Source organism: Pelobates fuscus, chromosome 4 (assembly GCF_036172605.1).
Source record: "Pelobates fuscus isolate aPelFus1 chromosome 4, aPelFus1.pri, whole genome shotgun sequence".
In the NCBI taxonomy this organism is placed as follows: domain Eukaryota; kingdom Metazoa; phylum Chordata; class Amphibia; order Anura; family Pelobatidae; genus Pelobates; species Pelobates fuscus.
In genome coordinates this window covers 300,708,647-300,830,542 of record NC_086320.1, presented here as the reverse complement: position 1 = coordinate 300,830,542, position 121,896 = coordinate 300,708,647, and the positions used below count along the sequence as shown (strand labels likewise).

General features: G+C 39.8%; 1 protein-coding gene across 7 annotated transcripts; it reads left to right on the top strand.

Annotated features, from left to right (window-relative positions):
* Positions 1–3,055: 3,055 nt before the first annotated feature.
* On the top strand, positions 3,056–106,729 carry ZMYND11 (zinc finger MYND-type containing 11). 7 transcript variants are annotated; one of them, XM_063452248.1, is made up of 19 exons: positions 3,056–3,262; positions 10,474–10,597; positions 12,719–12,930; positions 20,872–20,942; positions 25,047–25,182; positions 38,539–38,698; positions 44,504–44,557; positions 49,397–49,558; positions 57,836–57,913; positions 72,453–72,545; positions 79,374–79,461; positions 82,240–82,295; positions 83,874–83,951; positions 87,222–87,340; positions 87,793–88,000; positions 97,038–97,106; positions 98,220–98,492; positions 101,310–101,495; positions 103,668–106,729. In XM_063452248.1, exons 5-19 carry the CDS (start codon positions 25,067–25,069, stop codon positions 103,788–103,790), a joined length of 1,863 nt encoding a protein of 620 aa, XP_063308318.1. In that variant the 5' UTR covers positions 3,056–3,262; positions 10,474–10,597; positions 12,719–12,930; positions 20,872–20,942; positions 25,047–25,066; the 3' UTR covers positions 103,791–106,729. The 7 variants fall into 7 exon arrangements, with proteins under 7 accessions (XP_063308318.1, XP_063308319.1, XP_063308320.1 ...); XM_063452249.1 differs by lacking the exon at positions 10,474–10,597; XM_063452250.1 differs by lacking the exon at positions 12,719–12,930.
* Positions 106,730–121,896: the final 15,167 nt, after the last annotated feature.

Genomic DNA, 121,896 nt, shown 5'->3' with positions numbered 1-121,896 from the left:
ACGTGCACAACGGTCAGGAGTAATTCTTGACCTTTCCTCTTTACAGAACTGTTTCAGTTCAGCAATATTCTTGGGATGTCTGGTGTGAATCGCTTTCTTGAGGTCATGCCACAGCATCTCAATCGGGTTGAGGTCAGGACTCTGACTGGGCCACTTCAGAAGGCGTATTTTCTTCTGTTTAAGCCATTCTGTTGTTGATTTACTTCTATGCTTTGGGTCATTGTCCTGTTGCAACACCAATCTTCTGTTGAGACACCTGTGACAGGGGGCGGTGCAAAACCAAGGAGCTGGCTAGAATCCTAAATATATATGGGAAAACAAGGGACTGGCTGCACTCACCTAAACATGTTTAAATGGGGTGCTGCTGGGGACCAATAGGTACAGTAAAAATAGAAATCCAGCGCACTCACTTATCAACTAAACAGCTACTTCGATGCTGACAGATTTGACTGGTTTTATTAAAAACACCTAATCTAGGCAAAAAATAATGGGGGTTTAGTTACACTATATGATCATACATTGCATAAGCCTGCCACAGATGGGGTACGTTGACGTTTGTGGCAGGCTTATGCAATGTATGATCAAAGTTTAGATTCAAAACTTCAGGGGTGAACATCAAAATATTACAAGATACACATCTATGGGCAGTGCCTTTTTACCATGAAGGGTACATGCATGTAGTATGTTTCACATGATGACCAGCCAGCCATCTGAATGGTATTTTGGGGCCATTTGCTGCTTGAACTTTTGTAATACACTGCCAGCAAACGGTAGTGCTTTTTGTCAATCCAGCTGATGTAAAGTGCATTTCCAATGGTGCTCAGCCAGCCTTTAGAAGGTACATTTTGGCGCACAATCTAGCTATTGACTGCAATTCCCATTACACTCAGCCTAAAAAAAACCCCTGAAATTTCATAAAGGGCAAATAAAAGGTCAAATCCCTCTATTAACAAGTCCCAAATAAACAATATTATACATTTTAGTCCCCTCCCTCCCTCCATTAAATACTGTTTATTGAATTATATTTATTTATTTTTTTGAGAATTTTTTATTTTTGTTGTGCATGGTTTGACAAGATGATATATGTTGCCACAATAGCAAGCATAATCACAGCAATATCACTGGTTTCTACATATGTGGCAATGGAGTGTAAGCAAATTTTTAAGCATTTTTAAAACGTGGTAAGTCAGTCTAGTGATTCGACATACAAGTATCAGCATTAGGAGATATGTTCTTTAAGCATTATTATCAGTAGTGTATTTAAGCTATAAACAGGTTTGAACAGTTATATCCTTAAGATTACATAGCTATGTCTAGACGCTTTTTACTGTAGGTGTTTAGGCTATTAGGCATGGAAAACATAGGCTAACAACATACTCTAGGTACATAAACATTCCGAGTGCAGGCTAGCACCTCCCATCCACTGAGTCGGGTTACGGTATAGTCACCCTGCTTCGGTCTATCAACAAGCTTTAATTCTAATGTGCAATTAGGTCGGTCATTACCCTGCCTAGCTGGCTGAAAGTGTGAACACGGTTCCTTGTAGGCATGGCATTAAATCAGCGACATATTGTCATCAACTAAACATGTAATGTATGCAAACCTAAAATATAAACTAACGTAAGGTAGCATTAGTTCAGGTGCTTCTGAGGGGTGCATACTAGGCAAGACCTGGTCAGCGGTGTCTGCAGGAGAAAGTCCCGGCTTGCGAGTATGCATGGCTCGCGTGTCAGTCCTCCGACCTGCCTTCTCCTCGCGTTGGAGCCTCACCAGTGTGGCCCGTTCAGCCGATGCCCCGCTTGTGCGTGGGTGTTGCAGGTGTCTGGCTGGGAGCTGTTATGGTCGACTGCTTGCAGAGTAGAACAGTCTCTTGGGTGAGTGTTCTCCAGGGTGCTGTGGGTGTATTGCGGGGACTCCTCGGTCGGTTCTGTCCCGACCGGCTGTCATGAAGGGGCTGTACCTGCTCGGATCCTCCTGCCCGGGTTGTAGCGGAGAGCACTTCCCTGTGTCCTCGGGTCCCTTTCCCATACGTGGGGGGACCGTGGGCCCTCCGGAGCCTCCTGTGGGTATGTGGACGGTGGGTCGGATTTCGTTCCGGTATGCTCCCCTGCCCAGAAGGAGACTTGTTACTCCGAGTGGTTAAGCGAGATTGCGGTCAGGCTTGTAGGGGTGGACAGGAACGTATGCTCTGTTGTGCTCGCTTTGCGCCGCCCATTTTGTGCCCACCTTGTGGTTGCGGTGAGGAGTGATTGTCACACTTGATTTCGGCTGGGATGTGTAGGCGCCGTGCCAGCCTGCGCCAGAATGCCGCAAAGATTTTATTTAGCCTTGCTGTGTAGTCAGCTTGATCAGTGAGGATTGTGTTTGGCTCTCTTGTGCTCTCTCCGGGTTGCTTGAGCATCATCCTCGTCTCAATCCCAGGTGCTTTCCGAAGCCGTTGTGTGTCAGGCTGTAGTGCGGGGGTAGTCGCCCCCAGCGAGGACCGGGATGTCCCCCACCGGTCCAGAGGGGGTGGGTTGCAGGGCCGTGCTGAGTGTTTGCTTGCGAGCGTGGCCTGTGTCAGGGGATCGGCCGTCTCCCCCAAGTTGCAGGCTCCGCTCCGAAGTAGGCCTCGTGGCCGGTTCAGGCATGTTCAGGTGATTTCGACGCGGGTCAGGGATCATTGTGTGCCCCTTGTGGTCCTGTGTCGTTCTCTGGGCTCCGTTTGGTGTTGGCACCAGTAATTCGTGCAAAATTGGTGTTTTTGTGCCTTCTATTGCAGGAGCTCTCAGAAAGCACGACCGGCCATCTTGGCTGTCTATTGAATGATATATTGAATGATATATTGATAAAGATTGTATCTTTACTCATAACTAAAATAATAATTATCCATATACAATTGCCTACTTTTTTATGTTACCCTATTCATCAACCAGGTTACAGCTGCACTTTTACCTCTGCAATAAAATCTAAATAAATAAATAAATATAAAAAGGATAGGAAGGAAAAAAAAAAAATTAAAAAAAAAAAATAACCCAGAAGAGATGGGATGATAACTCCAGTCTCCACCACTAGAGTCCTCCTTGTACTGTATGTGGCGCTGGCTCTCCGGGCCCCTGTTTATGCCAGCAGCTGGACTGTGGACAGACAAGAGGGAGACAAGGACAGGCACCCCCAAAATACATGATAAAATAAATAATAATAATAATAGTGTGCATGCTGGGGGCCGGAGAGGAATAATGAAGACTGCTCGGAGGAGCTGAAAGGATTCCCTGTGATTGAGGTGAGGAGGCCCCTGTGTGACACCCTGCTACCCCTAGGGCTCTGATTTGTGGCTGGGGCTGGATTAATATTGGGGGGGAGGCTGTGCCTGTGCACCCCCGGCTTCCCTGGAAGCAGTTTAATGGGGTGTCCGGGATCGGCCCTTCCAGCACTGCGGGGACATGGAGGAGGGTTGGGGGAAGGAAGATGGCGGAGGCAGCCATTCAGCGCGGCCATTGCTGCCAGTCTGGAGATGGGATATAGGGGGGTAGGGTGGGGGCCCCGGAGAGCCCCCCGCTGACAGGAAGCCGGGGGGGATCCCGCTGTGAGCGCGGCTGGGACAGTGTGAGCGTGGATCCCCTCCCCGGTGACAGGCCTTAATGGCGCATTATTTATTGGGCGAGCTCTCCCCTCCCCTGGCAGGCTCTAGGCCGCTGGTCCGGGGGGTGGATTGGGGGATTGGGACACCCCCCATTACCACACACCCGTACCCCTGGGAACTACAAAACCGGCTGAGGGGCCCCCTCCGGCCCCATGCACACTGTGAGCGAATGGAGGCCCCGGGCCGGCTGTCTGGACACACACTGACAGACATAGACCGAAGAGGTTCTGCAGCAGGTCCGGCCGGCTATACATTGCTGTAATAGGTTATATTATAGCAGTGATTATAGTCACACAGGGCCCTGCTGACAACTTTACCTAATCAGGGACACACTGCTGCTCACCTAATTCATGATATGAAATGGTAAAATGGATTAAATGGGAATTACACCTGGAACTATACCATATATTTAAATTATTTTCTATATATCACATATAATTATTATTATTATGTTATTCAGGTGCATTGGTCATGATCTGAATATTGATATATTTGTTACTTTGTCACTACAGGTATTTAGTTGATAATTTACTTGCCCACTGATAAAATAAAAAGGTGTTTTGTTTTTTTGCAGGCCATAGTCTGACATTTTGGGATATTTTTATTTTTCTAGAAAATTGTCATATACAAATACTAAGTTATCTAGTCATAAATGTAAACTTGTGGGAAAGACTATACGTAGTAGAGCGTATAATTTGATCTATACAGTGTACTGCTGAAAGTGTGTATGTGTATATACTTTTTTTTTTTTTTTGAAATTTCATTTTGAGTGCCATAGTAGCACAATGTTATGAAGAGGAAAAAAGTCACGTTGAATCTATCCATTTCCAAATAATTCTAACCCAATGAGGGCAAACAGCTGTATTGTCATCATACCTCAGAGTTGCCAAACTTCAAAAAATAATAGGAAAATTATAGGCGAAGATGTATTTTTCCACCCCCCCTAAAATAACATCTTCACCTATGTGCCTCTTAACCAGCCCCTCTCCCCGTCCATTATTGGTCCCCTCCCTTCCCTGCCCCTTAGTGTTCTTCTAACCTCTCCCCTCTTTTCCCTGTCCCTTGGTGCACCCCCCACCCCCTTAGTGGTCGCACTCCCCTTCGTGGTGTGCCTCCTACCTCTCTTGTCGCGTTGCCGAGTGGAGGATATTCCCTACAGGAGCTTCAATTTTTTGTACCTGGCCGGACTGACAGGGAGTGATCTCTCAGTGAGCACCTCCGGTCAGTCTGGCCGGGTGCAGGAAACAGAAGCTCCTGTACTGCGCTCCGCCACGCTACACTCAGTGGTGTATACACACTGACAGTCACACACACTCAATGACAAATACACAGACTCACTGATCTGACACACACTCATTCATTGACACACACACACAGATTGACACTCATTGACAGACACACTGATAGTCACAGACCCAATGACAAAGATACTCTCACTGATTTGACAGACACTCACAAACACACACCGACAGACACACACATACACTGACACACTCATACACTCACATGCAACACTCATACAATCACTCACAAACACACACACTCACACACATACACTCACTCACAGACAGTCACTCACAGACACCCAGTCACTCAGACACACATACAGTAACTCACATACACACACACTCACACAGACACACATACACTCACACACAGTCACTCACAGACATTCACTCACACACACACACATACACACTCACTCACAGACACACATACACTCACAGACACACAGACAGTCACTCACAGACACTCACACACACTCACTCACAGACACACATACACTCGCACACAGACACACACATACACATCACATACACTCACTAATTATTTTATAAATAAACATTTTCCACCCAGCCTCCCTACCTGGAGAGCTGGTGTGGATGATGAATCATTCCCTGGGGTCCAGTGGGGCCGCTGGGCGGCGTGCGGCAGTGCTGTGATCAGACGCAGCGAGGGAGCTCTAACCTCTCTGCTCTGCTCCCTCGCGGATTGTCTACTGATGCCGCGGGAGCCGGAATATGATGTCATGTTCCGGCTCCCACGGCATCAGCAGACAGCGCGCAAGGGAGCAGAGCGGTGAGATTAGAGCTCCCTCGCTGCGTCTGATCACAGCACTGCCGCACGCCAGGCCGGGGGTCCAGAAGGTGGCCTGGCAGGAGGGAGAGCTTCCCTCCTGCCGGTCACTGAAATCTTGCGCTCCCGGAGCTGGTGCGCCCTAAGGCGGACGCCTGTGCCACCTTATGGACGCGCCGGCCCTGTATGTAGGGATAGGTAACCTTCGGCACTCCAGATGTTGTGGACTACATCCCCTATAATGCTCTTACATCCATAATGCTGGCAAAGCATTAAGGGAGGTGTAGTCCAAAACATCTGGAGTGCCGAAGGTTGCCTATGCCTGGTAGGTAAATACAGCTTTTACACATGCCTTAGGACTAGCCAAACTTTTTGCCAGTTTTCAGTATTCTCATAGAGGTTATTCACTTAAAGCGGCACTGTCATGCCGAACTTACCTTTCCTCAATATCTTCTTCTTCTCCCCCTCTCTCAGGATCTGTTATTCTTTTCTTACTGTCTTCTTTAGTTTTCTTTAAAATCATAAGACAAAGTAGGGACTCTTTGTCTTATGGAGGATTTCTCCGCTTGACCAGCTCAGACCAGCGGAGGAGCAAAGTGTGCTTCATTTCCGCTGGTCAGAGCAATTTTCCCATGATCCCTAGCTTTCCTCCCTGTTCCCACAATGCTTCCTGTCAGTATTGCCGAACGTCCTGTCACTTAGACAGAACGCCAGCAAAACTGCTGAATTGCATCCTAACACCTACTGTCCCCCCCCCCTGGCCCCCACCCCTGCGCGGTGGGTGGGGGCCCTAATAAAACAATAAGGGGGGGGACCTACTGTCCTCCCCCCCTGGCCCCCACCCCTGAGCGGTGGGTGGGGGCCCTAAATGAACCCCCCCCCCATCAAGGTGACTAGGGGCCCCTAGTCACCCCCCCACCCAAAACATTCTATCCCCTACCTACCCCCCTCACCCTAAAAATAGTGAGGGGGGAATAAAATAACTAACCTGTAAAAAAAAAATTAAACTTACCATTTGACATCTTCTTTTTTCTAAATTCTTCTTTCTTCAGCCCCCAAAAAGGCCAACTAAAAATCCATCATACCCGTCGCACTTTAAAAAAAAAAAAAAAAAAAAAACGAGCGCAAAAAAATAATAATCCATGTTCACCCATGGAGGGCACGCCGCGTACTGAGCTCCGCTCAGGGGTGGGGGCCAGGGGGGAGGACAGTAGGTCCCCCCCCCTTATTATTTTATTAGGGCCCCCACCCACCGCGCAGGGGGGGAGGCCAGGGGGGGAGGACAGTAGGTCCCCCCCCTTATTGTTTTATTAGGGCCCCCACCCAACGCGCAGGGGTGGGGGCCAGGGGGGAGGACAGTAGGTCCCCCCCTTATTGTTTTATTAGGGCCCCCACCCACCGCGCAGGGGGGTGGGCCAGGGGGGAGTACAGTAGGTCCCCCCCCACCCCTCTTATTACCATTTTTTTTTTTACAGTGAGCAGCCACAGGCTGCTCACTGTTTAGTGGACAAGCCCCTACTCGCGGTATAGCGAGTAGGGGCATTGGGGAGATTTTATTCTCATTTATTCTCATTCATATTGACCCCCATAGAGTGAGGGGGGACCTGGGGGGCTTATGAAGTGGTGGGGAGCACAGCTCCCTGCCGCTTCTGTCTTTACATATTACAAGGAGGGAGCTGCACGCCGGTAGCTCCCTCCTTGTAATAAACTGAACGAACAAACGAACACTGATACTCAGTGTTAGTTTGTTCGTCTGATTTTTTTCTATTCATTCATTCGTCTGTCTGATGAATGAATGAATAGGTGAAATTCCCGTTCGCATGTCCAGGTGTTTCACTGGGCATGTGCGGGAATCTCACAGTCTGTGTAGTGTGGGCAGATGACGTGTCCCACAGGGACTTCACCTACCCACACAATGATGGCGGCGCCCTGAATATAGATCGGGGCAGAAGATAAAGAATAAAAAATAGGTAATGTGGAGGGGTTTAGGGGCATTTGGGGGTGGCTAGGGGGTCAATTGGATGTAGTGGAGGCGGGAGGGGGGTTAAAAAAAAAACGGGATTCGGCATGACAGTGCCGCTTTAAGTGAGAATTAAATGAGATTTTAAAATGTAAAGGGATTCTCTAGTGCCAGGAAAACAAACCAATCCTTTAGTTGTTGTCACCTCTCATTGATTTAAATAGTAACACTAGCCTATAGTATCATAAATATTTTCTTTGCAGCAGGGTTTTATATAGCATGATGTCCAGATTTTAAATGATGACCTTATAGCTGTTTCTTTCCAGTTGCAAGGGCCCCTTTTTCCCCATGAATGAGAATAATCTCATACATTCTTTGCTGTTCACTTTCCCTAAAAATCCTGCATTGGTTTTCTAGTTTGTCATTCATTTCCAGACATGGTATTTAATGAAGTAGTCTTGTGTTTAGCATCCTTTCCTATAGTTGTTAACATTATCAGGCATAACGTTTGATTGTTGGAAATTCAAAGAAAATTTAAACTTTAAGGTTAAAATAGCCCAACTTGAAAAAAGCCAGCTAATATTCAATTTTGGCTATTTTGACCTTAAATTTGAAATTCACTTTGAATTCCCAACAATTCTCACTTTATTTAATAATCATGTGAATAATATGCATGTGTGCAAACTTTACACACCACTGGGAAGGCAGCCAACTAAAGTCGCTCATGCATAGATTTCTGCAGAAATGGGGAGGTATCTATTCTCAAGGTCAACCATGAACACGCTTATTAACATGCTAACACTATATTCTGTGGGGAGTATGGTGTCAGAAGCAGAATATTAGAGAAAAAACCTGGGATAATGGAACAGCGCTATGGAATTTGCTGGCGCTATATATAATGGTGAATATTGTGTCAAGAAATATTACTTGAGATATTTAAACACTTTTCATATCTTAATTTAATATCCAGTTTAGTGCATTTTTCAGTTGCATTATTTTATTAAATTTAATGAGCCTAACATGAGTAGCGGCTGAATAAAAACCCAAAAATATTTAGCTGTACTGTAAAGTACAGTGATTGCTAAGTTTAATCACATAATTTTCTGTCTTTCATGATCTTTCCAAGTGAAAGTGAAGCTCAGAGATGTGTATCATTTCCTCCGATTGTTATCACATATGTAAATGCAAGGCAGTAGTAGATAGCTCAACAGTCCCGGAGTACTTCGGTCAGTGTTTACCTAGTGATCAAGGTGTTTGGTTTCCTAATGTTTTCAAACATTAGAAGTCAAGATAAATTCTTCTGTTAGCATATTAACATGGAGAAACTATGTCTATGTTGCCTTCTGCTTTTGACTTGCTTCAAACTTGTATTAAAGGGACACTCCAGGCACCAAAACAGCTTAATCTAAATGAAGTTGTGATTTTGCCAGGAAGCCCCCAGAGGCATTCTTACCTCAAGTGGTTAAACTGTTCCTGAACCATTTACCCCTAAGTTGCCTCAAGTGGCGATGTCCACTTGACCTTTGGCGACATCCGGCTTCTGAATTTGCTTTCAGCCAATCACCGACTCCCCATTCACTAAACTGGCTTCGAAGAACATACCTTTTCCTTTCCAACTTTGGGGTTAAACCATTCGAGAACGGTTTAGTCCCTTGAGGTAAAGAGTGCCTCCAATGGCTCCCTGGCACCATAACAACTTCATCTAGTTTAAGTTGCTTTGGTGCCTAGAGTGTCCTTTTAATTCTTGCACTGTTGGCACTCTCTGATCTGTGATGTTTTTAAATATAACCTTTGTCTGAATTGAATTCCTTGCTGCTGTCTAGTTACTCATGAAACCTGTATAATTCTGCATTGAGTTTATTCTGTGCTCCAACTTTAATATGTTTCAAAACTGAACAATCCAGTTCTGAATGAACCTTAGATTTTAATCTGAGGCTTACACAAGCAGTTGTAATTTTTTTATAAGCATCTTGATCAAGACATATATTTTGGTAAAAATGTGGCCATCATAGTGACTCTAAAATCACATATGATAATTTCAAAATAGTCAACCAATGCAATCAAATGGGTCATTATTATTATACACACAAAATCTGTCATCCTACTTATGCATTGTTTTTGATTGGGACAGGTTGTGTAAGTTAAGCTATATGCGCCCTGCATAGAAGGATTAAGTACCCACAAGGCCATAGGAAGTTGACCAGACCGCACTACATTTTACTCTTAGTACTTGGATCGTGCATGGAGCCAATCTTTGATTTTGATTTGTCTGCACCTTTGCTGCCACCTATATGCTGACATATAAGAACGAGTTAAGATTCATGGAGAGCAGACTAATTTGGTCTTCCTTTTCCATGAATTCTTTGTAGTTCTGTGCCTAAGAAATGTCTGCTCTGGAGATATATTCTCCTGAGACATCCTGTGTCAACCTCAGCTACCTCATGTTAGAACCACTGGGACGAACACAGCAGGCTTTATTCAATTGAATTTATTCGAGTCAATGTGGTGATCTGAAAGTACAAATCAGACTATAATAGGCAAGATGTGTCTATAGCTAATTTAGAGATTTTTTTTGAAACCAGCTATTTTGGCATAAAGTTTGCAGTTAGAGTTTCAATTCACTGTTTGGTAACTACACTCCTGTGTGTGAACGTGTGAACTGCAATCAAAGTAAATATTCAGTACATATACAACTGGGACCATCTCCGGATGGTGAAAATCGCTGCTGGGGGAGCCGCAGTCCAAGGTGTGCAGCATAGAAGAATTATATTTCCTGATGATATCCTCCGCATGCACCACTGTCTTTGATTTTCAGCTCCTGGCACTTCATTCGTCAGAAGCCCACGTCCGTTCTCTACTTTCTGCACATGTGGAAGAGTACAACTCTGATGTCTATAAAGGATCCTGGCGGACCCTCCATAGATGTTATCTCGCGATGGGTGAGAAAATGCTTTATTTCCATTATTCCCACAGCCACTGTTCTATCAAAAAACCCTACCCCGTGAAAATTCCCTACCCTCGTCACTTCCGGTGACGCGGCCGCACCGGAAGTGACCCTCATCCAATGGAGGAGGAGGGTGTGCGCCGCCGCGCAGGCGCACAACAACTAGGCTAGGTAGGGATTTTTCACGGGGTAGGGGAAATTAACGCCACAGTGCGCACGCGCGGCAAAGTACTCCCGTCGGAGGTACAGCGCGCGTGCGCACTAGTGGCAAGGGAGAGAGGCTTTAATCCGACGATCAGAGTTCGCGCGTGCGCAGTTTAGGGGTAGGAAAATTGTATGGCCATTTCTCCTGTGAAATCTCCATACCCCTATACTGCGCGTGCGCGGACCCAATAGACCGCGCGTGCGCAATGTGGGGTAGGGAAATTTCACAGGAGAAATGGCCATTAAATTTCCCTAGTATTAACCCCCCAGCACCCCTTTATTATAGTATTAACCCCCCAGCACCCCCTTATTATAGTATTAACCCCCCCAGCACCCCTTTATTATAGTATTAACCCCCAGCACCCCATTATTATCGTATTAACCCCCAACACCCCCTTATTATAGTATTAACCCCCAGCACCCCCTTATTATAGTATTAATCCCCCCAGCACCCCTTTATTATAGTATTAACCCCCAGCACCCCCTTATTATTAAATTTAATGGCCATTTCTCCTGTGAAATTTCCCTACCCCACATTGCGCACGCGCGGTCTATTGGGTCCGCGCACGCGCAGTATAGGGGTATGGAGATTTCACAGGAGAAATGGCCATAAAATTTTCCTACCCCTAAACTGCGCACGCGCGAACTCTGATCGTCGGATTAAAGCCTCTCTCCCTTGCCACTAGTGCGCACGCGCGCTGTACCTCCGACGGGAGTACTTTGCCGCGCGTGCGCACTGTGGCGTTAATTTCCCCTACCCCGTGAAAAATCCCTACCTAGCCTAGTTGTTGTGCGCCTGCGCGGCGGCGCACACCCTCCTCCTCCATTGGATGAGGGTCACTTCCGGTGCGGCCGCGTCACCGGAAGTGACGAGGGTAGGGAATTTTCACGGGGTAGGGTTTTTTGATAGAACACCACCACTAGGAACAGCTGTGAGAAGTGCTTAAAGGAGCACTTTCACCACCATAACAACCTAATATAACTGAAGTTGTTATGGCGCCAGGAGGCCCCTGGCACATTCTTACTTGTGGGATTAAACCATTCTCAAACGGTTTAAATCCAAAGGCTGGATTTGCAGTTTCTCAAGGCGGCATCTGACTTCTGAAATTGAGTTTCTGGAAGCGTTTCAGGTGCACCGCAGATTGGTTTAAGCGGTCAGCTGACACTCAGCAATCAATATGATGACAGGAGTGTACCTTTAAACTTGATGACGGTAGCAATGCCTTTTGTCAAATTAGAGACTTAATTTCAATGAAATTTCAACAGGTTTCTGCACTGCTTTGGACATGTGTGCCAGTGATGCAACTAGCCCCTGGCACAAATGTGCAAATATCTCTGAATGTGCAAGACGAAATGCTGCACAGGTAGATTCCTACCATCATTACCAGTTCTAAAATCAGAAGTGATTATGGTGGTTGAAGTAACCCTTTAACTGAGGGTTAACTTATTATGAAAGCTTTGTAATTAGCCCTAGATGCAGTTACATATAAGATGGCAAACTAATTGTATATAAGGGTAGTTGTGGGGGTATTATAATCAGTCATGTACTCTACTCAATCATGTTAACGGACCATTTAGCATCTGTAGCTCATTCTGTTTCCTTCACTACAGCTGCCAAGAAGCTGTTTATTTAAACACTACTTGCGCTGCATGTGTTGTCACCTACAGGCCCAGGGTTGTCATGGCTGATATCACTTGATGTCCTCTTTATGAACAGGGATTTCTGATCACTCATGCACGTAAAACATTTGTGATCTTACCAGTGATACACTCAGTGATCAAGTGATTAATTGAGACTTTTTTTCTGAGCAGTCTAAATTCTAATTTTATTTTAAAAGATCTTTTTTTCTCTTCTTCAGTCTTTTACATATGTTTGCTTATATCAATTTAATGGAGTTTGCATTTGTTTTAGGGATGGATTCTTTGAGATGACAGAAGGAACTCTTTTATGGAAGTATATACACCTGACATCCTGTTCCAACGCTGGGGCAACAGGTAGTAGCACGGATATTCCGTGCATTACCTGCAGCTCAGCCAACATACTTTTTGATTTGTCCTGAAAAGCAAAGTATTCTGGGAATTCCCTGAGGCAACGTCTGCAGCCAGCCTGGAACTGAATGTGGGGTATCTTATTTTTATCATATTTAAAATCTACCTTTTATAGCTACTGAATTCACGTAATGCACATTTGAAGAGAGATGCAGATTAAATGTTCGTTCCAAAGAGCTTTTGCTACCTATGTATTGTATTGTAGATTGCATTTTTAATTTTTGTATTTATCTTTTTTTAAAAACACATCTTCTCTATTCTGAAAATAAGTAATTTAAACCATTTACAAATTCCTTCGTCTTCCCAGCCAATCCATGTTTTTGCATAAACCATTCTAAGAAAGTATACAGAATTCTCTTGAAATCATAAGCCGTTGTAGCGTATTCCTGCAGCTTTAGATCAACCTCACTGGCCTAAAATGCCACCCTCTTTTCTTTATGACAGCACTTTCTCTGCCCCCCTGCCCAGTTGACTTCCATCAACTTGCAGAAGCACTACTGTTTTTATTTATTTCTTTATTTGAAGTGAACGAAACAGCTGAATTAGACATTCATACATTCACCTACACACATACACATTTAGACATTCATACAAACAGAAAAACCCACTCGTATATAAATACAGACAGAATTCGGCAGTCTATCACTTGCCGACATATAAACATAGCATGACATTTTTCAGCAAAATCTCTCAAGATGTTTTTTTGAGCATTACAAACTTGTACTTGAAGGGAAAATGCTTTCTTAGGTTGTTAATCCTTCTTAGCAATGCAAAATCTTTGATCCAGCTGACATTGTCTAAGATGTTACGTACATAGGCAAAAAAAAGTGTAATGCGTTCATCAAGTTCAGCCTTTCCAACGTCTGCTTTTGCTGTTGATTCGAAAAAAGGCAAAAAAAACCTAGCAATCTAGGAAAATATCCTCCTTGACCCCAGAATGGTAGTCAGATCTCTCCTTGTTATTACTAACAAGCTGCTTAAATGGACACTATAGGCACTATAACCATTTAATTTGGTTGTATTTCCTGGCCCTGTCAAACCATTACCATTTTCAAGCAATTTAACACTGAATGAGAGACCCTATCTTTCTAACGCTCTGCCGCCTTACACTCTTGCTTGTTTCTATACTGATTCATACCTGCAATGGAACTATGAGAGGCTAAATGTGGTCAGCTGAGACTAGAATATTAATATATATATTAATTTGATCCCCTGCTGATTTTGACCGTTTGCCCACTGAGAAAGAAATGATCACTCTATAATTTTAATGGCAGGTGTATTTTAACAGTGAGTGACAGAATAACAAAAAAAAAATTCTGAAAAACACGTCAAAAATGTTATAAATTGATTTACATTTCAATGAGTGAAATAAGTATTTGACCCCTTCGACTTAGTACTTGGTGGCAAAACCCTTGTTGGCAATCACAGAGATCAGATGTTTCTTGTAGTTGGCCACCAGGTTTGCACACATCTCAGGAGGAATTTTGTCTCACTCCTCTTTGCAGATCCTCTCCAAGTCATTAAGGTTTTGAGGCTGATGTTTGGCAACTTGAACCTTCTGCTCCCTCCACAGATTTTCTATGGGATTAAGATCTGGAAACTGGCCAGGCTACTCCAGGACCTTAATGTCCTTAATGTGCTTATCTTGAGCCACTCCTTTGTTGCCTTGGCTGTGTGTTTTGGGTCATTGTCATGCTGGAATACCCATCCATGACCCATTTTCAATGTCCTGGTTGAGAGAAAGAGGTTCTCACCCAAGATTTTATGGTACATGGCACCATCCATCATCCCTTTGATGCAGAATGTTTCCACCTCCATGTTTGACGGTGGGGATGGTATTCTTGGGGTCATAGGCAGCATTCCTCCTCCTCCAAACACAGGGAGTTGAGTTGTTGTAAAAAAGCTAAATTTTGGTCTCCTCTGACCACTTTTACCCAGTTCTCCTCTGAATCATTCAGATGTTCATTGGCAAACTTCAGACGGGCCTGTAGATGTGCTTTCTTGAGCAGGGGGACCTTGTGGGCGCTGCAGGATTTAATTCCTTCACGGCATAGTGTGTTACCAATTGTTTTCTTGGTGACTATGGTCCCAGCTGCCTTCCAGCTGCCATCATTAACAAGATCCTCCCGTGTAGTTCTGGGCTGATTCCTCACCATTCTCATGATCATTAAAACTCCACAAGGTGAGATCTTGCATGGAGCACTAGACCAAGGGAGACTGATAGTTATTTTGTGTTTCCTTTATTTGCGAATAATTGCACCAATTCTTGTCACCTTCTCACCAAGCTGCTTGGCGATGGTCTTGTAGCCCATCCTTGTGTAGGTCTACAATCTTGTCCCTGACATCCTTAGACAGTTCTTTGGTCTTGGCCATGGTGGAGAGTTTGGAATCTAATTGATTGCTTCTGTGGAAATTTTTGGCTCCCAGGTGTCTTTAAGAGAGTGCTCCTAATCTCAGCTCGTTACCTGTTTAAAAGACACCTGGGAGCCAAAATTTTTGCTGATTGATAGGGGATCAAATACTTATTTCACTCATTGACATGCAAATAATTTATAACTTTTTTGACATGCGTTTTTTTGTTTTCTTTTTTTGTTATTCTGTCTGTCACTGTTAAAATACACCTACCATTAAAATTATAGACTGATCATTTCCTTCTCAGTGGGCAAACGTTCAAAATCAGCAGGGAATCATATACTTTTTTCTTTTTTTTTTTGATTTTTATAGTTTTTTTTTGTTGTTAGACAAAGGTAATGCATACAATGATTTAAATGTATAATGTAACGGTACAGATACGTCCAGTAATAGTAATAGTATAGTAGATACAATGATACCTTATGATACATGGGTATCGCATGTTACAGTGCACAACGTAGATCATATACTTTTTTACCTCACTGTGTGTGTATATATATATATATATATATATATATCTCCAAATACAAGGTATTGTCGGTGCATAGGTGGAGTTGTACCCCAAACTCCTATTATCCAGAAAAACATGTAATCCTTGCACACAGATTAAAAATATAGTATCCGGGTGCTTGTAATCCAGGGTGATTGCAAATATCCAAATACAAGGTATGACCAGCACTCACGGTTTAGTTGAAGGTTAAAATCTGTAGATTTTATTTAAACATATTTAAAAATAGCAGCTCGACGTTTCAGTCCTCTTCTGGGACTTTCATCAGGAACACTAGCCATACACAGAACAAAGAAACTTATATATATAAGAAAGAAATCATTAGAAAATTAGCTTACCCCAGGTGTATACACTTTCAGATGCCGCCCGCGTTCCAGGATGCCCAGTCACCCCCACATTTTGGCATTTTGGCATTTTGGCAAACTTCTGTTTTTTACATATAATTAATTCCTGTTTATATACAAGAAGTTCCTCTTGTAATTTAGTCTGAAGTTTGATACCATCCGATGATGCCAATAGAATAGCATGTTCTGTTTCTACTTCAATGATCTCCTTTTTAATGTCATCCATATCCGTTCTAACATCCTGGATTATAATTAGCATCAAATCTAATGAAGCTTTGTTAAGTACTGAGGTCCAATCTTTGCAAACTTTTGCTTTACCACGGCCAATCGTGGGGATGTTCAAAATTCTGAAGCCCGTAGGGATCCGTTTCGCCTTATAGTAGTCAGACAGAAAGAGGCCGTGAAAATCCAAATCTATCTGTTTTTTGTGCAGGCGTAATAGATGAAAATAAACATCTTTAGCTGATAAGTTATTGGGTAATTCCAACCCTGTTTGTTCCCAAAGGATGGCCTGTGCTTCATCATGTGAGAATTGCAAAGTATCTGTCTGTTCAGCATAAGCCCCTGCTTGTAACAAAAAATCATCCATCGTATCCCTATTAGAAAAACCAAAGGTATACAGGAAGCAAAAAAATTCCAATGAGATGTCTCCAATAAATATAAAGTACAATGTAAATTCCAATATAAATTCAATAATCAAAAATATGCCATGTTAGCACAAAGTTGTCGGTGCATAGGCGGAGTTGTACCCCAAACTCCTATTATCCAGAAAAACATGTAATCCTTGCACACAGATTAAAAATATAGTATCTGGGTGCTTGTAATCCAGGGTAATTGCAAATATCCAAATACAAGGTATGACCAGCACTCACGGTTTAGTTGAAGGTTAAAATCTGTAGATACACACACACACACACATACTTTGTCCATGTGCTATAACATTGTCTAACTTCTATAATGTAACCACTGATCATACATGTATAGAAGCAGTACTTCTATGGTATAAAATATGAATAAATCAAATGTCCATTCTACAACTATCACTCACTCACACATACAGACACTCTCACAGAGACACACAATTCATAAACAATTGAGATTAATTTAATTCACTCTCCTTCTGCTGCTTACCTCTGTCTCTGGCATTCATACGGGACTGGGTGGTCAATTCATGTGTATGCCATCCTGTCTGTCACAGTGGCTGGAAAAAAACTATATGTCACACCCTCCATGCTGAGAATCGGATGCGTGGGAGAGTAGAGGGATACTGTAGTTCCATTCAAAGGCAGCCTGGCTCTTTGCAGACCATGGCCGCACTGTGGTGGTGGGAGTTTTGGCTCAATAGAGAATTTGTGCATGGAGAAGTAGGGGACTAAAGGGGACCAATAAGTGCTGTTTTTGCCACCAGAGCATGCAGAGCCAACCTTTTCCTTTACTGCTTATGAGGTTGGGGAGATCACTTTGATAGAGAGGGAAACAAATTATTGGTGCGAGATTCCATTGCTGTCTCACCATGGCGGTCTGGATTTGTTTGTACCATCTTAATTCTACTCTTTAAATTTTTTATTTTATTCACTACAAACACGTGCTGGAAGCTATCATGATAACGTAGGGACATGTTTATGATCTGCAATTTTGACTCTAATATTTTTTTTAACAAAATCAGGCAATATGTTTTGGTATTTTGATATATTTTTTTAATTATAAAATGTAAAATTATTTTTGTTTTGACATATAGTCTTTTTCCTTTACTGGTTTTATTGATATATCCTGGTTACATCAGCATTATTTTTAGTTCCTCCTTATGTATCAGGCAATTCAAAACTAATATGCCTTTCTCCAACGTTTAGCCGCTATTAGTGTAACAGTTTTAAGTTCCTATCCCCTTCTTACATAGTTATATAGGTTGAAAAGTTACATCAAGTTTAGATTTTCTCTCATCTGTTTTTTGTTTTTGATCCAAAAGAAAGCAAAAAAAAAAAAAAAAACCCTAAAAGTTATGTTTAAGTAAAATTAAGCGACTTCCAAAACTGAATCACCTCCACTGGTGTGCTAGTATAGTTACCATTACACTGGACACAACATCTTAATTTTATTCTATGAGCAGACAGTTTCAACGACGTTATTTTAGTTTATTTCATGTTATAAAAATGCTTAAGGAACGACAATCGATACCGTATAACGCATATCTCAATCTTATAAAAATGTGCAAGATCAACCCTGTACCTCTATGTTTAAATGTTTTATAACGCGCTGGAGGATTACCTTTGGGGTACCTCACAAGCGATTGTACTAAGCTTATGCACTACAAAAATAAAGAATAAAAAAAAAAAAAACCCAACCTGAAGCGCCTTTCATTTTTGCAACAAACTAGGAAAAATTCCTTCTTGACCTTGACCCGAGAATATCTCACTCATTACCCAACAAATGAAAAATTATATCCATGAATATTATGTTTTTGCAAGTATTCACCCAGTTGCTGTTTAAACATCTGTAGAGACTGTGATAAAACCACCTCTTCATGTAGAATCTTCCACATCCTTACAGTAAAAAAACATTTCCTTTTCCTTAGACTAAATCTCCTTTCTTCCAGTCTAAATTCGAGACATCATGCCTTATATAGTCCTGTTTATGAATAGATATCCAGACAATAGTTTGTATTGGCTCAGAATATATATATTTGTATAATGCTGTCATATCCCCTCTGAGGCGCGGCTTCTCTAAACTAAACAAATTACTTTTGTTAACCTTTCTTCGTAATTAAAATGTTCTATTCCTTTTAATAATTATGTGGTCTGCATCTGCACTTATTCTAGTGCTATAATATCCTTCTTAAAGTGGCACTATAGTACCCAGAGCAACTACAGCTTATTGAATTTGTTCTGGTGAGTAGAATCATTACCTTCAGGCTTTTTGCTGTAAACACTGTCTTTTCAGAGAAAATGTTGTGTTTACATTACAGCCTAGTGATAACTTCACTGGCCACTCCTCAGATGGCTGTTAGAGATCCTTCCTGGGTCATGGCTGCCTAAAATGCATCCAAACATTCAGTATCTCTTCCCTCTGCATGCAGACACTGAACTTTCCTCATAGAGATTCATTGATTCAATTCATCTCTATGAGGGGATGCTGATTGGCCAGGGCTGTGTTTGAATCATGCTGGCTCTGCTCCTGATCTGCTTCTTTGTCAGTCTCAGCCAATCCTATGGGGAAGCACTGTGATTGGATCAGGCTACCACTTCTGATGATGTCAGCAGACTGCTTGTTTTTCTGAGGCAAACAGCATGCAGAGTTACAGCTTCAGGCTTGAATACAGTAAGATTTCACTATATTTATGGAGGCAAGAAGGGCCCAGGGGGGCTAGATGGTGGTTTTAACACTATAGGGTCAGGAATACATGCTTGTGTTTCTGACCCTATAGTGATCCTTTAAATACAGCTCATACTGACTGATAAAGCCATGTGCAACGGATATACATTGGAACTCTCAGATTTACAATCAAACCTAAATGAGGACAACTACATCTTTAGTTAAGCCAAAAGTGGACGTTTCATGTCAGTTGACATGTCCAAAGGAGTCCCTACAACTCTGTGAGAACTAACATTTATTTTTTAGCAACCTTTCCCTAAAGGTAAATGGGCAGAGGAAAACTGATGCAATTGGAGGGATCATTGGAATATACCTGCTTTTTGCTTAATTTAAAATGTTACACTACAATTGGTGTTTGTAAATAGCCCCTATGTTGTTTTTTAGATACCATTGTGTTTTGTGTTATTGTAATGGTGTCTGTAATGAGTAGGAGCTTTCATCAGTCTATCATAGAGATAAAGTTAAACTTTAATCTTAGAGGGCGCCAGACTTTATTCTTTCTTTGTTGGTTCTGTAATGGATCCTGTAATTTAATTTTTTTTAAATTTATCATACAGTGCTTTGCAAGTAACGCCAAGCCTCAATAGCAAGCCAGTAACCAACCTCATGCTGATTAGTTGCATTAACAATGAAACAGCTCTCCATGAGTGGTTCACTGGCTTTGCATCTCTTCCTGAGTTGTGTTTCAAAGTTGTTGTATGCAGCAAGCACAATCTCCAGGGAATCCATGTTTAAAATAGAACAATGAGGCAAAAATTCTTTGTTGAACTAATTTACATAAGTCCACCCAGAATCATTTGCAGTAGTAACATCACTGCACATTTGTGATTTCTGTGGGAAAAGCAAGTCTTATGTCTTGACTGGAGTGCAGATCTTTGTTTAACATTGTATTGACTATATATATATATATATATATATATATATATATATATATATATATATATATTTAAATATATATAGTCAATACAATGTTAAACAAAGACACACAGACAGACAGACAGACAGACACACACACACACACACAAAAATACACGAGTGCACTAAAAAAGAAAGCATTTCATTATGGTGTATCAAAAATGTAGCAGAAAAGCCACGGTCATGAACTCACAGAATTGCAGAAAAGACTCAATCATGAGGGGGTTAAATAAAGCTGATTTCTATGACACTGCATTGTAGAATGTAAGCTGTCTATATATGGGAGTGTGTTTTGTACAGTGGTTTAAAGAAAATCCAGGGGGACTGATACCTCTGTTTTTTTTTTTCCTGCAGCTGCCTTGGGAATAGATCCCAGTAGTTTTGATGAGCTGTAATAACGAACACTGCTGTTGTACTTTATCATTGTTCCATATCCATTCACTCCATCATCCTTTCTTCTTAACACAGCTCCAGCTGTTTCCAGGCCTGCTCCTCCACCACTGGTCAGAGACCATTCTGTATGAGCCATTAAAGAAAAGGTAATTAATTATCTTATACTTTGTTTCTTAGTTCTTACGTTATCGCCTGAGAATATCAAACAATATGCATTCTCCTCCTTTTACTGGGAGTGAGCATTATATCCGCCCACAAAATAATGAAGTATTTTAACAAACCTTGTTCTTACTGCACATCATGATACTTGCAATGCATTATGGGACAATACATCACCTACCAAGCTTTATTTATAAATGCAAAACTGGAATATGTCTTATGCACTATATTTGAACCATTCTGCTGAAATGTGTTACTTCTTTCCATTGTGACAAATCAACATTACAGAGTGCCCTTGTCATCTATTAACATTTGCCTTTTAGGAATTTTGGCGAGATAATTACTAAATGTATCTATTAAAATTGTACTACCTCTAAGGTGCTATCTGTGGTTTCAAATACAGCTAGTTGTAGCGGTTTTGTTTTTGAAGATTTATTTTTTCTGGAAATTGCACAGTTGGATAAAACATTGAATATCATCAATAACGTGTGTAGAACTTTTTTTTCATGTGGGGCTTTTTTCTCTTTTAAAATGTGTAATAACAATTTAGTAAATTCAATTACAATCCAGTTAAATCCAGGCACAGCAAGGGCACATATTGCAATATTGCAAATGAGGGAGAGACATAGAAACATTGTTTATATTCTCTTCTCTGTGTGCTTTTTCTATGCTAACTGCCAGGTGAAAAGATAGAGTCTGCAACAATAATTGACAGGGATTTGCTCTATTGTCTTCTGTCTCTTCCTCCCAACCTACACTGGTCTCCCATTTTATACAAAATTACTGCTGTATATATGATGTTATGATTTATACTTCTGAAAGCTGTATTTAAGCTTTCTGCAGCTGAAAACTGACAACTGAGCTAAAAACTCTCTCAGCTCATAAATCATTGTTTACGTGAATAAGCTCAGTGCTCTAGAAAAATAAGTGAGAATCGTGAAGGCCTAAATCACTTTCTTGAGCACAACCTGTAGAAGCTCCAAAGAATAGAGATCTGCAGCAAATGCAAAACCCCCAAATGTTAGTGTCTTTTTTTTTATTTTACAATTTTTAGTTTATCGTTTTTTCGTATAATTAATGTGATTATTTAACCATGTATTAAATGCTTGTATTAAAATGTATTTTAAAAAAGCATGGATCACTTATATTGTATACAATCTAATGTTTTGGTTTAAAGTAATGTATCAGAACATGTATGTACATGTTCAAACTTGTCAAAGTACTGTAACTTGGAATGTTATGTGACACTGTTCTCATGCAAAATACATTCTGATGACATTCTGATTCTGAATGACATTCTGATTCTGATAATTTCTGTGATTAAAGTGACTGAAGCCCAGATGTCAACGTTTACGCTGTATACTGGCCATGCACTATACATTATGCAATTATTTTGCACATACCGGCAGCAACATTGTTCAAATATTTGTACCAGGATTGCATAGCCTACAGTTAAAAGCTGAAATTACTTTGTCAAATTGAAAAAATAAAAAAGAAAAAGCTGAAATTACTGAAACACATAATCAAATCTGTACATTGTAATTGCTAATATGCTAAAAAGCTAATGCTTTTGTATGCAATAATTATTGTTCTTACACTGACCAATCACAACTTTAAAACCATCTGCCTAGTATCGTGTAGCTTCTCCTCCTGCTGCCATAACTACTCTGTGTTGAGGCATGGGCTTTACAAGACCTTTTGAACGTGTCCTGTATATGGAACCATTAGCATATTATTCTTAAGTCCTGCAAGTTGCGAGGTGGGGCCTCCATGGACCTGATTTGATGTTACAACACATACCACAGATGCTCAATCAGATTGAGATCTGGAGAATTTGGAGGACAAAGCAACACCTTAAACTCTTTGTTATGTTCTTCAAACCATTTCTGAACAATTTTTGCCATTGGCGCAGGGTACATTACCTTGCTGAATGTGGCCAGCAACAATCTCTAGATAGGTGGTATGTGGCAATGCAACATGAATGCCAGGACCCAAAGTTCTCCAGCAAAACACTGCCGAGAGAATATTACTGCCTCTTCTGGCCTGCTTTCTTCTTATAGTGCATCCTGTTGCCAAATCTTCTCCAGGTAAACAACGCACAAGTACTTTCCCATTCACCTGACCTAAAAGAAAACATGATTCATTAGAATAGGTAACCTTTTTCTGTTGCTCGATGGTCCAGTTCTGATGCTCACATCATTATTGAAGGTGGGTGGGCCAGGGTCAACATGGATACCTAACTGGTCTGCAGCTCCGCAGCCCTATATGGAGAAAACTGGAATACACTGTGTGTTTTGAAACTTTTCTACCAAAGCCAACATTAATATTTATTTTTTTTAGCAATTTGAGCTCTTCTGTTTCATTGGATCAGATGGGCTAGCCTTGGCTCCCCACGTGCATCAATTAGCTTTGGGCACCAAAGACCCTGATGCTGGTTCACCAGTTGTCCTTCCTCGCACCACTTTTGGTATGTACTACACACTGCATTCCAGGAACACTCAACATGACTTGCCATTTTGGAGATGCTCTGACCCAGTCATTTAGCCGTCACTAATTGCCTTCGTCAAAGTGACTCAGATCTTTTTGTTGCCCATTTTTTCCTGCTTCGAACACATGAGATATAAGAACTGACTGTTCACTTGCTGCCTCATATCTCCCACCCTTTGACAGGAGCCATTGTAACAACATAATCAGTGTTATTCACTTCACCTGTCAGTGGTTTTATTGTTGTGGCCGATCAGTGTATAGTTCTTGTTATAGTTATAGTGTTGTGCAACCTACACATCTACTATGCTAATAGACTGTGTATCACTTGGAAACTACAGCACAGTGATTTTATAGCTCCTGAAGAGGCACATTGCTGTACTCTGTCAGTCCTATGATATTGTTAGTGTTATTTTTATTGTGTAATCCTGGGGCAAAGATCTCAGCATTCAACAGTAACATTCATTTTCTGTGGTTACTGTTCCACTTTTAGAACTTTGATCTAGAAATGCTATTTGTGAATACATCCCCGTGTGCTTGAAAATACTGTCAAAGTAAAAGAGAGAAAGCTGAAAAACAAAGGGCAATGCACAGTCATTCCTGACAAGGAAGTAATCACATAGAGGCCAGCATGTTGTTCCCTAAACCATGAGTTGTGGTAAGATGACAAAATCTCCCAGTACAACTACGTTGGAGAGTCTTAGCAACTCTGCTCTTTTTACTTAGATTTGGTGATTGCTCAATTATTGTTCAAGTTATAGTGTTAATGCTTTAATAAATGTATTTAAATCACCTACACAGTTAAAAATGATTATTTTTGCCTGTATCTCCTCAGTTTTGGTGATATAACTCAGAGGAGAGAACGTGATTACACATTTAGTGGGCTTGTCCGCTTATTCATGGGTTCTGGTTCCAGATGCATCTCCTGATTCAAACAGTGTGTGATCTAAAACTGGACCATTTGGTCAAATTGTATGCATTATTGTTGCTTCCTAGTTCTATGAGCCTTGATCCTCTCAAGATGTGTTTCTTTATCTTGGTAGCAGCACAGCTCAACTTGGCGAGGACCTGGAAATCTCACTTGACACTGCCGTTGACGGACATTATTGAAGAAATCTCTTAGAGTAATTTGTGGAGTATATGGGCTCATATCATTTAGGAGGAGGGGGCTACACATCCATTGGTCATTGTGGAATGATTGCATAACTACATTCCCAGACAGTCATTGTGCAAGTGCTGCTTGTTGAATCTCTATGCAAGGGGATTATGGAAATTTGTTGATAAGGCAAACACAAAAGAACATTAGCTTTCAGTGGATTCCCTACTACAGCTGGGTTGCATATGATGCTGAACCCAAGGTGTACCATATGCACAATCAGATTCTTGGCAGATGAGAGGGTATGAAAACAAGAGGGATGGAACCAAGGGGCTGTATGATACTCTGAATGATTGTCATAGGTTGAACGCAACTCAGCTCCAATACAATAATGTCCACAGCAATGTTTCTTGACATTTGCGTGTATCCAAAAGACAGGAAAAACCTGATACGTACTTTTATATATGTGATCAAATACCAATAGTCCTGTTTCTCTTGTGTGTTTACTCAGTTGCTTGAACACTGTGGACCATGGCACGTCTGACAAAAAGACGACAAGCAGACACAAAAGTAATCCAATACTTATGGACAGCCATAGAAGTGATACGTCACCAGAAACAAATAGCAAATATTGATCGCATTACAAAGTAAGTTTACATTAGTGCAACATGTTTTATGTACTGTATGTGTATATTCTATATACAATGAAAACCAAAAGGTACATTTAAATGGTAAACCTCTCTGTGTATATGTCTATAAAACATTGATGCAATTGCTTGGTTCTTCTTCATTTTTTTTATTGTATGCTTTAAAAGAATTGAAAGTACTTGTCTGTTGGGATTAGCATATTTTACCTAGACTACTGCTCTACAGCTTTGATAATAGAAACTATTACATAGATTTGAATAGGCTAAAATAAATAATCTAGGAAGAAAGATCTTACTATATGAAGTGTTTAATACATGTTCAGAATGGGCAAAGTCTTTCACAGATTGTTTAGACGTACTGGATACTGCACTCACCAAATTACCCAGGTGCTCTAAAGCCAGGGCTGGCCAGACGTCCTTTCCAAGATATGCAGAATACATAATGGTTCAGGCACTCTGGGACTGTACATGAACTGGGCATATAAGACAAATAAAACAAGACAAGAGATACAAGGCAAAACAAGAGGAGACATAACTAAGTACTATATATGTAATAAACATTGGAGATTTAGACATACATAAATGGCCAATGTTTATTACATATATAGTACTTAGTTATGTCTCCTCTTGTTTTGCCTTGTATCTCTTGTCTTGTTTTATTTGTCTTGTATTCCCAGTTCACGTACAGTCCTGTCCTGTCCATGTCCTGTTCATGTTTTCCTCATGTATTGTGTACATGTTCTGGGTTCTGCCCTTCTCTGGTTCTAGGTTCTTCTAGTCTTGTCTTGTCTTTTTGGTGCCTATTCTAGTCTTGCCTTGTTTCTAGTACTGGATACATGTCTGCTGCAGAGCCTCCCTATCCAGATCCTGGGAGGTCTGCATATTAGAGGATCACTATAGGGTCAGGAACACAAACATGTATTTCTGACCCTATAGGGTTAAAACTACCATCTAGCCTCCCTGGGCCCCTCTTGTCTCCATAAATATAGCAACATTTTACTGTATTCAAGCCAGAAGCTGTAACTCTGCATGCTGTTTGCCTAAAATCAAGCTGTCTGCTGACCTCATAAGAAGTAGTAGCCTTATCCAATCACAGTGCTTCCCCATAGGATTGGCTGAGAATGACAAGGAGGCAGGTCAGGGGCAGAGCCAGCATGATTCAAACACAGCCCTGGCCAATCAGCATCCACTCATAGAGATGAATTGAATCAATGTATCTCTATGAGGAAAGTTCAGTGTCTGCATGCAGAGGGAGGAGATACTGAATGTTTGGATGCATTTTAGGCAGCCATGACCCAGGAAAGATCTCGAACAGCTATCTGAGGAGTGGCCAGTGAAGTTGTCACTAGGCTGTAATGCAAACAGTAAAGCCTGATGGTAATGATTCTACTCACCAGAACAAATTCAATAAGCTGTAGTTGTTCTGGTGACTATAGTGTCCCTTTAATATTTAGCACCTGGGATCCGCAGAAGCTGCATCAGGGCCCTGGTATGTGGCTGCACAAACGCTGGTGCTCAACACCAGGGGGCGTGTGGTTACCCTGCACCAGAGATAATTCAACAGTCAAACTGCTATAATGCCCCGAAATGAGACAAAGGACATTAAATCCATCTATAAAAATTATAACTAGAAAAATTAAAATGGTCAGGTCTCTTATATGGTGCTGCAGCTTCACAGGCTAGTGGCAAAGGCATACAATGGGGGTATCTCCGTACTCAGAAGATGTACAATATGGGGTTTTGTACAATAGTAGCACACATCAGGTTTACAAAATACTTATGAAGTATTTTTATATGTGTAAGTTTAAATCAGAAAAAAAGCTATTTTACTACAATATTTAGCAGATATTGGTTGTTAAATACCTTTAGATAAATAGTGAATGATGTCTGCTTTACATAAATATATACTTTTATGTCGCAAATGTGTTTTCTGTAACAAATTTGCTACAATTGTAAACTTACAAGACAAACATACCAAATTCTAAAATCGCTCTACATAGACATTTTATTGTACTCCTTGTATTTTGTAACCTGTATTTACCAAAAATAAACTGAATCCTACACATATATTATTATTATTATTGCCATTTATATGATGAGCTTACAGTCTGTAGGAAGTGGGGTATAAAACACATTAGGACAGGAAATAGAAATCAAATAAGGTGGGAGTAAAGCAGAGCTGGGGGAAAGAGTAGAGTGCTGCCCCTTAGGAGAGAGCAATAGACAGATATGTAAGGTAGAGGTTACTCTGGGAGGCCATAAGCTTTCCTAAAGAGATGGGGTTTGAGGCACGTCTTAAATGATTGAAGACTAGGGGAGAGTCTGATGGGGGTAGGCAGGCTATTCTATAGGAAGGGTGCCGCCCACGAGAAGTCCTGCAAGTGTGAGTTGGCCATACGGGTGCGAGCAGCGGACAGGAGGTGGTCATGGGCAGAGCGGAGAGACCGAGAAGGGGCATACCTATGGATCTGTGAAGAGATATAAGAGGGGCTAGAATTGTTCAGTGCTTTATAAGTACTTTGAATTGACTCCTATAGGATACAGGAAGCCAATGTAAAGACTGACAGATGGGTAAGGTGTGAGAGGACCGACTAGAGAGGAAAATCAGTCTGGCGGCAGCATTCATTACAGACTAAAAATATGTACAAAGGATCAGCGCTAATGTACTAGACCTTACAGAGATAAATATAAGGCAGCACACCTGAAAAATAGGGCTCCCTCACAGGCCATATAGAGTAGACAAAGCAAAAAAAGGTGGAGGGGGAGGCGGCGCCACAGGTGAAAAAAACCTGATTATAAACTATACAAGCATATATACAAGATACTACATAAGAGAGAATACATAAAAGATAAAAAAAAAAGCAAAAAGAGATTGAAATATATATAATGAATAATAATCAGGAGTCTAAAAAGTAAGTCAAAAGAGTCTATGCCTGATAAATACAGCAAAAAGTCCAAATAAAACCTTGTATAAGAAGTCAATCACAGTCTTTTCAGGGGAAGTATTCCTCAGTAAGGTATGGGATATTCGTGAGATCCGTATGAAAAATTAAAAAGACCGCAAATAATATTGCAGTATATCCCAACAGGTACGAGGTACTATTTTGTAAGAGGTCTATATGGTCCTACTCGAGTTTTTCAGAGCTATAAGACTAGCTCTAGTGTGGATGACATACAGTCCATTATTAAATTGTTATATATAAGTAATCATATGTGTGTATGTCACATCAAATTAAAACACTTTTGTCCTTTAATAAACGGTGTATAATATGTGTTTGTCCAGTAAATGAGAAAGATGGAAATTGTGGTTGAACACACACAGATCAAAAATTCAAAAATTAAGTTTGGTCCTTAAGAGTTTCAATCTTGCTCCTTTTGTTATGTAGGTATGCCCTCTATTGCAGTATTAATTCCTGATGACTTTGTGATTTCATCTTTAAAGGACCACTCCACACTTTCAAACCTCCCACCAAAACCCCCCCACAGTTTAGCAGATATACCCCCAATGAATACATACATGCATATTTTCATGTATGCATTCATTGGGAATGTAGTTTAAAATAGCTTACAAAAGCTGCAGTTCTTATGACTGTAGCCTTTGTAAGCCCCTCCCCTTTTCCCCCAAAGAGACTTTCAGTCTCTGCACAAGGAAATAACCAATCAGAGGCTTCCCATTGAGAAGCCTCTGACTTGGTCCCCACGTGCACGCGCGCGCCGGCTCGTGCACGCACATGCATAATGATACGTGCACATATACTGGACCGTGCACATGCGCATGTGCACACACAACTGTTCATTCACACGTGCGCACTGTCACAAGTGCAGGGATGAAGCTGTCGAGCTGGTCTGAGGTCTGTGAGGGAGGGGGAGGCAGACACACTTAAGTAGAGCATGCATTTCTATGAAAAATCAGCACTTTTATAAATTAACTAGGGAACTCCCCCCTGACTGTCAATCAAACAGCCAGGGAAGATTCCTTCCTACTTCCGTTAGCTCCCCTGAGCTAGCGGAAGTAGGAAGGAATCTTCCCTGGCTGTTTGATTGACAGTCAGGGGGGAGTTCCCTAGTTAATTTATAAAAGTGCAGATTTTTCATAGAAATCAGCACTTTTATAAACTGGGGTTAAGTGAGGATACTCCTCACCCATAAATCACTTCAGCAAGCTGAAATGCTTTTGGGGTGTGGAGTGATCCTTTAATCTTGCAATTTCGAACTCACTAGGCTGACATTGCAAAGTTAAAACAAGATATATATTGGCACCTTTGCGGTCTTTTGGACTATTTCACAGGTTGACAATAACAGAGCACCAAAGGCTACGATGATGCCAACAGGTGACAGGTGTGCAACCTTCTGTGTTACATATATATGTTGAAGTATGTGTAAGGTGCCTAAATTTACTTTTTAGGTAGTGCACACATGTATTTAATATGTCATATATTATGCTTCTTTATCATTTAGTTACAGTGCTTACTGTTACTCTAATTGGCATAATTATTGAGTGACCGTTAGTTAATGTTTGTTCCTGTCATCAAGTCAGAGGAGGTGTGTGGTGTTTGTTCTGCTTAACCACTAATCAGCATAGGCATACATACATACATACATACATACATACATACAGCAGCTGCATCATTGTCACCTGTCGCACTGTAGTTATAAATCACACAAATCATTATTGACAGTCTTAATCTTAAGACAGGAATAGACAATTTGTGTAGAGGTTAGAGGAGCCAGACATTCCTACATAAATAGGAACGTTAATATATTTTTAGATCAAGAGAATATTTGCATTTTCTTGAGATATATATATATATATGTCCAGTGTTTGCAGCCAGAAGCAGTCCATACAAAGCCGTTTCATCCTAGGTTTTATCTAGATCTATGGATTTTTCTGCTTACTTGTTATAAAGATGTATTTACATATGCTGATCAGCCACAACATTAACCCCTTAATGACGAGTGACGGACGAGGTCCGTCACTCAGGGGAAACCCTTAACGATGAGTGACGGACCTTGTCCATCACGCGGTAAAATTAACCCCAGATTGCGGCGATCGCAGGGTTAATGGTGCTCCGGTCTGCCTCTGTATTAGAGGCAGGCCGGGAGCACTTGATCGGGCTGCCCCAGCACTGGTGCTCGCTCTGCCTGTCAGAGCGAGCACATGTGCTCAGTATACTTACCTTCCGCCTCCCTGCACTTCCGGGTTCACTGTGAAGTGCAGGGAGACGGATCAGTGCTGGTCCTGCCCCCTGTGTAAAAAAAAAAATAAAGTTAGAATAAAATCCCACCCATTCTAATAAAAAATTAACCCCTTCCCTGCCAATTGATCACTGACTACAGTGATCAATTGGCAGGGATTACATTTTACTATGATCTGATTTTTTTTAATCCCTGAGGGTAAATTCCTTTTTTTTTTAACCCTCAGGGGTTAAATTTATTTTATTAATTAATTTAAGTATTTTAAAATTATAAATTTAGCTAGCTGGGGTGGGTGGAAGTTAGTGGGGAATTGGGGGATTTGGTGTTAGGCTAACTAGGGGTTAACATTAAAAAAGTTTTAAAATAAGCTTTAAAAAGTTAAAAATTAAGTAAAAAAAAAAGTTTTAATAACGTTTAAGCAAAAAAATAAAAAACACACCCCCCTTTACCCAGTCCAAATAACCCCTTCCCTGCCAGTCGATCACTGCTTCAGTGATCATAATACAGATCACAATATTATACTGTGATCTAATTTTTTTTAACCCCTGACGATTAACTTTTATTTATTTTTTAACCCTCAGGGGTTCAATTTATTTAACTAATTTAAATATTTTATAATTATATATATTGCTAGCTGGGGTGGGTGGGAGTTATGGGAAAATGGGGAATTTACTGTTAGTGCTGCTTACTGCTAGTTAGGGGTTAACAGTAAAAAAAAAAAAGCTTAGAAAAATGTTAAACCTGTAAAAAAAAAAAAGAGTTTTAAGAAAGTTTAGGAAAGTTTACAAAAATTAAGTGTAGGGAGGACCTTATGTAGGGAGGGGGGATCCTTGCTGCCATGTGCCATCCCTGGTGGTCCAGTGGAGAGTGAACTCTAGCCTGCGGAGCTAGAGTTAACTCTCGCGAGATCTGAGTGTTGCCGTGGCAATGCTCAGATCTCGTGAGAGGAACCTGGCAGAGCTGCTGTCTAGAGCTCCCCGGGTCCTCTCCTGCCTCCCTCCGTGTTGCTGTGGGTTGGTGAGGTAGATCTTTGATCTCCCCGCCAGCCCATGGAGGCTAAGAGCAGAGCCGGCACTCAGATAGCGCCGACTCTGCGTGAGCCGTCAAGGGAGATCCGGACATCTCCAGAGAAGTCCTGGGGAATAAAGTGTGGGAACTCTTTTCCCACCCCCCCCCCCCAAAAAAAAAATATACGTGTGTGTGTGTGTATATATATATATATATATATACTGACACACAGATATATATATATACGCGTGCACACACATACTCAGACACACACATACATTCACAGACACACACACAATTACAGACACACACACACACACCCATATACACACACACACACTCACAGACACACACACATACCCATACACTCAGACACACACATACTCACAGACACACACTTACAGACACACATACACTCAGACACACATACACTCACAGACACACACATACCCATACACTCAGACACACACATACACTCACAGACACACACTTACAGACACACATACACTCACAGACACACAAACACACACACACACATACATTCACAGACACACACACATACATTCACAGACACACTTACAGACACACACACATACATTCACAGACACACACACATACATTCACAGACACACTTACAGACACATTCACAGACACACACACATACATTCACAGACACACTTACAGACACACATTCACAGACACACACACATACAATCACAGACACACTTACAGACACACACATACATTCACAGACACACTTACAGACACACATTCACAGACACACACACATACATTCACAGACACACACACATACATACATTCACAGACACCCATTCACAGACACACACACTCAGACAGACACACACACTTACATTCACAGACACACACACACATACAAATATTTGTTTTTTATTAAAAAAAAATGTCCACCCAGCCTCCCTACCTGGAGTGCTGGCGTGGACTTGTCCCTGGGGTCCAGTGGGTCGGATGCCTGTGTCCATCTCAGACGCGGCGAGGGAGCTGTGTGCTCTCTGCTTCCTCTCGCCGCGCGGGCTGTCTGCTGTAGCTGGGAGCCGGAATATGACGTCATATTCCGGCTCCCAGCATCAGCAAACAGCGCGCGTCGAGAGGAAGCAGAGAGCACACAGCTCCCTCGCCGCGTCTGAGATGGACACAGGCATCCGACTGGGGGGGGGGGTGTCCTTCACCCCCCCCTCCCCCCGCCATAACAGGGGGAACATGGGGGCCGGAAGAGGGCATTTGGGGGCACTGAGTGCCCGCAGGAACAACGTTCCTGCTCAAATAAAAGTGCAGGAACGCTGTTCCTGCAGGACTCAATACATAGGCGTGCCGCGGGGACGGCACACCCCGTGCGCACGCCTATGGTTTTGAACTTAGTGGCACATATGAAATATACAAACTGCCCAGCAAAAATGCAATCTGTATGTAAAAAATGCCCAAAATTATTCTTTACCACATACTTTGGCATATATTGGTGGAAAAATGGGGGCATGCTAAGGCACAATATGCACCTTATGAGATACCCTGGAGTGTCTACTTTTACAAATGGTAGGCCTTTGTGGTTTTTTTTTGAACAGTCAAACTGTTATAATACCCCAAATGGAAGCAAAGGCTCATTAAATCCGTCTCTCAAAATTCTACTGTGAATACTGAAAAGGACAGGTCTCCTATATGGCACTGTTGCTTCACGAAATAGTGCCAAAGACATACAATGGGGGTGTCCTTTTACTCAGAAGACTTAGCTGAGCATAATTTGGGGTGTTTGAACTTAGTGGCTCATATAAAATATACAAAATGCCCAGCAAAAATGCAATCCGTATGTAAAAAATGCACACAAATTCTTTTTACCACATACTTTGGCATATATTGGTGAAAAAATGGGGGCATGTTAAGGCACAATATGCACCTAATGAGATACCCTGGAGTGTCTACTTATACAAATGGTAGGCCTTTGTGTTTTTTTTGTTGAACAGTCAAACTACTATAATACCCCAAATGGAAGCATAGGCTCATTAAATCCGTCTCTCAAAATTCTACTGTGAATACTGAGAAGGGCAGGTCTCCTATATGGCACTGTAACTTCACAAAATAGTGCCAAAGACATACAATGGGGGTGTCATTTTACTCAGCAGATGTAACTGAACACAAAATAAAACTTTGTACAGGAATAGCATACACCAACTTTACAAAATACACATGAAAATTTCTTTGTTATAAGTTTGTGTGCCAAAAACCCAAAAAACACAATTTTACTCCAATATTTAGCAGAGGTTGGCGGTGAAATGGCTACGTAGAAAGTGTCAAAACAACCTTAGGTAAATAGCCCGTTATGTCTACTTCATATAAATATATACTTTTGTGTGGCAATTTTTTTGTCTTTTATGGCTATTAAGCTTACAAGACAAACATACCAAATTCTAAAATCGCTCCACATTAAAAGTTTATTTTACTCCTTGTGCTTTGTGACCTGTAACAACCAAAAAAAACTTAAAATCCCAGACACATTATATATTCTGTAAATCAGAACAATTAAATGAATTTATTTTTAATTACTTTCCTTAACCTGCACTAATTGTGCACACATTATTATTGCAAAAACTGTAAAAAAAAATAAAAATAAATGTTGTTTGCATTTTTCTGTATTTTTTACAATAAATAAGCATTTATATATATATATATATATATTATATATATATATATATATATATATATATATATATATATATATATATATATATATATATATGTTACATCAAATTAAAGCCCTTTCTGTCCTTTAAAAAAACTGTATATAATATGTGTCGGTGCAATAAATTAGTAAAATGCAAATTGCAGTTGAATGTAAACAGCAAAAAAATGCTGTTGTCATTAAGTGAAAGACAAGCTTCTGAAGCTCTGTCCTTAATGGGTTAAAACTACTGACTGGTGAAGTGAATAATATTGATTATATCGTTACAATGGCGCCTCTCAAGGGGTGGAATATATCAGGCAGCAAGTGAACAGTCAGTTCTTGAATTGTATGTGTTGGAAACAGGAAAAATGGACAAGCGAAAAGATGTGAGTGACTTTGACAAGAGCCAAATAGTGATGACTAGACGACTGGGTCTTGCCACGGCAAGTCTTGTGGGGCTTTCCCAGTATGCAGTAGTTACTACCTGCCAATCGAGGTGCAGGGAAGGACAAACAGCGAACTGGGGTCAGGGGCGCCCAAGGCTCACTGGTGCACTAGGGAGCGAAGGCTAGCCCCTCCGGTCTGCTTACACAGAAGAGGTACTGTAGCTCAAATTACTGAAAAACTTAATGCTGGTCATGATAGAAAGGTTTATTAGTACAGGTAGTGGCATCCAGTGAAGTACAGCATGTCTCTGGACAGGGTGCAAAGAGTTAAAAAAGCCACTGCCCTCGGTGGCCCAATCTTAAAGGGACACTATAGTCACCTGAACAACTTTAGCGTAATGAAGCAGCTTTGGTGTATAGAGCATGCCCCTGCAGCCTCACTGCTCAATCCACTGCCATTTAGGAGTTAAATCCCTTTGTTTATGAACCCTAGTCACACCTCCCTGCATGTGACTTGCACAGCCTTCAATAAACACTTCCTGTAAAGAGAGCCCTATTTAGGCTTTCTTTATTGCAAGTTCTGTTTAATTAAGATTTTCTTATCCCCTGCTATGTTAATAGCTTGCTAGACCCTGCAAGAGCCTCCTGTATGTGATTAAAGTTCAATTTAGAGATTGAGATACAATTATTTAAGGTAAATTACATCTGTTTGAAAGTGAAACCAGTTTTATTTTCCATGCAGGCTCTGTCAATCATAGCCAGGGGAGGTGTGGCTAGGGCTGCATAAACAGAAACAAAGTGATTTAACTCCTAAATGACAGTGAATTGAGCAGTGAAATTGCAGGGGAATGATCTATATACTAAAACTGCTTTATTTAGCTAAAGTAATTTAGGTGACTATAGTGTTCCTTTAAGTCAATAATATATACAAACCATCAGCACACCTAATTTAGAATAAAAATAGGCTTTATTTCATAAGAATACAGAAATAATAAAATTTGATATATCTACACACTTACATACAAGTCACAGAGAGAAAGTAATGAATTCCTCAGTGTAGTTAATCTGTATACAAAACTTGCATCAGTTTGCAGAATCACCACACATAAACCTTATTACACCCTGTTTCAAATGATTATGCAAATTCTATTTAAGTGTCACAAAGATTAAATATTTTGTTTTTCAGTTTAACTCATGGATGACATTGTGTCTCAGGGCTCTTTTGATCACTGAAAACAATCTTGGACACCTGTGATAATTAGATTTTCAGGTGAGCCCAATTTAAAGGACCACTCTAGTGCCAGGAAAACATACTCGTTTTCCTGGCACTAGAGTGCCCTGAGGGTGCCCCCACCCTCATGGCCCCCCTCCCATCCGGCTCTGGAAAGGGGAAAGGGGTTAAATCTTACCTTTTTCCAGCGCTGGGCGGAGAGCTCTCCTGCTCTCCTCCTCCGATCCGCCTCTTCTCCTCCCCGTCGGCTGAATGCGCACGCGCGGCAAGAGCTGCGCGCGGCAAGAGCTGCGCGCGCATTCAGCCGGTCACATAGGAAAGCATTCATAATGCTTTCCTATGGACGCTGGCGTGCTCTCACTGTGAAAATCACAGTGAGAAGCACGCAAGCGCCTCTAGCGGCTGTCAATGAGACAGCCACTAGAGGACATAGGGGGAAGGCTTAACCCATTCATAAACATAGCAGTTTCTCTGAAACTGCTATGTTTATGAAAAAATGGGTTAACCCTAGAAGGACCTGGCACCCAGACCACTTCATTAAGCTGAAGTGGTCTGGGTGCCTAGAGTGGTCCTTTAAGGAAAAACTACTAAAGGAGGGTGTTCCACATTATTAAGCAGAGCACCATTTTCATGCAATATGGGGAAGAAAAAGGATCTCTCTGCTGCCGAAAAGAGTGAAATAGTTCAATGCCTTGGACGAGGTATGAAAACCTTAGCTATTTCACGAAAACCTAAGCGTGATCATCGCATTATTAAGAGATTTGTGGCTGATTCAGAGCACAGACGGGTTCGTGCAGATAAAGGCACATTGAGGAAGATTTCTGCCAGATCCATGCATCAGATCAAGAGAGCAGCTGCTAAAATACCTTTACATAGCAGCAAACAGATATTTGAAGCTGCTGGTGCCTCTGGAGTCCCACGGACATCAAGGTGTAGAGTCCTCCAGAGTCTTGCAACTGTGCATAAACCTTCTATTCGGCCACCACTAACCAATGCTCACAAGCAGAAATGGCTGCATTGGGCAGAAAAATACATGAAGACTAATTTTCAAATAGTCCTGTTCACTGATGAGTGCTGTGCAACCCTGCATGGTCCAGATGGATGGAGTAGTGTATGGTTGGTGGACGGCCACCCTGTTCCAACAAGGTTGCAACGTCAGCAAGGCAGTGGTGGAGTCATGTTTTGGGCCGGAATCATGGGAAGAGAGCTGGTCGGCCCCTTTAGGGTCCCCGAAGGTGTAAAGATGACCTCTGCAAAGTATGTGGAGTTTCTGACTGACCACTTTCTTCCCTGGTACAGAAGGAAGAACTATGCTTTCCGTAATAAAATCATCTTCATGCATGACAATACACCATCTCATGCTGCAAAGAATACCTCTGCATCAATGGCTGCTATGGGGATAAAAGGAGAGAAAGTCATGGTGTGGCCTTCATCCTCCCCTGATCTCAATCCTATTGAGAACCTTTGGAGCATCCTCAAGCAAAAGATCTATGAGGTGGGAGGCAGTTTACATCCAAACAGCAGCTCTGGGAGGCTATTCTGACATCTTGCAAACAAATTCAAGCAGAAACTGTCCAAAAACTCACAAGTTCAATGGATACATGACTTGTGAAGCTGCTATCAAATAAGGGGTTCTATGTTAAAATGTAACGTGACCTGTTAAAATGTTTAAAAAGTTAAAATGTTGTTATAAGTTTGATTGAAATTGCTTTTGATTTCAGTAAATATGCTGCAAACACAACAAATGAACATTTTCATTAAAACCTATAAAGTGTTTTGAAGCTTACTGTGCGTAATAATTTGGAACAGTGCATTGTAAGTTTATGTTTTAAAAAAAAATACTGTTATCATTAGGAGGTTTGTTCAATAAAATTTGAATTGTACTCTTAATAGTTGATAACATGAGAATTATGCTGACTGTTATTTATATCAATTATTTAGGTAAATGAGAAAAATATCATTTGCATAATAATTTGGAACGGGGTGTAAGCATAAACACCACAGTGCAGGTAGAGAGGTATCCCCTTCACATTTACACAGTTCCGTCCCAGCTAAGCAGTACCACAAGATCCTTATTCCAGATACCGGCTTCTGTGGCTCTTTGGATCCACCTGCCGCTATGAATTCTTCCAGGAGGCAGTGTTATCATCTACGAGTGTAATGACTTAAGATTGTGCAATGCTTGATACGTTTTGCCATTCGGCTTCATTAGATCATTTTTTTCTGCTTTTAGATATACCCAAAATTCAAAATAAATCTAAGTGTTTTTTTTATTGGGGATACATCTACTAAACAGTGTGTATATATATATATATATATAACATTTTATATTTGGGCAGTGAAGTGTCTGTGTCTCAAGATACACTGGCCTTTTGATACAAAACTTAATTCTATTCTTATTATTACTGGTATCAAATAATTATTTAATAATTCTGTGAAGGATGACTAATCAGAAAGCTGATACAGTGCAGGTCTGTGAATGGGAGATGTTTACTTCTTTGTTTAGCCACTAGGATTGACATGATCGGGACTGTGCTTTTTGCCTTTAACCCCTTAAGGACACATGACATGTGTGACATGTCATGATTCCCTTTTATTCCAGAAGTTTGGTCCTTAAGGGGTTAAACACAGCATACTATTACATACATAGATTAAATAAAAATACGAATCCTTCAAAGAAAAGAGATGTGTGACATACCCTAACATGAATGAGGGCCGTGTAATAATTTTTTACGTTTCTTAGAACTATGCGTGCATTTCCCAACTGGATTTTGTTTGTCTCAACAAATTCTCAACATCTGGAATAAATTATTCATTTTGTATTGATTTTCCCTTTTAAACAGGTACATGACTCGCGTGCATGGCATGCACCCTAAAGAGATCACTCGCCAGCTAAGCCTAGCCGTGAAGGATGGCCTTATCGTTGAAACCCTTACAGTGGGATGCAAAGGATCTAAAGCTGGTATTGAACAAGAAGGATATTGGTTACCTGGGGATGAGATTGTAAGTACATTATGATAGAAGATACAATTGTTTCTTCCCTGATCAGCTCCACATGAAAGCTATAACAAATGCCATAGCACTGAAACTTAATTTCAAGGAAAATATTTAGTCAATTTAATCAGATGTGCGACGTGCTCAGAAATTATTATATGGTACGTGTACAGACTTGATTTAAAATTAACCCGTTATCCAAATATAAATGGGTAAAAAAAGTCCTCTGAGAATATTCAAATTCAATGTATACTTTGTACTAGCAAATTGGTATAAAATATATAGTTTAATATATAGGAATTAAAGCATTTTTCCTTTTGTGGCTGTAGCATACCATGATTAAGCCTTGAGCACTATGGGATGCAGATAAGTGCATTCTATATGTCTATATAAACTATAATGTTAAACTGTGGTTAAAAATGTTTCTATATAATTCAATGCAGTTTGGCTTGCACAGTGTAAATGAATTTCTGCTGTGGATCACTAGCTGTTAAAAAAAAACCAAAAAAACACAATGTATACACTCTGGATCTATCTATATACGTTAGATACAGTGGCACCCCAAAATAGAGTTAACCCATTCCTTTTTTTAATGCATTATACGGATAATGCATTAAGCATGATATGTACAATATAATAAAATAAGACTATTTTTGAAGTCCCTGCACTTGCTGAAAATCCCCGGCCTGTCATTTTTCTCTCACTAAAACAGGAAGTGACTCAGCCAGTCTGGAAGCTCACTTAACTTTCTTTAGTGCTGTAGATCTTATCTCATAAACATTACTTTATATGCAAAACAAGGGTTTTGGATAATTGTAATATGTCAGCTTTCTTTGTCTACTGTAGAGGGGAACAAGCAAAAAGGGAAACACTTAATGTTGGGTAGGAGAGGCAGAAAGAATGGCCTGTAAAAAAATAAGAAAAGATTTCAGAAAAAAACATAGCGTAAGCAACTGTAATTGCACCTACTCATCCTACATAATGCGTGGCTGCTGGGTATCTTCATATAACCACTCCATTGTGCTGTAGTAGTGATGGTGCCAGTAGTGCCCTGGTGATCTCCTTCCCATAGTAAGTAGTCAGTGTTAAAAGAGTTTACTGCATAACTGAGGTCCAATTGGCGCTGCTCCCTACTTCCACTACATATTTTCGTAGAGCCAGAAGCTCTTTGTCTGAGCTGAACTCAGCACAGTACGGGTTCATTGGCTCCACAGCGAGCATCTGACACCGGACTTCGCTCAGATAGAGTTAACAAAAGCTGTTTCAGGCTTTCCTGGCCACTGAGAGGAGGTAGAGAATGGTGCCCTATGAAACCCAGGTTAAAGGGAAACTCCAGTGCCAGGAAAACAATCAATTTTCCTGGCACTGGAGGGTCCCTCTCCCTCCCACCCCCCAATCCCCGGTTACTGAAGGGGTGAAAACCCCTTCAGTCACTTACCTCAGGCAGCGACATGTCCCACGTCGCTGCCTGCTCCTCCCCCGCCGCTCCACCTTCTTCCTCCGTCGGCCGGTGGGCGAGACTGATCCCGCCCACCGGCTGAGGAGTCCCAATGCGCATGCGCGGCAATGCCGCGCATGCGTATTGGCGCACCCCATAGGAAAGCATTGAAAATTAATTTCAATGCTTCCCTATGGGGAATAGAGCGACGTTGGAGGTCCTCACACAGCGTGAGGACGTCCAGCGACACTCTAGCACAGATAATCTGTGCTAGGGACCAGGAGGTTCCCTCTAGTAGCTGTCTAGTAGACAGCCACTAGGGGAGGACTTAACCCTGCAAGGTAATTATTGCAGTTTATAAAAAACTGCAATAATTACACTTGCAGGGTTAAGGGTAGTGGGAGTTGGCACCCAAACCACTCCAATGAGCAGAAGTGGTCTGGGTGCCTGGAGTGTCCCTTTAAGAAATCAATTTGTTGTAGTGGTTATGGTGCTTGAAGTGCTCCTATCAACACTTGTGCTGTTAGTTTTATTACTGGGGTTACACTTAATTGTGCAGCCCAATGTAGTGATTATGGTGACAGCATGTCCCCTATCGCTGTCCCCTGATTCTGTGTCAAAACGTTTTTGAGTAGTTTTACATTAATTGAGAGTCCTCAGTGTGCCAGGCCCCTTGCTCAGCATGTTGCTATTGCAGAAGCTTAATTCTTTCCAGATGTATATGACTTTCATTGGCTGAGCATTTAAAATATGGGCAGAACTAATATTTGTATTGCAGATGTTTAACAGTGCTATTGCAGTGTAGTAGAATATGATGGTTTTAGAGGAGTTCAATAATGTTCTCTTAAGTTCTCATTTTGAGGTCAAGAAGGAATTTTTTCCTAGTTTGTTACGAAATTGGAAGCACTTTCAGACTGGGGCCTTCTTTTGGTTCAACTGCAAAAACGTGAGACAGGCTGAACTTGATGGACTTAAGTCTCTTTTCAGCTATGTAACTATATGTAAAAGTTAAGGACACTGAGCATTGATTAACTCCCCCGATAACATTTACAAACAACATTAGCTAACAAGCTCTAATTAATTATGACAATTAAAGGAAAAATAATCACACTGATTTTAAGTAGAATGAAATGATCAGATAACAACTGGGGCCTTCCAGCCTGGACATTTATCTGTCAAAAAAGATTGACTAGGACCTGGAGTTTTTCCATTGTAAACAGATCTTCTCAGATTGGCTGCAATCTTATTCCAGATTAGTGTTACCTTAAAGTGTCAGTAATTTAGTTGTATACAGTACACAATTCTGTGAGTTTTATTATTATGGAACTGAGTCAAACTCAAACACACTACAAATTATAGTGACCTTTATTGCTACACAACTCTGTGATTCACTCATTCACACTGCTTACTACAGAGATTTTCTATTTATAGTATGCTCATTGAAACATTCAAACACAATGCAACTTACTGTGACTTTTATTACAATGGTGTTCAATGATAAATGTATTGCTTGTAACCACACTGATAAAGTCATAGTAATGGGCATTTGTGTATTAGTATTATTGCTACTGACCTTGTTGAGGAAGGTATACACATAACACATTCTTGTAGTGAATAAAGGGCTTCTTCATTAATGTGAGAACTGTTAGGAATTAAAAGTGAATTACATTTTTAAGGCCAACATAACAGAACTGGGAAAATTCAATCCAAGTCAGCTATGCTGCTTGTCCTGCTATTTTGGTCTTCAGTGTTTAAAGGGATTCTATAGTGCCAGGAAAGCAAAGCCATTTTCCTGGCACTCTAGGTTCCTACAGTGCTCCCAACCCTTTCAGTCACGTACCTGAATCCAGCGCCGATGTCCCTTGGCGTGGGTCAAACTCTATGCGGATGCGCGGCAAGTGCTGCGCTCACATTAGGATTCCCTACAGGAAAACATAATTTTATTGCTTTCCTATGGGGATTTGATTGACACTGAAGGTACTCATTTGACTTAGGTCGCCTTACCACACGGAAGTCCCTCTAGTGGCTCTGGTAAAGTTACCCCATGAGAGGTAATAATTACCACTGCAGGATTAAGGGACATGGAACATTGCACCCAGACCACTTCAATGAGCTGAAGTGGTCTGGGTGCCAACAGTGTCCCTTTAAATTTCAAATTCACTTTGCATTCCTTACATTTCTCACTTTAGTGAATAACCTTGTGTGAATTTGATTTCTTCAAATGTTCAGTGATCCACTCATTCACAGTATAGCTTACTCTGCGCTTTCCAGCAAAGGAATTGTACAATGCAGTTAAAAACACACTTCCCACTATGCATCGTATTGCCGTGGGGATGTGATACACTCAAACATATAACCGAAACAAGAGTAGGGAGGATATAAGTCCAACAATGTTGGATGTGTGTGGATTAAAAGCACTTGAACAGTAGAACATTTGGTAGTGACGTTATTTTCATTGTATGTTATATATTATTGCTAGCAGGATTGCCCAATAAATCTTTCTTTTTTGCCCCCCAAAAGTTCTACAGTTTATTTCTAGCATGTTTCCAAACTATTTATATATAAAATGGTAGCCAACTGTACTGCTTAACAAGTTTATTTGAAACTAGCTGTCTAGAGGTGAATGTTGAATAAAGGTGTCTGCAAATAAGGAACTCTCTCTGTATCATAACAAAGCAATCCGTGTACTGATTTGTAGGAAAACTTTTAATCAGGGGTTTCTTTCTAAATCTACTGACATCTGCTGGTCATGATTATACATAACATGAGAAAGCAAACCCAGTTACTATCAAGTATTTAGAACTATAAAGTATAGTAAAATATATGTCAAACTAAAATGTATACTTATAGAGAGATAGACGTGCCTATTTCTGTTAGGAATCTAGTTAATTTGGATTAGTACCTGCAAAGTGGATGTAAGTGAGAGTACATTAGCCATAAAAATAGGTTAAAAAAAAAAAATCAGTTCTCACTGGCAGGGGAAACCCACTTCTTCTGCCTTGCCCAAAAAGACCAGTTTTGTTTGTAGAATGATCTGTACAGCTTGACTTCATCAATTCGGTACCAATTTGTACGTTTTCTTTAAATAACTACTCTATTTTGCTAGATAATGTTGTATGAGAATATGATGCCTTTTTGAGATAAGTACATGGTGGGCATTTCAGTTTAAATGCAAAGGGAAATTCTTGTATAGTTCTTGTATAGTGATTTTTAAAAAAAAATAATGTATTACTTTTTGAATGCCTTAATGATCTTAAATCCTTCCACTTTAAATTACACAAGAACGGGGATTTCATTTACACATTGTGCTTTCCAAACTGCTGAAAAACTATGTATATCAATGTTATTTTTTATTTTTTTTATGCATCCATTGGCATATGGTCTCTTAACCCATACTATGCCAGTGAGTGAGCAAAGCTTTGCATCTAATTATATTTATAATGTATCATACCTCCCAACATTTAAAATGGCAATTTTAGGAGAACTATTTATATTCCTGTTACTTGGTAATTCCACGTTTTTACAGAATCAAGAGATATTTAGTGCTGCTGTGGAGCTCTTTAATACACTCATGCACCCTAGTAAGCTTTAGTGCAGTGAAGCTCTTCGGTTCATTCATGCACACTGCATACTTTTATTTATTTATGATGATTTCAGTGGCACATACAAGATGTTACTGTGATTTATATTGTTGTAGTAATTTGCAGAGTATTCATAACACAGAAAAACCTCCTACAAAAAGAGACAGATGTGCAACACCCCCCCAAATTAAATTTCCTTTCAAAAGAGAGACCTGGGAGGTATGAGCTACATATGGAACCACACTAAAGAAACAGTACATTTAGTAAGGTGGTTTATTTCAGGACAAAAGTCTTTATTGATTCAATACTTGTGATAAAGGTTCGTTTTTATGGTTTCCCATTTCATTTGATTTTAAAAGTATTGATATCACAGCAAATGCTGATAGTAACATTATAAATACATTTATCACAAACAATAGGATAATGGACAGCGTTTTTAAGGAAACTCCTCTACCAAAATATAGATATGATTATTTAATGTATTATACATGATTTACCAGTACAAAAATGTTACCTTTAAAAAAAATCCATTTAAAACATACCATTCTATATTTATGCATATGCACTCAGAATATCTGGGGTTGAAAAGGGTCACATAAGGTCAATTTAGGCATCCAAATTTTCATTTCTCCCTGTACCATACTGGGTACTATCTATTGCCAGAAATTGCCAACGAGGCAGCTACATTACTTTAGATTTCTTAACTTCTTTGTAATATTTTGCCACTAATTATTTTGCAATCCCTCTAGAAGATGTCAGTACTGTTTAGCACAACACTTTTGTAAATTATTGCAGATGAAACATCACCAAATTCCCGGAAGAGAGGGAAAATCAGTGAATTCACCTGAGGTTTGTTAAAGTGCTTTGATATCAAGCTTTACAAGTATGTAAAACAATATTTGTTTTTGTTTTGTTTAGTTTTTTTATGTAGTGAAAAATGACGGGGAGGGGGAGGCTGAAAATTGGATTTAACTAGCTTAATAATATGGGAAAACCCCTTTACACTTCCGAATAGTAGATTAAAGCAGATCTGACCTGGATTTTTTACAACATGAATATGTCTCATTTTCAAGTTGTAAATGTAGATAATGTTTCACTCTAATTGCCCTTCTGTTTTAAGACTAGGCTAAGCTGTTTACTCCAGTTGTTAAACTTTCCTCCCTTCTTCTTACAATCGATTCTGTTTCTTGAGTTCTGGCTGACCTTTGGCCAGTAATCAGTTACACCAGGAGCAGCCAATTAACATTTTGAAAGTTATATTGTAGGATGAAACCCTCTAATTTTGAAACTTCCCTACATTTTAAGGGACTGTTTATCGTCACTAAGAGAACGTTCGCTTAATGAAGCAGTTTTGGTGTATACATCATGCCCCTGCATTTTCACTGCTCAATTCTCTGTCATTTAGGAGTTAAATAACTTTTGTTTTTATGTCCATTTGTCCATGTGTCCCTAGCCACACCTCCCCAGCTATGACTCAGTCAGCATTAAAAAAAAATGGTTTCCTTTTCAATCAGATGTTAACAAAAGTTTTTATCTCCTGCTCTGAAAATTGAACTTTAATCACACACAGGAGGCTCCTGCAAGGTCTAGGAAGCTATTAAAAGTGCAGGAGATAAAAAAAAAATTCTAAATTAAACAGACTGTTTAAAGGATGTGTAAACTTTAGACCTCACTTTACAGGAAGAATTTAGGAGAGCTGTGCACATTATATGCATGGAGGTGTGACTGTGGTTGGATAAACAACGTGAATTAACTTCTAAATGGCAGAGAACTGAGCAGTCAGACAGCAGGGCCATGATCAATAAACCAAAACTGATCCATTAAGCTAAAGTTCTTCTATAGTGTCTTTAAACATTAAATTTAAGGGTGAAAATACAACGACGTTAACAAAAAGAAGATAATTTTGCTATGGAAATATAAATTACAGATCTGCTTTAGCGGTTGGAATTTAGATTTTTTTTTTTTTAAATGTTTTATTTTCTTCTAATAATGTAATAAGATGTTGAGTAATGTCATGTTCATTTGTAGCCTCTGCCACAATGTATGGGCTAGCATTGCATTGCAATCATAAAAAACTAATTATACAGGTAGACTTTACTTTAAGATCATCATACCAGTGGTACAATTTGTATTTTGTATTGAAAATAGTTTATCTAATAAATCACAATCTGTGGCAGTTTAGTAAAATAAATAAACGAACAGTACCCCCACCATGGCTTATTGATATTTTTAACAAAACTATTTCCAAAAAATGTAATGGAATAGTGCAATAAACTACCCTTTTATTTTGCTTATTCAGAAAGAAAAATGTGAGCTTATATTGCAGCACATATTTAGGTATATTATTGTTAACCTTTTAAAAATAAATAAAATACTAGTATAATTACTTGCAACATGGTCTTTTCCTAACCGGCATTTAATAGCTTAACTTTTTATTTTAAGAACTAATACAAAAGAAAATGCTGTTGTTTGGAGGAAGACTTGGTAGGTGAATATATTTAGTATATAACTTATACGTTTTTAAATGGTTTATATATATATATATAACAGTTGTGGGGAAAATAAAGTACACCCTCTTTGAATTATATGGGTTAACATATCAGGACATAATAACAATCAATATTACACCGACACATGATTTATTTAACAGAGTTTTGCTTCAAACCTGAGGAAGAGATGAAAACTCTTGAAAGCTTGTCTTTCTTTTTTTTTTGTCCATCTTTATTTTTGCGTGCCTGAAATAATATAACAAACATTCTCGCTATGCCCCAACAGTTGTAGCAAGTGTGGAAATAAACAAAGCATAACAATGTGGCATATATAAAAACTGCACTTTGTATAAGCATCATCAAGATAAAAGTGAACCAGATTATTACAAACAGGCTGCATGTCTTGATGGTAAGTAACAAGATATCGCAAGAGTAGGTATAACAAGATTATGTCACTGGGAGGCTAAATTATGTGACTGGCGAGGGATTCACTGAGCCTCAGGATAAAAACAATTAAAGAATTATAAAATAAACTGCATGTATCTTTTATAATTGCACCTAGCAATAAGTGCACCTAGCAATAAAACAAGAAGTCCCGTAAATTAGATATGTAGGGAGAATAACGTGAATAGCTTCACCTCACAGCTCAGTCCCAGTGTATTATTCAGCCTATGCCCTCCAAGGGCAGAGCACAGTCTTGTAATAAAGAAGCATGCTGTATGCCATGTAGTCAATATTGATGGTGATGGGCTAAATCTCCAGCCTGGCTTTGGGTTCCCCACAAGATCTCCGACTTGCCAAGTCGTGTTGGTTGCCATCGAGCAGCCCCGGGGCGGGAGATCGGCTGCCTCCCCCGTCCGTTGCGCGACAGGCCGCATGAATAGAGCTGTGCCGCAGGCTCGCTTCCTACACACTTGATCGCCCTGCAGTGAGTCAGGAATTGTATAAGTCGCTTATACCGCTCCCACTGAGGCTGAATGAGGGTGAGAATCACAGTTCAGGCTCGCAGAGGAGAGGAGCTTGAGCAAAGCACATCTCTCCTCCATGACAGTCAGGCCCTGCCCCCTGAATGCTTGTCTTTTAAGTATTATGTTATCCAATAAACAAGGTATAAATGAGAAAGCTATAAAGCCAATAGTTGTGGAAGGGGCTTTCCGTCCTATATACAGCCTGTTCCAAATTAATAATTGATGTAAATAACAGTCAGCATAATTCTCATTTTTATCAACTATTAAGAGTACAATTCAAATTGTATTGAACAAACCTCTTAATAACAGTATTTTATTTAAACATAAAAAACACTGTTCCAAATTATTATGCACAGTAAGTTTCAAAACACTTTATAGGTTGTAAAGAACTGAAAATTGTCATTTGTTGTGTTTGCAGCATATTTACTGAAATCAAAAGCTATTTCAATCAAACTTATAACAGCATTTTAACTTTTGAAACATTTTAACAGGTCACGTTACATTTTAACATAGAACCCCTTATTTGATAGCAGCTTCACAAGTCTTGCATCCATTGAACTTGTGAGTTTTTGGACAGTTTCTGCTTGAATTTGTTTGCAAGATGTCAGAATAGCCTCCCAGAGCTGCTGTTTGGATGTAAACTACCTCCCACCCTCATAGATCTTTTGCTTGAGGATGCTCCAAAGGTTCTCAATAGGATTGAGGTCAGGGGAGGTTGGAGGCCACACCATGACTTTCTCTCCTTTTATCACCATAGCAGCCATTGATGCAGAGGTACTCTTTGCAGCATGATACGGTGCATTGTCATGCATGAAGATGATTGTATTACAGAAAGCATAATTCTTCCTTCTGTACCAGGGAAGAAAGTGGTCAGTCAGAAACTCCACATACTTTGCAGAGGTCATCGTTACACCTTCGGGGACCCTAAAGGGGCAACCAGCTTTCTTCCCATGATTCCGGCCCAAAACATGACTCCACCACCGCCTTGCTGATGTTGCAGCCTTGTTGGAACAGGGTGGCCGTCCACCAACCATACACTACTCCATCCATCTGGACTATCCAGGGTTGTACGGCACTCATCAGTGAACAGGACTGTTTGAAAATTAGTCCTTACGTATTTTTCTGCCCAATGCAGCTGTTTCTGCTTGTGAGCATTGGTTAGTGGTGGCCGAATAGAGGGTTTATGCACAGTTGCAAGACTCTGGAGGACTCTACACCTTGATGTCCATGGGACTCCAGAGGCACCAGCAGCTTCAAATATCTGTTTGCTGCTATGTAATGGTATTTTAGCAGCTGCTCTCTTGATCCGATGCATGGATCTGGCAGAAATCTTCCTCAATGTGCCTTTATCTACACGAACCCGTCTGTGCTCTGAATCAGCCACAAATCTCTTAATAGTGCGATGATCACGCTTAAGTTTTCGTGAAATATCTAAGGTTTTCATACCACGTCCAAGGATTGAACTATTTCACTCTTTTCGTCAGCAGAGAGATCCTTTTTCTTCCCCATATTGCATGAAAATGGTGCTCTGCTTAATAATGTAGTTTTTCCTTAAATTGGGCTCACCTGGCAATCTAATTATCACAGGTGTCCGAGATTGTTTTCAGTGAACAAAAGAGCACAGACACAATGCCATCCATGAGTTAAACTGAAAAACAAAATATTTAATCTTTGTGACACTTAAATAGAATTTGCATAATAATTTGGAACAGGGTTTATATATATTCCCCTTGGGGTGATAGTGCTTATCTCTTCCCTTAGATAATCCTTCTAGGAGTGCCCCTATGTCAGCTTCAGCTCATTAGAACCAACAGTCCAACAGTCCTACTGTGTTATGTTGTTATATTAGACTGTTCTCCCTGATCTCTCTCTCTCTCTCTCTCTCTCTCTCTCTCTCTCTCTCTATATATATATATATATATATATATATATATATATATATATATATATCTCACACCACAGTTTTGTCAGACTGGCATTAGAAAGTAATCAGGGCTAGCTGTAAAATATCAACCACCAGCCCCAAAATCTGTTAAAGACACTCACATTCCTCAATTTAATTTAAGCAATGCAATGCAAGTGCTTGCAGCTCTGGCAGAGTTGGCTTCTGATAAAGAATGTAACAATTAAATCCCTAATTACATTAGCTTTCGTTACTTACCTTATTTGTTGTTGTTTTTTAATGCAAAATCAGTTGCCATGCCAAATAATAATGTTTGGTTTTATCTTAGGATTGGGAGACAGAAACCCATGACTGGTATTGTTTTGAATGCCATTTACCTGGAGAGGTGATTATGTGTGACCAATGTTTTCGTGTGTATCATCCCAAATGTTTACCTGATGACTTAAGGCTCAGAGATAGCAGTAACCATTGGCTGTGTCCGGTTTGCAAGGTAAGACTCTGTCTCATGTTTCCCCTCAAGTATTAGAATCCTTTCTCCATCAAGATTGGAAAATATTTCTAGTTGAAGGTAACCTGATTTTTGATAGGCAGTGGTACATAAGTGTAACTGTTTATCAAACGTATCTCTAGTTTTTAAACATTTGACAAGTGTTGTTTATTATTTTGTGAAAACATTAAAGGAACACTATAGTCACCTAAATTACTTTAGCTAAATAAAGCAGTTTTAGTGTATAGATCATTCCCCTGCAATTTCACTGCTCAATTCACTGTCATTTAGGAGTTAAATCACTTTGTTTCTGTTTATGCAGCCCTAGCCAAACCTCCCCTGGCTATGATTGACAGAGCCTGCATGAAAAAAAAACTGGTTTCACTTTCAAACAGATGTAGTTTACCTTAAATAATTGTATCTCAATCTCTAAATTGAACTTTAATCACATACAGTAGGCTCTTGCATGGTCTAGCAAGCTATTAACATAGCAGGGGATAAGAAAATCTTAATTAAACAGAACTTGCGATAAAGAAAGCCTAAATAGGGCTCTCTTTACAGGAAGTGTTTATGGAAGGCTGTGCAAGTCACAAGCAGGGAGGTGTGACTAGGGTTCATAAGCAAAGGGATTTAACTCCTAAATGGCAGCGGATTGAGCAGTGAGGCTGCAGGGGCATGTTCTATACACCAAAAGTGCTTCATTAAGCTAAAGTTGTTCAGGTGACTATAGTGTCCCTTTAAGAACTTTGATTATAGTGCAAGGAGATCCCCTGCAACTGTGACCTGTAAACAATGTATTTTACGGCAACCCCTCACTCACAGTTAGGTATCATTATGACATGCACACAATAGACACGATCACAGTACAACTTGAGTTCTTCACAGCCTAAAGGCACTGCACCTACACAAGTACATCTATTGCACCTTTCAAAACTGTGGCTGGGACTGTTAGTAAACCGACAGCAGCGGCTATTAGCATACACACTTTCTTTATCTTAGGCAGATAAATGGAATTTCTCCCAAGTGCTTAAATACATAATTCATACTTCCCCTGCTGGGCTTGGACATTATATTCAGTAAAGGTGCTGGGACTGGCAGACAGATATCAGCTTCCTCCTAGCTTCAACAAAGCTCACTTAATGGAATCGTAAACATTAGGGATCTTCAACAGATGTAATAAGGTGTCTTTTTAGTGCAAATGCCTTTTTTTTTTTTTATAATCCATCCTGGGCTGTTCCTTATATTTCCTTACTAGATACACTATATGGACAAAAGTATTGGAACAGCTGAACATTACACCAACAGGGATTTTTATGAAACTGAATTCATTAATACATAGACATTAATTTGTAGTTGTTTCCCTTTTGCAGCTATAACTCTTCCACAAGAATGTGGAGTGTTTCTGTGGGAATATTTGCTCATTCATCCAGTGCAAAAAATATTTATATAATTTGCCATACGGCTATATGGATTCTGACCTATAAATTTCAGGGCACTAAGAAAATGTTCTTTTGGTCACTATTGCAGTGAAAACATTTTATACTTTATGGCTTCTTCTCTTCCTGTTATGATTTAAGAACAAGAACTATAGATAAGGACGACGCTATGCACGTGTTGATAAATAAATAAATGAGGCAGTCTGGTCATATTTCAATTCTAGTCACAGAGGTGGTTACATATGAGTGTTCAGTGATGAATCCATTTATCATAGAATAGCATTTATAACCTGTTAACATGTTAGGGGTGAAGAGAATCCTATCTATTTCTTACTACTATTTTACAAAGCAAACAAGGAAAAATCTTTAATTCCCTGGAAACAATAAAAGTTTCAGAAATGTTTGCAACATGTAAAATGATTTGTATGGAGAACCTGAGTTTTGTAACACAAAAAGGAGACTACCTGGTAGCAGCTTTTGTTCCATAAGATTATTTAATCACATTAAAGGGACACTAAATGCACCAAAATTATTTTAGCCTAATGAACCAGCTTTGGTGTATATATCATGCCCCTGTAGTCTCACTGTTTAATTATCTGCCATTTAGGAGTTAAATCATTTTGTATATTCAGCCCTAGCCACACCTCCCTGCATGTTACTGACGCAGCCTTCCTAAGCACTTCCTGTGAAGAGAGATCTTATGTTTAAACTTCCTTTATTGCACATTCTGCTTAATTTAGAATGTCTATTGCCTACTCTCTTAATAGCTAATTAGACTCTGCAAGAGCCTCTTGTATGTGATTAAAGTTTAATATACAGAGCAGGAGGTAACAACTTCTAAAGTAAGTAGAAATGAAACCGTTTTTTTTAATGTAGGCTGTGTGAGTCACAGCTAGGGTGTGTGTGGCAAGGGCTGTATAAACAGAAACTAAATTGATTTAAATGTACACTCCAGACCCCTGAAGCACTTTAGCTTGCTGAAAAGCTTTGTGTGAAGTCTGTCATCGTTTTTATTTCATTTTGCAAAAAGTGCAGATTTCAATAGAAATTGACACTTTTATAAATTAACATGGTTACACCCCCTTGCCTTTCAAGCAGACAGATCCTGTTACTTCCTGGTTTCTTTAACCCCTTCAGGACGGAGTCAATAGTACACATTCTGATCAAAACAAAATGTAAACAAAATCTGGAATTTGCGCTATATGTCTGTTCAACCGCAATTCACCTCTTTCATATTAAATGCACCCACACTTATTATATATCATTTTGTTAAGGAGAAACAGGGCTTTCATATCAAATATTCATATATGAAACATAATTTATTATGAATAAAATAAAAAAAACTGTGAGAAATTTTATTTTTTTAAAAAAATTTGTAGTTCCGCCTTACATTTTAGCTGTAAATGTCATAATACTGTTAGCTTTTACTGCAAAAAAAAGCACATATTTGGATTCAGCAAAGTCTCACGAGTACAACAGTACCCCCCATTAACAGTTTTAATGGTGTTTTGGAACATTAAAGGGTCAAATATAGCACATTCCATTTTTCAGTTTTTTCACATTGAAATTTGCCAGATTAGTAATGTTACATTTGAGACCATGTGGTAGCCCAGGAATGAGATTTACCCCCATGATGGCATACCATTTGCAAAAATAGACTACCCAAGGTATTGCAAGTGGGGTATGTCCAGTCTTTTGTAGTAGCCACTTAGTCACAAACACTGGCCAAAGTTAGCGTTCATATTTGTTTTTGTGTGAAAAAAGCAAAAAACTAATATTTGGCCAGTGTTTGTAACTAAGTGGCTACTAAAAATGACTGGACTTACCCCGTTTGCAATACCTTGGGTTGTCTACTTTTGCAAATGGTATGTCATCATGGGGGTAATTCTTATTCCTGGGCTACCATACGGTCTCAAAAGGCAACATAACCAATCTGGCAAATTTTAATGTGAAAAAAAATGAAATGTAAGCCTTATATCTGACTCTCTAACTTTCCAAAACACCATACAACCTGTACATGGGGGGTACTGTTTTACTCAGGAGACTTTGCTGGACACAAATATTAGTGTTTCAAAATGGTAACTTAATATCGTCAGTAAAAGTGCCATTCATGTGTGAAAAATGCAAAAAAAGTAACTTTTACTAAAAATATCATTGTTGTAATACAAGTTACCATTTTGAAACACTAATATTTTTGTTCAGCGAAGTCTCCCGAGTAAAACAGTACCCCCCATGTACAGGTTTTATGGTGTCTTGGAAAGTTACAGGGTTAAATATAGTGCTAGCAATTCAAATTCTCTGCACTTTTTGCCTGGGTTGTCAGGCATGTCAATCAAATTTGAGCTAATTAAATCACATAATTATGTTAAAATATGACTTAAATATACACGTAGAATTTTAATATATATATATATATATATTTAAAGACTACGTGTACACTTATGTAGTTATTTATGTAATTATATATATTTATCTGTATATTTATATTTGCGGTTATTTGTATTTTATATATAGATAGATAGATATAGAATGTCATTCTAAGTGTATTTTGTTACCAATATATATATATATTAATAACAAAATACAGTTAGAATGAAATTACATATGTATATATAATTTATTTATTTTTAAAAAAAATATATTTTATTTATTTATTATTGTAATTATACGTGTATATATAAATATAAAATATATATAGATGTAATATATATAATATATATCATATATACTAATATATGTACTTATATTAATATTAAAATACATTACGTATGACGTTACATATATATAAGATGTATATATATATATATATATATATATATATATATATATATATATATATATATATATAAATGCATTTCATTTATTTTAACGTGTATTTTTTTTTATTTTTATTACTTCCCGCCAGCAGGGGGACTGTCTGACATTTCCCCCTGCTGGCAGATCCACAGCCACCTATAGGGGGCCATATGATTGCTCTTTGAGAGCGATCACATGGCCCCCGAGGGCCTCATTTGCCGGGGGAGGGTTGCCTGGGCTGTCAGGCAGCCCTCCAGAAGAGGATCGCGCGGAGGTGAGTAGTTGGTGGCTCCTGGGGGCTTTAGCCATTACAGCGTTCTGTGCCGCCGCAACGGCTTTAAAGCCCATTTAATGCGGGACGGCATAGAACGCCGTAACGGCGTTAAGGGGTTAACTCCGTGGAGCTGAACTCAAGAGTCAGCAATTGCCCAAAGCACCTGCCTTGCAAGTTTGTGATTGGACAGCCAGAGACGTCAGACAATGGAATGTCCCTTTAACTAAACAAAAGTGACTTAACTAATAAATGTAACTAAATGACAGAGAATTGAGCAGTGAGGCTGCAGGGGTATGATGTATGCACTCAGACTGCTTTATTAACCCTTTCAATACCAAAAATGAATATAAACATGTTAAGTTTTTTTCATGTTTTTTGCAGTTTAAAATCTAGTCCATAAAGCCTTACTCAACCTCATTTATACTCTAGTTATGATTAGCAGCATGTAGAGGAATATTTCCTCTGCCAGAAGCCACTCATCACTGATCTATTGCCTGTAAGGAAGTTTGAAAAGACTCTGCCATTACTCAGCATTCCAGAAATTGATGAAGATAGCTATAGCAGTTTAAATACCTTTATGTTAGATAGATATATAGGATTTAACTGTATTTACTGTATGTGGACATTATGCTCAGATGCAGACATTCATTTCACATTCTGTTGCACGTTTTAGTAAACTCCATTGCAAGTAATGCCTTCAGTTGCATTTGGGGAAACCACTTGAAGCATGTGTTGTGTTGAGCTATTTCAATTGCTAGTTTGATTAGTTCCTTGCAAGCAGCTGAAAGTCTGTAAATTTTGACAAACTTTATTTTCAATGGGGGTTGAATAATTTTGATTACAACTGTACATGTTTATATGCTAGCTATGCGTCCCTTGCTTCAAATAAATGTTATGCTAACATTTTTCAGTCAAAACTAAAGTTGTTTTGATGCCTATAGTGTCCCTTTAAAGGCACCCGGTCACGCCGTACTTACCTTTTCTCAATGCTTACTCTTTTCTTCCTCTTTTTACTCTGTGTCTTTTTTCATTTTGAATCTATTTCTTACTAAAAATAAAAGACAAAGTGCCAGGAGCTGAAGAGGATCCACCGGAAGATCAATAAGTGCAATTTATTTTATTTATATATCTATGTGGTTCGTGTTTTAGGGTACTTTCATTTCATTTAAGCTACTATTACTCTGGTAACAATGCTTAAGCAGCATGAATAATACACCTTGTGTTTTTCCTTTTGTAACTGATAAACACTGTTAGAATTTTTCGCTTCCTAAGCTGTATGGCAATAAAAATTAATTAATTAAATGCAAATTTGGGATAATTTGCTTGTAAAATCTCAAACAATGTGTTACCGTGTGTTGCCTTGTTCATTTATGGTCATTTATACACATTAATTCATTAAACACCAAATTGTAATGAAGTGAGAAGTAGATTGTAACACTGAGGCTAAAAGTGCTGATTTGGGGGAAAAACAAATCTTCAACTCAGCTGTAGTCACGACTTGGCTATTTGAGCCTGAATTTTACAATTTGGTTTTTAATTCACTATGATTTGACATTTGGAGACTAGATCACTGTGTATGATAAAAAAGTGTGTTGTAAATCGTGAATGTATACATCTTCATGAAACTGACAGATTTGATATAATATTGATTGCAGAGCATTGTATTGTATAATATAACCACTATTGTTCTTAACAACTTTCCACAGTTTCGATCGGTACATTTGTATTTTGCCTTAATCGCTATTTTTATAGATTATCTTTTTTTTTTTTTAGATGATTTTTATTGATGATCTATTTAACTGCCTGTAGCCAAATACTGACAAGAATTGAGACATAGGGATTAGGGCTTTGGTGACCTGAATGCAAAAATGCGAAACATTTAAAATTCCTTGTCCCGAAAAAAATACCTAATCACCCCTAATGTTAAAGGAACACTATAGTCAGCAGGACAACTACAGCTTATTGTATTTTTTCTAGTGAGTAGAATCATTAACTTTAGGCTTTTTGCAGTAAACATTGTCTTTTCAAAGAAAATGCAGCATTTAAATTATAGTCTAGTGATAACTTCTCTGGTCACTCCTCAGATAGCTGGTGGAGGTGCTTCATGGGGCAGTGGTGCACAGTGTGCATCACTGCCATGCAGTGTATCCACCCTCTGCATGCAGACACTGAACTTTCCTCATAGAGATGCATTGATTCAATGTATCTCTATGAGGAGATGCTGATTTCTCAGGGCTGTGTTTGGGTTGTGCTGGCACTGCCCCTGATCTGTGTCCTTGACAGTGTCATACAATCCTATGGGGAAGCACTCTAATTGGCTCAGACCACCACTTCTGATAATGTCAGCTAAGCAGGCAGATCAGGGGCAGAGGCATCGGCTGCAGACTTGAATACAAGTAAGAATTTACCATATTTGGGGGGGGCAGGGAGGGCTAGATGGTGGTCTTAACACAATAGGGTCAGGAATATATGTTTGGGTTCCTGATCCTATAGTGTTCCTTTAAATTCATAGCCCTTAAATCTCTAACACCAAATTGAGAATCTATACCACAAACCTTTATCAAAAGTATGAAATTTGATGCCAAAAGTTTACCTTTAGACTGCCACATTGCAAACAGAAAAAAACCAGCAACTAGTCTTGGAAGTAGAACTGTTCAGTTACCTTCACAATTAAAGGGACACTGTAGGCACCCAGACCACTTTAGCTCATTGAAGTGGTTTGGGTGCAAACTCCCATCACCCTTAACCCTGCAAGTGTAATTAATGCAGTTTTTATGGACTTTTGGTTGTCTAAACAACGCTGGACGTCCTCACGCTATGCATGAAAACCTCCAGCGTCGTCGGAATCCCCATAGGAAAGCATTGAAAGCGCTGCCGCGCATGCACATTGTGTTTCCCGGCGGTGGAGGAGCGGGGGCGGAGCCTGACCCAGCACCGAGGTACATCGGCGCTGGATTCAGGTAAGTGTCTCAAGGGGTTTTAGCCCCTTCAGCAACATGGGACGGGGTTTGTTTTCTTGGCACTAGAGAATCCCTTTAAGAAAGGAGTATAGATGGTATGATACAGGCGCTTCATTCGTTTTTGACCTACTCATCTAAGTAGTGCTTTGAAATGGGCCTTTCCTAGTACTTGTAAGGATACGACCACTGATTTAAAGGGTTAGATGTATCTTTACAAGGTGCGAATAAATAGACTTATTAGTAGGAGTACAAATATGTATTATTCTCCTTTAAGTTGTTTTTACAAAATAGCTTGTTTAAAAAGTAGAGGATACGCTAGGTAACTTGCTGTTTTCCTATCTTTGCTCCAGACGGTCTTTATGTTAAATAGGCAGGAGACTACCATAAGTGTATTTCTATCTGTGTGACTTATGTTTGTATTGTAGCAATATCCTGAAAACAACACGTTGTAGTGTCAGAGTGCAATATTTATTTCAGCTTGTGTGGGTTTTTTTTGTTTGCAACTCATGATTTCTTTATTAAAGTTATGGGTTAAATGCAGAGCATGTGGCATTTATCAAACATTCTGTGAAGTCATGCTGTTACACGGAACATCTGTCTTTAGGCAGCATGACCTCACGCAATGTCTGTTCTGCATATTAACTAAATTAAGGACTTTTGCCTAAATCCTGCCTAATGTTAAATCTTATATAGCAGTCATTCATACTGAAGCATTACTGATCCTTCAAAGTGTTTGTTGTGATGCATTTTATTACACTCGTTATGTTACTAGATAAGAGTGCATGTGATCCAGTAACTGTTGCTTTTCTTTCAGAGTATGAAGAAGAAAAACACATATAAGCAGGAGATGGGAAAATACCTGAGATTTATTGTCTCCCGAATGAAGGAAAGGGTAGGTTTCAGCACTGTTTATGTGAAATAGCAAACAAGCAATGATTCCAAGTGGAAAAAGTATTTGACAATACTTCTAAATTAATACTCATTTTCATAAACTGCAAAATAAAATATACATGTGAGTATATATATATATATATATATATATATATATAAAAAAATACCACTTAGTACTGATTGTTAAGAGAAACACACTTATCACCATTTAGGAAGATACAACGCATAAAATAAGAGCCATTAAATTATATTAATATTTGTGAAAAGCACTCACGAAGCACAAAGTATAAATAACTTAAAATAACGTACAAATTACACCATGACATTTCTCAAGGTCAGAAGCCGCTTTTAGCATGTTGCTCTTCTCTGCTACTCTGAAAAGCCATGGCATAGAGCTTGTGGTGTGTTTACGTTCCCCCATTTTGTTGACTCCTCCAGGATTCTTCATAGATCATATCGTTATCTCTATTGACTGGTGAGATAATGTAGCTCAGTAAATAGAACAAACTTATATCATATATTATAAATAATTAATGAACCACTCCTTGGACTTATTCATTAGTGGACTCAAGCTTCTCCCTTGCAATCACACATTATAAAAGCTTAGATTTTTTTCTTCATCTAGCTTCAATTATTCTTGTAAATGTTAGGTTATACATTTTATATCAACCCAATTAACAGTTTCCTCAAGTTCACATTAACTGTTTATTGCTTTAATGCATAGTTTATCATGTAGGTATGTTATATGTTTATTGATCATTAGTGCATTGGTGATAATTAATCTTTGGACTTTGGCTATTGTGGTTTGCACATGCTTTGAGGTTCTACCAGGCATATGGCTGGTTTAGCCTTATGGGATACATAGACCATAGCAGATGAATGTCCAGAGGTTTGTTAGTCATAAGCAATTTGCAGAATCTAAAATGTATCTTTCTAAGTCTAAGAAAAGATAAATAAATATTAACCATTTTTTTTTTTTAAATGAAGATTATGCTATTGGTATTGCTGTATCCATGAAGAAATTCTAGGCTGTATTAAAATAGTCTATTGTTGTTTCAAACTACTCAAGGAAAAATAAGTTTCACGCTGCCTTTAAAAAGCATCCCTTATTAGTGATAAAAAGGAGAGAAGAGCGTTATATAATATTTTATCTTAACGGTACATAGGAGGGCCAAGTGATGACATAAAGAAGTGAAATAAAAATTAGGTCACCATTTCTAAAATATATATTGTTTTAATTTTTCCTGTACTGAGCTAGAGTTCAGGTAACTTTTTCTGTCTGACTAAATTCCACTTCTTTCCTTGACATTGTTCTTTTGTTGGACTAAAATTACTGCTGCTATGGATTACGAATCTTCAACCTTCTTAGCCAATCTGCGGCTATTGCGGTAGAACTGCTTGCTGTATCAGGAATTGGAATTATTTGTAATTGTTTTTACATGTAGGCATAAATATATATGTTTATACAAGAAAACACAAAATAAATTGTTTAAGTTTTAACCCCTTAACGCCGTTACGACGTACCATGCTGTCCCGCATTAACCCCTTAACCCCTTAAGGACACATGACATGTGTGACATGTCATGATTCCCTTTTATTCCAGAAGTTTGGTCCTTAAGGGGTTAAGGACCAAACTTCTGTAATAAAAGGGAATCATGACATGTCACACATGTCATGTGTCCTTAAGGGGTTAAATGGGCTTTAAAGCCGTTGCGGCGGCATAGTACGTCGTAACGGCTTTAAGCCCCTGTTGGAGAGGTGTACTCACCTCCGCCGCGATCCTCTTCTGGGGGGCTGCCTGACAGCCCAAGCAGCCCCCCTCCGGCAAATGAGGCCCCCGGGGGCCATGTGATCGCTCTCAAAGAGCGATCACATGACCCCCTATAGCTGGCTATGGATCTTCCAGTAGGGGGACTGTTTGAAATATCAGACAGTCCCCCTGCTGGTGGGAAAGTAAAAAAAAATATATTAAACATGTGTAAAAATAAATTTAAAATATTTATATATATATATAATATGTATATATATATATTATATATATGTAACGTCATACAAAGTGTATTTTAATATTAATATTAAAATACACTTAGAATGACTTTACATATATATAATATGTATATATATAATAGATGTACATATCTATATTATATATAAATACGTATAATTAAAATAATAAATAAATAAAATAAATAAATAAATAAATAAAATATTGAAACAAAATTTAATATACATTATATATTCATATGTAATTTCATTCTAACTGTATTTTGTTATTAATATATATATATATTGGTAACAAAATACACTTAGAATGACATTCTATGTATATCTATCTATATATAAAATACAAATAACCGCAAATATACATATATAGATAAATACATATAATTACATAAAAGATTACATTAGTATACACGTAGAATTTAAATACCTCTAAATGCATATATATTAAAATTCTACGTGTATATTTAAATAATCTTTTAACGTAATTATGTGATTTGACTAATTCAAATTTGATTGACATGCCTGACAACACAGGGAGAAAGTGCAGAGAATTTAATTCGCAAGCACTATATTTGACCCTGTAACTCTCCAAGACACCATAAAACCTGTATATAGGGGGTACTGTTTTACTCGGGAGACTTCGCTGAACTCAAATATTAGTGTTTCAAACTGGTAAATTGTATTACAACGATGATATTTTAAGTAAAAGTGACGTTTTTCGCATTTTTTACAAGCGAACTGCACTTTTATTGTCTATATTATTGTTGTAATATGTTTTACTGTTTTAAAACACTAATATTTGTGTTTAGTGAAGTCTCCCGAGAATAACAGTACCCCCCATGTACAGGTTTTATGGTGTTTGGGAAAGTTAGAGAGTCACATATAAGGCTTGCATTTAATTTTTGTCACATTGAAATTTGCCAGATTGGTTATGTTGCCTTTGAGAGCGTATGGTAGCCCAGGAATGAGAATTACCCCCATGATGGCATACCATTTGCAAAAGTAGACATGTTATATATATTTGGAAATGCTCATGTGGGAGTCAATATGTGGGCTGTACATTTAGGCAACTTAAAGCCAGGAATGGAGAACACATTAGGGCCATCAAAAATAAAAACACCAACCATAGGGTACCCATCTACTTTTTGGAAAAAACATAAAGCGGATCCTAATGGATTGATAATTAAGGCAATAGAATCTATCCCACTGACTAATAAAGGGGGAGATAGACTAAGAAAACCGAGGAGGAGAGAATCTTATTGGATTATGGAACTGAGTACTTTATCTAATAGCGGACTTGCAGCATTTTAGATCTCCCCAAAATGTTTTGCCTTTTTTCTGCCTGCGACCATCCAGTATGGCCTCCAAGCCCTGCATCCTCTTTTTAAAAAATGTATTTATTAAATTTTGCATACATATCTCTTTAAATGTTGCGTTAATTGATAAACCAGATCACTATATGATCATCTTAGTCCATTTTACTTTTTTCGATCCATATCTCTCTAAATGTTACTTATGGGTATTTATTCAGAAGGGAACTGATCGGTGATTGTTCGTGCTCCTTAAGGAAGAGAAGACTCTTTCACGAAATGCGCAGGCATTCCAACGCGAACTACCACGGATCAGTGAACTTCACCTGCTACTATTTTTTACCCCTACTGGCCTCGGTACCCTGCTTTACGCGCAGATCGGCGTACTAGTACTGTGAGGGTTCTTTCCCCTCTTCTAACTGGAGAGCTCACTGGAGATTTGTCAATTTCGTTATGAATCTCTCAGGTCAGAGACTGTTTTATACAGTGGGACCTAGGTTTACAAATGACTTGGTTAACATAATTTTCGGTTTACAAATTATTTTCACAATACAAAGCACCTGGGAGGTTTATAGCCCCGCCCCATGCATGCTGGAGCCTGTGGGTAGCACGTGGCGTCATATGTGGAGGTGTTGGAGCGGCTTTTGCATTGAGTTTTGGAGCCATTCTGGTAATTGTTTTCAGTTGTTTCAGGACTTTTTGGTGCATTTCTCAAGTTGTGGAAAGGTAGGGAGCTGAGCTTCATCGTTTGCATGTCTTTTATTGTGTGTTCTGCATTGTGGGTTGGTCTCCATGCCAGCTCATTTTGACTTTTTTCTGACCTCCAGAACGGATTCATTGCTTTTCAATGCCTTCCTATGGGAAACCGCATTTCGATTTACACATTTTTCGCATCCAGGAGAATGCATTAAATTCGTAAAGCTAGGTCCCACTGTACATTTGCTGGATTTATTTTTAACGAAGGTTTATTCCTATGGATTGGGCTCACTCTAGAGCGGGGGTTCCCAACCAAGTCCTCATACCCCCTATCAGTCCAGGATTTAGGGATTATCCTGTTGTGTCTAAAGTGTTATTTCTCTTTTCTAAAAACACCTTAGACACAACTGGGTAAACGCTAAATTCTGGCCTGTTAGGGGGTACCTGAGGATTGGGTTGGGAACCACTGCTCTAGAGACATGTGCACATTACACTTTTACATTGAAGGATCTTATCATTGGACTGACAATCGTCAGTGTTTGTTTTTGACTGACACGATTGTTCCATACTTACTGTTTCCTTTATGTTGTTACAATATTATATATTTTTTTTACCTTATGACAGATTCCACTTGATATAGCTCACAATAAAAAGGTTTTTATTCCTCCACTTTTAGTATCCATAGCGCAATATTCATCTTTGTGTTTTTTATGTGAATTAAGGAAAAGCCACAGGACTTTTCCTGTATGGAGCAGCAATAGATTATTTGTGGATCCCATTTGTTTTATAGCTACTTTTTTCTTTCCCTACTTGCCTCTTTTATTTCTTCTCGTTTTTCTCTTTTCTACATAGCACGATCCAAGCATATCATGCCAGTATATCTTTCAAGCACTGTACACGTCCACTGCAGCCACCTAAATTCAACAATAAAAAGAGCATAAAGATACATTTTCCTAGGGCAGGGCCTGACAGCCATGCTGGGATGTCACTTAGCATTATAGCTCCTGCAACCCAGTCAGTGACATAAAAACACTTGAAATTGATTGGCAAGTTGGGATATTAAATAGCAAGCCATGCAAGACAGAAGCGGAGAGTGACCAGAAGAGCATGTGACGGAAAATGCTGTGCTGATACTCGCAACCCTCGAACAGACCAACACACCTAAAAAGAGCAGGAACGATATAACAACTAAGACCCTTCTTAGTCCTGCTGCCTGGGACTCCACTGCCCGCTAGGATAACACCAAAAAGGAGCCTGCTTTCAGGTAAGCCTACTGCTGTAAGCAGTTTGGGCGGCGAAGAACACAAGGCACCAGAGAGTGGAGGTGGAGAAGTGGACCCTATAGATGAGAGCATGCTGCTATACTCGCTACAGGGGAAAGGATATGATATGGAGGGACAAAACTATGAGAGCCACACAGCCATCTCCAGAAGATGAAGGCAACATGGGGAAGGAGGGCTCTCTATTCGTTAAGGAGTTAACCACAAAAAAGGATCTAAACTCAAAAAAAGAGGAATCTAATTTCCTTAAAGAAGACCTGATTCAATTAGGTAATAGAATACAGACAGTTAAACCAGATCAACTAACTTTACACTCTGCATTAACTCTATTCCAAATACAGCTTAAAGCACAAAGAAAATATATAGAAAACATGGCTCAACAGATGAATGATTTTAAAAACAGAAGACGACACTGTAAGTTAAGGATAAGGGTTCCCAAAACAAAAAATTCAGTAGACTTGCTTGTATGTTAATAAATAAATTTTTAACAAGGTTTTAGACAATTAAGAAACTTCAGGGCTCTAAAACCAAAATACATCTCAAACTCAGTTTTGACAATCTGCTGCATGCATTCTAATGCAACTAAAGAGACAATTTTAAAGAAAGCAAGACAACATAAAAATCTGCTAATAGGGAACTCAAAGATACAGATCCTTCCTGACTTATCATGGGCAACTCTGCAAGCCAAAAAAAAAAGAAGACAAAAACAGACTCCATTAAAAAAAAAAAAAAACATTCCATTCCAATGGGGCTTCCTACTAAATATAACAGTTAAAAAAAGGTCCAGCGACATACATAATCAAAACACTTGAAGACGTCCCACAGTTCTGCAAATCCCAGTCCCTGATATAGCTGAATGGAACAACTATGTCAAAGATGGAAAAACTATTCCACAAATAATGAACCAACCATGGATTCCATGACCACAAAGAAAGAGACATAAAAAAGCATATAGCTCAGATCAAGCATATACAGAGAGAAACCTGGAATAATTAATGACTATATAAAAAAGACACTCGAAAAGGCTTAAAAGGATTCAGGGCAATATGGGAAGGGGGGGGGGGGGGGTGGAGGGAGGAGATAGGAGAGACGTGGGCTAGACCAGGAAAGAGAGAATACAAGGGGGTGCTTTCCCCTTTTTTTGTATAGCCCATAATAAAATAACACATCTAAGATAATATAAATATAAACAAAGGCTTCACTTAATGGACAGAAGAAAATTACTCGGACCTAAAGAATAAGATGATAGCACTCACTATCACAAAATATTTTACATATAGAATCTTTATATAAGATTAAACTCATATAGAATTATGTAGGATCTTTACGTTATGTAGTCACAATTCAATATATCAATGCTTTACACTGATGGTGGAAAAATGGTGCCTATTATTGGATTACAATGTAAGATATATAGCAATTTCACAAATTTACAGTATGATGAGGTAGACATCAAAGATTGGATTTCACATTTAGTAGAATTAGTATAACTAAAAAATTAACACACGGACACAGAATAATCAATGAGTTCATTGCAAGTGTATAATTTAAAGATTGATAAACAATCACTATAAATTGTGGGCTTAGATAAGAAATGAGAAAGATATGTTTATAACCCAATATATAGTGAGGGAGGAATTAAAGTTCTGGACCCACTTTTTATTTAAAAATAAAAATTTAAAAAGGTTTTTTGTTTTGTTTTTTTCGGATACTGCTGAGGGTCTGAATGTGTAGTTGGCTGATTGAGCACTAGGTATCACAGGATCAGATCGGAATATCCCTTCCCTATTCTCTGCTAGGCACCTCCCATATGACCCCTGTCCCTGATGACATGTAGTCCTTCACACCTCCCTCACTTCTGACACTCTCTTCATTCCTATATATGTTTTAATGTTTAATGAATAATTAGGTCAGCTATAAAGGGGAAAAGATTAAAGGCAGAGGAGGAAAGTTCGCTGGGAGAAGAGCCACGAAGATTATTTGATTCATACCCTTTTCCGTTCATGCCCAAAGGTGTCCACAGACTCATGTAAATAAATAGGAATATACTGCAGATGTTAGACAAAAGAAGAAAAAATATAAAAGGTAACCTAAACTAATAACAAATTCCATATAGGAATTTATATAATTCAATATAATGTATATAATTATTTATGTGTATGTTCTTCTTACTCTTTATATATAATTGACCATAAGAGTGTTGTTTGTCTTGTGTTTTTTTGTCCACTTAGACTTTTAATTATTACCTAATTAAAGATTCATTTGAATTCCTATATAGAATTTGTTATTAGTTTAGGTTACCCTCTCCATTTTTTCTTCTTTTGTCTAACCATTCCCACTGGGGTTATCCCCCGTTTAAAGGAGAGGCGTAAACCGTCTTTGGCTCCATTTCTCTTTCTCTTTCATTTCTAGCCTTCTAATATAGCAGATGTTGGATCATGATTTACAGATGCCTTATGAATGAAGAAACCCAAGGCAAGGGTATGGGAATTCTTACACAAATATTGTTTTTGTGTCTTATCTTTTTTCTCTCTCTACCCCAACTCTCCCAGTCTCAATGCCGAGTATAACCTTCTATTACGAGATACAGGTCCCCCCAGGAATATAGAATTATTAAAAATAAGACCAAAGCAATTATATAATTTAATTTATATTGGGTAATGGATACAAAAACACTATCAATAAACATAATATCATTAAATGTTAATGGACTTTACCTTAGAGAGATCACTAATGTTTAAGGAATTAATTTAATTAAAGACAGATATAGAATTAATCCAAGAAACTCATTTTCTCAAAGATAAGGCCCCTAAGTTAACCCACTATAAATTTTCCCAGATATATTACTCCCAAACAAAAAACATAAAGGGGTTACTATCTGTACAAACAAAAACACTTCATTTATATTCAAGCAAAAGTGGAATGACAAAGAAGGTAGAGCAATATTTCTTAAGGGATCTCTGGGTGAACAAATAATCACATTTGCAGACATATACACCCCTAATGAGAAGCAAAATATATTCCTAGGATCCATTCTGAATAAATTTAATGAATTTGCAGTAGGTATTATTATATTGGGGGGTGATATTAATGTATCTGTAGACCCACTGGTAGATACTTCAATAGGTTCCTCTAAACTTCAATATTCAAAACTTAAACAAATTAAACAAGTACTAAACAGCCTACAACTTGTTGATGCTTGGAGAGTGATTAACTATAGGTATTAAATATTTTACATTATATTCTGCCCCCCATAAGATAGATTATCTTTTTATGACACGTAGATATTTACAGGAATAATAAAACAGGAATAGGTATCAAAACATGGAATGACCATTCTCTCATTATTTTGAGCTTAGAAATTCCATCATTTAAAAAAAATTATATATTATTGGAGATTAAATGAAAACTTGTTAAAAACAAGTGAGTCTATAGACAAGTTTGGGTAATTTATAGTATAATACTTTAATAAAAATTACTCACCCGATGGTTCAGTCACATCCACCTGGAAAGCCCATAAGGCGGTTCTCAGAGGACAGTTTATTAACTGGAGGTTATATATAAAGAAAAGGAATGTGGCTGAATGTACAAACATACTAGATGAAATAGCTAAATTAGAAACTACCCATCAACTAAACACTACATCTGAAATATATTATAAACTCCTGGAGTTAAGATCAGACCTAAAATAGTCAATACTAAAATACAGAGAAATTATATGAATATCAGAAGCCAATATTACAAATATGGAAATAAAACGGATAGGCTTTAAACCAAAGCATTAAAAGAAAGACGTAGAGCAAATAGTAGAGGTATTTTCACAATATTATCATGACCTGTATAATCTATCAGATAATAAAGTGTTAAATAAAAAAGATAAAAATAAAAAGATTAAAAATTATCTATAAGAACATCTTAATGTTAAATTAGATAACGAGGAGATGATTAGACTTGATCAACAAATAACTTGAAAAAAAATAGAAAAGGCTATAAAAAATTCCCCAAACGGTAAAAGTCCCCAACCGGACGGACTAACCTTGGTCTACTATAAGACTTTTTTGAATGTACTAGGTTCTTATTTGGTTAAATTATACAGATCTCTATCCGAAGGTGAAAATTTGCCAGCACAGTTACAAAAACCACAGTTAATCGTTATTCCCAAACTGGGAAAAGACAAAGAATTGTGTACAAGCTATAAACCTATTTGGAGTGAGAGAATTAACGAGTTCTTGTCTTCTCTGGTCAGGATGGACCAAGTTGGATTTATTCTGGGCAGGGAGGCAAGAGACGCTACTACTAGGTTATATATCGGATATATGAATCTAAGAGAAGGAAAGTTCCGGCCTTATTTTTGTCAACAGATTCCAAGAAAGCGTTGGACAGGGTGAATTGGACCTTTTTATTTGGTGTTCTAGAGCATATAGGCTTTGGACCTAACATGTTAAAATGGATGAAAGCTCTTTATCATAAGGTCTGTATTAATGGCCTACACTCAGGTCCAATTCCCCTGTTGAATGGAACACCAGGGATGTCCCCTCTCTCTGATCTTATTTGCTTTGGTTTTGGAACCCTTTCTTAGTGCCATTCGAGATAATATTGATATCTATGGTCTTGAAAGAGGAAGTAGACATTATAAAATATCAGCTTTTGCTGATGATCTTTTTTTTTTTTTGTTATTAGACCCCAGATATCATTACCTAACATTATGAAAGAATGAAAAACATTTGGGGAACTATCATGCTTTAAAGTCAATCAGTCTAAGTCTGAAATTCTTAATATTTCAATACCTAAGAAAACTGCTACAATATTGCAAAAAAACATTCATATTCAGATGGGTTGAAACCAAAATAAAATACATTGGAATATATGTATCGAATAACTTACAAAGCTAGTATGACCATAAAGCACCACTGTCATGCCGAACGTACCTTTCCCCAATTGATTCCTCTTCTCTCCATCTCTCAGGATATGTTCTCTGTTTCTTCCTATCTTATCTAGTTTTCTTTAAAACATAGGACAAAGTAAGGACTACTTTGTCTTTTGTATTTTTCCTACGCTTGACCAGCTCTCACCCACTTCCTATAGGTCACAGAAATTTTCCCACACTATTCACCCTTTCCTACGTGATCTTGCAATGCTTCCTGTCAGTATTCCCTACAGGACGCCGGTGAAACTACCGAATTTCCTACCGAATTTCCAACAGAATGAGAACAGTTTGTCCATTTGTTTTAGGGCGACATTCAGTACATTTAGGTCGGTTCGAAATTTCATTCTTACAAGGAGGGAGCTACCGGCCCCATGTAAGAAACAGAACAAACGAGCACTGACATTCTGTGTTTGTTTGTTCATCTGAAATTTCTATTAATTTCTTGGTCTTTCTGACGAATGAATAGACTAAATTCCCGTTCAAATTTTGGACAATAGCAAATGCCCACATGTTTAACTTGGTATGCCTAAGCATTTTCCAGCGCCATCTAGTGTGGGCAGATGACGTGTCTCACAGGGCCTTCATCTGCCCACACAAAGATGGCGGTGCCCAGGACCTAGGTCCAGGCATTAAATAAATAAAAATAGGTAATTTGGGGTCAACTAGGGGGGGCAATTAAATGTAGTGGAGTTGGGAGGGGGGTTAATATAAAAATTGGATGGGGCCATGACAGCGCCGCTTTAACTATCTAAAAAATTGAAAGGAGATAAAACTAGATATACTAAAGTGGGTCAAGTTAATGATCTCTTGGCTTGGAAGAGTTGACATAGTTAACATGAATATTACACCTAGAATATTCTATATATTACAAACAGTACCGATTGAGGTACCAAAAACTTTCTTTAAACTTTATAATACATTTCTATAGAAGAGGGAAAAATCCCAGTTAGGATACATATATCTAATAAATCCACAAAACAAAGTTTAAATCAACTCACATGACTAGGATAATTAATTGGTATAACTTTGATTGATTGACTGCATTTGATATCCCTATAAAAGTGGTCCCTTGGCTACATATTATACAACCGGTTTTAAAAGATAAACACCCTACTGTTTCATGTACCTGTAAAATCTTGAAGGACATGAGTAAACAAGAAAATATTATTTTAAAATATTCCTTGATGACAGCTCTAACTTCTAATGAGGAATTCCCACCAGGATTGGAGAGAGGAAACATGGAAATACTATTCTTACATGAAATACCTTATCCTAAAATAGGCAATTTAGTGAAAGGCTATAACAGATCAAATAGACAACAGAATTATGATTTTCAGAAATTCTATACAGAATCTAAAATAATACATATAATATTTTGGTCAAAAATGACCAACCTGGAACAAAATGTCCACATATCAGAAACATTAACCCCAACCTCCTCATCCCAGTCAAATGGAAAAATCCTGATCAGAGAATGGATCACTAGAGTAGACGCACTTAAAATAATGGAAAAGTTACAGGCCTCCATTTCCCACAAAATTGCCCTCTTCCAAGAGGTCTAGGATCCATGGACAAGATTTATGTCCAAACCCAACAGTTATATGTAGACACTACAACCAGGCACTGTTTCACCTCTCCTCAAATTCGACGGGAAGTGTGCCAGCATCCCTTGGTCCTCTCTCTCTCCCTCTTGCTGTATGGATTAAAAATATTAAGATTTTAGAATTAATTAGAACTATTGCTTTAAAAGTTTCTGTCACAGATACTTTTTACTGGTTATATAAAATGTAATTCAACCTGTAATAATAAAAAAAAAAAGAAAGAAACATTAACCCCTTTGAGAAAACAAAATTCTAGCTAAACCCTACTTTATTGCGCAGTGAGAGATCGACCTTAACATTGACTTACCGAATGATCAATGGAATAAAATAACAACAATAACACCTAAATGTTCATTATCTATAAAGATACAGGATAATGCATATAAGATTTTGACTAAGTGGTACAGGGTCCCATACACCTTGCAAAAAAATAAACAAAATAATTTGGAAAAGTGTTGGCGCTGTATGAAAGAGGTGGCCACCTTAATCCATATCTGGTGGTCCTGTCCTTTTTTACGCCCGTTTTTGGGGGAAATCGTGAACATAATAAGATCTTTGGATGACCAGGAGTTCAATATGAACCCTTCTCAAATATTAATCCACAATACAAATCAACCAGTTAAATCTTATTTGGAATATCCTACAATTAGATTAATCAATTTGGCCAAGAAATTAATCCCTAAATACTAGAGACTGTCTTCCTTACTTTGGACACACAGAGGTGAGCTATTAATGCACTAATGTATTTTTATTGCTAGTTTCATGATTTGTTTAATCACTGATGTGAATGTGATTTAATTGCTTGTTATATGTAAATTTGCTATTGGTTAATTATTTGCACATAAGATAAGTATACACTGAGTTGACTATGTGGTGTTAGTTTGACAAAGACCTCTTAGCAGGTCGAAATGTTGCTGTTCTTCTTTGTTTCATTAAATCTGCCTGCGGCTTGAACACCTTGAGTGCCTGGAGATTTTCTTTTTGTCTGCCTGATCGTTGTGGGATTGCTGGTCCTGCTCCAGTGCACCAAATGTTTGCTGGGATTGAGTGTCTCCTAAATACTGGAGACAGACACAGGCATCCCCACTAGAAGAATGGAAACATATGGCAGATGAGATACAGAATATTGAACAAATAATATTTCTGAACAAATGTAGGAGCCAGGAACAAAATAAAAGATGGGCACCATGTAAAAGTTACAAAGAAAGTAATTAAAAGAGATCAAAACTTAAAATTTTAAATATTACTTTGAACTATTAATGAGACAATAATGAAAGAAAATTTAAAGATTGAGAGATAATATCATACACCAAATTTTTAAAATGGTCAAATATAAATTTGATACCGGGAGTGGATAAGAAATTGTAATACAACGGAAGAAGGTTTAGGGAAGGGGAAACTTGAGAATGGGAGAATGGGCGGGAGAGTGGGGGAATTTTAGATTTGGTTTATTCGTTGGTATTCTAATATTGTACAACAGAATGCAATGTAGCGTATGGATATATATTTATAATGTATGATATCTCGGTTTCTTTTCTTTCCTTTTTTTACGTTTTCGAAAAATAATAAGATATTAAATAAATAGCAAGCCATGCTGGTACCATTTTTGGGTCTTTTTACCGGTGATTGGCCATTCTGGAACGATTCTTGGCAGCCTAGTCCGGAGTGCCAATGTGCATGGGAAGCGGTCTGCTTTGATTCCCACACCGCAGTCCCATTCTCCCCCTAACTGGAGATTATTCCGGTCCACCCTGGAGCAGCCCTATACTCACCCTCTTGTGGATATGAACTCGGCTAAGATAGTGTGCACATCAACAAATTGTTAAGATGGCCGCATATTCCTTTTTGATACTTCCATAGTCAGGGTAAATGGATTGCCCTCAAACGACAGCCTTTGATTAGGTCATTGAGGCCATATGCGCAGGATTCTGTCCAAAACTGGACCAACATATTCGAAAGAAGAGCAATAACCACAACCAGGCAAATCATTGGTGCATTCCCTACTCCCCATGACTTATGTAGGCTGCGCGCCAGTTGGAAGAGGTCTATTGTGCGTTACTGGAGCCTTTGAAAGCTCCATCGAGGACAATACCTTATGTGACAGGATTATAAACTTCCCCCTGAAATCCAAGATAACCCACTATAGCAGCTACATACTGAGGCTTTGGATCACACCAGACCCCGGGGGAGAGGCACTTTTGGCTTTTTCAGACGCTTTGGTTTTTGCAGGATTTCTGGGCCAGCCTGTGATTGTCTTGGAATTGGCTGACATGCAAACTTATAGGTGTATAGAGATAGGACAGATACATCTCCCTATTTTCCCTTATATAGCTACTTGATAATCTGTCTAGTTTACATAGCATGCTGACCTACTATATTGATCTTTTGGCTGTTCCATTGGCTATATATTAATTTGTTTAAGCTACTTCAGTTCATCATCCATTAATATTTAAAAATGTATAGCCTACTTAATGTATGATGCCAACAGATCTTATTTCTCATATTCTACTGAGTATAATATCCCTTTACCTTCATATAACCTGATAATTTACTAATAGCTGTGAATGTATCACTGAACAAAAATGATAAATGATCAGATCAATCTAGAAGTGAGCGGATCTTTTTTTCAGCTGGATTTGAACATATTTTAGTGAATTTTAGCTGACAAGAAGTGTATTTTGTTTATTTTTAATCATAAACAATTTTTGTGTTTTTTTTCCAGGCAATCGAACTTAACAAAAAGGGAAAAGACAGCAAACACTCAATGTACAGGCGGATGGTACACACAGCTATTGATGTAACAACCATTAATGAGGTATAAGCATTCCTAATTATATTTTGAATTGTGTATTAATTGGAGTATTAATAACAGTTACCGTAGTTACAGAACGCTGTTAATTACTGGCATTTACAATGTTCTGGTAAGATGTTCTGGTAAGATTCACTTTTAGTGGGGTTGTATACAGGCCTTATATTTACAGAATGCAAAGTAAACAACTACTTACAGGTGCATTTCCTGTAGGGATGCTTGCCTCAGCACTTAAAATTTGCATTCTTTTTGAAAATCTTTATTTAGCATCATATATAAGAACAGAATATTCCAAAACAAAAAAAGAGTAAAGTACATTGAAAAGGTGAAGCACATTAGGTAAGCATCAGAGGGTTTAGCTCGTTTGGGAGGCAGAGTATAAACAGATTCTTAAACATGAATCATCTAAACGTACATCGCTTGACAATGAACTTCAAAGAATAACAACTGAGAGGTTTAAAATGAGCATTTTCACATGTTTGTGTTCATTATTAATAAAAAAAAAAAAAAATAGATTAGGAGTATGGGTTCAAAATTGCAAGAGATCTGGGGCCCCTGACACTACTAGCTGTCTGCCCGTCTAGTAGTGGTTGCAATAAGAAACACCAGGAGCTTTAGTGTGTGACCAATCATATATTTATTCCCATGGTACTGGCCAAGTTACCTACACCTTCTGTTCCACCCCATACTACCCTCCTATTATTGGTGTATTAAACAGGCACTATAGGAAACCAGATCACTTCATCTCATTAAAGTGGTCTGGATGCAGTGCCCTGTCCCCATAACCCTGTAATTGTAAGTATTGCAGTTATTGAGAAACTGCAATATTTTCCATGCAGGGTTAACTCCACCTCTAGTGGCTGTCTACCAGCAATGGTTTGGAAATCATTCCATTGTGTGATTAAAAAAAAACAAATAAATATATATATATATATATTTATCTACAGAAGCTATTTAAGTCTATGGGATTTTTTCTAAGTAAATCATTTTACATTTTTTTTCCAGCCGAATGGAATCATTTCTGTTTCTGATTCAAACAACACACAAAGTACAAAACTATCTATCAATGGTATACCATAGAAAGTAAAGTTTAGGGAAGGAGTTGAAACTGTTTGAAACCATGAGGCAAAATCTGTTATAAGTTAGAGATAATACACTATATAAAAAAAAAAATGTATTAAAGTGACACTATAATCACCAGAACAACTATAGCTTAATGTAGTTCTGGTGAGTATAATCATTCTCTTCAGGCTTTTTCATACAAACATTGATTCAATGCATCTCTATGAGGAGGTGCTGATTGGCCAATGCCCCATCCCACCTCCTTGCTGATTTCAGCAAATCCAATGCTTTCCCTATGGGACCCGTGCGGTGAGTTTTAACCCCTTCTAAGGGGACTAAGGGGGTGCAAGCCACCTAAATGGTGGTTTTAGTACTATAGGGTCAGGAATACATATTTGTCTTCCTAACCCTATAGTGTTCCTGTAAATATGCATAGAGCTAAAGTAATTGGACTAATTAAAAACAACTTTTGAGTCCCTCTGACTTTGAGTTATCATCTAAAACCATTTTCTATCACTGTTTAACCCCTTAAGGACACATGACATGTGTGACATGTCATGATTCCCTTTTATTTCAGAAGTTTGGTCCTTAAGGGGTTAAAAAACCCACACACGGTTATTCACTAAAGTGAGGATTTAAAATTTAAGGCCAGAGTAGCCAAACTGAAAGCATTGCTGACTTAGATAATGTTTCCAGTTATGTAATGTTTACCTTAACCCCTTAACGCCGTTACGGCGTTCTATGCCATCGCGGCTTTAAAGGGCTTTAAAGCCGTTGCGGCGGCATAGAACGCCGTAACGGCTGAAGCCCCCAGGAGGTAAGCTATACTTACCTCCGTGCGATCCTCTTCTGGGGGGCTGCCTGAGAGCCCAGGCAGCCCCCCTCCGGCAAATGAGGCCCCCGGGGGCCATGTGATCGCTCTCAAAGAGCGATCACATGGCCCCCTATAGCTGGCTATGCATCTGCCAGCAGGGGGACTGTCTAAAATATTAGACAGTCCCCCTGCTGGTAGGTAGTGTAAAAAAAAAATTAAATACACATGTTAAAATAAAATAAAAGTATTTATATATATATAATATATGTATATATATTATATATATAATATATATACATATTCTATATATGTAACGTCATACGTAATGTATTTTAATATTAATATTAGTATATATATTAGTATTAAAATACACTTAGAATGACGTTACATATATATAATATGTATATATAGTATATATATAATAGATCTACATATATATATATACGTATAATTACAATAATAAATAAATAAATAAAATAACTAAATAAAATATTGAAACAAAATTAAAAATAAATTATATATTCATATGTAATTTCATTCTAACTGTATTTTGTTATTAATATATATATATATTGGAAACAGAATACACTTAGAATGACATACTATATATATCTATCTATATATAAAATACAAATAACCGCAAATATATATATATATATATAGATAAATACATATAATTACATAAAAGTTTACATTAGTATACACGTAGAATTTAAATACCTATAAATGCATATATATTAAAATTCTACGTGTATATTTAAGGAATTTTTTTTACATAATTATGTAATTTGAGTAATTAACATTTGATTGAAATGCCAGACAAAAAAAGGGAGAAAGTGCAGAGAATTTAATTCAAAAGCACTATATTTGATCCTGTAACTCTCAAAGACACCATAAAACCTGTATATAGGGGGTACTGTTTTACTCGGGAGACTTCGCTGAACTCAAATATTAGTGTTTAAAACTGGTAAATTGTATTACAACGATGATATTTTAAGTAAAAGTGACGTTTTTTGCATTTTTTACAAACAAACGGCACTTTTATGGACTATATTATTGTTGTAATATGTTTTACTGTTTTAAAACACTAATATTTGTGTTTAGTGAAATCTCCCGAGAATAACAGTACCCCCCATGTACAGGTTTTATGGTGTTTTGGAAAGTTAGAGAGTCACATATAAGGCTTGCATTTCATTTTTTTGACATTGAAATTTGCCAGGTTGGTTATGTTGCCTTTGAGATTGTATGGTAGCCCAGGAATAAGAATTACCCCCATGATGGCATACCATTTGCAAAAGTAGACAACCCGAGGTATTGCAAGTGGGGTATGTCCAGTCTTTCTTAGTAGCCACTTAGTCACAAACACTGGCCAAATATTAGTTTTTTGTTTTTTTCACACAAAAACAAATATGAACGCTAACTTTGGCCAGTGTTTGTGACTAAGTGGCTACTAAAAGAGACTAAACATACCCCCCGTTCAATACCTTTGGTTGTCTACTTTTTCAAATGGTATGCCATTTTGGGGGTAATTCTCATTCCTGGGCTACCACACCGTCTCAAAGGTAACATTACTAATCTGGTAAATTTCAATTTGAAAATGGAACGTTCTATATTTGACCCTGTAACTTTCCAAAACACCATAAAACCTGTTAATGGAGGGTACTGTTGAACTCGTGAGACATCGCTGATTACAAATATGTGCATTTTGTTGCAGTAAAACCTAACAGTATTATGACATTTACAGCTAAAATGTGAGGCGGAACTACAAATTAAAAAAAAAAAAAATTCAAATTTCTCACAGTTTTTTTTTATTTTATTCATAATAAATTGTTTCATATATAAATATTTTATATGAAATGAAAGCCCTGTTTCTCCTGAACAAAATGATATATAATAAGTGTGGGTGCATTTAATATGAAAGAGGTGAATTACGGTTGAACAGACATATAGCGCAAATTCCAGTTTTTGTTTACGTTTTGTTTTGATCAGAACGTGCACTATTGACTCCGTCCTGAAGGGGTTAAATTTAAAATTCCCTTTGAGTTCTCACTTTAGTGAATAACCCTGACAAAGTAGAAAGCAATCAGCCAATGATACACCATAGAAAGTAAAGTTAGAATCTTTGTATGTACAGTGTCTGTAGAGACCTATTAACCCCTTAAGGACACATGACATGTGTGACATGTCACGATTCCCTTTTATTCCAGAAGTTTGGTCCTTAAGGGGTTAAAAGAGTTGAACAAATTTGGCACCTTGACTCAAGACACGTTATAAGTTAGAGATACCACACTACAAAAACAAAACTTTATGAAACATACAGTTGTGCTCAAAAGTTTGCATACTCTGGCAGAAATTGTGAAATTTTGACATTGATTTTGAAAATATGATTGATCATGCAAAAAAACCATTTATTTTATTGAAGGATAGTGATCAAACGAAGCCATTTATTATCACATAGTTGTTTGTCTCCTTTTTAAATTATACTGATAACAGAAATCACCCAAATGGCCCTGATCAAAAGTTTACTTACCCTTGAATGTTTGACCTTGTTACACACACACAAGGTGACAGGTTAAAATGGAAATTAAATGTTAATTTCCCACACCTGTGGCTTTTTAAATTTCAATTATTGTCTGTGTGTAAATAGTCAATGAGTTTGTTAACTCTCACGTGGATGCACTGAGCAGGCTAGATACTGAGCCACGGGGAGCAGAAAACAACTGTCAAATAACCTGCATAACAAGGTAGTGGAACTTTATAAAGATTAAAAAGGATATAAAAAGCTATCCAAAGCCTTTAAAATGCCAGTCAGTACTGTTCAATCACTTATTAAGAAATGGAAAATTTGGGAATCTCTTGATACCAAGTGAAGGCCAGGTAGATCAAGAAAGATTTCAGCCACAACTGCCAGAATAGTTATTCAGGATACAAAAAAAAACCCACAGATAACCTGAAAAATGAGGGTGTGATTAATTTAAGGAGCACAATACCAACATATTTAAACAAAAATAAGCTGAATGGTCGAATTGCCAGAAAAAAAAACCTTTACTGCACCAATGCCAGAAAAAAGCTTGGATACAATATGCCTGACAACACCTTTACACGCCTCACACCTGCTGGCACACTGTCATTTGGAGTGACGAGACCAAAATAGAGCTTTATGGTCACAACCATAAGTGCTATGTTTGGAGAGGGGGCAGCAAGGCCTATAGTGAAAAGAATACCATCCCCACTGTGAAGCATGTTGGTGGCTCACTGATGTTTTGGGGGAGTGTGAGCTCTAAAGGTTTGGGGAATCTTGTGAAAATTGATGGCTAGATGAATGCAGCATGTTATCAGAAAATACTGGCAGACAATTTGCATTCTTCTGCACGAAGGCTGCGCATGGGATGCTCTTGGACTTTCAAGAATGACACTGACCCTAAGCACATGGCCAAGTTGACCCTCCAGAGGTTACAGCAGAAAAAGGTAAAGGTTCTTGAGTGGCCATCACAGTCTCCTGACCTTAATATCATCAAACCACTCTGGGGAGATCTCAAACGTGCGGTTCATGCAAGACAACCAAAGACTTTGCATGACCTGGAGGCATTTTGCCAAGACAAATGGGCAGCTATACCACCTGCAAGAATTATGGGCCTTATAGATAACTATTACAAAAGACTGCACGCTGTCATTGATGCTTAAGGGGGCAATACACAGCATTAAGAACTATGGGTATGCAAACTTTTGAACAGGGGTAATTTCATTTTTTTCTTTGTTGCCATGTTTTGTTTTATGATTGTGCCATTCTGTTATAACCTACAGCTGAATATGAATCCCATAAGAAACAAATGAAATGTGTTTTTCCTGCTCACTCGTGTTTTATTTAAAAATGGTACATGTATTACCAATTCTACAAGGGTATGAAAACTTTTGAGCACAACTGTACATAAAGCCAAATTAATTAGACTAAAAAAAAATAATTTGATTTCACCTTGTAGTGTCACAAACTGGGATGTATGCGCATATGTCCCAGATGGCATGCCAAGGTATTAAAAACATCCTTTAGCACAATCAGTGTTACCCGTCTTTGACAGATGGCATTATGTGGAACCAGGTACTATATTGTTAAAACGTATATTGTTTTGTCATTAATTACATAGTAATACAGTCTGAAAAAAGACCCAAATCCATCAGTGTTAGTATTATTTAATATGTGTACTCTACACAAAGAGTATACAAACAAACCACATAAATTAATTGGTGATTAGTTAGAATGAAAAGAATGGTGAGAGACCTGCACACATGCTGCTTAGTGCAGATGGCATTGACTTAATAGTAAGATGAGAAGTTTAATAGCTAATTCTGAATGAGTGGAAGTAATAAAGAAAATGTAATAATATCAAACAAGTACCTAAAGACGGGTTACTCCAAACACCACAACCACTTCAGTGATTTGAATTGATCATGGTGCTTGGGGTTGCTATGAAACATACCCCTTTGCTGCCACATGTTTAATAAAAAAATGTAGCAAATTAATTTTATAAGTTATTATGTAAATTAGTGGGGTGGGGGGAGGGACGCTTTCAGACAATGCTGAACTCAATTAGAAGCAAAAGTTATAGGCGCTCTCAATAGTACAACAAGCTAGTGAGGGATGCTGTATACAATACAAGGATTCCCAGGACCTCGTCTGATAGTAAAACAAAGAAAGGATATGGCGTATATATAGCTGTACCAAATGGTACAGTAATCCCAGTGGTTAATATCCTTGGGTAACCGTCTTAAAGCAATACCTACTCATATAAATGTGTCTGCCCATCACCTGTTGCTTACAATTGTTATATAACTCACATGCTACAGATGTTATTGGCTTGATGAAATCAATGCAGTTATATCGTTCTTATTAAGTAAATGCAAATCACTGGAGATTTCCCATTTGCAACTCTTTAATTAAACACATTTTTTATTTTGTACAGAAAGTAACAGAAGGAAAATACAAGAGCTATGATGAGTTTAAGGCAGACGCGCAACTTCTTCTACACAACACAATTATATTTTATGGAGGTACTGGACTTTTATCCTTACTTTTTTTTTTGTTTTTTTTAAAGACATTTGTGGAATTTTTTTTACATTTGAGAACAGCATAGCTTGACAGCAAAGTAGTAGTAGTACACTTTTGCTCATTAGAAGGGGAAGCAACATAGTTATCATCAAAAGCTGAACTAGAGGAAAGATAGTGATATAAGTTGTCTACCAAGCCATTCTCATTTAGACAGCAATGCAGTATAATAAAGATGACCAATTACAATGGCCTACAAACCAATAATAACAAAATGCAGAAACAATTATTTCATTGCCTTTTTCTTATTATTATATGCAGTTTCAATGTACACAAATATCAATACAGCAGGGTGAAAATGTTTGCTTGTAAAGTTATGACAATGTAGTCCAGGCACTCAGAGCTTGAGTGGACTACATTGTCTTCACTATATGGAATGAGGGTTTGCCAGCCCTAGGTACAGTGCACAGAGGTTTACAAGTGTTGAGAGTGCGGATCCCTCCTTTGTTTGCAATGCTGGTATTGCTGAATTGCTGAATTGGATAAAAGAAAAGGTGGTCCACCAGATACCACTCTTGTGGGGTACCATCCAGAAACATTTTAATCTCCTGGTTCTGTCAAGGGTTTGGGATATTTTTCCCATCAGGAAGGAGGTTTGTTTTTTTGGTAGTCAAATAAATATATTGTTTTTTGTTTCAATGAGGGTCATTTTGTCTGACTTCATAGTCTTTAAATAATTTTTTTGCATTGTTGTTAAGATAACTATTGCTCTTATTTTATGTGGGGTTATAGAATGTGAGAGTTAATATTATTCTTTTAAAAATATATATATTTAGGGGGCTTCTTTTCCCATGAATCCATAAAATGTATGCTGTAGTTAACTGTTTAGCTGTCACATTATATATGGAGTATTGTCCATGTGATTGTAATTAGTCGATGATTTTTCAAGAGTATGGTTTTAGTAGACCCCTTTAGTTGTTCCCTATTCCGGTGATTAGTTGATGGGATTTGGTGATTTGACATTTTATACATGTTTTGAAGTCTTGATATATTTATTTTGATTAAAGAACCCTACTGGATATTTCTAATAAATGCATTATACTGGGAAATTGATTATAGAGAGATTGTCCTGACTTTACCTTCGATTAGGAAATGAGGCTTTAAAAGGAATTATGTATTGCGAAACATTGTATACGTCCATTATTGTCTAAAAGAACTGAAACATTTCATAGTTACATTCGACAATATGTTGCAGTGTAATGGAGAGCCATTAATAGTTCACTGATTAGAGTCTTTCTATTCCTTTTGACAATACAAATTCTTGTGCTGCATCGTAATATGTCAAGATGGTAGATATAACTAATAAAAACTAATACTATTCCCTATGATCATCTCGGCTTTTGTTTCATATCGGTTTGTGTAAATTTTGTTTGGCAGATAACTAGTGACAAATGAATAGATAGCCGTTAGTTGGAAGCATATTGCATATGTAACGTAAACAGAGACACAGATGGAAGGGGGGAGAGAGAGGTGGATGGAAGGAGGGAGATACATGGATGAAAGGTGGGATGTCACCCTAGCACACATACACTGTCACCATCCCACTCAAACTGTCACCCACACACACTGTCACCTTCACTAGAGGCATAGAGAAAGCACAAAGAGGCTAAGGGCAGAGACATGGCACAATGAGGCTGGTGGCAAAGAGGTACCACTGGCAGGATGTTTGAGGGCACATGGCACTAGCAGTCCTTTTGGGGGAACGTGGCATAATATACAAATGTTATGAATTTACTGGCATAATATTTTGGATTTATGCATTTACTGCTCATTGGCATGATATGTCACGTTTACGCATTTACTGCTCGTTGGCATAATATATGCATTGTTTATTGGCATGATATACCAAGTTTATGTATTTATTGCTTTATTGGCATGATGTACCAAGTGTACACATTTAATGTTCATTGGCACGATATATAATACGTTTATGCATTTAATATTCATTGGCATGATAAAACCTATATCTATCTATATATATAATGTATATATATATATTGCTCCAAAGGGTATATATGAGTGACTGCGTGCAAGACTGTGGCGGGGGGTTGAAAGTCTTGGATCCAGGCAGCACAATGTCTTTGGCTTGCCCTGTGGAGTTGGAAACATGAAAAGTCAGAACTGGTTACTAAATTTTTTTAAATCCCACTACTGCATATAAGCATGGTTCGCCCCTACCTTTAACACACTTCCACTGAGACTGGGCACCTCTTGGCATTTGCCGTTTTGAAAACTGAACTAAAAGGCACATTTTCCAATGAATTGCCTATTAAACTTCACAAGGACACAATAAAAGTTTCACTTGGTGAGTGGGCACTGCACCTGTGATTGCTTATTTATGCAGTTTGTTCTTTAAGGTTTATGAGCCAATTCAAGCAAACTGAATTGTAGAATTTTGAATAAATTGTTGGTCTGGAAATATTCTCAGCTATAATCACAGCTTGGTTATTATAATCTAAATTTCACAGGTCTGTACACGATATATATGCTTACAGGTTGACTTTTGTGCTTCAATGTGCTTTAAGGGACACTCTAAGCAGCAGAACCACTGAATATTTGTGTGGTGTAGTTTTGATGCATGGATACAGCCCCAGTTTGCTAGGATCATGGAGTTACACGACAATGTAATGCAGAGTGTTGGTACATAGAAGAAATATTACTGACTGTATATATCAGACCTATGGATATATTTTTTTATTAAGGTGTATTTGTTTTAATTACAGATGACAGTGAGCAGGCCGATGTAGCCAAGGTGTTGTATAAGGACACTTGTCATGAGGTAAATAATAAACACATTGGGATCTTGGTGCTTGAAATGAGTTTACTGAAAGAAAGATATATTCAAATCTCATTATAACACTATTAACATGATCCCTTGGGAAGGAGCGTTAAATTAACTTCAATTTAAAGGAGACATTATGTTCACTTATCTCTCTATATATATATATATTTGTGAGGTTTAAAAACATAAAAGGTAGATATCCATAGTTCTTTGTCATGCAACTGGACTCCTTCTTTGCTGCCTGTCAATCATTATTATATGCTCTGTGCTGTGCACCTGTGTTTCTATACCCTGACTTTGCTTTGTCTGAATTGGATTATGATGTAATTTGCTACATTTTAAAAGGATAACTGTCACCAAACAAAATTACTATTCATAAAATGAATTCTCCTGAGTTTTAAAACTTCAAATTACTCCCAACGTCTCAGGCCTCACTTGTAATGTCACAATTCCTCCCACCACAGCTGAACTCCTCCTCTCTCCTGCCCCACAATGTAGTAACTCAGTCTCCCTAGCCTTTCACTCCCTGGCCCCTCCTTCCAAAACCATACCCCCAGTTAATGAACTCCACCTGCTAGCCTCTGCTAATCTTCCTGTGTGTCTGCTACACCTCCAGTTACGTCCCTCATATTCCGCCTCTCAAAGATTTTTTTCATTGTAAATATGCAAAAAGGATATTGGCTTTATAAAGATAAATGTAAGATAAACGGATACGTAAAATTAAAAAACTTATTTTGTATACATTTTGCTATGTCCTTATTTTTTTTTTTACTTGGCTCTACTTGTTTTGTAAATTAAACATTTGCTGATATTAAAAGCACACTCTTTATTTATCAATGTTGAAAGTCTGGCTCTTTTAAAAATAAATACATTTCAATAAAAATGCATAAAAATTACAAAACCAAAAAACAAGCATTAAAGGACCACTCTAGTGCCAGGAAAGCATACTCGTTTTCCTGGCACTAGAGTGCCCTGAGGGTGCCCCCACCCTCAGGGACCCCCTCCCGCCCGGCTCTGGAAAGGGGAAAAGGGTTAAAACTTACCTTTTTCCAGCGCTGGGCGGAGAGCTCTCCTCCTCCTCTCCGCCTCTTCTCCTCCCCGTCGGCTGAATGCGCACGCGCGGCAAGAGCTGCGCGCGCATTCAGCCGGTCGCATAGGAAAGCATTCATAATGCTTTCCTATGGACGCTTGCGTGCTCTCACTGTGATTTTCACAGTGAGAATCACGCAAGCGCCTCTAGCGGCTGTCAGTGAGACAGCCACTAGAGGAAAAAGGGGAAGGCTTAACTAATTGATAAACATAGCAGTTTCTCTGAAACTGCTATGTTTATAAAAAAATTAGTTAACCCTAGCTGGACCTGGCACCCATACCACTTCATTAAGCTGAAGTGGTCTGGGTGCCTAGAGTGGTCCTTTAACTGACTTTTAAAACAGTGACCGTTTAATATTATATCAATATATTCCCATTAAGTTGAAGATCAGTAGGGACTTAAAATTAGCTAGGGTACTTAGCCGGAGAACTGTACAGTTAATGTTTGTTATATATATAAAACAATCTTAATTTATTTCATTTCAGTTGGATGAGCTGCAGCTTTGCAAAAATTGCTTTTATTTGTCGAATGCGCGACCTGATAATTGGTTCTGCTATCCCTGTGTAAGTATTTAATAGTTACATTTTTCTTAAGATTATGTTAGTATTTACTTTTTAGTAGTATTTAACGTGTTCCATGTAACATTTTCCTGTTAATGTATTCATAACCTGTGAAGAGAGTGTGCAGATGACCTCTTTAATTATCATAGGATGTTTACAAATCAGGATCTTCATTCAGTACAGTCCTTTTTCAATTGCCGCACAGAGGGAGTAATTTACCTTCTGACATGTTCCTGCGGAATCAAGTATGTCGGAAAGACTTTTGTCCCTTTAAGTTCCGCATAAGGGAACATGTTAATTCAGTTAGAAGGAAATTGGAAACTCCCATCTCAAGGCATCTCAAAGCACATCATGCCAATTCATCCAGTAGGATACGCTTTATGGGCATAGAACTCATAACCCAAACCCAACGTAAAGGGGATTGGGATTGCAAGTTAAAGCAAAGAGAATCCTACTGGATCTACAAGCTGAAAACACTCTCACCACAAGGACTAAACAAAGGTTTTTTGTTTACATCATTTTTATAGACTTATAGGTCTTTCCATCAACAGAAAATAGGTTTAACCACCTGTCTAACCTTATTTTAATTGCTGTCTGTAAATATGTTTATATGTAAATAAAAAGTTTTTTGTTTTTTCATTGAATAACTGCATAAATCCCTACCGGCTCTGACATGATTATATTGCTGATCTAACTGGCCCAGCCATTGCGTAAGATTATAAATGTAATATCTTTACCATAATTCTAACGGTGGTCTTTCTTTATACTCTTCTATATATTTTTTTTAGAAGCAAACTATTATGTTGGAAATTTTGTTTCTTTTCCCCCTTTCCCTGTCTCACTCTGTATAGTGTGAGTTACATATAATCTAGTATTTGGTAACTAATTTAATTTAACACTGTACAGGGTTTTTTGACAGTAGAGGGTATTTCCATTTACAGTATATAAGACCTTTTGATGTGATGGGGTTAAAGTATTTGACCCTTTATTATCTCATTATTTTAAGTTCTACACCAACTTATTTTTTGCCTTGGCTAATAACTGGCGAGATGATTGTTTTCATAACTCATCTCTGTACTAACCGCGATGTTGAGGGGAGTGATGCTTGACTATGCACCCTCCCCCTGCAGTGATTGACTCTGTCGTACTCAAATAGTCACACACTATGGACTATGATACGGCAAGGGGGCGTGGCGACTTTACGTCACTCATTTACCCCCCCTTTCGTCGGATCAACATTGATTGATTCCACTGTAATCCAATGGTCTACGTTACCAGCTATGACACGGTTAGAGGGGCGTGGTAATATCACGTCATTCACCCACGCCCCTCCACACGTCCGATCAGCTGAAGGGCTTTCTCCCTAATTAAACAGGTATTTAACCGGCATGACGGGAGAGATATGCGAACTTGCTCCTGACGACGGCGTGTATTCACGCTGAAACACGCGTCGAGCGCTTTTCTTTTTCTTTTTTATTTTCCCTTTGGGTAGCACTTAGGTAGTCAGTATGTTGGTATAAGTTAGTTAGTTTACCAGTTGTTTAGGGTTTCTAGATAGGCAGTCTTAGTCCTTTTCTGGACCTTATATTTAGGGCTATTTATTTAGGACCCTTTTGTCCATAGGACTTATAGTCTGCCTATGAGAGAGGGAGTTTTTCATATTGCCTTTTTTTGGGGTTATCAGCTCCTATTTTTGCTTTTACCTAGGAAGCTGTGGGTGGTATAAGGTGGAGAGGGGTTCTCTCTTTTTTGCTCCCTTCCTCCTACCCTTTCTATCCCTTTACCCATTGTTAAATGCAACTTCCCTCTCTTCCTTCTGCTTATTCCTTTTATTATCTGGTACTATATACACCTCTTTTTCTGTATCCAGAGCTACTTCCTTTGGGATCCCCTTGTTTCAAGGGTCTCCTTTGCTGTATTGTTCTGTGTGTGTATATTTGTTCCCATGGCTCTAAAAGAGAAGTCTTAGTACTGCTTTTGTTGAAGTTAGGAAAAGCAGAGCTTGCCTGGCAATGAAAACACTACATTCTTATTGAATTTCTAAAACTTGGGTGTACTCACATTAAATTGGCTGTAGGGGAAAAAAAGCAGCAAATATGGAATCCAATTCTGAATCAAATTGATTCCTTCATTTCCAGAGCTATTTGCACAAAAAATTTATTTTTTTAATTAGTGTTCTGATATTTAACTTGCATCCAACACTTGATATATAGCTTGCAGTAGGACGACGCTCTTTGAACAGTTCACAGTATGCTGTGTCTAGTACATTAAATGGAACACATTCTGAGCTTGAGTGTTATTTGTGTCTAGTACATTAAATGGAACATTTGTGTCTATCTAGTTAATTGTGGGTACTGATTGTAGTTAAAATGTATTGTGCTACACTAGGTAAATTCAGAAAGACTTAACTTTAGTGGACAATATCCTGGGCACTAATTGCAGGATATATATGTTTCTAAAACATAATGTGAGAGGAAATATAGGAAGTAGAAAATCAGTGGACCTGCTGACTTTATGCAGTTAGATTAACTTAAGATTTAAAGCTCACGGCCTATCTAGCTAAGAACTTTGTATAAAAGAGCTTCAATGGCTAGATCTCTGCTTACGGGCAGGGCCCTCTCTACCTTTTGCATTTGTCTGTGTATATTTTACGTTCTCCCCTAATTATACAGCGCTGCAGAATATGTTGGCGCTTTATAAATACCAGTAATAAATAAATAAACTTACCAGACTGGTACTTCAGCCTGCCCTTTCCTGTCCGTCTGCATTGGCATAGGGGTGGTGGTTAGAATACAGCAGGAGTAGAATATCTATGCCACTTGGTGTGCCCCTAACCTGCATTGTATTTGATTGTGCTTCATCCCAGTCAATCACACAATGCTTTTTAAAAAAAGAATATATTGAGATTTTTGTAGAAATCGTACAAAGAAAAGTCCAACACAGGAATTGTACAGCAGATAAACGACGACAATAAGGTACAAATAATATGAAGACCCAGGGGCAATCTTAAGATAATATATGTGTAGATAAAGGTTCACAAATTGCCATAAGAATAATGTGGCGCACAATAAACTCAGCACCGTTTTAAGTAAGAAATAAGAAGTGAAGAAAATAGAGAAAGGAGTCCAGTGCGTTTTATGTCACATTGGGCCTTGTAAAAAGTATAAGGCACAGCGTGCTCATCTTGCATTGTATTTCACTGCATTGTAATTTACGTTTATTTGTATTGGTTTCTGTTTGACCAGTACTGACCTAAATCATGGTTTCTTCCAGACACCTAATCATGAGCTAGTTTGGGCCAAAATGAAAGGTTTTGGATTCTGGCCAGCCAAGGTTATGCAGAAAGAGGACAATCAAGTCGATGTTCGTTTCTTCGGCCATCATCACCAGAGGTAAAACTAAGAATTGAGAGATATCATTCCACCAACCTTGCAAGATCTTGTGTAACGTTTTAAGTAAAAAACCCAAGCCTTTCTACTTTCTCTTTTTTTTGCATTTTATTTTATTGTGTTTTGCTCAGATGTTTAGCTTATTCGTGGGGTTGCAAACATCAGAAATTGAATTACAAACATCAGAAACCAAGGGAAATTTAGCTTTTGACTCCTTAATCTTAGTATGTTTTTGTTATTTTAATGAATTAGCTCCGGATTGTATTGCAAAAATATGTAATTCCAGTGTTGATTGGCCCTCTTTAGTAACATAATTCAATGATAATGTTGGTGCCCCTGTACCTCTGGTGAGTGTGCTATGGACAGGTAACCGTTAAGGTCTGGCTAGTAGCATAGAACTTAAATTTTTAAGTCCTAATAATGTGTTTTAAAGCCTCCCATTCTCTTGATACTAGAGCCTGGATCCCGTCAGAGAATATTCAAGAAATTACTGTCAATGTGCATCAGCTTCATGTAAAACGCAGCATGGGCTGGAAAAAAGCCTGTGATGAACTAGACTTGCACCAACGATTCGTCCGTGAGGGAAGATTCTGGAAACCCAAAGGTGAGGACAAGAGAGAAGAAGAAGCTGAAGCCAGCATCTCATCAACCAGTAATGAACAGGTGAGCAATCATGTGTAGCACCAGGCACATTAAGCACCAAAACCATTTAATCTGAATGTAAAGGTATTGGTGCAAATACCCTTTTGATTCAATGTTAAGTATTGCTGTTTCACAATACCAAAGCTCCAATGGCCCTCAGACTAAGAACCACGAGAAGCTCTTCATGAGCCTGTACTCTTCATGTTTGGTTCCATCACACTTAGCATGATGATGTGAAATGCTCTTAATGCTTCTCATAGAAAAGCAATGGATTCAATGCTTCTGTGTGAGAAGCAATGGACTGGGCAGAAGTCATCAATATTGATGACTTCACCGTAGGCAGAGTGGCTACTCCATGGAGATACTCTGAAATAAAGTGGGTTTTATAACAATTTGTACTTTGAAACAAGCTGGGGAAAGGGTTTTTTAATAAATCTAACGCTAAAACCAACACTCTAAGTTTAATTTATATTCAGCTTTTTACTTTTTAGTGTTCTTTTAAAATTACACAAGAGATCTTTTGAAATTACAAGTTAACAGTTAATATAAACCGGCCGATTCATTTCTATGCATCAATGGGCACATGGGGTTGTCAAATTAGTGAATTATTTCTTTTTTTTAGACATTCTTTATTTATGAGAGATTTTTCAAGTAAGGAAGGGGTACAGAAAAAAGGAAAGGGAGGGGAGGGGTGGGGGAAACAAACATCAAATTGCAAAGAATGACATACATCGGCTCAGTATATCGAGCCCAGCATTGATACATAGTCGAGTATAATGTTTCACCAATGACATTGTCACAATCAATGTACAGCGTGTCCGCCTAAGCGGGTTGTGGTTGGCGATGTGGGGCACCTTCCTCGGGTGTAAAATGTATTACAGGCGCGTCTATAGCTGTCAGGTGAGTCAATGGTTGGGTATAGGAGGGGGTGGCTGGGTCTGGGAACTAATCTTCGTCATAGGGATAGGGGTCGGGGTAGCAGGCGAGGGTATCAGGCGTCTCCTGGGGGGCCGGGAATACGGAGTCAGGCCCGTCCCCGTGCAGTATAGGACGTCCAGGGGTACCATTGGAGGGCGCACTTGTCCGAGCGCTCCCGCAGGGACGCAGTTAGCATTTCCATCCCACGGATCTCCTCAACCTTGTCGACCGATTGCTTGTAAGTGGGTGCCGCCTGGCTTTTCCGAAGCAGCGGGATAAGGCTTTTCGCAGCAGAGAGCAGGTGTATTGTGAGGGATTTTTTGTACTGTTGAATGGGCATGGATGTGTGGTGGAGGAGCATTGCCAATGGCAAGAATGGGAGGTCTGTGTCCGTGATTTCCTTAATTTTGTCGTGTATCATGTGCCAGTATGGAGCTATGCGTGGGCAAGACCACCAGATATGAAGGGTGGTGCCCAGGGCGGAGTGGCATCTCCAGCAGTCGCCAGAGGTTGTACCGTGCATGTGTCTGAGCACTTCTGGGGTTCTATACCATCGCGTGAGTAATTTGTAGCTCATCTCCTGGTATTTGGAGCTAATGGAGCATTTGTGGGTTAGGAGAAAGACTTTGCCCCACTCCTGGGCAGTCAAGCGCGTGTCCGTCTCCCGCTCCCACCTGTCCGTGAACCCCAGTGTGCCCTCATTGTCCGGTGTCAGTAGGCGTACGTAGAGGTGGGATACAGCGTGATCAAGGTGTTTTCTGTCGGTGCACAGTTGTTCGAAGTCGGTCAGTTGTCTGTGAATGTGGTCTTTGCCTTGAATATTTGTGTAGTATGTCTTCACCTGGTGATAGTGGAACGCGTCTATCAGGGTCGGTTGCTGGGTCGATATGACATCGGGTAACGGTTTAAGGGCTCTGTCTGCGATCCACTGATGCAGGTAGAGCCAGTCCGTCTGGTGAAAATTTCGCATTGCCGCGGGGGTGAGACCGTCCGCGAGAGACGGGTTATGTGTGATCGGGGTCAGTGGGTTAGGTGATGTGGTGAGCCTGTGCGTGAAGCGTAGTGAACACCATACCCTAAGGGTGGCGTCTATGAGGGGATTTTGGAGTCGGAGCTCAGAATATGTAAGGGAGCTAAGCCAGAGTCTAGCAGGGATCGTACCGCGGGATTGCCGTACCTCCATGGACACCCATCTCCTGGCACCCGTGTTCGCGTGCCAGTCCACCACCCTTTGTAGATGTGTGGCCTGGTAGTATCGTTGCACGGAAGGTAGTCCGGCCCCCCCTGCTGACTTTGGGCGTTCCAGGGTGGCTCTGCGAATGCGGGAAGCGGAGCGGTTCCATACAAAGCTACGGATGTCTCTGGCCAGTGTACGGAAGAACGATTGCGGGATCGCGACAGGTAATGTCGTGAAAAGATATAGTAGTCTGGGGAGGACATTCATTTTCAGGGCTTGTATGCGGCCGAACCAGGTGAGATACATTAGGGACCAACGTAGAAGGTCCTTTTGGATAATTGCGAGTAGGGGGGGAAAGTTCATCGGGTAGAGTTGTGCGAGATCTCTCGGTAGCCAAGTGCCCAGGTACCGTAGTCTATCTGGTCGCCAAGAGAAGGCGAACTCTGAGCTCAACCGATCAACCAGCTCGGTGTTATCGAGTAGAGGCAAGGCCTCTGACTTGGTCATATTAAATTTCAAGTTGGAGACTCGATGAAAATCGCGGAACGCTTTGAGGAGGTTAGGGATGGAAATTAAGGGTTGTTCCAGGAAGAACAACATGTCATCAGCATAGGCGGCAAGTTTGTGTTCCTCTGCTTCCAGAGTCACCCCCGTAATACCCCCGTCCCGTCTGACCGCCTCCAGGAAAGGTTCTAGATAGAGGGCAAACAGGAGGGGGGACAGGGGACAACCTTGCCGCGTGCCATTGCTGATGGGGAAAGGTTTCGTTAATGCACCATTGACGCGAATGCGCGCTGTCGGGGTCGTGTACAAAGCCGCCACCCAGTTGCGCAGCTGCGGGCCAAATCTGAAGTGGTGGAGGGTGGACGCGAGGTATGACCAATCTACCCGGTCGAACGCCTTTTCGGCATCCGTCGATAACAGGACAACCTCGCGTTTCTTGGATTTAGCGATATGGATGATGTTAAGGGCCCGGATCGTGTCGTCACGGGCTTCCCTGCCCGGGATAAACCCGACCTGGTCTGGGTGAATCAGATCCGGGAGGAGCGGGGAGATCCGCAGTGCTAGTGCTTTGGCAAAGAGCTTAAGGTCCGAGTTTAGGAGCGAGATCGGGCGGTAACTCGAGCAATTAGACGGGTCTTTACCTTCCTTGGGGATTATTGTGATGGTGGCGGCTAGTGTGTCCGTCGGGAACTGCCCTCCTTCGCGAATCGAGTTCAGACCTGAGAGAAGTTTAGGCAAGAGTGTGTCACTAAATGTGCGAAGGTATGAGACCGGTAATCCGTCCGGGCCCGGTGCTTTGTGAGGTTTCATGCACTTTAGAGCACCTCTAAGTTCGTCAAGTGTCAGGGGTAGTTCTAGGTCCTCCGATTGTTCCTGGGTGAGTGTTTTGGCTATGTGCTGGGAGAGGTAATCGGTGATTTGTCGTTGGTGTGTCTGAGATGTTTGTCCGTGTGCGGTCTGTGTCTGGTTGTATAAGTCTGCGTAGTAGGTCTGAAAGGCTTCAAGAATGCCTCCTGGGAGTCGCGTGCTACGTTGGCTGGGTGTGTTTATTTTATGAATGTGTTGTGTCCGTCTTTTTGTCTGGAGCATCCGTGCTAAAAGTCGACCACTCTTGTTAGAGTGTTCATAAAAGTATCTGGCTGACTTCGACAGTGTGTGCAGCAGTCCCTGCGAAAGGTGATCCCTAAGTTCCCTCCTAGCTTCAGTCAGTTGTAGGTAGGTGTCGTCGTCCAATGTCTGTTTGTGCATGTTCTCCAAGTCAGTAACCCTGGTGGTGAGATTGGTGAAGTGCTTGAGTCTGTCTCTCTTACGCTGAGTGCAAATGGCGATGTAGTGGCCCCTCACAACACATTTGTGTGCCTCCCAGACCGTCAGGGGTGGCGTGTCCGGGTTGTCGTTAGTGTCGAAGTATTGTGTGAGCGTCTGATGTGTGGATGCGCGGGTGACCGGGTCAGTCAGCAAGGATACGTTCAGTTTCCATTGCCTATCCTTTGGTTTATAAAGTGGGGAGCTCGTGCAGACTGTAACCGGGGCGTGGTCCGAGTGGGTCATGATTCCAATGTGCGCGTCGCGTAGGAGGGAGAGGTATTCCTGGGGCATGAAAATGTAATCAATACGGCTATAATGGCGGTGGACGTGTGAGAAGTGTGTGTAGTCTCTGTCATCGGGGTGTGCGGTTCTCCAGCAGTCAACTAGTCCTAAGTTAGTAAGAGCCCTAGTAGCCGTCCGCAAGCAGTGCGGCGGGTGCGTGCATGTTCCTCGTGACGTGTCCAGGAGTGGGTCAAGTGGCATGTTCAGGTCACCTGCTACCAGAAGAAGTCCCTCCCTGAACTTGTTCAGTCTGTTTAGGGTGCGGGAAAGAAAGGTGTGCTGGCCGCGGTTAGGAGAGTATAAGCATGCGAATGTGTACGTGTGGTCAGCTATCTTACCCTTGATAAAAATGTACCTGCCTCCCGGATCTCTTTGGGTCTCTACGTGGCAGAAGGGTGTGTTGTGTGCGAACAGTATTGCTACGCCTGCTCTCTTAGAATCAGGGTGGTTGGCATAGTAAGCCAGGGGGAAACGTTTGTTTTCCAGTTTGGGAGCATTTGGGCCCCGGAAGTGCGTCTCCTGCAGGAACGCCACGGACACCCTCTCCGCCCAAAGACGGCGGAGCAGGTGCGAACGTTTCTCCGGCTGGTTGAGGCCCCCAGTATTATTGGACCAGTATTTAAGCAGGGCCGGGCCGAATCCCGCTCCGGCCCCCGCACGGCGGACGCCTGGAGGATGGGGGTTCGTCATTCAGTAAGGGGGGGGGGGAGGGGGGGAGGGAGAGTCAATGCAACGTGTGAACCTAGACCGGTTGACAGCGTTCGGGAGACTGTGGGTCTGGAAAGTCTCGTAGAACTACGGTCTTATTTACAAAGAAGTTCAGTTGCGTGAGGTGCGGGGAAGGCCACCCACGAAGTCTGTGTCACGTGAGGGGATGTAATCGGCACCCATGTCCCTCGGCTCCCGATCCGCCGCGGGAGATGGCTGTCTAGATCCTTGCGTGTCCGGGGGAGGGGGAGGGGGGAGAAGAAGGGGAGTGTCAAGTCCGTCGGTAGCGTAGGGGCATCTGTCAGCACCGTGGGTTTGTGTCCCTCTCGAGTAGGCGGGCGGAGGGGGAAGGCAGGGTGGGGGTGGGGGGGGAGGGGGCGGGCCCCCAGGGCAGGCCTGTGGGGAGTGGTAGTCAGAGCCGCTTGTCATTCAAAGATACGGTTAATACAGCACAGTGTAATACAATACATTTCAGAACAACACATGTTAACAGAACGTTATATTCTCAGCATCGGCTTTGTAGCCCAAGTCATCAGCAAAACCATAACAGAATTCGGGATACCACAAACATTTTTCTACACAAATATAACAAGCACAGGGCATGGATCTCTTGGATGTGCGTATGGTACTAGTATTACAAAGAATAACTATATGGGTGTTGGCCTACAGTACCTATAATAGACGGTGTGCCTTGCATCCCACAAGGGCCTTGCTGCGCGCGCCTGAGGCATAGCGGAAACCTGGGAATGGGGCGCGGCACATGTGTACAGGGCGCTCAAGTGGGGTGTGGCAGTAAGGGGGTCGCCACGTGCGGCACCAAGCAATATAGCATGTAACCGGGTAATAAGCGAGAGCAGTGCAGTACCAGCCACAGTAGCGTATGATGCCGCAGGTGGCACGTTTGGTATAATTTAGGCGTATCGGCTATGTATAAAGGGCAAATGAATGGTGGTAGTGTACCCATTACGCAAGGGAGACCAGCACCCGTTACCCCGGCCCATGTGCGAGCTATCCTATTATACAGGGTGTGGCCGTGTGGTAGCGCAGCAGGGGGTGACGGCATAGTAGGCATATTCAAAAACAACGTATGCCATGGAGAACGCTATGGCATCTATGCCAACATTGAAATACACTTTTTTAACTAAACACATTCGAAATAAAGCATCACAAACAGTTAGGTATACAAGAACAACAAACCAATTATTGAAGCCTCTCGGGGGAACACGTGATAGGGGGCAAAGGAAGTGGTCAACAATATAAGTATAATATAACATGACCTACATCGGGCAATGTGGTGCAACACCTACATCAACCGCTTAATCCTCGCTAGGTGGGCGGCTGGTACTAAGGCATTAAGTGCCGCGGGCGGTTCACCACGGCATCTCTAAGACGGGAAGCAATGGGGTGGGTCAACATGTGGAATACAGTGCAATGCATTATAAGATATATGAACCAGTGAGGTGGCACGTTAATTATCGTTAGCTACGGGGTATGCGCCAGGGGTGTTGACTTGAAACAAGTTAAGCATGTTGTGGGAAACAAAGTTGAAAACAATGGATATAGGCAAGAAGCATTATACGTGGGGAGTCGTACCCCAATACCCTGCCCCCTGAGTGTGCCAACCTGCTAGGCCCGGGTATGACTAAGTGCCAGCACTACGTGAGGTTGAGCAGCCCAAGCCCGCCTCCCAAACAGTCCAACGCATCACAGCCCACCCGGTACGGTCCGTGACCCCCAAAAACCCCCCCCACCCAAGGTGCAACTCTAAGTCTTAAGCCCTGCGATGAGCCAGCGATAATGTCCCACTAACCTGTGGTCAACTTCACAGTGTCCACCCCGTACAGGATGAGGTCGGCAATCTTCGAAGTCAGAGGGACGGGTGTGGTACCTTTATAAGGGCTAGGTAGCGTAGGGTGAGGTCCATGGTTCCAGGCAAAGATGGTCAGTAGTGGCGTCACCAGGCTTTATTCTTCTGGGCCGACAGGGCCTCCTCGTCGTTGCGGAAGGGGGGCAACACGTTCGCGCGACAGGTTCTCGGCCGCTGGGTGGGGTCCAGTCGGACGTGCAGGCGGATACTCAAGAATCCAGTTAGAAACGTGGACATGTGGCAATCCAGCGGACTGGAGGAATCTGGTGACATCGTTGGGCCAGCGCAGCGTGTGCCATCGGTTCTCGATCTTGGCTTGTAGGCTGAATGGGAAGCCCCATTTATAGGGAATCCGCTTCTCCATTAGCATGTTTGTGAGCGGTTTCAGCGCTCTGCGGGCATCTAGCGTGAGAGGCGACAGGTCTTGGAATAGCATGACCTGGGAGTCCATATATGTGAGCGTGCGTCGGGCCCTGGCCGCTCTCATTATGGCGTCCTTGAGTTGGAACGATGTGAGGCAGCAAATCAGGTCCCTGGGCTGGCCATCTCTTCTAGGGCCTCGGAGCGCTCTATGTGCGCGTTCCATGGATATATCAGGGGGTGCGTCTTCTCCTAGCAGGTACAAGAAAAGGCCTGTCAGCAGTTCCCGTGGGGACTCATTGTCGGCTTCAGGGAGGCCCCGTACTCGTATGTTGTTGCGGCGGCCTCTGTTGTCCAGGTCCTCGACCTGTCTGCGCATCTCAAGGAGTATATTCCCCTGCCTCGCTGTAGCTAGGTCTGTGGCCTGCTGGTATTGCACAGTTTGGAGGCGAGTCTCTTCCAGGTCGTCCACCCTCTGCTCCAGGGCCATCAGGTCCCTGCGCAACGCGGCTACCTCTTCCCGGATGACGATACGCAGCTCCGCGACCAGGGCCGTCTTGTCACTTCGTGTGAGCATGTTGGCCGATATAGCCGCTATGTCCAGCGACATTTGTGACAGCGCAGCTGCGCCGGGTGTGTCACTCGCGGAGCCCGCTAAGCTGCTGGTGCTCGGGGAGGTGGGCGCCATCTTGTCCGTGCCTCGTGGGTCTCTGAGGTGCTGAGGTGTGGACAGAAATTCGTCCATCGGACCGGGTCTAAGGTTGGTGTGGGGTGTAGGAGGAGGTCTCGGGGTCGTCATCCGTTTAGTTCTCCCCATGTGGACCGCAAAATTCGCTCAGGGTCTGGGCTTAGGCGGATCGGGGCCCGGGAGCTAGTGCAGCGTGCGACTTACTCCATGTGCAGTCAAGCCACGCCCCTCAGTGAATTATTTCTAAGCTTTAGTCCTGCAGGGAGTGCTAAATAAGGATCTTAAGAGGGGAGTTTGTTTACAATACTGGATTGAGTGCCTCCCTTGATATTGACAGATAGATAGAGAGATAGATAGAGAAATAGATATAGAGATATAGAGATAGATAGATAGATTTTTAAAATGAGCCGAAGGCTGCCACTAGCAGTGTTTACCCAGTGATAGAACCATTTTATGGTTTTAGTTCCTTATTTATTTCCCCAAGCTGACTGTATAATTTAACATATAATCATTAGTTGGTTAAACAGAGATCCTGTTTATTAAGTTATTGTGTTATAACTTTCATATCCCTCGACCTGGAAGAGGATTATGGGAGTTGCAGTTTCAGCTACCAGCTGGACTGCACATTCTAAAGCAGAGCCTGGGACCTTGCTTTATTTCCACTCTGGCATCTATGCTTGATGGGGGATGTCTGACTTGGGCTAGGGATGTTCTGGGTTATTTTGTGAAAACCAGAATTTTTTTTAAATTATTTTTATTATTAATTTTGAAAGAACTTCCATCCACTTGCTTTTGAGAACACAAAACATGAGCCACTGCATTCATAGTTACTAAGCAGATAAGAAATGCAAACATAACCACACTAAGAACTTAATTTAAAGGGGGAAAAAAGTCAAACAGGGTTTTGTGCACATCTTGAGGTCAAGATATAAAATTGATTTAATTATTTTACACATCTTTGGTCTTTTTAATCAGTGCATTAAATAGATTACTGTTTAAATCTTTAATGTAAATATTTTTACCAAGTCCATAGAGAATGTGAAATGTTTAAATCTCCAATTTCCTCCATACTGATCTGATGAATCATTAAACATGAGATATATTGTCTTGGCAAAGGATCCAGCCTATGAGTTCTCTGTTGGCTTAGGTAGTGTCTCAATGCTTTCTATTTTTCTTTTTATTACTTTACACAGTGTGTAAAGTAATCAGTATTCTTAACTTGGAATGTGTTCCTTTATCTTCCAAGCAGAAGGCAACCCAGGAACCAAGAGCCAAGAAAGGCCGACGCACTCAAAATGTTGAACCCAAAAAGGAAGTAAGTTAGTTGTCAGTCAAATCTGTATGTGTAGAACACTAAATGCACAGAATCATTATATATGGGACCAGCCAGCAATAATTGGGCCGTGTATTGTAAAACATAAGAAGTGATGTCGGTACCAAAATGTGTGATTACTCACTCTTTAATAATAATAACCCATGTAAATAAATCTCTATAGCCATTACAGATATTAAAGCCAGTGTCATTTTTTAGGCTTTAGCTTTTTAGGAGACCAAGACTGGCACTTAAAGGATGACCATGAGCACCTTTACCCAGCCAATCTGAGGGTAGTGGTTATGGTACAGAAAGGCTGTGGGGGCTGTCCCCAGGTTGTTGTCAAATCTGCTTTTCCGCATTAATAAGGTGGCTGAAGCAGTCTATAGAGGTTTATAGGTGCTCAGGAGAAACACACTTTTTGTCAAGTTGCTTCTAATAGAGATTGCAAAGAGGTGGGTAACAGAGAAGGGTTGGCATTAGTGGGTGATATACCTACAGATGGTGTATTTATTAATTCACATATACACAGTTCTGATGTCTGTGGCAGCAATAGGTGTACGCAGCCTTTGTCTAGGCTCATCTCACTGAAGTGGTTGTATTGAGGGGAGGGGCGCGTCCAATTTCATTTTTCAGGAAAGAATTGTCCTTTAAAATGCTAAATTGCTTGCTTATGCTGAAGAATTGATTGACAGGAAGAGTAGAACAGATCTCCTACAGATGGTCCTACTGCTCTACAGCATAACAAACACATCACATGCACTGTGGTTATTATGGAAACTCTTCTAGCCAGCATTTCTTGCACTACTAGAAGGGTAAAATATACTCTGTTCAGATGCTTGCATGCTGGTAATGTAGCCAGTGTGTTGGTGTCATGAAAGAGGATTGCCCTGCTTAGGGAAGTGTCCACAAGGAGAGCAAAATATATTGCAGGCAGCAACCACAAAGCTTCAGACATTATTTTATGTCTTCTATTTTTTCTGCATTCTTTCTTCATGTTTTATCCTAAATGTATTTTGTATTGGAATCGCGATAAATAAAAATAATTGAGACGGATAATAACAGTGCATTGTCACTTCTCCATATATGCCACTCCTCAAACAAATCTCATTTTAGGAACCAGAACCTGAAACAGAAGCTGTAAGTTCCAGCCAGGAAATACCTTCAGTTCCACCACCGGTGGAAAAAATTTCAGTTTGTACACAGACCAAGAAGCAAAGTCCCTCCTCACCAAGAACAGTACATCGTAGCACGCAGACCAGCAATGATGCCATTTGTCAGAATATGTGTCACGACAAGTACAGCAAAATCTTAAATGAGTACAAGGAGAGAATGAGTACAGACAACAAACTGGAGACGGAAAGAGTTGTGCAGGAATCATTAGATGAGGTAAGGGACAAGCAACTGGGTTCAAATAAGAAAAAACTGATCTATATTTTCTTAACCAAGAACAAGATTCACAACAGATTTCCTATAGGTCGAAATATAATCATGTCAGACAGCATTTGTTAGTACGAAATATTTATGGCATTATGTAAGGCTGAAAATACATTTATACAGTCACTATACATACATCCACCAATCATCTGTCCATATTTTGTTTTTTTAAATTAAAGTAAACATCATGACAGATTCACCATAATATATAATCACTCAAGTCAATAGATACATACATATTATTATATGGAATTGCCTTAGAATATGTTATTACTCACCTCCCACCTATTGACACTGCTAAAGAGCACTTCCACAAGTAGGGCTCAAACCCAAATCATTTCAAGGTGCATGCTTCACAGCCAATACACCTGCAAAAGAAGGGACTCCATTCATTGATTCCTCTCTTAAGCACAGGATATGCATACTTTAAAAATACTAGAGCAACTGCAATGAATGTGCTGTAGTTGCTTTATCAGAGAGCAGGAGAAATACCTAAAAGGGGCTTCTTCTGTTCTCCCCTGTCACTTAATTGTCATTATAGATGATTATGCTGACAACTGACTGACAAGTGAGAGTAAGGTCTATTTTCTTATGAAGATATATATATATGTGTGTATACATTTGTTTATAAAGGGACAATTCAAACTCCTAAAGCATTTCAACTCAATTTACGCTATTAAATATAACATTGAAATCACCTATAGCTTATGTTAATACTTTTATTATAAGATGTTCTGTTTTCTTTAAAATGTATAAGATTTAGCAGATTGCATCACTGCATCAGCCTTTAGACAAGAAAAGGTCAAGGCAAATATTACGAATGAAGAGGAGAGATCCATTATTTTATTTATCCTCTTCTCCGTATGTTTATTTTTTTTAGAAAAGAACAACTTTTGTCAGGGCTAAGATGGAGGTACCCAGTTGTAGAACAAAAAGGGGTTGATTTTTAAATTTAAATTGTATTTTTCACACCTTGTAAATACATAATTGAGAAACCTTTAAAAAGGCAGACCTGGTCTGTCTTTTTCTCAGTTTTTAGGCAATAAAATCTGCATATATTTGAAAGTAAAATTTGAGAGTTTTAGATTTGTTTTTGTAGTTTACTTATTGAGCAGTAAAATCATGTTACAGACAGAATGCAAAAATAATTCAGTGCACACTACTTATATTGAGAAAGTAAATAAAGAAATATCTATTACGTCAGCTATATGTAATTATTCAGTGTGCAATTAGAAGTCTTTACTCTTAGTGAGGGGTGAAAAAAACTAATGGAGATTTTTAAGAACAGACCAGTAAAGAAACGTGTATGCTGAAATCTGTTGTGAAATATTAATGCAAACAGAGATATTAAGAGAGAGTGTGTCAGGTAGCTAAATGAGAGTAAACCCTTTGTTAGAAAAAAGAAACCCATTTATAAAATTAACTTTTATTGGAGTCTAATATAAGGTGTACATAGGTATTAGTCTAAAAAATGCCTGCATGAATGAGACTTGAGTATATAAATAAAATATTAGAGTTTAAGAAATAAATCTAATTCAGCATGTCCAGAGAATCCAAACTCAAATGAAAGTTAATATGTTATAGTAAACCTGCCTGTCACAAAACAAATGAGAAAGCTATCTTGACACAATGTAACAGCGACCTAGTAAATATTGTAACCTAATGTCTTGTAGGAAGAGGAACAAAATATCTAGGAGAATCTCAAAGGCTAAGGGAGAGGATTAAAAATAAAAGCTAAGGTTTATAAATGGGTTGCTTTTTCCAATAAAGGGTTTTGCTACTATCTTTTTCCCTTTTCTTTCAGTTTCAAAAGTGCAAAGTGACCTGAAATAGAGTTTTACATTTTCATGGCATGTTTTCAAAGTTAGGTTATTCCTGAAAATGTTGTGCGAGCTGAAATCTGATTCCCACTCCACACCATTTCATAAATGTATCAATGAAAATTAACTAATGTGTATATATTCCTACTTTTGTTGTTTGGTTTTTTGAATAGCTACTCAGGCCAGACTGACTGCAGGTGGGGTTCAAGCAGAGTAATTAAACTGGACAAAGGGGAAAAGTGAAGTGTGCGATAAAAGAGTGAGTAGGTGCCACAAAGGAGTGGGTAACAAGTTCAGGGAAAGCTGTGTCAGGGTACAAAGTCTTCCATGCCACCTCTTCTCAGGCTCAGTAACATTACTCACTGCCACCTTGTGTCAACTCTCCATTTTTATTTCAGGTGTAAAAAAAAGTACAATTCCTTAAACTACTTCATGGCCAACATGTGTAATGTGCCACTAATCACACAATCAAAACGTAACCCTAAGCAAAGTAAAAATGTAAGGAAAATATTCCTAAGAGAGCGATGAAAGGGAGTTGTAAATGATATGGCTTTATTAGATCACTGCATACAAAATGCTGGGTATTGGCTATAGACCTAATGGACCTGAAGGATACTGCATTAGATTTTATCACTTGTTCTCCATGGAGGGTTCATTTGTTTATGAAGGGTTTTGGTTCGAGGGGTGGGGGGGACCTGTTACTAGTCAATCCTTAATGCAGCACTTCGTGTTTGGCGTTGTCATGTTTGTGACAGTCATTTTTATTTAGTACAAAGTAAGCATAAAAAGAATGGCTATTATATAGCGCACAGAGGCCTGTGTTGTGTTTGAGATAACCAAAATGAAAATGTGTCTTGTCTAATTTGTAGCTCTCTAGCTGTTTGCTTAGTTTTTATTCTAAACAGGAATACATTTTTTAAAATTTCTCCTCTGTCTTTTTCCGTTACAGCTACGAATAGAAATGGAGGAAGAAAAAAGGCAAGCTGTAAACAAAGCCGTGGCCAATGCACAGGCAGAGATGGACAGAAAGTGTAAACAAGTAAAAGAGAAATGTAAAGAAGAATTTGTGGAAGAAATAAAAAAACTAGCAGCCCAACACAAACAGCTGATTTCTCAGACCAAGAAGAAACAGTGGGTAGGTTCCTTGCTAAGAATTTATATTTGTTAACCTTGGCCTTGATTTAACAAGCTTTCCAAATAATTCAATACTGTTGGAAAAACCTTCCGAATGATTTGTCTACAAAAATTCCCATTGACCATAATGGTGACTTAATTTGGAAATGTTTTATAACAGTATTGAATCATTTGTAAAGCTTATTAAAGCAAGACCATTACCAGGGGAAGATGAAACTGTGACATGGATGTGGTCTTAGGGTAATTGCACTCCCTTTTAGAGTTCAGCTCACATATGGCATATATGACCCAGCCTTTGCTGTGGGACAAGGTCAATCAACCTTGTCCAAATTCAGCACTAATGACTCAAGCTTAACATGTTCTGTTTTAGTCCCTAGAACATCTACATTCCTGTAATGCTACTAACATGAAAATCTGTTAGAAAGGTTAGCTTGACTGTAGCATTATAAAAAAAAAAATACAAAACAGTTCACAAAACAAGTCTTGGACCTTTTTGAAAATAAACCATGTCACTGAATGTAAAATGTATGAAGTCTTTTGGAAAGCTGAGCCGTCTACATTTTAAAATAACACCTCTTCTAGATGTACCAACATTTTAGAATATTCAGCTCGATTTGCTGTGAATTAAGATGCTTAAATCATTGAAAGCCAGAATTCATATATATTTATACACAAACATACACATACATAATACAGATTAAGGAACAGCACACTAATGCAATATATTTCCTCATTCCGCAAGGCTACTTAAAATCACCTATCTCAGCAAACAAATATGGGGATTCAGTTCCAACATATGGTAATATTGTGTTAAGCTTACCACTACTTCACAGTATCACAAGATCAGTGGGTGCTACCCTAATTCTAATGTGTTAGACAAATCAAATAGTACTAGTGCTAAATAAACTAAATTGGGTTTAAATCATCAGTTTTAAGAGCATTGTGAATATAAATAATCCAAAATAAATGTGCTAAATGCAATTACAAAAAAAGTAAGTGTAAAAACTACACAATTAAAGTGATAGTGCTTCTATGTATATACTCCCAGTCCAAATGATATAGCTGCTCAATGAAAATTATAATTGAAGGGACATTACTATCCAAAACCTCCTCAAATATATTTCTATGTTAACCCCTAAAGTGGCCTCTGAAGCTGGGGGCTGGGTGGGGTGCTTAACCCTAAAGGTTACATAGTAAAAACAAAAGGGAATTAGGGGCACATGCATCTTGCAGAAATGGTGCTGCCATAGTGACCGAAATTTTATGGTAGGGTATTTTGATGGCGCTACTGTGCATATGCTGCATCTGGAGAATCCCCTGTCTCCTTCCTGGATGAGCGCAGGCCCCCACACAGGTAAGCCGACCTGCAGCTGACTCGGCTCACTTCTGGTGCAGCAGCATCACTGGAAGTGACAGGGGTAGGGAGTTTTCACAGGGTAAGGTTTTTTGATTGAACACCGGTTTGTAGAGATTAATTTTGTGCAGTCTTATAACTTGGCTTGTTACCACAAACAGCTTGTGTAGGAATGAATCTGCAACAGCGATAACTTTCTCTCCTCCTGTGAAGTTGCAGTAGCTGGAACAAAAAGAGTGGTTTGTACTATCCCTGCTGCACGGCCTTGCACTAGTGGTGCAATACAGAGCACAGACTATGCAATCACCCTGCCTGAGCTGGAGTAGGGAGACAGGCAGCTGGCTGAACACGTTACACTCTTGTTCCTGAAATGTCCCCGGCAAATCTGGCATTTTACCTAAAATACCAGGCCTAAAAAATTATGGCAACTTGTGGAAATTTTGATCCCTGACATAAGTTGATTTATCTCTTTCTATTGATTTGAATTATTTAGGTAGTCCCAGAAATGTTGAAGCTAATTCAGTACTTGCATTTCACTGGATGGACTGAGAGGTGTGCTAAGTTAACAGCAGAGTCCCAAATTTTAAGCTAAAACTAGCCAATAAAAAGTTGGGAAATAAATGGGTCAATTGGTTAGTTTCCCATAAATTATGTAGGCAAAAAACATTGCAACATAATAGTTTTTTTAAATTAATAACCAGAATAAACATGGATTGTGTGCGTTTAGCCCTGTATTAACTGTGAGTTAGCCTCTGCTTTAAGTTGCTGACGTCCTTTGTCTGTATAATTAGCCATTGACCTAGCAATCATTTTTTATAGTGTTACAACTGTGAAGAAGAAGCCATGTACCACTGCTGCTGGAACACTTCCTACTGCTCCATCAAATGCCAGCAGGAGCATTGGCACGCGGAACACAAGAGGACCTGCCGCAGGAAAAGATGAATCTGTCTCCTTTATTTCTCAGGAGAGACCCTCATTATATCTATCTTCAAATGCAGCAGTTGTAATTTTGTTTTTATTTCAAGATGATGCTTACTACCTGCATACCATTTAATTTTTTATTTTTTTTTTTAAACCAGCTGAATGCTCCCTCAGTGCTGTGTGATATGCTTCAGCACTGATGAGGTAAATCTCCTTTTCACAGACATTTTTGCACATTGAGACTTCCTTCAAACTGACTTGACGTTCGAGGGTCCCATCGGTTGTTGGCAGCGCAATAATTGTAGGTCCCTCTGGCAGCAAGCCAAGTTTACTAATGTACTTCTCCTTCTCCTTTATTAGCTAGTGTTAGATGTAACATAGCATATATTGGATTGTTTTTATTGTCACATTTCTATGTTAAGATATCTTGTTTTAGGATTTTAAACTAGTACAAAATTGTTTTAACAATAGTTGATCAACTAAACCGCAGCAAGTTTATTAAAGCAGGGATAAAGTTCAGTATAGTCTGTACCTCTGGCTACTAGCGGTATGCTTACCCCCACTGTAATTTGACAGCTTAAAAGGCACTGGCAAAAGTTAATGGGAGGTATAGTCCGCTATTAGCTAGCATCTAGTATTTGACTAACCATGCACTTAACCCGTCATATACAGACCTAAAGAGCAGAGTTGTAGGGTCTTCCCAATTCCATAGAAGAATAAATTTCTTCAACTCCATTTTTGGTCTACATTTATATGTCTCTTTCACACCAGAGGAGCCAGCATCATATTCCTTTCTCTTTATGCAAACCCTATACCCAAGGCCCCACTAATAAAGTAGGTCACTCAATAGCAAGCCAAGAAATATTTATGTGCTGCCCGCTCCCCCCTATAACATTTAAAGATCAAAAACTATAAAACAACCGTTAAATTATTGGGGGCAAACAACACAAGAATACTACCTTTATCACATCATCAATTCGGGAAACTGTCAATCCTGTTTTATTACTTACCTTTTACATTTTGAAAGCATTACAATTTAGTTATACCTATGGGTTGCAAGGTAAATATTTTAGCAAACAGGGTTCTCAGAGCAGGACTTCAGCCTGCAGATTTTATTTGTAAAGTATACCCACATTTGTTTGTTACTTATTTTCAATATATAAAACTTTTTATAAAGAAAAAAAATATATTAGCTTTGATCTCATAATTGTACAAATACAGGTAATCATTTCATAGATAAAAAAACAAACCTCTTTACAATTTGCACATTTCATTGCTCGAACAAGGCACGCTTAATAGAATGCAAGCCAAGAACTACCTTCTCTTTGAATTTTGGATTTTTTTACACTAGGATCGGTGAGTTCTGTTTGCCATCATCTTTCCCGACACGATGTACCATTAAAAGAGGGCTTTTCAGGTTGGCATCCTGTAAATGCCAATGTGTCTTTTTAATTTTTTTTTTCCAATAACTAGGGAGATTTCTGTTCACCTGTTGGTTAAAGGTTAAAATACCACTTTTGTAGATATGCCAATCAATGATTTTACATGTAGGCCTCTTATTTGAATAATAGATTGTTTATGGCCAGGCAGCAGCATTTGTAATATCATCTTTGACACAAGCTCTATAAGTTTAGTATTTTTTTATTTCCTTTTTGGTAAACTGATCAATCACCCATTAGCTGGTAAAGGTTGTCACCCTATCACATTTTTGGAAGAAAAAGATAATAGCAAAACAAGTGGTGTATGCCAGTTACCTTTATAGTGAAAAACACTGTCATTCGTTAGTAAACATACAAAAAAAATGTATTTATTACAAAATAACGGAAGAAGCGTTACCTGTAGGAACACATTTATATCCTCTTTTGGGGAAATCGGATAAAGAAAAATACATCTTTTCATATATTAATTTTCACTTGCTAATCTTTTTTTATTAAAAAATAATTATCCTGCAGTAGTGATGGTCATCCTTGGCCCTGGTTTCTGAACCACGCTTCCTGTGATGACTGAGCATTATAGGAAGTGTAGCTCATCCACGTGCGCAGTACCAAGAAGTTGCTGTCCTGCGTTACCACCATTTTAGTTCTGTAGTGGATTTAATCTTTTTCTTGATTAGGTTTCTCTGATTATTTGTGAAAGGGGTCACTGTTTATGTTTGTTTAATACAATAACTTGGAGAGTAACTGTAGCAAATTTAACAATCTAGTTATTTGGAGGGGATTTAAGGAAAAAAGTGTAAATATTTATTTAGAACATCAATATTTATTGCAAGCGTTTAGACAATGGCAGTGGAGAATTTGCAAGAGAGGCATTAAGTAATTCTTTTAAAGTATATTTTTGTTTTCCTTTTATTTTTTTTTTAACATACACATTTTAACCAGCATAGCTGCAGTTTTGTGATATTATGTGAACATCTTGCTCATTCCACACTATTGTAGTGGAATTTAAACCACTTTACTGCTACGAAGGCCTTTAACGCAGTTCTTAAGGCAACAGACGTGGTCACATTAAAAGGAAATTGACACAATGAGGACCATCAATCTAGCCCTATGAAAGCAAGTTCTAGTGGATATACATTTGATGTAAAATCATTCCAGGAAATGTACTATATAACTGGTATCTGCATGAGATTAAGACGTGTTATTTTGGCTTATTTACCTGTGTCCTTTGACATGGTTGCACATTGCAGAGTTAAATTTAGTGTGAAATCTTCAAATTAAAATCGTGGCCTGGTTTTGTATACGTTGTAGATTAAAAAACAAAACATTGTTTTGATTTTGGAACCATTATTATAAATGATTAACTTTGATTTCTAAAGCTGTATTAAGATGTTAAGCTTGGCCACTATGCACATTGTAATTATCCATTGTGGCTGTCTAGTTCTATGACACATTCTGCCATTTTGTAAGCGGCTCTTGCTAGCAATATGTGTTAACATTTGTTAATAAATGTATTTAAAAGAATGTCATGGCTGTTTTTTTTGTTTTTGTTTCCCCTGGTTCAATTTAATGGTGCACAGCCCAGTACACAATATCTGCCTTATTCTAAAGGGGAGTGGGACACGTGTGATTCTAGCTATAGACAAGATTGTGCTGAAGACTAGTTTCAGTTCAAAATGGATGCAATATATGGACTAGAATCAGTAGTTTCCAACCCAGTCCACAAGGAACATCTACAGTCCAAATTTGGTTCCAAAGGTAATTTTGACAAATCTTGCACAATCATGTGAACCATTTAACTGGTATATAGATTTTTTTTTGGGTGGACTTTACATTTATGTTTTTGTAATGCTCTAGTTTAAAGGTTATGTATGAAGTCAGATTTTTGGATATATATGGCCCAAAACCTAATTTATATTAATACATTGTTTTACTGTTTATATTTAATTAACCAAGTTAACCTTACAGAGAATGACTAGTACAAGGTAAAGATCCCAGTACATCATTAATCTTTCTAAATTATTATAGTGACACTCTTAAAGGGTTACTCCAACTTTCAGTAAATTGAAGTGATCATGGTTGTAGGAGTCAGTATGTGCAGTGTCTTAGCTTGAAACACTGCACATACGGAGTTATCGGCAATTATGTGCCAGGGTAACGTTGCATCTTCAGCACACATGACTTAGGCAGCCAAGAACTCTGTTCCAGGCTGCATACAGTCAATTCTGTAGATACATGACTTCTGTTGTCTGCGAGCAACCTCGTTCCTGCCCTGTGCTCCTTCACTCCGTGCATATTGGTGTTGTATTTTTCCTCCTACACACCCCCTAACCCCGCTTCCCTCCACTAGTCAGCCTGGAGCACGAGTATGCACTGGCGATTGGTCCAGTCACAGGCTTCTCAATCACATGTGGCTCCGAGACCACGGAGTTGGGCGCAGAAAAGCAACACAAGAAGCTTTGCCTGGCGCTGGGTTCAAGATGAGTAAAACCTTTTTATTTCAGGTTTTACTGCACATTGAGAGTGAGGGGTCCTTCCTCACAGTGTCCAGTAGGGAATATTACACTGGAAATTACCCCCTCTCAATAGAGTTATAGTAAGAAACTCTAAGGTAAAAAAAAGTATAAAACAAAGTTTTGAAATAAATGGAAAATGCACTGCACTAGCTTGCAACTGCATGCCAACACATTTAATTGAACAATATAATAAGAAAACAAACTATAAGAGAAATGTAGAGAGATGTGTAAACTTCATTGTTTCAGCATAGATTCACACCAGATACATTAAGCTGGAACCACTAGCTACTTCAGAACCAACCTTTTGGCTTCTCACCACACCACTAACATGGCTCATCAAAATTTCCTGCTTAATGTTTTTATGGACAACACTTCAAGTTTTGGGTGTATTGTTCTCTTAACACCACCCAAAGAATCTTGATCAGTGAATTACCTTCTGGAGACCTCAAGAAGTGGTGATATATAATACTATATGCAGAACAATACATAGGTGAAATCTCTTACAAACAAAATCTCTTACAAACTAAATTTAAAAAGAAGATAAATCATGCTATAAATGCTTTATTACTGAAGCTCTGGAAATTCTCTCTCCTAGCCAATCCATGTCAGCTTCACCTATGGGTTTAGCTCCTCCCCCTCAGCTGATAGGTCAGGAATCTAAAATGAAAATAGTGTTATATAACAAAGTCACCTCCCCATATTATTATTATTATTATTATTATGATATTTATATAGCGCCATCAAATTCAGCAGCGCTTTACAATGGGTGGACGAACAGACATGTAGTTGTAACCAGAAGTTTGACACACAGGAACAGAGGGGTTGAGGACCCTGCTCAATGAGCTTACATGCTAGAGGGAGTGGGGTAAAATGACACAAAAAGGTAAGTATAGTATTAGACAAGTGACAGTTGCAGAAGAGGAATCAGTCAGCAGCTATTAACAGTTTAATTGATACGCTTTTATGAAGAAGTGGGTTTTTAACAATTTTTTTGAAGGAGTGGAGACTGGGTGAGCATCTAACGGAGGAGGGAAGCGAGTTCCACAGTAACAGTGTAGCCCTCAAGAAATCTTGAAGGCGAGCATCAGAGGTGGGCGTACGGACAGAAGATAGACGTAAGTCTTCAGCAGATCGTAAGGGCCTAGACGGGACATACTTGTGTATAAGGGAGGATAGATAGGTGGGAGCAGCATTATGTAGAGATTTGAAAGCAAGAACCAGAATTTAAAATTGAGCTCTATATTTTATAGGAAGCCAATGTAGGGACTGACAGAAGGGTGATGCATGGGAGGCGCGGCGGACAGGAAGATGAGCCTCGCTGCTGCATTCATTATGGACTGTAACGGCACAAGTTGGGAGCACGTAAGACCAGTGAGAAGCGGATTACATTAGTCAAGACAAGAAAGGACAGTGGAATGGACCAACACTGTAGTCGCATCTGGCGTTAAGTAGGGGCGGATGCAGGCAATGTTTTTGAGATGGAAATGACAGGATTTGCCGATAGATTGAACATGAGGCTTGAAGGAGAGGTCGGAGTCAAAAAGAACACCAAGGCAGCGAGCCTCCGTGGTGGAGCTGATGGTAGCACCGTTGGGAGACAGACACAGGAGTAACAACACTTGAGGGAGGAAAGACCAGAATTTCAGTTTTGTTTTAGTTTAGTTTAAGGAAGTGGGCAGCCATCCAGTTAGAAATAGCAGAGAGGTAGTCAGAGACACTAGTCAAGAGGACGGGGAGAGATCAGGAGAGGACAGGTAGATTTGCATGTCATCTGCATAGAAATGATATTGGAAGCCAAAGGAGCTAATGAGTTTACCAAGAGAGGCAGTATAGATGGAGAACAGTAGGGGACCAAGGACTGAACCTTGGGGGACACCAACAGAGAAGAGTTGGGGAGAAGAAGCAGAGTCAGAGAAATAAACACTAAAAGAGCGCAGGGAGAGGTAGGAGGAGCACCAGGAGAGAGCAATATCTTGTAGACCGATATTGCGGAGGATGAGAAGAAGCTGTTGATGATCAACAGTGTCAAAAGCCGCAGACAGGTCAAGGAGAATTAGGATAGAGTAGTGACCACGAGATTTTGCAGCAAGTAGATCATTAGATACTTTGGTCAGTTCCGTTTCCACAGAGTGCTTAGCGCAGAAACCAGACTGAAGCGGGTCTAGCAGTGAGTTGGACTCGAGGAAGTCTGTCAGTCTCGCATACACAATTCTTTCAAGGATCTTGGATGCAAAAGGCAGTAGCAAGATAGGACGATAGTTGGATGGGGAGTTACAGTCAAGATTGGGCTTCTTTAGAATTGGGGTTACAGTTGCATGTTTGAAGGGCGATGGAAATATACCAGAGGAGAGAGAGCTTGAGAATTTTAGTGAGAGGTGGAGAAAGAGAAGAAGACAGAGTACGGATGAGATGCGAGGGAATTGGATCTAGGAAGCAGGTGGTGGGGCGGGAGGACTGGAGCAGAGCAGAAACCTCTTCCAATGTAGCGTGTGCGAATGAACATAGAACAGCAGAGGGAGTGAAGTTAGGGGAAGTATTGTAAGGGTAAAAAGAAAGATGAGAGATCTTTCTGATTGTAGAGATCTTGTCAGTGAAGTGAGTTGCAAAGTCTGAGGCGGTCAAGTTAGTAGGTGGAGACCCCCCACCCATGGGATCAGACGGTCGGGCCTCACGACAGAGCCCAACACGGTCTGAAGGTGAACAACAACTCACGCAAGAGGTACTAACTCCGGCCTCCAAGCAAGACATTCAGGAGATGCTCACTAGCCTACAGCGCAACCTCAGGAGCATGTGGGAAGCGGACTTAGGGGTACTCACTACCGAGGTACAGGCCGTTAAGGTGCGCACCCATGACAATGAAAAAGAAATATCTGACCTTAAGAAAGACCTAAAGGCTCTGAGAGACCAGGTCCAACATATACAAGCGACCCAAACAGACACAAGCAAACAGATGAATATACTAGATGACAGGGGAAGACGGAAAAACATCAAAATACGGGGAGTACCAGAATCCATCCCCCTAGAAGAACTACCGCACTACGTGCGGCGACTGGCAGCCTCCCTCCTGACGGCGACACAAGCCAAACGCTTTACCTTTGATGGGGTATACAGAATAGCAAAACCACCACAAGCCCCAGCTGCAGCACCACGCGACATAATACTCCGATGTCAAACAATGACTGACAAGATCACCCTGTTAGCGGCACTGAAGGGACAAACCCCTTACAAATTTGAAAGCAGCCACATATCATTCTTCCAAGATCTATGCAGAGCCACATTGCTGTGGAGAAAATCTATGCAGCCCCTGACGAAGATCCTACAGACAGCAGGCCTCACTTACAGATGGGCAACACCAAGGTCCCTGTGGATTACCAAGGAGGAGAACTCATTTAAAGCCACAGACCCAGCGGACATACCCACCCTACTCACAGCACTGGGCCTCCCACCACAGAGCGCAGCCAACCAAGGGACCCACCGTGCACTCTCAGACACAGCGGCTTCCAATCTTCCACCTGAGCCCAGAACACCAAGAGCCCGAAGACCGGACTAGATACCTGAACCGGGACAATACTTACCGTAAAAGATTTACCTTGGTGTAATGCTTGGCAGGAAAGTTTTGCTCTCATCCCCTGCCGACAGCTGTGGACAACGTATAATTGTGTTTTTTAGTTTTGCTTTTATCTTTGTTTGGTTGTTTTTCTTCTCCCTCCTTAACACTAACGCTCTTTCTAGTTAAATGTGCAGAAAAAGGTTAAGTCGACGCACTCCAGACGGTGCCTCACATAGACAGGCTAGACACCTAGAAGTAATAAGAAAGTCGGCCAGCACCATGACGCGTACACCCCCCCCCTACTACCCTGGGGACAAAGGGTAGGTTACACGAGGGAGTACCACACATAACTCCACTAGACTGACACAAAGGGGCAGACCAACAACAACAAACAGTCAACCCTAACTGTACCCTAGCGAGACACAGACCATCACGCCCCACACCACCCACCACTCTCACACAGACGAAAGTAAGCACACACAATATCACTCCTAGAGACGGGTGGCTTCATAGAGCTCAACCCCTACCAGAGATTTACCACCACTCAGGCGCCAACCTAAGGCGCGACTCGCCATAGACCACAAACCCATCACTGGTAGAGACAGTAAACTCGCTATAACCAAACAGACGGATATATTAGAAAAAGGTGCACAAGACGACTCGACCTCAACGGTAGAATGTTTTGGAAAATGTGAAAATGACTTGTATATGCTGTTGTGGCACACTATATTATGTTTGTACCCCTGACATTGCACCGAAAAATAAAGAATTAAAAAAAAAAAAAAAAAAAAAGTTAGTAGGTGGAGGAGGAACAGCAGGGCGAAGAAGAGAGTTAAATGTGTGAAATAGTCATTTGGGTTCACGGGAGAGTGTGGTTATGAGGGTATTGAAGTAATTATCTTTTGCAGAGGAAAGAGCCAAGCTGTAGGAGCTCAGCATAAATTTATAGTGGAGAAAGTCAGATGCACAATGAGACTTTCTCCAACAGCATTCAGCAGTTCTGGAGCATTTTTGGTGGTATCGATTGAGCTTGGTGTGCCAGGGTTGTTGTTGGGGGCGCCTGCGGCGTTTAAATGTACAAGGTGCCATGATGTCTAGTTGAGAGGAGAGGGTGGAATTGTAGAAGGAGGTTGCAGAACTAGGACAGGTGAGGTTTGAGATAGGTAAAGGAGAGTTTGGAGATTAGTGGAGAAATGCTCTAGGTCAAGACATTGGAGGTTTCTGTGAGAGTGATGTTCAGACGGTGGTGTCAATTGGGTCTTAGGTATGCCAATGTCAAATGTCAGCAGATGGTGGACAAATAGAGGAAAATTAATATTGGAGAGATTAGAGGCAGTACAGAGGTTGGTGAAGGCAAGATCAAGAGTGTTTCCCGCTGTATGGGTTGCTAAATTGGACCATTGCGTAAGGCCAAAGGAGGCGGTTCAAGAAGGCAGACGAGAGGCATCGGTGCGATTGTGGCTGTTGATTGGGATATTGAAGTCCCCAAGTATAAGGGAAGGAGTGCTAGATGAGAGGAAGTGGGGAAGCCAGGAAGAAAAGTGCTCAATGAATAGTCTAGGACAGGGGTAGGCAACCTACGGCACTAGTGCCATGTACGGCACTCGAGGTGTCTTTGCACGGCACTCAAGGCTGCTAGAGCCAAACAGGCTCTTTCCTATCAGGAGTCCCAGTAAAACTTCAGATATCTGCTAATACGAAGAGGTGGTGAAGGACAATCCTCAATTTATGCATTGCAGCACGTAGAGGAAGTGATCTCAGACCACTTCCTCCCAGCACTTGTAAATGGGAATCCACACTGTAGCAGAGCAGCCTGCAGCTACTGTTGCAGCTCCTATACTTGAGCTATACCTGGTCGGCCCGGTCCCCACTGGAACCTAGGGAAGCTACCCACACTGCTAGATATACACAGAAATGCAGAATAACCCTCCACTCATACAAATAATACGAACAGCCCACACACAAACATACACACAATCCCCACAAACGCAACACCACTAACAATCCACATGCAGCCTCTCACATGCAATACCCCAAACAGCCCCCACACACTACCAACACACAATGTGACATATCCATCCACACACAATTCCAAAAGCAGCCCTCATATACACAGCCCACATTCATATGTATCATACACGATACCACAAACTACTCCTGAACATATACAATATAATAGCTCATATACGCACAAATACAACGATACAAAGCAATTACAGTAAAAATAACAAGCAGAATACGGCAGCATACACACCTCAATTTAAAAAAAATAGGATCGGCACGCTACGGGACATCACAATCCTATATCGGCACAGTGCTGCTAAAAGGTTGCCTACCCCTGGTCTAGGATAACCGGGGGGGCTGTAGAAGATAGCAATTCTTAAAGGAGTGGGTTTAAATAGGCGGACAGTGTGAACTTCAAAAGAAAAAAAGGATAGGGCAGGGGGAGTTATGATTGGTTGAAAGGTACATTGAGGGGAGAGAAGGATGCCTACACCGCCTCCTTTACAGTTGAGTCTAGGAGTGTGGGAGAATTGTAGCCTACCAAAACATAAAGAGGCAGGGGTAGCGCTATCAGAGGGGGACAGCCAGGTCTCTGTAAGTGCAAGCAGTGTGAGTGAGTTAGAGATGAAAAAGTTGCATATGGTTGTTGATTTTAAATCACTGCAGATGGTGCGGGCATTCCAGAGTGCACAATGAATTTTGGTAAGTGAGGGTAAAGGGCAGGGTATTGTGATGAGGTTTGTGGGGTTTCTGGTTGTCTTAGTGTGTGTAGAGAAGGTGAAGGGCCCTGGATTGGGAGAGACATCACCAGCTGCTAGAAGTAGGAAGAGAGAAAGTGACAGGAGGTGTGAATGGGTTTTGTATGCATGGGGTCTAGGATGAGATCGATTGTGGGTCGGAGTGAGAGAGTAGAAAAATGAGTGTAAGGCGTGAGATGAGAGAAGGGGGAAGTGTAGCAGAGAGGGGCATATGTAAATGTGGCTGGGGGGATGAGTGAAGTGGGTATTCAGCAGTCTTTTTTCCTGTTCTCCAGCAGATAGGCAGCAATAAATTTTTGTTAAAGTTCACCTGCCATATTCATATTTCCCCAGGAAAGAACCCAGAAACAGCCAAAGTAGTCTGGGATTCCCTGGGTTAGTACCCCGCGGCCACGTGATCGCTCACCAGACCGGTCACATGGCCCAATAGGTGTCCAAGTGTCTATATACTAGAGTATAAGCCGACCCGAATATAAGCCGAGGCCCCTAATTTTACCCAAAAAAACTGGGAAAACGTATTGACTCGAGTATAAGACTAGGGTGAGAAATGCAGCAGCTACTGGTAAATTTCTAAATAAAATTAGATCCTATTGAAAATATATTAATTAAATATTTATTTACAGTGTGTGTATAATGAATGCAGTGTGTGTATAATGAATGCAGTGTGTGTGTATGAATGCAGTGTGTGTGTGTATGAATGCAGTGTGAGTGTATGAGTGCAGCGTGTATGAATGCAGTGTGTGTGTATGAATGCAGTGTGTGTATGAATGCAGTGTGAGTATGAATGCAGTGTGAGTGTATGAGTGCAGCGTGTGTGTATGAATGCAGCGTGTGTGTATGAATGCAGTGTGAGTGTATGAGTGCAGCGTGTGTGTATGAGTGCAGCATGTGTGTATGAGTGCAGCATGTGTGTATGAGTGCAGCGAGTGTATGAGTGCAGCGTGTGTATGAGTGCAGCGTGTGTATATGAATGCAGTGTGTGTATGAATGCAGTGTGTGTGTATGAGTGGTGTGTGTGTGTGTGTTGCAGAGCCTTGGTGGGGGGTGGGCAATTTTTTTTTTACATTTTTTATTATTTTAATTATTATTTTTTTATTATTATTTATTATTATTTTTATTTATTTAATTTAATTATTATTATTTTTGGATTATTATTTATTATTTAAGTATTATTTTTTTTATTATTACTAATTATTTTTTTTTCGTCCCCCCTCCCTGCTTGATACCTGGCAGGGAGGGGGGCTCTCCTTCCCTGGTGGTCCAGTGGCATTGGCAGTTCAGTGGGGGGGAGAGGGGGGCTGGCAGAGCTGTACTTACCTTTCCTGCAGCTCCTGTCAGCTCTCTCCTCCTCCGCGCCGTCCGTGCAGCTCCCTCTGTCAGCTCCCAGTGTAAGTCTCGCGAGAGCCGCGGCTCTCGCGAGACTTACACTGGGAGCTGACCAAGGTGCTGAACGGACGGCGCGGAGGAGGAGAGAGCTGACAGGAGCTGCAGGAAAGGTAAGTTACAGCTCTGCCAGCCCCCCTCTCCCCCGGTCTGTATTATGGCAATGCAAATTGCCATAATACAGACTATGACTCGAGTATAAGCCGAGTTGGGTTTTTTTAGCACAAAAAATGTGCTAAAAAACTCGGCTTATACTCGAGTATATACGGTATATGAAATTATATTCTAACTGTATTTTGATATATATATATATATATATACATATACAATATATATATATATATATATTTCCCGGCTAATCATGGCAGCATATACACATGGGTTAGCTCCTCCCCTACAGCCGATAGGACAGGAAAACCACCAAGGTTTTAAAATGAGCCTCCATCCCTAAGATCCTCAGTCTTTTTCCTGTCCTACAGCCCTTAGGACGTGAGCAATTTGCTCCCTTTACTTACAGACATGTATATATATATTTTTTTATCTTCATTACTTTATTTGCCTGTTTTACTGTAGTACATTATGCAGTTGTGCTTTTATGCTGTGATGCATTTAAGCTTTGATATCGTTAAACTAGTGCATTATACAGCTGTACCTTATTTTAAAGATTGTGGTATATTATGCGGTTGTGCTTTTGCTAGGAAGCATTTAAGCTGTGTTGCATTTAAGCAGTGTGGCATTTAAAACTGTTTCATTTAAATTTGCATTTAATACTGTTGCATGTAATACCGCAAGTCATTGGAAACTGCAGTGCATTGGAAAACTGATATATTTAAAAAAAACTGTGATACATTTTGGAAACTGTGTTACCTTTTATACCTTGAGGCCTTTAGACTGTGGTGCCTTTAAACTTTGACTTTTTGCACGTGGTTGCCTTTTAAACTTCCTTGCAGGCACTTTTGTTATCTATTTTGCTGCCCCTCGGTCCCAGTGATTTAATCCCGGTTCCCTGGGTGTTTAGGGGCCATGTAGGCTTTAGACAGAGTCCTCTCCCTGGTCTCTAAACAGCAAACACACTTGGAATAGGCCCACATGTGTGCAGTTTGTGCCTTATTGGGCCTAATACAGATAACTTGCATTGTGGGAATACAAGTTGTGGCAGCCATCTTGGATAAGGGCAATTGCAAGAAAGTGCCTAAAATAAAGGGAAAATTACAGTAAACATACCACACTTATTTGATAAGTATTTGCAGGGTCTCCAGACATGGATAAGTGCTGTCTTCAGCCTGTTTTAAAGCTGTTTCGCTGGTTTATTATAGAATTTAACAGTGCACATTTTTTCTTAATACTTTACCACAGGTAATATTTAGTTATTATTATTTGTCAGGTGTCTCATTCTTCACCAGGATCTGGTTATGTGGAGAAAACAGTGGAAGGAATCGGTTATGCACTGACTTCCTCCAGAAGGTTGTCGCTTCACCCACATGACATGCGGGCAGGGCTTACAAAGTAAGTTCCAGAGGCCTTAGGGGTAAGAAAAGAGGCCAGGCTTTACCCTGTGGAGGAAGTTATTTCCAACCCCAGAACTACACCACCTAAGTTACACACTTATGGATCATAGGTGGACGCAGACCTGTCCAAAATTTTACGCCTACCATTGCAGGAGGCCAGCCAGCTGTGACTTCCGTTGCTGTTTCTACAAACATGAAATCTGTGATTAAAGATCTAAAGGCCAACTATGGAGAGATATTAAAAGCCAAGATTGAAGAGGCAGTCGGAAGTCTTCAGGTTACAACTGACTTCTTCACAGAAACTTCCCTAGATGTAACTAGGATATTCTCTGGATCAAATGGCTTTATCTATAGCAGCTACGAAGCATTATGGTTCTGTTTCTGGGATGATGACTCATCCTCAAAGTCTGCCCTCTACACCATTCTATTTGAAGGGGTGGTGCTGTTTGGGAAAACTTTGGATAATTCCATTGAAAAGGCGAATGAGGGCTGCAAGATATTGGTACCTTAGGATGGAAGTTCCAAGGATCCCAGCTCCTCATAGTCTAACCGGAGAACCTCCAGTGACCAGTATTTCTGAGATACATGGAGCTACTGGCCCTGCAGGGAATACTCCAGAGGCAACTCATGGCAGTTGGTAAACCTGCCTTTCAAGGTTCTAATGGAGCTATAAAGCAGTCGTTTTGCTCTTCAGCAATGAACATATCTCCTCCAGTACTAGGAGCCTCATTTTTCTGATCACACATACCTTGGCTCGTCATACTCTGAGGGCTTGAGTGGTATCCATGGTCCAGATTGATATAGACTGGAGTTTTTTCTTAACTGGCACAGGAGTCTCCACACCAACAGGAGTATTAAGACCAATGAATCAAAAGGTAAAGCACTGAAGGAAGAAGCCTTCTGGACGAAGAGGTGATTTTTTTTAGGTCCCAGAACAAGAGCAGTTCCAGGGACAAGTTTCGCCTCTCCTCTGGTGCTAAGAGGAAAAGCACATGAAAGCCTACACTGGACATAAGAGGGACCAACAAGAGGCTGAATGTCAGAGTCTTCGGGTTGGAGTCAATCAGATCAATATCTCAAGCAATCGGCATTAGCTCAGAAGAGAACTTCCATGTTAGTGCCCTACCATTTGGCCTCAATGCGGCCCCATGAATCTTTATATGTGCTTATAGTGTTATTAAGAGTCCAGAACTCCACCTGGTTCCATTATCTGGAGGATCTACTTCTGATAGCCTTAGACACTCAAAAGGCAGGCACACAGAGGTATATAGTTCTTTCAGAACTCCTAACGTTTGGCTGCTTGATGAATATCAAGAAAAGCAGTTTCAGACCAGCTCAGTGGTTGACATTCCCGAGTGGAAAATTCTATGCTCTGCTTTTCCCTATCTCGGGAACAGTTCCACAGATTGTAAAGGTTCTCTCTCCCAGTTTCTTCATTTCTGCTTGGTAACAGCAAGAAAATAGATGCAACTACTAGGAATCCTGGCTTTCACCAGCAGACTTGTCAGATGGGCCCAGTGGCATCTCTGGATTCCTTACAGATCCTTCCTATCTTGGTCTAACAAGAGAAAGATTATTGGAGAACGAGTGGGTCCAAATTTGCTCAAATATCAATGCAACTGTATCCTATATCTACCAAGATGGGTCTCACAGATACGTATTGATGGAATTCCAGCCCATAGTGATCAGGGCACAGAAGAACAACCAGTGGCTCAGAATACAATGGCTGTTTGCTGGAGCCGAATAACTGTGGACAAGATGTATTGGCAACCATGTCCTGACGTATCCTCGGGGTTGACGCAGATTGTCTGATACCCTACATAGATCTGATGGCCATTTCTTGGAACTATCAGGTCCAGTAGTATTTTTTACATGCTAGGACCAGAATGCTCAGGTTCAGGATACACTGACTCAAATTTAGAATTTTAGTCTGATGTACATATTTTCCTGTTTTCGACTTTCCTAAAAGGCAATGCAAAAGGTGACAGTGGAAGACCGTGTCGACTAATTCCTATGATGAATAAGATGATTCTAGAACCTCCAAGGGAAATTCCTGTACGTCCAGACCTATTACAAGGCCCCATGACACACCAGGATCCTCAAGTTCTGGTGTTGATGCGGGAGTCCATATTAGTATAGGCATCCCTGAGACGGTCATTGAGATCCTCTTACAATCCTATACAGGCTTTACTAAGCTTGACATGCTTTTGTCTGTTGGAATTACTCCTCGTTCAGGCATTGAAAGGTTCTGTGTTATAACACTCTAGAGGAGCACTTAACTGCACTTTGCTTCATATAGGCATTGATTGAAATCATGCCTCCACTGAGTGTGGTGAAGCCAATATGTGACGTACCACTGGTCTCACGGGCCCTGACTGAACCATTATTCGAACCTCTAGAAGGAGCTTCCATGGTGGTAGCACAGAAAGTGCTGGTGGCTGGTACCCCAGCAAGGAAAAGGGGTGAACTCCAGGCTTGATCCTGTGAACCCCCTTTCACTGAATTTCAACAGGATATGGTTGTCTTGCATGTAGCACCAGAGATCCTGCCTAAAGTGAGAGCCTTTCAATGCCATTATCTACCTGTACCAAAGGATTTTGGGGCATTCTCCACTAGTGCTGTTACAGCATCTCGTGGGCTTCCATGGCAATGGTCTCTGCTGAAACTTAGTAAAGTTGGCATTTGGACCTCTTTGAACTAGTATGTCCTGCATTACATATTGGACATTGAAGCAATTAATGAGGCACAATTTGGACGTCACGTCCGTTCTCTACTTGTGCTGGAGGGTATCAGGGCACTCTCCTCTCTTGCTGTTGCAGCATCATGGGTTGCCATGGCAATGGTTTCTGATGACACTTTTTGTAAGCTAGCATTTGAACCTCTTTAGACACGTTTGTCTGGCATTTCATACTGTTCATTAAAACAGTCTATGATGCACAATTTGGTACTCAAGTACTTAATTCAGTTCATTCTTCTATCTATGTTGAATTATTCTGATTATTTGATTGGCTATTCTGTCCCTCCCTTTGTAAGCTTGGGTATTCCCCATGTGTATATGCTGCCATGATTAGCCAGGAAAGTGGAAATTTTCTTCATACTTACCGTAATTTTATTTTCCTGGCTATTATTCATGGCAGCATATACTTCCCACCCATTAATGTCTCTTTTTATGTACTGTAGAGCTTGTAAACTGACTGAGGAACGTAGGGAAGGAGCCTCCTTTTAAAACCTTGGTGGTTTTCCTGTCCTATCGGCTGTAGGGGAGGAGCTAATCCATGTGTAAATGCTGCCATGAATAATAGCCAGGATACGAAAATTACGGTAAGTATGAATACATTTTCCACTATATATATATATATATATATATATATATATATATGTGTGTGTGTGAAAATACACTTCGAATGAAATTATATATACACGTCTATGTATATATAAATAAATCAAAATAATACGAAATATATATATATCCATATACAAAATTACATAAATAATTTCATAAATATACACGTAGACTTCAAATATATAAATATGCATATATATTTAAATTCTACGTGCTTATTAATGTAATATTTTTACAAAATTAAGCCATTTTATTGACTGCAATTTGAGGGACCTGCCTGACAACCCGGGCCGAAAGTTCAGAGAATTTATTTTGCTAGCACTGTGTTTAACCCTGTAACATTCTATGACCTCATAAAACCTGTACATGGGGGGTACTGTTTTACTCGGGAGACTTCGCTGAACACAAATATTAGTGATTCAAAACAGTAAAACATATCACAGCGATGATATTGTCAGTGAAAGTGATTTTGTTTTGCATTTTTCACACACAAATGGCACTTTCACTGATGATTTAATTGTTGTAAAATGTTTTACTGTTTTGAAACACTAATATTTGTGTTCAGCAAAGTCGCCTGAGTAAAACAGTACCCTCATGTACAGGTTTTAAAGCGTTTTTGAAAGTTGCAGGATCAAATATATGGGTAAAATATTTTGACATTGAGAATTGCCAGGTTGGTTATGTTGCCTTTGAGAGCATATGGTAGCCCAGGAATGAGAATTACCCCCATGATGGCATACCATTTGCAAAGGAAGACAACCCAAGGTATTGCAAATGGGGTATGTTCAGTCTTTTTTAGTAGCCACTTAGTCACAAACACTGGCCAAAATTAGCGTTCAAATTAGTTTTTTGCATTTTTTCACACACACATTTGAACGCTAACTTTGTCCAGTGTTTGTGACTAAGTGGCTACTAAAAAAGACTGGACAAACCCCATAGTTACAAGCCTGGTACCAGATGCACCTCCAAAGAGCACAGGACCATGTGCGAAACATCTTTGAGCAAGTCCGGAAACCTTTTGTATCCAGTACTTGTCACAGTACCTTGCATTGCCGAGACTGTTGGACAGCCTGGGGAGGTCCAGGAAGGGGAGAGGGACCCTCTCCACGGACCCGCTCATGTCTCCAACGATTCCATCGCTGGTCGCTGTAACTCTGCCACTTTTTATGACGTGGCACGTACGTGCCAATGTCATGACGCCAATGACGTCATGGCCCGCCAAAACGTTAAAATCTGACTGTTTTGGGGGTGTGGCTATCAATTAAAGGTGTAACATATAAAAAGGACATTCAGGGAATGGATCAAGAATGTGTTGTATTTCTATGTCTACTTTGGTATTTTTGATCTCAGCTTCTTAGTGACTATTCTCCGCTCTGTTCTCCCTGACTCTGCTACTGTTTTTTTTGCTTCCCTGACTCTGCTTGTCCCTAACCATTCTCTATTCTTTAACGTATAACCCGGCCATTCTAAGGACCGGTAAATGTTAACTAATCTATTATCATATTAACGGCACATTGGGTCACTAGGTATCGTGACAGTACTATTTCGATGAGCAACTGACCCAAAAGGTTCTTCACTGCTATAATTGTTGCATTGATTTGTACCGCTGTTGGCACGGTTGTCGCAACT

Excerpts from the sequence above, each read along its gene's own strand:
- ZMYND11 (XM_063452247.1), top strand. The coding sequence starts at position 25,067 with ATGGCACGTCTGACAAAAAGACGACAAGCAGACACAAAAGTAATCCAA. Across the intron at positions 38,699-44,503 it reads GGTTACCTGGGGATGAGATT|ATGAAACATCACCAAATTCC; the intron begins GTAAGTACATTA and ends AAATTATTGCAG. Across the intron at positions 79,462-82,239 it reads CACAATTATATTTTATGGAG|ATGACAGTGAGCAGGCCGAT; the intron begins GTACTGGACTTT and ends TTTTAATTACAG.